Genomic DNA, 101,239 nt, shown 5'->3' on the forward strand with positions numbered 1-101,239 from the left:
GTTGGGGGGGTGCAGTGCGTCCTCTGCCTGCGCTCCGCTCGTGCAGGGCAAATGTGGGAGTGGAGCCTAAGGAAGAGGTGCGCGTAGTAAGCACTAGTTCTCCCGTGCTTACCCACAGCCCGGTTCAACCTGTGCCTGCACTCTGGAGGGTCCGGCATAGAGTAGTTGTCCAGCCTGGGGAAGTGGTGGCAAGGTTGCATACCAGAGCTCCAGTGCTCCCCCACAGCCCGGTCCTTCAGGTGCCTCCTCCTAACACCAAGCCTCCTGAAGGTCTCCCCAGCCTGGTGGTTCCTGTGGCAGCCCCACGCACCAGGCTGTCTCTCTGTCTCCTCCCTGCAGGTGGTCCTGCCTGTCCGGCGCTGCTGCCGGAGTCTCCCGCCTGTCCGGCGCTGCTGCCGGAGTCTCCCGCCTGTCCGGCGCTGCTGCCGGAGTCTCCCGCCTGTCCGGCGCCAGAGCCCCTCAAGAGCCCCTCAGCCCAGAGGCGCCAGAGCCCCTCAGCCCAGAGGCGCCAGAGCCCCTCAGCCCAGAGGCGCCAGAGCCCCTCAGCCCAGAGGCGCCAGAGCCCCTCAGCCCCTCTGTCCCGAGCTGCCGCCCCTCTGTCCCGAGCTGCCGCCCCTCTGTCCCGAGCTGCTGCCCCTCTGTCCCGAGCTGCCGCTCCTCTGTCCATTGAGAAGGGTTGCCATGGTTAGGAAGCCACGGAGGCGGACAATGAGGCGGACTAAGACAATGGTGAAGTGGGGTCCGCGTCCCGCGCCAGAGCCGCCACCGCGGACAGACGCCCACCCAGACCCTCCCCTATAGGTTAAGGTTTTGCGTCCGGAGTCCGTACCTTTGGGGGGTGGCGGGGGAGGGGAGGTACTGTCACATTCTGACCTTTATTTCCTTTGTTTTGTATTTATTTAGTATGGTCAGGGCGGGAGTTGGGTGGGCAGTCTGTTTGATTTTCTATGATTTGGGGATTTCTATGTTTTTCGGCCTAGTATGGTTCTCAATCAGAGGCAGGTGTCATTAGTTGTCTCTGATTGAGAATCATACTTAGGTAGCCTGGGTTTCACTGTTTGTTTGTGGGTGATTGTCTATGTTAGTGGCTTGTGTCAATACAGGTCTCATTTGTCGTCATTGGTTTATTGTTTTTGTATAGTGTTGCAGTGTTCAGTGTTTTCTTGATTAAAATTCACTATGAACACATACCACGCCACATTTTGGTCCTCCGATCCTTCTCGCCTCTCCTCTTCAGATGAAGAGGAGGAAGACCGTGACATTACCAGCTTCCTGATTGAATGTGATTGGATTGTTAAAACAATGTGAATTGCAGTTGGACACAGGCAGAAGATTACTGAGAGGATACATGCTGCACGCAGGCAAACACACACACAGACACACACAGACACACACAGACAAACACACACACAGACACACACAGACACACACAGACAAACACACACACAGACACACGTGTGAAGTTCCCCTTTTCTGATAAAGATGCAGACAGATGTCCCACACACGCCTCTGAATAACTCTTCACACTGATGTCACACACAGACAGCATTGATTAAATAAAAGGGCCCCTATCGATGGCATAGAGAGAGTCATAATGTGAACTCCATTTGAAGACTGGAGAAGCCACAAACAGAACAGTCAAAGTGATAGGATGAAAGACTGCGCTCCTCATTACTTGTTGTCATGCAGCTATCTTGTTATATCACTGTGTTTAGAATATCCTGTAATGTATAACTTCCTGATTGAAGGTGATTGGATACTTTAAAAACTGTAGTGGACAACAGACAGAGATCAGAGAGGTAACTGGTAGAGATGCACATCTGAGCAACTACTCAACTACTAGTCACTGAAGTTAGAATCATACAGTAGATATTACCATTAGGAGTCAGTTAGAAAGGTAATCATACAGTAGATATTACCATTAGGAGTCAGTTAGAAAGGTAATCATTAGTAAGATAATACTATAAGTAAAAGTTTAAATGATATATACTACAATAAAATAAATAAAATACAATAAAGAATTAATTAGTTGATTAATAAATTAATTAATAAATTGATTGGGGTCATCATTGATATTCGGTACGGTTAGTTAAGATGGCCGACTACATCAACAAACAGGTGATTGTATTAAACAAAGTTAATGAAGAAAACCAGAATAGAGCAACGAGGAGCGTGAAGACTGAGACCCATCTCTCAGGTACAAAGAATTATCTTTCTCTCTCTCACACACACAGATGCAGACAGGTATGAGCGCACAAACCGAGCGCACACACGTATTCTGGCACGTGGACACACACTAATAGCACATCATAGAAAAACACTTGTACATGTTTGATTGTTCTGTCTTCTCTGTTGTTCAGCTGGTACAGAGCCTGAGGTTTACAACCTGCTGGGGTCACATACACTAAAATGCATCAATTCAATATTATTTTTTACTTCAGTTGTTGGAACTATGTACAACTATTTAATAAGATCAATTGAAAATAATATTTTTAAACAACACAGTGGATACCCCACCACTGTTTTTGGTAAACAGCTGAGGGGATGGTAACCTGAAACCTGAAACAGGCTCTGTTTTTTGGGAAATAAACGATCCACATCTTTGTACTACCCTGCTCTTTGCGCCTGACTCCTCCACCCACTACTTCTAGAAGCCGTTACAGTCATGCTTTAGCTATATTGTGTAATTTTGGTAATTTCTTCATAAAGTAGCTTCCTGTTTATCAGAATTGAGATGACAGCACTCTTGAGCAAACGGTCGCTGCAAACCATAAATCGGGGCGGGGGGAAGGGATTGGTTCTCAGAGTTCTAATCGTAGTCAGTAGTGATGTCGGATTATGTTTATTCTGTTTGTAATCATAATGTAGGATTGTGTGTGTGTGTGTGTGTGTGTGTGTGTGTGTGTGTGTGTGTGTGTGTGTGTGTGTGTGTGTGTGTGTGTGTGTGTGTGTGTGTGTGTGTGTGTGTGTGTGTGTGTGTATGTGTGTGTCTGAGTTTCTGTGTCTATGTGTCTGTGTGTCTGAGTGTGTATGTATGTTTGTGTGTATGTATGTTTGTGTGTGTGTGTGTGTGTGTGTGTTCCTCTGCGGATGGAAGTACAAGACTCTACAGGCTGGCTGCTGTGTGTTTTGGAGTGCTGTGTGTTCTACAAGTCACTCTCAACATGTCCCTGAGACTGGATTTCTGTGAGTCAGGCTTTCCTCTTTTATAATGCACTACATTTGAACAGGGCCATTAGGACAGATATGAATGTCATTGTCACACCATAGTTCTGTTGTCACAAACCAAGGATCACAATTCAGACTTACAGACATTACAGACCAGCAGTCTGTCAACATAACTGACACACAAAATAAATGTCTGTGTCCCAAATAGCATTCTATCCTCTTTAAAGGGCACTACTTTTGACCAGGGCACATAGGGCTTTGGTCAAAAGCAGCTCACCATATAAGTAATAGTGTCATTTGGGACACATCCCAGGAACTTCTCTTTTCTTTCTTCCAGCCCGTTCCAACAAAGAGAGAAAACATTTATAGGGCTGTTGCAACACCACTGGTCTGGCGCAAGACCAGACAGATCCCAGTTGTATCATTGCAGACCAGTGCCTGACGAACACAAACTAGTTACAGGAGCGTTACAATGCCCTGACTAAAGACAGGGACATGTTGAGAGACAGGGTCAGTGTCCTGACCAATGAGAAGGTGGTGCTAGAGAAGAGGCTCTCTGAGTGTGATAAGTAGGTCAGTAGTCAAGTCAGTCACTAGGGCTGTGTCCCCATTCTCTATCCTTCATTCTCCAGAAGTGTGCACTTGTTCAGTAATGCATTTAAATGCATTGGATTGGTGCAATCATATTCCTCAAAATTGTCGAGGGAGAGTGTACGAGTGTATATTTCGGGGAGAAGGGTTTAGCTTCGGAATTTAACCTCATGAGTGCACCCTCATTATGGATTTGCCAACAGTTAATTTGCAAGTTCAAATCCCCAAGCTGACAAGGTACAAATCTGTCGTTCTGCCGCTGAACAGGCAGTTAACCCACTGTTCCTAGGCCGTCATTGAAAATAAGAATTCGTTCTTGAATGACTTGCCTAGTTAAATAAAGGTAAAATAAATCAAATTAAATTACAATGTTAGAATTTGTTGTTCAATACGTGTAACATAGTATATTTCTCTGACAGAGCTAAACAGTGGAAAACCTGTCCTGATGTAAACCTGTCGCAATACAGAGAGAGTGGGGAGAGGAGAAAGAGAGGGGAGATAGGGAAGAGTGGAGGAGTGAGGGGAGGATAGAGAGGGGAGAGGGGAAAGAGAGAGGGGAGAGGGAGGGAGGGAGGGAGGGAGGGAGGGAGGGAGGGAGGGAGGGAGGGAGGGAGGGAGGGGAGATAGGGAAGAGTGGAGGAGTGAGGGGAGGATAGAGAGGGGAGAGGGGAAAGAGAGAGGGGAGAGGGAGGGAGGGAGGGAGGGAGGGAGGGAGGGAGGGAGGGAGGGAGGGAGGGAGGGAGGGAGGGAGGGAGGGAGGGAGGGAGGGGAGGAGGGAGATGGAGAGAGGAGAGGAGAGAGGGGGAAGAGAAGAGAGAGGTGAAAGAGAGAGGGTAGAGAGAGAGGGGTAAGAGGGAGAGAAGGAGGAGATGAGAGGGGAAAGATAGAGGGGAGTTAAAGGAGAGAGTGAAGTTAAAGGGGAGAGTGAAGAGGGGAGAGAGAGAGGTAAGGGAAGGGAAGGGAAGGGAAGGGAGAGAGCGAGAGAGAGAGAGAGAGAGAGAGAGGGGAAAGAGAGAGGGGAAAGAGAGAGGGGGAGGAGAAAGAGAGAGGGGAGAGAAAGGGAGAGGGAGCGAGGGGAGAGAGATAGAGAGAGGGGGAGAGATAGTGAGACAGAGAGGGGAGAGCAGAGGAGAGAGATTAAATATGGAGGAGAGGGGAAAGAGAGAGGAGAGGGGAAAGAGAGAGGAGAGGGGAAAGGGAGATAGAGAGAGGGAGAAAGGGGGATAGGAGAGAGGGGAGAGGAGGAGAGGGGACGAGGAGGAGAGAGAGGGGAGATGGAGAGAGGAGAGGGAAGAGGAAAAGGAGAGAGAGGGAGGACAGGGAGATGGGAAGAGAGGGGAGGAGAGAGAGAAGAGAGAGAGAGAGGAGAAAGAGAGAGGGGAGAAAGGGAGGGGGAGAGAAATATGGGAGAGATAGCAAGGAGGAGGAGAGAGCAGAGGCTAGTGAGACAGACGGGAGAGAGTGAGGGGAAACAGAGAGAGAGAGGGGAATAGAGAGAGATAGGGAAAGAGAGAAAGAGAGAGGGGAGAGAGAGAACGAGTGTGAGAGGAGAAAGTGGGGAAGGAAAGAGAGGGGATAAAGAGAGAGGAGATATACAGTGCCTTGCGAAAGTATTCATCCCCTTGGCATTTTTACTATTTTGTTGCCGTACAAATTGGAATTAAAATATATTTTTTTGGGGGGGGTGTATCATTTGATTTACACAACATGCCTACCACTTTTAAGATGCAAAATATTGTTGCTTGTGAAACAAACATGAAATACAACTAAAAATGTGAAAATTGAGCATGCATACCTATTCATCCCCCCAAAGTCAAAACTTTGTAGAGCCACCTTTTGCAGCAAATACAGCAGTCTCTTGGGGTATGTCTCTATCAGGTTGGCACATCTAGCCACTGGGATTTTTTGCCCATTCTTCAAGTCAAAACTGCTCCAGCACCTTCAAGTTGGATGGGTTACACTGGTGTACAGCAATCTTTAAGTCATACCACAGATTCTCAGTTGGATTGAGGTCTTTAAATGCTTCCCCTTAAACCACTTCAGTGTTGTTTTAGGAGTATGCTTAGGGTCATTGTCTTGCTGGACGGTGAACCTCCGTCTCAGTCTCAAACCTCTGGAAAACTGAAACAGGCTTCCCTCAAGAATTTCCCTTTACTTAGCGCCATCCATCATTCCTTCAATTCTGACCAGTTTCCCAGTCCCTGGCATATGAAAAACATCACCACAGCATGATGCTGCCACCACCATGCTTCACAGTGGGGATTGTGTTCTCAGGGTCATGAGAGGTTTAAAGTGGTCCTATGGACAGATACTTCAATCTCAGCTCTGGAGCTTTGCAGCTCCTTCAGGGTTACCTTTGGTCTCTTTGTTGCCTCTCTGATTAATGCACTCCTTGCCTGGTCAATGAGTTTCGGTGGGCGGCCCTCTCGGCAGGTTTGTTGTGGTTCTTTCCATTTTTTTATAATGGATTTAATGGTGCTTCGTGGGATGTTCAAAGTTTCGGATATTTTTTTATAGCCCAACCCTGATCTGTACGTCTCCACAACTTTGTCCCTGACCTGTTTGGAGAGGACCTTGGTCTTCATGGTGCCTCTTGCTTGGTGGTGCTCTTTGCTTAGTGGTGTTGCAGACTCTGGGCCTTTCAGAACAGATGTATATATATATATACACTGAGATCATGTGACATATCATGTGACACTTAAATTGCACGCAGTTGTGCTTTATTTAACTAATTATGTAACTTCTGAAGGTAATTGGTTGCACCAGATGTTATTTAGGGGGCTTCATAACAAAGGGGGTGTATGTACGCACCACTTTTATTTTTTGTATTTTTGTTTTGAAAACAAGTCATTATTTAAATTTCACATCAGCAATTTGGACTATTTTGTGTATGTCTATTACATGAAATCCAACTAAAAAAATGAATTTAAAATACATAGACATTTAGCTAGCTTGCATTTGCTAGCTAATTTGTCCTGGAATATATTTGTTATATTACCTGAATTGGACAAGGTCCTTTTTTTTCTTGCACACTCCTTGCACACCTTGCACGCTCCTTGCACACCCCTTGCACACCACATTGCAAACATATCATACCCGCTAACCACTACAGACAGCCTACATTGTTGTCACCATTTTAGCTAATGTCATAGCTAGTCAACATAGCTACTAGAACTAATGCATTAGTAAACCCACTACAATCATGCAGTACAGTGTACAGTCAGCAAGCAGTTGAGCAGTTACACCCGCGGGCCCTGCTGGCAATACATTTATGTGTTCCAGTGTTGGAAAGCCATAGCCAGCTAGCTAACATATTATCCCTATCTATTTGAGTCGGGTGTTTGAGAAGGCTAAAGGCTAAACTTCTCCTTCATTTTTAAAGAATGTAATTTGTTCAAAACTGTTTAACTATTGTTTTCACTCTCTTTGAGTCACCTACTCAACACATATTATGCTCTGCAGCGCTAGCTAGCTTTAGATTATGCTGTAAGTACTAGATTTATTCTCTGATCCTTTGATTAGGTGGGCAAAATGTCAGTTCATGCTGCAAGAACTCTGATAGGTTGAGGACGTCCTAATAGGTTGAACTTGTCATAATTACTCTGTAAGTCTGTGGAAGGGGGTGAGAACCATGAGCCTCCCAAGTTTTGTATTGAAGTCAATGTACCCAGAGGAGGAGGTAAACTATCTGTCCTCCGGTTACACCATTGTGCTATCCTACAGAGTGCTGTGTAAGCTGCTGTAGACCTCTAATTGTATTAATATTTAGAATAGTTTTATCTAAAGAGGATAACTGTTTTAATGTTTCACTTTTTTAATGAAATTCCTTGGATGGTCCTCCTCTTCCTCCTCTGAGGAGCCTCCACTGCTGGGATCATTGGCCAGTCTGTCCACTGTAAGTTTAATATTTTTGCAATATGTTCATTGCTTATCCCTTAGTTGTAAGAGATGGTTACTACGTACATGATGTTTTAGCTAGTAACTATGTATTTATACTCTGAGGATAAAAGGAACAACTTGTGAAGGAGTTTTTACGTTTACAAGACTAACACAACTGCAGAGAGACCAGCTACCGACCAGCTACACCAACCTGACTAAAGAGAGAGACCAGTTACAGACCATTTACTTCGACCTGACAAAAGAGAGAGACTAGTTACTGACCATTTACAACGACCTGACAAAAGAGAGAGACCAGCTACAGACCAGCTACTACAACCTGACAAAAGAGAGAGTGACCAGCTACAGAACAGTTACAACACCCTGACTAAAGAGAGAGACCAGTTACAGACCAGCTACAGCAACCTGACTGAGGACAGAGACCAGCTACAAACCAGTTACAACAACCTGACTGAGGAGAGAGACCAGTTACAGACCAGATACAACAACCTGACAAAAGAGAGAGAGACCAGCTACAGAACAGTTACAACACCCTGACTAAAGAGAGAGACCAGTTACAGACCAGCTACAGCAACCTGATTGAGGACAGAGACCAGCTACAAACCAGTTACGACAACCTGACTAAAGAGAGAGACCAGTTACAGACCAGATACAACAACCTGACTAAAGAGAGAGATCAGCTGGAGAAGGAGGAGAGGAGATAAGAGGAGAGGAATCTAGGAAAGACTAATTAAGATAGAGCCTTAGTGTCAGAGAGAGACATAGAGGAAGAAGAAGAACATTAGGAGAATGAGGAAGAGTGAACAAATAATTGATCTGTTTAGATATAGAGGAGAGGATTAGGCATACTGTACTCTGTAAAAGCTTCTTCATTATTTGTATTAACAACATTGCCATAGGCTTATGCTTAACTGTAAGTGACAGTTTTAACTGTTTTAACTGATGAGAAACTGTCAAATCAACACGTCACTGGCCACCACATGACTTCCCACACTTTAGCTTCTAACAGAAAAGTTTTTGTTTCCGACCATGCTTATGTTTTAAACATATATTTTAGCAGATACAAAATGTGACCTGAGTTCACATATAGATCAAATAGTGTTACTGACACTTTGACACCCCAGACTTCAAACGAAGGTCACGTTACGTCTTGTATTCTGTGACCAGCCACCTATTTATTTCATCACATACATCACCAATGGTCTGATGCCATATAGGGAGGGGCCTTTTATCTATCTATGCTGTCTGTGTGTGACATCGGTGTGAAGAGTTAGACAGAAGTGTCGGTGGGAAATCAATGTCTGCATCTTTCTCAGAAGTTAAAAAGGGAGTTGTGTGTGTGTGTGTGTAATCTCAATCTTCAGTGTTGGTGTCCAACTGCAAGTCACACTGTTTTATGTATAAAAAAAATATATATATAATAATAATAAAAATAATTAAAACCTCTTATGGATAGGGGAGAGGTCTCAACTGGCTAATTGCTGGGGGAAATGCACAGCGCCAGATTCAAATAAAATGCTATAAAATTCAAACTTTCATTAAATCACACATGTAAGATACTCAATTAAAGCTACACTCGTTGTGAATCCAGCCAACATGTCAGATGTAAAAAATGCTTTTCGGGGAAAGCATAAGAAGCTATTATCTGATAGCCTGCACCATCTGCACCAGTAGTAAACAAAGGAGCAGGCGCTACACAAAACGCTGAAATAAAATATAAAACATGCAATACCTTTGACGAGCTTCTTTTGTTGGCACTCCAATATGTCCATAAACATCACAAATCGTCCTTTCGTTCGATTAATTCCGTCCATATATATCGAAAATGTCCATTTATAAAGCACGTTTGATCCAGAAAGAAACAGCTTACAAAAATCTATCTATCCAAATCTATGAATAATATGCATATCTTATATTCTTGGCATGAGTAGCAGGAAGTTGAAATTGGGCATGCTATTTATCCAAAAGTGAAAATTCTGCCCCCTAGCTTTAAGAGGTTAATTGAAGGACTAATGAATCACTACGGTATGGAATAACATCTAGTTGATAAAAGACTAATGAATCACTATGGTATGGACTAACATCTAGTTGTTAAAGGACTAATGAATCACTATGATATGGAGTAACATCTAGTTGAGAAAGGACTAATGAATCACTATGGTATGGACTAACATCTAATTGATAAAGGACTAATGAATCACTATGGTATGGAGTAACATCTAGTTGTTAAAGGACTAATGAATCACTATGGTATGGAGTAACATCTAGTTGTTAAAGGACTAATGAATCACTATGGTATGGAGTAACATCTAATTGATAAAGGACTAATGAATCACTATGGTATGGACTAACATCTAGTTGTTAAAGGACTAATGAATCACTATGGTATGGACTAACATCTAGTTGTTAAAGGACTAATGAATCACTATGGTATGGAGTAACATCTAGTTGTTAAAGGACTAATGAATCACTATGGTATGGACTAACATCTAATTGATAAAGGACTAATGAATCACTATGGTATGGAGTAACATCTAGTTGATAAAGGACTAATGAATCACTATGGTATGGACTAACATCTAATTGATAAAGGACTAATGAATCACTATGGTATGGACTAACATCTAGTTGATAAAGGACTAATGAATCACTATGGTATGGAGTAACATCTAGTTGATAAAGGACTAATGAATCACTATGGTATGGACTAACATCTAGTTGATAAAGGACTAATGAATCACTATGGTATGGACTAACATCTAGTTGTTAAAGGACTAATGAATCACTATGGTATGGACTAACATCTAGTTGATAAAGGACTAATGAATCACTATGGTATGGACTAACATCTAGTTGATAAAGGACTAATGAATCACTATGGTATGGAGTAACATCTAGTTGTTAAAGGACTAATGAATCACTATGGTATGGAGTAACATCTAGTTGATAAAGGACTAATGAATCACTATGGTATGGAGTAACATCTAGTTGATAAAGGACTAATGAATCACTATGGTATGGACTAACATCTAATTGATAAAGGACTAATGAATCACTATGGTATGGACTAACATCTAGTTGTTAAAGGACTAATGAATCACTATGGTATGGAGTAACATCTAGTTGTTAAAGGACTAATGAATCACTATGATATGGAGTAACATCTAGTTGATAAAGGACTAATGAATCACTATGGTATGGAGTAACATCTAGTTGATAAAGGACTAATGAATCACTATGGTATGGACTAACATCTAATTGATAAAGGACTAATGAATCACTATGGTATGGACTAACATCTAATTGATAAAGGACTAATGAATCACTATGGTATGGAGTAACATCTAGTTGATAAAGGACTAATGAATCACTATGGTATGTAGTAACATCTAGTTGTTAAAGGACTAATGAATCACTATGGTATGGACTAACATCTAATTGATAAAGGACTAATGAATCACTATGGTATGGACTAACATCTAATTGATAAAGGACTAATGAATCACTATGGTATGTAGTAACATCTAATTGATAAAGGACTAATGAATCACTATGGTATGTAGTAACATCTAATTGATAAAGGACTAATGAATCACTATGGTATGTAGTAACATCTAATTGATAAAGGACTAATGAATCACTATGGTATGTAGTAACATCTAATTGATAAAGGACTAATGAATCACTATGGTATGGAGTAACATCTAGTTGTTAAAGGACTAATGAATCACTATGGTATGGAGTAACATCTAGTTGTTAAAGGACTAATGAATCACTATGGTATGGACTAACATCTAATTGATAAAGGACTAATGAATCACTATGGTATGGACTAACATCTAATTGATAAAGGACTAATGAATCACTATGGTATGGAGTAACATCTAATTGATAAAGGACTAATGAATCACTATGGTATGGAGTAACATCTAATTGATAAAGGACTAATGAATCACTATGGTATGGACTAACATCTAATTGATAAAGGACTAATGAATCACTATGGTATGTAGTAACATCTAATTGATAAAGGACTAATGAATCACTATGGTATGTAGTAACATCTAATTGATAAAGGACTAATGAATCACTATGGTATGGACTAACATCTAATTGATAAAGGACTAATGAATCACTATGGTATGTAGTAACATCTAATTGATAAAGGACTAATGAATCACTATGGTATGGACTAACATCTAATTGATAAAGGACTAATGAATCACTATGGTATGGACTAACATCTAGTTGTTAAAGGACTAATGAATCACTATGGTATGTAGTAACATCTAATTGATAAAGGACTAATGAATCACTATGGTATGGACTAACATCTAATTGATAAAGGACTAATGAATCACTATGGTATGGACTAACATCTAATTGATAAAGGACTAATGAATCACTATGGTATGTAGTAACATCTAATTGATAAAGGACTAATGAATCACTATGGTATGGACTAACATCTAATTGATAAAGGACTAATGAATCACTATGGTATGTAGTAACATCTAATTGATAAAGGACTAATGAATCACTATGGTATGGACTAACATCTAATTGATAAAGGACTAATGAATCACTATGGTATGGAGTAACATCTAGTTGTTAAAGGACTAATGAATCACTATGATATGGACTAACATCTAGTTGATAAAGGACTAATGAATCACTATGGTATGGACTAACATCTAATTGATAAAGGACTAATGAATCACTATGGTATGGAGTAACATCTAGTTGATAAAGGACTAATGAATCACTATGGTATGGAGTAACATCTAGTTGTTAAAGGACTAATGAATCACTATGGTATGGAGTAACATCTAGTTGATAAAGGACTAATGAATCACTATGGTATGGACTAACATCTAGTTGATAAAGGACTAATGAATCACTATGGTATGGACTAACATCTAGTTGTTAAAGGACTAATGAATCACTATGGTATGGACTAACATCTAGTTGATAAAGGACTAATGAATCACTATGGTATGGACTAACATCTAGTTGATAAAGGACTAATGAATCACTATGGTATGGACTAACATCTAGTTGTTAAAGGACTAATGAATCACTATGGTATGGACTAACATCTAGTTGATAAAGGACTAATGAATCACTATGGTATGGACTAACATCTAGTTGATAAAGGACTAATGAATCACTATGGTATGGACTAACATCTAGTTGTTAAAGGACTAATGGATCACTATGGTATGGACTAACATCTAGTTGATAAAGGACTAATGAATCACTATGGTATGGACTAACATCTAGTTGATAAAGGACTAATGAATCACTATGGTATGGAGTAACATCTAGTTGATAAAGGACTAATGAATCACTATGGTATGGACTAACATCTAGTTGATAAAGGACTAATGAATCACTATGGTATGGACTAACATCTAGTTGATAAAGGACTAATGAATCACTATGGTATGGACTAACATCTAGTTGTTAAAGGACTAATGAATCACTATGGTATGGAGTAACATCTAGTTGATAAAGGACTAATGAATCACTATGGTATGGAGTAACATCTAATTGATAAAGGACTAATGAATCACTATGGTATGGACTAACATCTAGTTGTTAAAGGACTAATGAATCACTATGGTATGGACTAACATCTAGTTGTTAAAGGACTAATGAATCACTATGGTATGGAGTAACATCTAGTTGATAAAGGACTAATGAATCACTATGGTATGGACTAACATCTAGTTGTTAAAGGACTAATGAATCACTATGGTATGGAGTAAAATCTAATTGATAAAGGACTAATGAATCACTATGGTATGGAGTAACATCTAATTGATAAAGGACTAATGAATCACTATGGTATGGAGTAACATCTAGTTGTTAAAGGACTAATGAATCACTATGGTATGTAGTAACATCTAGTTGTTAAAGGACTAATGAATCACTATGGTATGGACTAACATCTAGTTGATAAAGGACTAATGAATCACTATGGTATGGAGTAACATCTAGTTGATAAAGGACTAATGAATCACTATGGTATGGACTAACATCTAGTTGTTAAAGGACTAATGAATCACTATGGTATGGACTAACATCTAGTTGATAAAGGACTAATGAATCACTATGGTATGGAGTAACATCTAGTTGTTAAAGGACTAATGAATCACTATGGTATGGAGTAACATCTAGTTGTTAAAGGACTAATGAATCACTATGATATGGAGTAACATCTAGTTGATAAAGGACTAATGAATCACTATGGTATGGAGTAACATCTAGTTGTTAAAGGACTAATGAATCACTATGATATGGACTAACATCTAGTTGTTAAAGGACTAATGAATCACTATGGTATGGAGTAACATCTAGTTGATAAAGGACTAATGAATCACTATGATATGGACTAACATCTAGTTGTTAAAGGACTAATGAATCACTATGGTATGGAGTAACATCTAGTTGATAAAGGACTAATGAATCACTATGGTATGGAGTAACATCTAGTTGTTAAAGGACTAATGAATCACTATGGTATGGACTAACATCTAGTTGTTAAAGGACTAATGAATCACTATGGTATGGACTAACATCTAGTTGATAAAGGACTAATGAATCACTATGGTATGGAGTAACATCTAGTTGATAAAGGACTAATGAATCACTATGGTATGGACTAACATCTAGTTGTTAAAGGACTAATGAATCACTATGGTATGGACTAACATCTAGTTGTTAAAGGACTAATGAATCACTATGGTATGGACTAACATCTAGTTGTTAAAGGACTAATGAATCACTATGGTATGGAGTAACATCTAGTTGTTAAAGGACTAATGAATCACTATGGTATGGAGTAACATCTAGTTGTTAAAGGACTAATGAATCACTATGGTATGGACTAACATCTAGTTGTTAAAGGACTAATGAATCACTATGGTATGGACTAACATCTAGTTGATAAAGGACTAATGAATCACTATGGTATGGAGTAACATCTAGTTGTTAAAGGACTAATGAATCACTATGGTATGGAGTAACATCTAGTTGTTAAAGGACTAATGAATCACTATGGTATGGAGTAACATCTAGTTGATAAAGGACTAATGAATCACTATGGTATGGAGTAACATCTAATTGATAAAGGACTAATGAATCACTATGGTATGGACTAACATCTAGTTGATAAAAGACTAATGAATCACTATGGTATGGACTAACATCTAGTTGTTAAAGGACTAATGAATCACTATGGTATGGAGTAACATCTAGTTGATAAAGGACTAATGAATCACTATGGTATGGACTAACATCTAGTTGATAAAGGACTAATGAATCACTATGGTATGGAGTAACATCTAGTTGATAAAGGACTAATGAATCACTATGGTATGTTGTACCATCTAGTTGATAAAGGACTAATGAATCACTATGGTATGTAGTAACATCTAGTTGATAAAGGACTAATGAATCACTATGGTATGGACTAACATCTAGTTGTTAAAGGACTAATGAATCACTATGGTATGGAGTAACATCTAGTTGATAAAGGACTAATTAATCACTATGGTATGGACTAACATCTAGTTGTTAAAGGACTAATGAATCACTATGGTATGGACTAACATCTAGTTGATGAAGGACTAATGAATCACTATGGTATGTAGTAACATCTAGTTGATAAAGGACTAATGAATCACTATGGTATGGACTAACATCTAGTTGATAAAGGACTAATGAATCACTATGGTATGTAGTAACATCTAGTTGATAAAGGACTAATGAATCACTATGGTATGGACTAACATCTAGTTGTTAAAGGACTAATGAATCACTATGGTATGGACTAACATCTAGTTGATAAAGGACTAATGAATCACTATGGTATGTAGTAACATCTAGTTGATAAAGGACTAATGAATCACTATGGTATGGACTAACATCTAGTTGATAAAGGACTAATGAATCACTATGGTATGGACTAACATCTAGTTGATAAAGGACTAATGAATCACTATGGTATGTAGTAACATCTAGTTGATAAAGGACTAATGAATCACTATGGTATGGAGTAACATCTAGTTGATAAAGGACTAATGAATCACTATGGTATGGACTAACATCTAGTTGATAAAGGACTAATGAATCACTATGGTATGTAGTAACATCTAGTTGATAAAGGACTAATGAATCACTATGGTATGGAGTAACATCTAGTTGATAAAGGACTAACGAATCACTATGGTATGGACTAACATCTAGTTGTTAAAGGACTAATAAATCACTATGGTATGGAGTAACATCTAGTTGATAAAGGACTAATGAATCACTATGGTATGGAGTAACATCTAGTTGATAAAGGACTAATGAATCACTATGATATGGAGTAACATCTAGTTGTTAAAGGACTAATGAATCACTATGGTATGGACTAACATCTAGTTGATAAAGGACTAATGAATCACTATGGTATGGACTAACATCTAGTTGTTAAAGGACTAATGAATCACTATGGTATGGACTAACATCTAGTTGATAAAGGACTAATGAATCACTATGGTATGGACTAACATCTAATTGATAAAGGACTAATGAATCACTATGATATGGAGTAACATCTAGTTGATAAAGGACTAATGAATCACTATGGTATGGACTAACATCTAGTTGATAAAGGACTAATGAATCACTATGGTATGTAGTAACATCTAGTTGATAAAGGACTAATGAATCACTATGGTATGGAGTAACATCTAGTTGATAAAGGACTAATGAATCACTATGGTATGGACTAACATCTAGTTGATAAAGGACTAATGAATCACTATGATATGGAGTAACATCTAGTTGATAAAGGACTAATGAATCACTATGGTATGGAGTAACATCTAGTTGTTAAAGGACTAATGAATCACTATGGTATGGAGTAACATCTAGTTGATAAAGGACTAATGAATCACTATGGTATGTAGTAACATCTAGTTGATAAAGGACTAATGAATCACTATGGTATGGACTAACATCTAGTTGTTAAAGGACTAATGAATCACTATGGTATGTAGTAACATCTAGTTGATAAAGGACTAATGAATCACTACGGTATGGAGTAACATCTAGTTGATAAAGGACTAATGAATCACTATGGTATGGAGTAACATCTAGTTGATAAAGGACTAATGAATCACTATGATATGGAGTAACATCTAGTTGATAAAGGACTAATAAATCACTATGGTATGGACTAACATCTAGTTGTTAAAGGACTAATGAATCACTATGGTATGGACTAACATCTAGTTGATAAAGGACTAATGAATCACTATGGTATGGACTAACATCTAGTTGATAAAGGACTAATGAATCACTATGGTATGGAGTAACATCTAGTTGATAAAGGACTAATGAATCACTATGGTATGGAGTAACATCTAGTTGATAAAGGACTAATGAATCACTATGGTATGGACTAACATCTAGTTGATAAAGGACTAATGAATCACTATGGTATGGACTAACATCTAGTTGATAAAGGACTAATGAATCACTATGGTATGGACTAACATCTAGTTGTTAAAGGACTAATGAATCACTATGGTATGGTGAAGCAGCGTGTAATAGATTGATAATTGACATGATGACAAATACGACATATTGTTGAGATTTTTTTATTGTAAAAAGTTTCCTTTGTTTAATTGTTCTATTGGAAAATGTATTTAGATGTCTTGTTTTCGATCCAAATCAATAAACATAGTAAACAGCATCATCTTAGTTAATTTATTGATTTACTAGACCTACTGTTGACCAATAATAACTTGTGTTTGGGTTGACAAATCACTTATAGTATTAGGCCAAAAAAACATGAACGAGAGCTAGAAATAAAGTACGGAACAGAATGAACAAGGAATGAGGAGGAAGTTACACACAACTGTCTGGTCCACAAGGCTGAATCTCAAATGACTTCCTATTCACCCATGTAGTGCACTGAATAGAGAATAGGGTGCCATTTGTCTCACATCCCAATAGTCTCCTTCTTATTGGTGGATAGAGCCTTGACACATTCTAACACCTACGGCCATCTTATTGGTGGATAGAGACTTGAAACATCCTGTCACCAGCAGTGTTCCACAGACAGAGAACAGAGAAGTTCAGGATTTAGACACATCAAACCAACTACTGCTCAGTCAGATAGAAAGGTAATCATACAGTAAGTCAATACTGTAAGTAAAAGTAAGTTTGAATCATAGATATTACAATAAGAGGTCAGAAAGACTGAATTAGTTCATTCATTGATTGATTGGCGTAATCATTGATATTCGGTACGGTTAGTTAAGATGGCCGAGTACGTCAACAAACAGGTGATTGAATTGAATGAAGTTAATGAAGAAAACCGGAACAGATTAACGAGGAGTGTGGAGACTGAGACCCATCTCTCAGGTAAGAATTAAGTATTCTAAGTATCTTAGTGTCTCACACAGTAGCTGAGGCACGCAGGCAGGTCTGCACGTACAAACTGAACGCATTCACACACTAATACCACAGACTAGAAAAACACTTGTACATATTTATTGTTCTGTCTTCTGGGTGGTTCAGTTAGAATGGAGCAGGGTGTTCAAAACCTGCTGGGGTCACGTACACTAAAATGTATCAATTCAATGTATTTTTTTACTTCAGTTTTTAGAACTATTTGGAACTATTTAAATAAGATTGATGATAACGTTTTTTTAGCAACAACACAGTGGACACCCCGCCAATGTTTTTGGTAAACAGCTGAGGGGCTGGAAAAAATGTAACCACTCTCAAATTCATAGAGAGAGCTACAGTATGTCTGCAAGGAGTGACCATCCATGATCAAAATGATAGTTTGAACCATTTGAGGCTGTGCAGTGTTTGTTTACATTTCCATAGTTTATAATTCCATGTTAAAACAGGTTTATATTTGGGTTCTGATGGGGCTAGACAATTAAACTAAGATCATGAGGTATTTCTAAGTTACATTTTTAAAGAATCAAATAGGTAAACATCATTCATTTAAATTGATGTTAAAAAAATTGATATAGCAATCGCAGATCTACTCTTTAAATCATGCTTCAGCTATATTGTGTAATTTCTACATACAGCAGCTTCCTGGTAATCAGATTTGAGATAAACCACACTCTTGAGCAAACGGTTGCTGCCAACCCTCCATTGGGGGAAAACCAATGACACATTCGAAATGTTTGGTTCTCAGAATTAGTTAGGGACGTGGGATGATGTGTGTTATGTTTTAATCTTAATCATTAATGATGATGATGGTGTGTGTGTGTGTGTGTGTGTGTGTGTGTGTGTGTGTGTGTGTGTGTGTGTGTGTGTGTGTGTGTGTGTGTGTGTGTGTGTGTGTGTGTGTGTGTGTGTGTGTGTGTGTGTGTGTGTGTGTGTGTGTGTGTGTGCGATTGTTCCTCTGCAGATGGAAGAACAAGACTCTACAGGCTGGCTTCTGTGTGTTTTGGAGTGCTGTGTGTTCTACAAGTCACTCTCAACATCTCCCTGAGACTGGCTTTCGGTGAGTGTATTGTTATCTAATCATTACACTATATCAGAGTCCCAAATGACACACTATTAGCGCTCTGGTCTAAAGTAATGCACTCTATAGGAAACAGAGCGCCATTTGGGAACCTGTTCCATGTGGGACACTATTTCATGTTTAATGCATTCATTTTGACCAGGGCCCAAAGGACAGATGTGTATTTTATTATCACACCATAGTTCTGTTCTCACAAAGCAAGGATCACAATTCAGACTTACAGACGTTACATAGCTTGTGGGACCAGTAGTTTGACAATATGTTTGAGAAACACACAAAGAATGACAACACCACAACCGTTATCTCCCAAATAGCACCCTATCCTCTTTAAAGGGCACTACTTTTGACCAGGGTACATAGGGCTTTGGTCCTCGCTATTGCACTACAGAAGGAATTGGGTGTCATTTGGGATGCATCACATGCAGGAACTTCTTTGTTTTTCAGCCGGCTCTAACGAAGATAGGAACCAGTTAGAGGCCTGTTACAACACCCTGGCTACAGAAAGGGACATGTTGAGTGGCATGGTCAGTGTTCTGACCAATGATAAGGTGATTCTGCAGAAGAGGCTCTCTGGGTGTGGTAAGTTGGAAACCTGTCCCAATAATCTCTCCTTTCTCCAGCAGTGTGCACTTGTTCACTTCCCTTCCTGGATTTAAAAAGAAATGACAGGTATATGGGAATTCCCTCTAGCGCCCATGCCTACACCAACCAAATGCTTTTAGATTTCAGGAGAAAGAAGAGTTTACTGGAACGCAACCCAGACCTGAATATTTAAAAAACAACGGACGCTGTGTGTGTGTGTGTATTGTCTGTAGGTACTGGAAGAAGGGTGGAAGGGACATACATGGCAGTTCCAACGAGGTGGCCTATGTTGAGGTGTCCTAAAGGATGGAGGATGTTGGGATCCAGCTGCTACTTCCTTTCTACTGAGATGAAAACCTGGCAGGAGAGCAGACTGGACTGTCTGAACAGAGGAGCAAACCTGGTGATCATAAACAGCAAGGAGGAACAGGTGAGGGAGTGAGTGAGTGAGTGAGAGAGGAGCAGACCTGGTGATCATAAACAGTGAAGAGGAAAAGGTGAGAGAGAGAGAGAGAGAGAGAGAGAGAGAGAGAGAGAGAGAGAGAGAGAGAGAGAGAGAGAGAGAGAGAGAGAGAGAGAGAGAGAGACAAGAGAGAGAGACAAGAGAGAGAGACAAGAGAGAGAGACAAGAGAGGAGAGCGAGGGAGAAAGCAAGTCATGATGTTGAGAATGTACTCCACTGATTCATGTCTACTTTACTTGACTTCATCAGGAAAGAGATTGATGGAGGAAATCTGTGTGGAATGGTACTGCTTGACCTACAGAAGGCCTTTGATACAGTTAACCACTGTCTCCTAATCTCCAAACTGGAGGCACTGGGGTTAAGCAGTATCCCTCTAGGCTGGGTAAAGTTCTATTTATCAGGAAGGGAGCAAGTAGTAGAGATTAATGGTCCACTGTCTCAGGCAAAACCAATGAGCCTCTGCTGTTTTTATTGTTTAATGATATGAAAGATGCTTGTTCTTGCGGCCTTTTTCTTTATGAGGATGACTCTACACTACTGTTGTCTCACAAAAGTAAAACTATGTTGGAGAGCATACTTCGCACTGACGTACTAACATTAGTAAATGACTTGGAGATAACAAGCTATCTCTGCAATTAGGGAAAACTGAAGGAATTATTTTTGGATCCAGGCGTAAATTGTGTAGGTTGTCTGAAATCAGAGTGGAGTTAGGGGGTGAGGTGCTGACTACTAAAACCTCTGTTAGCAACTTGGGATGTATCCTTGATGGAAGCTTGGGAGGTGTGAGCATGGCCAATAAGGTGCTATGGAAGGTTAATGCCAGGACTAAGTTTTTGGCTAGAATGTCCAAGCTGCTTGATAAGGACTCCATGAAAGTGCTAGCTGCTGCCCTCATTCAATGCCATTTTGACTATGCTTGTACTTCCTGGTTTGGGGGCTTATCTAAACTTATGTAGGGGAAGTTCAAGATAGCCCAGAATAAGTTGATCAGGGTAGTATTGAAGGTGAGTCCACGTACTCACATAGGCAGGAGCTGCTTTCAGGAACTAAACTAGCTGCCTGTTGAGGCTAGGGTGTCCCGGATTAGACTAGGTTTGGTTTACAGGAGTATTTATGGTTCTGCACCCAGATATTTAAGTGATTACTTTCCTCGTGTTAGGGATGCACACAATCACAGCACCAGATCAGGTATTAATGTGCATGTATGGCTTTTAAGTTTTATGTGTGCTTGTTTTTTAAAATGGTCGAATTAATAAACTAAACTAAACTAACCCTAACAGAAGTTGTTGTACCAGCTGGATGGTGATGCAGATCTCCTGGTCTGGATTGGTCTGACTGACTCCGTTAATGAGGGGACCTGGAAATGGGTGGACGGCACACCACTGACCACATCGTAAGAGAAATTACTACTTTTATAATACGGCTCTAACATCTGGATAGCATTTAGGATGATGTTTCTACCACAGTATCTGACAGTGTCTGACATTTTCACCTGTGTGTCTAGTGTGTGTCCTGTCCTCAGTGGAATGCATAAACAACATTTGGGGAGTTTGCCACACCAAGATTTAAATGCTAAAATTGTCACTGGACAGCATGGCCAATTTATTTACAATTTTCTGGCCCATGGTGTTGCGAGTGAATGTTTATCTTTTTAAGCTTGGAAAAGAAAACATTTCAGACAGATGTTTAAATCTTTAAACCACACACCCTCTCCACCGAATAGCAGGCAGGGGAAGCAAAATAGTGATTGCTTTGCAATGTTTGCAGTTAGCCAATGATTCCCTTCCAAACCACTCATTGTTCAATTTGCGATTTCCAACTTGTTGTGTAATGTTTATGTCCAATGGCCAATGAGCACTGATACATTTAATTTATAATTTCTGTTCATATGACAAGGATTTAAAAGGATTTGCCAGTAGATTGTGGACATGATTCATGAGGATGACTGCTTGTCTAGATTGCTAGCTAAGATTTTGAAAGTAACATGATCAGTCCAATCAAAGCTACAGTGTATTCGTAAAGTATTCAGACCACTTGACTTTTTCCACATTTTGTTACGTTGCAGCCTTATTCTAAAATGGATCAAATGAAATAAAATCTTCATCAATATGCACACAATACCCCATCATGACAAAGTGAAACAAATGTATTACAAATAAACAACTGAAATACCTTATTTACATAAGTATTCAGACCCTTTGCTATGAGACTCGAAATTGAGCTCAGGTGCATCCTGTTTCCATTGATCATCCTTGAGATCTTTCTACAACTTAATTGGAGACCACCTGTGGTAAATTCAAATTATTGGATTTGATTTGGAAAGGCACACATCTGTCTATATAAGGTCCTACAGTTGACAGTGCATGTCATAGCGAAAATCAAGCCGTGAGGTCGAAGGAATTGTCCATAGAGCTCTGAGACAGAATTCTGTCAAGGCACAGATCTGGGGAAGGGTGGAAAGCTATTTCTGCAGTATTGAAGGTCCCCAAGAACACTGCGACCTCCCTGATTCTTAAATGGAAGAAGTTTGGAAACACCAAGACACTTCCTAGAGCTGGCCGCCTGGCCAAACAGAGAAATAAGGGGAGAAGGGCCTTGGTCAGGAAAGTGAAGAAAGTGAAGAACCCGATGGTCACTCTCACAGAGATATGGAGTTCCTATGTGGAGATGGGAGAACCTTCCAGAAGGACAACTATCTCTGCAGCACTCCACCAATCAGGCCTTTATGGTAGAGTGGCCAGACGGAAGCCACTCCTCAGTAAAAGGAACATGACATCCCACTTGGAGTTTGCCAAAAGGCACCTAAAAAGGACTCTCGGACCACGAGAAACAAGATTCTCTGATGAAACCAAGATTGAATGCCAAGCGTCATGTCTGGAGGAAGCCTGGCACCATCCCTACGGTGAAGCATGGTGGTGGCAGCATCATGCCGTGGGGATGTTTTTCAGCGGCTCGGACTGAGAGACTAGTCAGGCTCGAGGTAAAAATGAACAGTGCAAAGTACAGATAGATCCTTGTTGAAAACCTGCTCCAGAGAGCTCAGGACTTCAGAATGGGGCTAAGGTTCAATAGATTAATGAGGGAAAAAACGATTTGATCAGTTTTAGAATAATGCTTTAACGTAACTAAATGTAGAAAAAGTCAAGAGGTCTGATTACTTTCAGAATGCAATGTGTAACGTGATTTTATGTCATTTCATCTGTGGCAAATGGCCTTGAGTCTTCTTGATGGGATCTTCTAATGTAAATCTATGGCATCACCCAAGGGGACTTGAACTGCCTAGCTCGCCCTGTAGATTCTGCTGTGACGTAGTGTCCCCATTAGTAACAGAACACTGAGCCAATCACAGCACAACTAAAGAACTCTACTAACCCCAACGCTCTGTATATTCCGCTGGCTGAAAACACCTCCACAGAAAGCACTGAGCAAGGCTGAAACACCTGCATTTTGGAGCTGTCTTACTCAAGAAAACAAAAAGGAAAAAACTTTGGAGGGAGGGACCTTGGATATTCTCTCCCAATGTGTTTTGAGAATGAGGTGAGGAGAGAGGACAGAAGGAATTGAGGGAAGGTGAATTCAGAAAGAACCAAGGGGTGCATTCAAATATTCTATATTTTCTCCAGAAGTGTGCACTTGTTCACTTCCATTTATGGATTCGAAAGGAAATCACCAGTATATGGTAATTCCCTCTAGCCCACGTGCCTACACCAACCCAATGCCTTTATATTTGTGGGAAGTAGTGGATGAACGCACCCTTCAGGAGAAAGGAGAGATCATTGGAACGCAACACAGATCTGAATATGAGAAAACTAATATGGTGGACTCTGTGTGTGTGTTATGTGTGTGTGTTATCTGTAGGTACTGGAAGAGTGGTAAGCCGTACTATGGTGGTACCAACAACAACGATTGTGTCGAGGTCTACCATCGGGACAACGTTTTGGCCAACTGGAACAATGCACCCTGCAACCACATGCTGCGCTGGATCTGTGAGAAATGACAGAAATAGCTACACTACCCTTCAAAAGATTAGGGTCACTTAGAAATGTCCTTGTTTTTTATAGAAAATAAAATGTTTTGTCTATTAAAATGAAATAAAATTGATCAGTAATACAGTGTAGGCATTGTTAATGTTGTAAATGACTACTGTAGCTGGAAACAGCAGATTTCTCATGGAATATCTACAGTCGTGGCCAAAAGTTTTGAGTATCACACAAATGTTAATTTTCATAAAGTTTGCTGCTTCAGTGTCTTTAGATATTTTTTGTCAGATGTTACTATGGAATACTGAAGTATAATCACAAGCATTTCATAAGTGTCAAAGGCTTTTATTGAAAATTACATGAAGTTGATGCAAAGACTCAATATTGGCAGTGTCGACCCTTCTTATTCAAGACCTCTGCAATCCGCCGTGGCATGCTGTCAATTCACTTCTGGGCCACATCCTGACTGATGGCAGCCCATTCTTGCATAATCAATGCTTGGAGTTTGTCAGAATTTGTGGGGTTTTGTTTCTCCACCCGCCTCTTGAGGATTGACCACAAGTTCTCGATGGGATTAAGGTCTGGGGAGTTTCCTGGCCATGGACCCAAAATATTGATGTTTTGTTCCTCGAGCCACTTTGTTATCACTTTTGCCTTATGGCAAGGTGCTCCATCATGCTGGAAAAGGCATTGTTCGTCACCAATCTGTTCCTGGATGGTTGGGAGAAGTTGCTCTCGGAGGATGTGTTGGTAACATTCTTTATTCATGGCTGGATTCTTATGCAAAATTGTGAGTGAACTCACTCCCTTGGCTGAGAAGCAACCCCACACATGAATGGTGTCAGGATGCTTTACTGTTGGCATGACACAGGACTGATGGTAGGGCTCACCTTGTCTTCTCCGGACAAGCTTTTTTCCAGATGACCCAAACTATCCAGCAAACCCGGAGTCGCCTCTTCACTGTTGACATTGAGACTGGTGTTTTGCGGGTACTATTTAATGAAGCTGCCAGTTGAGGACTTGTGTGGTGTCTGTTTCTCAAACTAGACACTCTAATGTACTTGTCCTCTTGCTCAGTTGTGCACCGGGGCCTCCCACTACTCATTCTATTCTAGTTAGAACCAGTTTGCACTGTTCTGTGCTTTTCTTTCAAAAACAATGACATTTCTAAATGACCCCAAACTTTTGAACGGTAGTGTACATATCGGTCAAATACTTGTTTAAATGTGTTTATTATTTCATTACCTACAAATGTTTGATGTACATTAACATTTTCCTTAATATTGTGAAATTAACTGTGAGCACATTTACATGGTACCTGACATTATCTTTCTTGCTTTCACCTGTAATTAATTTGTGGCAATAGATTATTGGCAGCCTTTAGAATCAGTCACAATACTGTATCAGTTTCAGCTTTGTCCTTTTCCCTCTAAACAGTTTATTAATTAAGTATTACTTCTATGAAGTTATGAAATGGAATGAAATGGCATTGCTTCTATGAAATAAAAAATATGAGGATACTGTGTTGTGTTCTGTGTATTGGCCATAGAGACTATAACACATTAACATTTAAACGTAGGTTAACAGAAAGAAGAAAACATTAAGGTAATATGTAAATGTTTTAGCTGTGCTTTCGGACTAATCTGAAAAAAACATGTGCAAACTCTACACTTGGTGCCAATGCTTAGCTAGTCTTACTAACAATATTTCTGGTCTGATATCAATCATCGTTTTCACACTGACCACATTAGTTAAGTACAGACCTCCTCCTGCCCTACATTTGACGACAGCCTTATGGGGCCTGGTCAAAATGTGTGCACTAAATAAGGAATATTCATTTGGCACTCATGGCATTCTCTCAACCTGCTTCACCTGGAATGTTTTTCCAACAGTCTTGAAGGAGTTCCCACATATGCTGAGCACTTGTTGGCCCTCAGGCCTTCAGAATCAACAGTGGGGGCGCTTGTAGCTTAAAGTGAATGGAAATTAAAATTTAGTGTCAACCAATCAGCTTTAGAGTTGGCTATTGTACGCCTGCTGGCTGGCTCCAGTGTTACACAGGAGCCAGCTAGCAGGCGTAGTGCGTACACGTCTTTTGATTGGATTACCAATATTGAGAGGCAGGTCCTATATGGGCAGGTCTATGCAGAATCTCAGAGCTAGGAAACTGAATTTGATAAACAAATTAATTTGCGTACTACTAAGCTGTTTTTTCAACCCACAATGGCGGAAGGAGAAGATATCGATTTTGTAGAGGATATAATTATAACGGCATTCTCAAGACAAACTTTTCAAGAAATGTTAGACATTGTCAGGAGAGGTCTACGCCGACGCTACAAAGCCTGTCACAGGCGGGAAAGGGGTTCGTTCGCCACTTTCAAAGTTCCAACTACGAGCGCTATCAATGGCTCACAGGCTCCGAGAAGCACTGCAAACTGTACTGCTGGGAATGCCTATTATTTGCAAGTGATCGATTTGGTGTTTGGGGCCACACTGGCTTTGCAAACTTGAGTTGTCTAACCAAGGCAGCAACGAGACACCAAAGTACGGCTGAGCACTTACAAGCAATGGTGCTTTTGAAAACTTTTGGGGACACCCGAGTGGATCTACAGCTCAACGAACAAGCGCGCAGGGCAACGAAGCTGCACAATGAAAAGGTATTGTACTCTTCCCCTGCAATTCTCTGAATAAAAATGTCAATTTCAAGGTGACGCAACGCCTGGTTATACTGCGTTTCTGTCTAAATGTATAGTGTCTAGAGCCATGATTACCATAATGATGGTAATAAGAGGTGGATTAATTCGGGTGGGACTGTGTAGGACTTCACTGAAGCCCCAGGCCCCAGGCCCCAGGCCCACGGCACGCTACTGCAGAAATCATCTGTGTCTCTGCGTCTCAAAGACACAGTGATTTAAACCAAAAATCTAACATTTGGACTCATCAGACCAAACGCTAGATTTCCACTGCTCGTGTTTCCTGGCCCAAGCAAGTCTCTTCTTACTATTGGTGTCCTTTAGTAGTGGTTTCTTTGCAGCAATTTGACCAAGAAGGCCTGATTCACACAGTCTCCTCTGAACAGTTGATGTTGAGATGTGTGTTACTTTAACTCTGTGAAGCATTTACTAGGGCTACTAATTCTGAGGCTGGTAACTAATACACTTATCCTCTGAAACAGAGGTCATTTTGGGTCTTTCTTTCCTGTGTCGGTCCTCATGAGAGCCAGTTTCATCATAGCGCTTGATGGTTTATGCAACTGCACTTTAAACCTCTTACAGCTCCCCCCCTACTTTGTGCAATTTCTGCCTGAAGACATACCCAAATCTAACAGCCTGTAGCTCAGGCACAGAACCAAGGATATGCATATTCCTGGTACCATTTGAAAGAAAACACTCTGAAGTTTGTGTAAATGTGAATTGAATGTAGGAGAATATAACACAATAGATCTGGTTTAGATAAAACAATGATAACTTCCAAAATGAGTGTGCTACATGACATTTATCATGAAGTCACCCAGGTGTCCAACACAAGTAGCCCAAATGTACCCAAGTGGCCAAATTGGTGAAGGTATACATTTTGAAACAAATAACTATATTCAAAATACCAAAATGGTATTCTAACACAGCCCCACAAAAATTGTGAAAAAATTTGGGAAAAAAAAAATTTGAAAAAAAAATGTTATGAAAAAATATATATATTTACAAAGTAACATGGGTAACTATTTACACACTTTCAATATTTGGAGGACCCTCAGTCCTCTATCAAATCTATTTATCTAGTGAGTGTGCGGGTAGAGTCTAGTGAGTGTGCGGGTAGAGTCTAGTGAGTGTGTGGGTAGAGTCTAGTGAGTGTGTGGGTAGAGTCTAGTGAGTGTGTGGGTAGAGTCTAGTGAGTGTGTGGGTAGAGTCTAGTGAGTGTGTGTGGGTAGAGTCTAGTGAGTGTGTGGGTAGAGTCTAGTGAGTGTGTGTGGGTAGAGTCTAGTGAGTGTGTGGGTAGAGTCTAGTGAGTGTGTGGGTAGAGTCTAGTGAGTGTGTGTGGGTAGATACTAGTGAGTGTGTGGGTAGAGTCTAGTGAGTGTGTGGGTAGAGTCTAGTGAGTGTGTGGGTAGAGTCTAGTGAGTGTGTGTGGGTAGAGACTAGTGAGTGTGTGTGGGTAGAGACTAGTGAGTGTGTGGGTAGAGTCTAGTGAGTGTGTGGGTAGAGACTAGTGAGTGTGTGGGTAGAGTCTAGTGAGTGTGTGGGTAGAGTCTAGTGAGTGTGTGGGTAGAGTCTAGTGAGTGTGTGGGTAGAGTCTAGTGAGTGTGTGGGTAGAGACTAGTGAGTGTGTGGGTAGAGTCTAGTGAGTGTGTGGTTAGAGTCTAGTGAGTGTGTGGGTAGAGTCTAGTGAGTGTGTGTGGGTAGAAACTAGTGAGTGTGTGTGGGTAGAGAGTAGTGAGTGTGTGGGTAGAGTCTAGTGAGTGGGTGGGTAGAGACTAGTGAGTGTGTGGGTAGAGTCTAGTGAGTGTGTGGGTAGAGTCTAGTGAGTGTGTGGGTAGAGTCTAGTGAGTGTGTGGGTAGAGTCTAGTGAGTGTGTGGGTAGAGTCTAGTGAGTGTGTGGGTAGAGTCTAGTGAGTGTGTGGTAGAGTCTAGTGAGTGTGTGGGTAGAGTCTAGTGAGTGTGTGGGTAGAGTCTAGTGAGTGTGTGGGTAGAGTCTAGTGAGTGTGTGGGTAGAGTCTAGTGAGTGTGTGGTAGAGTCTAGTGAGTGTGTGGGTAGAGTCTAGTGAGTGTGTGGGTAGAGTCTAGTGAGTGTGTGGGTAGAGTCTAGTGAGTGTGTGTGGGTAGAGTCTAGTGAGTGTGTGGGTAGAGTCTAGTGAGTGTGTGTGGGTAGAGTCTAGTGAGTGTGTGGGTAGAGTCTAGTGAGTGTGTGGGTAGAGTCTAGTGAGTGTGTGTGGGTAGATACTAGTGAGTGTGTGGGTAGAGTCTAGTGAGTGTGTGGGTAGAGTCTAGTGAGTGTGTGGGTAGAGTCTAGTGAGTGTGTGTGGGTAGAGACTAGTGAGTGTGTGTGGGTAGAGACTAGTGAGTGTGTGGGTAGAGTCTAGTGAGTGTGTGGGTAGAGACTAGTGAGTGTGTGGGTAGAGTCTAGTGAGTGTGTGGGTAGAGTCTAGTGAGTGTGTGGGTAGAGTCTAGTGAGTGTGTGGGTAGAGTCTAGTGAGTGTGTGGGTAGAGACTAGTGAGTGTGTGGGTAGAGTCTAGTGAGTGTGTGGTTAGAGTCTAGTGAGTGTGTGGGTAGAGTCTAGTGAGTGTGTGTGGGTAGAGACTAGTGAGTGTGTGTGGGTAGAGAGTAGTGAGTGTGTGGGTAGAGTCTAGTGAGTGTGTGGGTAGAGACTAGTGAGTGTGTGGGTAGAGTCTAGTTAGTGTGTGGGTAGAGTCTAGTGAGTGTGTGGTTAGAGTCTAGTGAGTGTGTGGGTAGAGTCTAGTGAGTGTGTGGGTAGAGTCTAGTGAGTGTGTGGGTAGAGTCTAGTGAGTGTGTGGGTAGAGTCTAGTGAGTGTGTGTGGGTAGAGTCTAGTGAGTGTGTGGGTAGAGTCTAGTGAGTGTGTGGGTAGAGTCTAGTGAGTGTGTGTGTGTAGAGACTAGTGAGTGTGTGGGTAGAGTCTAGTGAGTGTGTGGGTAGAGTCTAGTGAGTGTGTGGGTAGAGTCTAGTGAGTGTGTGGGTAGAGTCTAGTGAGTGTATGGGTAGAGTCTAGTGAGTGTGTGGGTAGAGTCTAGTGAGTGTGTGGGTACAGTCTAGTGAGTGTGTGGGTAGAGTCTAGTGAGTGTGTGGGTAGAGTCTAGTGAGTGTGTGGGTATAGTCTAGTGAGTGTGTGTGGGTAGAGTCTAGTGAGTGTGTGTGGGTAGAGTCTAGTGAGTGTGTGGGTAGAGTCTAGTGAGTGTGTGTGGGTAGAGTCTAGTGAGTGTGTGGGTAGAGTCTAGTGAGTGTGTGTGGGTAGAGTCTAGTGAGTGTGTGGGTAGAGTCTAGTGAGTGTGTGGGTAGAGTCTAGTGAGTGTGTGGGTAGAGTCTAGTGAGTGTGTGTGGGTATAGTCTAGTGAGTGTGTGGGTAGAGTCTAGTGAGTGTGTGTGGGTAGAGTCTAGTGAGTGTGTGGGTAGAGTCTAGTGAGTGTGTGGGTAGAGTCTAGTGAGTGTGTGGGTAGAGTCTAGTGAGTGTGTGGGTAGAGTCTAGTGAGTGTGTGGGTAGAGTCTAGTTAGTGTGTGGGTAGAGTCTAGTGAGTGTATGGGTAGAGTCTAGTGAGTGTGTGGGTAGAGTCTAGTGAGTGTGTGGGTAGAGTCTAGTGAGTGTGTGGGTAGAGTCTAGTTAGTGTGTGGGTAGAGTCTAGTGAGTGTATGGGTAGAGTCTAGTGAGTGTGTGGGTAGAGTCTAGTGAGTGTGTGGGTAGAGTCTAGTGAGTGTGTGGGTAGAGTCTAGTGAGTGTGTGTGGGTAGAGTGTAGTGAGTGTGTGTGGGTAGAGTCTAGTGAGTGTGTGGGTAGAGTCTAGTGAGTGTGTGGGTAGAGACTAGTGAGTGTGCGGGTAGAGTCTAGTGAGTGTGTGGGTAGAGACTAGTGAGTGTGCGGGTAGAGTCTAGTGAGTGTGTGGGTAGAGACTAGTGAGTGTGTGGGTAGAGACTAGTGAGTGTGTGGGTAGAGACTAGTGAGTGTGTGGGTAGAGACTAGTGAGTGTGTGGGTAGAGACTAGTGAGTGTGCATAGTCAGTGCAAAAAAACAACAAAAAGGGGTCAATGTGTATTTTTTTAATGACATTTTAAGATATATCTTTAGTTCATGTAGAATGACATTTCTGAGTGGAAACAATACTTTTTATGAACATGATTGGAAGCAATATATCATTGTTGTTTTTTATTTCCTTATCACAAGGTAAAATGGTCAAATCTCTCACCCTGTGGTCAGTGGGGTGCCGTCCACCCACTTCCAGGCCCCCTCAGTAACAGAGTCAGACCAATCCAGGCTCTCAGGTGGAGGTTGAAGAGAAACTCCTGTTGGTGAGAAAGATACTGATATTGTCAACTACTATAGACTACATGTGTTAAATACTGGAAGATACAATACTCACCAAGAGATGTTTGATTCTCTCACCTGTTCCTTATCACTGTTTTCGATCACCAGGTCTGCTCCTCTCATCAGACAGTACTGTCTGCTCTCCCCCAGGGTTTTTTCACAGTAGACAGGAAGTACCAACTGGATTCAAACTTCTGCCAGTCTTCAGGACAGGTTTGTTCTACAAGACAGAAATATTATTTTACATCTCATTATTCTGCATCTATTATTGAAGAATACAAACACAAGTTTACTGCATATTAGATATGTGATGTTATGATCATTTATCAGGTAAACTCATTCAGATTTGAGAACTTTGTCATAAGATCATCTCTCTCCTTCTGTTGCCGGTCTCTCTCTTTAGTCAGGGTGTTGTAACTGGTCTGTAGCTGCTCTCTCTCTTTAGTCAGGGTGTTGTAACTGGTCTGTAGCTGGTCTCTCTCTTCACTCAGGTTGTTGTAACTGGTCTGTAGTGAGTCTTTCTCTGCAGTCTCATTGCCTCTGTTATCTGGAAAGGATTGATACATATAGCTCCTGGTTAATTCCCTCACAAAACAGTAATTCAATAATATCTAATGCAGATTCTCATGATAATGACTGAGATGATTGACATGCAGTGTGGACATTTCACCAGTAAAACGTGATGAATTATCATTCAAGATTGACATTGATGTTTAAAGTCTATATTGAAATTTGCTGTTCCTGACTTGGTGAAGGAAGGTGTTAAGAATATAATATGTTCTTGAGACAATGTGGATATAGTCAGACGTTGTAATCTGAGGATGCATTTTATGTATATTCTATAAAGAGATTCATAAGATGCCATCTGTCGGTATATACTTTGATTGAGAAATAATGATGTCATAAACGATATTTTGTACTCCCTCACCTAAACAAATATCACTCCACCACTGTTTACAAAAGACATGATTGACATTGGTAAAAGTGGACAGAATATCAGCTGATTATTGATGATGATTGATGCAAATCTGCTAGTTAGCTAGGTCGACAATTATTTCACTGATTAGGATTTAATCTTCAATGCTCTCAAATATTAACTTCATAATGTAAACTGATCTTCATGGTCTGACCTTCAGCTTATAATGGCTTCATAAAGCCTTCATATCAAAGGCTTCATAAATCCTTCATAAATCCTTCATCCTTCATGTCTTCATAAGCACTACATAAATGTGTTATTAAGCATCTAAGTGTATGTCATGCTTTATAAAGGGTTCATAAACGTGGCATAACTGTGTGACAATATCTCCCATGTCAAATGTGACATGACCCACTATGTTGAATATGATATAAACATATAAAGGGTGACACGCTGTGCTGAAGGATGAAACTCTAAAGTTAAGTCACTTTAGTCACATTACACCTAATCTTGTTCCCAGACACTTCCGCCCAAATGCTCGGAAGGTCTGGTGGACCAACGCATAAAACTTGGCCTTCATTAGTTAGGTTAGATTTTAAAGCACATTTTAATTAAGAAGAGAAGTTACGGAAATGGGCAGGGCTTAGCCATAATTAGGACTTTGTAGCTGTGTTAACTATTGATGACCAGTGGGAATGTTTTTGCTGAAGGACAGAGGCTGATGGAAAATATTTTACTCATTATGGCCACTCAATTTTAGTGCTTGATATCCCAGGCTTATACAGCGCATTTGGAAAGTATTCAGACCCCTTGATTTTTTTCATATTTTGTTATGTTATTTTATTCTAAAATTGATTAAATTGTTTTCTCCCCTCTTCAATCTACACACAATAACCCATAATGAGGCAAAAACAGGTTTTTAGACATTTTTGCAACTTCATTAAATATTACAAAATGTAAATATTACATTTACATAAGTATTCAGACCCTTTACTCAGTACTTTGTTGAAGCACCTTTGGCAGCAATTACAGCCTTGAGATGCCTTAGGTATGACACCACATTCTTGGCACACCTGTATTTGGGGTGTTTCTCCCATTCTTCACTGCAGATCCTCTCAAGCTCTGTCAGATTGGATGTGGAGCATCGCTGCACAGCTATTTTCAGGTCTTTCCAGAGGTGTTCAATCGGGTTTAAGTCCGGGCTCTGGCTGGGCCAATCAAGGACATTCAGAAACTTGTTGTGAAGCCTCTCTCACGTTGTCTTGGCTTTGTGCTTAGGGTCATTGTCCTTTTGGAAGGTGAACCTTCACCCCAGTCTGAGGTCCTGAACGCTCTGGAGCAGGTTTTCATCAAGGATCTCTCTGTACTTTGCTCCGTTCATCTATACCTCGATCCTGACTGTCACGTTGTTATGTCCTGACCTTAGTGAGTGTGTGATGGTATAGATGGTATTGAGTACAGTATATTCATATGAGATGAGTTGTCACGTCCTGACCTTAGTTCCTTTTTTATGTCTCTATTTTAGTTTGGTCAGGGTGTGAGTATGGGTGGACATTCTAGATTTAGTATTCTAGGTTTTGTATTTTTGTGTTTGGCCTGGTATGGTTTCCAATCAGAGGCAGCTGAGAACCATACTTAGGCAGCCTGTTTTCCCACTATGGGTTGTGGGTAGTTATTTTCTGTTTAGTGTTTTTGTTGCACCTTGCAGAACTGTTCGTTTGTCGGTTTGTTGTTTTCTTCCAGTATTCATCTTTATTAAAAGTATTATGAATACGTCCCACTCTGGACTTTGGTCCTCTTCTCCTTCTCCCGACGACACTCGTTACACTGACTAGTCTCCCAGTCCCTGCTGCTGAAAACATCCCCACAGCATGATGCTGCCACCATCCTGCATCACTGTGGGGATGGTGCCAGGTTTCCTCCAGACATGGAGCTTGGCACTCAGGCCAAAGCATTCCATTTTGGTTTCATCAGACCAGCGAATCTTGTTACTCATGGTCTGAGAGTCTTTTGGTGTCTCCAAAATCTCTGCAGCATTCCAAGCGGACTGCCACGCGCCTTTTACTGAGCAGGGACTCCAATCAAGTTGTAGAATATCTCAAGGATTATTAATGGAAACGGGATGCATCTGAGCTCAATTTCAAGTCTCTTAGCAAAGAGTCTGAATATCTATATAAATAAGGTATTTCTGTTTATGATTTTTTTTTATACATTTGCTAAAAATTCTAAAAACTTTGTCATTATGTTGTATTGTGTGTGGATTGATGAGGGGAAAAATGATTCTATCAATTTTTGAATAAGTCTGTAACAAAATGTGATAAAATTGTCTGGCATCTGCATTGTCACGTTCTGACCTTTATTTCCTTTGTTTTGTCATTATTTAGTATGGTCAGGGCGTGAGTTGGGGTGGGCAGTCTATGTTTGTTTTTCTATGATTTGGGGATTTCTATGTTTCGGCCTAGTATGGTTCTCAATCAGAGGCATGTGTCATTAGTTGTCTCTGATTGAGAATCATACTTAGGTAGCCTGGGTTTCACTGTGTGTTTGTGGGTGATTGTTCCTGTCTCTGTGTTTGCACCAGATAGGGCTGTTTTAGGTTTTCACGGTTCTGTTAGTCTGTGCATGTGAAGTGCTTTATTAAAGAACCATGAATAGAAACCACGCTGCGTTTTGGTCCGCCTCTCCTTCACAGCAAGAAAACCGTTACAGAATCACCCACCACAACAGGACCAAGCAGCGTGGTAACGGGCAGCAGCAGGAGCAGCGCGACAAAGACTTCTGGACTTGGGAAGAAATCCTCGAAGGGAGAGGACCCTGGGCAAAGCCAGGGGAGTGAGAGGTGCAGCGAGAGAAGCGGCAGCAGGAGCAGCGCGAGGAGGTATGGACATGGGAGGACGAATTGGACGGAAAAAGACCCTGGGCACAGCCTGGAGAATATCGCCGCCCCAAAGAAGAGCTGGAGGCGGCGAAGGCAGAGAGGCGCTGGTATGAGGAGACAGCACGGCGGCGTGGATGGAAGCTCGAGAGTCAGCCCCAAAAATGTCTTGGGTGGGGGCACACAGGAAGTGTGGCGAAGCCAGGTAGGAGGCCTGCGCCAACTTCCTGTGCTTACCGGGGGGCGAGAGAGACCGGGCAGTGTACATTTTTCTGAGAGTGGTTACGCTTCTCTGAGCGGAAAAAAGCGGGCAGGTCACCAGGTGCACAGAGTATGTTTCAGGTTACTAGACCCTCAGCTGTTTACCAAAAACAGTGGTGGGGTATCCACTGTGTTGTTGTTATAAAGATTATTTTCAATTGATCTTATTAAATAGTTCTACATAGTTCCAATATTGAATTGATGCATTTTAGTGTACGTGACCCCAGCAGGTTATAAACCCCAGGCTCTGTACCAACTGAACCACACAGAAGACAGAACAATACAAACACGTATAAGTGTTTTTTATATGACGTGCTATTAATGTTTGTGCACATGCCAGCATACGTGTGTGTGTTTGGTTTGTGCGTTCATACCTGTCTGAATCTGTGTGTGTGAGAGAGAAAGATAATTCTTTGTACCTGAGAGATGGGTCTCAGTCTTCAGGCTCCTCGTTGCTCTGTTCCGTTTTTCTTCATTGACTTATTTTAATTCAATCACCTGTTTGTTGACGTAGTCGGCCATCTTAACTAACCGTACCGAATATCAATGATTTCCCCAATCAATATCTGACCTTTCTGTAATATCTGACCTTATTGTAATATATATGATTTTTACTTTTACTTATAGTATTAACTTACTTACTTACTTTCTAACTGACTCCTAACGGTAATATCTACTGTATGATTACTAGTAGTTGAGTAATTGCTTTGATATGCGTCTCCACTGGTACCTCTCTGATGTCTGTCTGTGGTACACTACAGTTGAAAGAATGTATTAAGAATCCTATCACCTTCAAGCAGGAAGTTGGTAGACCTAACAGGATATTCTAAACAGAGTGATATAACACGATAGCTGCATGACAACAAGTAATGAGGAGCACAGTCTTTCATCCTATCACTTTGACAGGCCTGTTTGTGGCTTCCCCAGCCTTCAAATGGAGTTCACATTATGACTCTCTCTCTCTATGCCTTCGATGGCCTTTTTAAATACTGTCTGTGTGTGACATTAGTGTTAGGAGTGTTAGGAGTTAGGAGTGTTAGGAGTTAGGAGTGTTAGGAGTGTTAGGAGTTAGGAGTGTTAGGAGTTAGGAGTGTTAGGAGTTAGGAGTGTTAGGAGTTAGGAGTGTTAGGAGTGTTAGGAGTGTTAGGAGTTAGGAGTGTTAGGAGTTAGGAGTGTTAGGAGTTAGGAGTTAGGAGTGTTAGGAGTTAGGAGTGTTAGGAGTGTTAGGAGTTAGGAGTGTTAGGAGTGTTAGGAGTTAGGAGTGTTAGGAGTTAGGAGTGTTAGGAGTTAGGAGTGTTAGGAGTGTTAGGAGTTAGGAGTGTTAGGAGTGTTAGGAGTGTTAGGAGTTAGGAGTTAGGAGTGTTAGGAGTGTTAGGAGTGTTAGGAGTTAGGAGTGTTAGGAGTGTTAGGAGTGTTAGGAGTTAGGAGTGTTAGGAGTTAGGAGTGTTAGGAGTGTTAGGAGTGTTAGGAGTGTTAGGTGTTAGGAGTGTTAGGAGTGTTAGGAGTGTTAGGAGTGTTAGGAGTGTTAGGTGTTAGGAGTGTTAGGTGTTAGGAGTGTTAGGTGTTAGGAGTGTTAGGAGTGTTAGGTGTTAGGAGTGTTAGGAGTTAGGAGTGTTAGGAGTTAGGAGTGTTAGGAGTGTTAGGTGTTAGGAGTGTTAGGTGTTAGGAGTGTTAGGTGTTAGGAGTGTTAGGAGTGTTAGGAGTGTTAGGTGTTAGGAGTGTTAGGTGTTAGGAGTGTTAGGTGTTAGGAGTGTTAGGTGTTAGGAGTGTTAGGAGTGTTAGGAGTGTTAGGAGTTAGGAGTGTTAGGAGTGTTAGGAGTGTTAGGAGTTAGGAGTGTTAGGAGTGTTAGGAGTGTTAGGAGTTAGGAGTGTTAGGAGTTAGGAGTGTTAGGAGTTAGGAGTGTTAGGAGTTAGGAGTGTTAGGAGTGTTAGGAGTTAGGAGTGTTAGGAGTTAGGAGTGTTAGGAGTGTTAGGAGTGTTAGGAGTGTTAGGAGTTAGGAGTGTTAGGAGTTAGGAGTGTTAGGAGTTAGGAGTGTTAGGAGTTAGGAGTGTTAGGAGTGTTAGGAGTTAGGAGTGTTAGGAGTTAGGAGTGTTAGGAGTTAGGAGTGTTAGGAGTTAGGAGTGTTGAGTGTTAGGAGTTAGGAGTGTTAGGAGTTAGGAGTGTTAGGAGTGTTAGGAGTTAGGAGTGTTAGGAGTTAGGAGTGTTAGGAGTTAGGAGTTAGGAGTGTTAGGAGTTAGGAGTTAGGAGTTAGGAGTGTTAGGAGTGTTAGGAGTTAGGAGTGTTAGGAGTTATTTCGAAGTGTATGAAGAAAATCTGTCTGCATCTTAATCAGAGGTTTAAAAGGTGAACTTCACAGAACACTGTGTGTGTGTGTGTGTGTGTGTGTGTGTGTGTGTGTGTGTGTGTGTGTGTGTGTGTGTGTGTGTGCCAATTCAGTACTGCGCTGCCCTCTGTGTGTGTCCAGGTCACACTGTTTTAACAATCCAATCACATTCAATCAGGAAGCTGGAAGACCTTGTAAAGGAAAATGTTCCTTTATTTTTTTCATCTGTGCCTTAGTTCTTCTTATTAAAGCAATTTATGTAATAATTGATAATGGAAAAATCACAAGCCTATGGCAAATCACATAACATGTTTATATTAAAAACATTGAATACAATTATTTTGCAGATTACAGTATGTCTACAGACTCTTAAACTAGAGAAAATTGACGCCACTCGAACTGGGCTTTCTTTGACAATGCAATCATGAATTCATTGAATTAATATTAAAAAGTGATTATTTGGTGTGAGGAGAGCACAGCGCACTGAAGAAAGCAGTAAGATGTGAGACACAGTGTTATGTTGCTGCCAAATTTTCACTGCTAGCGTGCGAGGCCAAGAGTGCAAGCCACTTCATTTAGGCCGCGCAGGTATCTGTATCTGTATCTGTGTTACAGTATGGTGTCATGTAGAAGAGGCTGGTGGGAGAAGCTGTAGGAGGACAGGCTCATTGTAATGGATGGAATGGAATTCAGGAAACGGAGCCAAACGTGTTTAAAATATGTTTGATGCGTTTGATACTGGTCCATGAATTGCATTTCAGCAATTAAAATAAACCCGCCTGCCCTCCCACCAGTCTCCTCTGTTGTCATGGTGATGTTAAACCCTTTTCTCACAGATCCAGTAACGATGGTCTAAACATGACTGGTCATTCCATGCCTTTGCAGGACGCCAGGTTTCTGTGTTCAGCTCAACACAGTCCTCCTCCCCATTTGCTGGGTTGTCACCACCATTATCAGGCTGCTGTGAGTACCAGTAACTACAGGGTAAACAAGACAGAGAAAATAAAATAAACATTTTGATTTGTCACATGCTCTGAATACAACAGGTGTAGACTTTAACGTAAAATGCTTACTTATGGGTCCTTTCCCAACAATGCAGAGTTAAAATGTGAGATAAAAAGCTAAATAGAAAAAGGAAATAGTAACACAATAAAATAACAACAACAAGGAATACCGAGTCTATGTGCAGGGGTACGAGGTAGTTGAGGTCATTACAGTTTTTCTCAGTCGCTTTGGTGCATTTCTTAGATCAAAAGTGCAATTCTTGATACTACTTGTACAAATTCCAAATCATCTAGTCACTTGTGCACATCATTAAAGCAATTTCTTATTCCTTTGAACAAATTGCAATTGATAATGTACAAGTGTCAGCTTTTTTCCACATTATCAATTGCTCATGTCATGTTGATCAAAATATAGTAGATGGTTCTCTGTTGAATAGTCTTACCCCTCAAAACATCTAGGCATTAGTTCCTTGCATAAGCCATTACATGCAAAATTGTTGAACTATTTGTCATAAACTGTCAAGCATAGTTTTACACATTTCTATTAGACCTTTTGTACAAAAACGTGAATTGATGAATCGTGCAGGTGAAATTGACCCTCACTCATGAAGGAATGTAAAGTGTTAGTTCAACCAACACTCAACCAGTTGTCTAAATTGCTCAAAGGTGCATCTCATGAAGAATCAATTGGCAAGCATATATAGACAGACCACAACACAGAGTTGCAATTTTTCAATAATGGATGGATCAGGAAACAAACAGGGTCAACAGCCAAGAGGAGGAAGAAGAGGAGCAAGGATGCGTGGTGGAAGGCAAAACAGAGGAAGAGGACATAGGCGCATATCTGATGACATAAGGGCCACTATTGTAGATCAGATCAAATCAAATCAAATTTTATTTGTCACATACACATGGTTAGCAGATGTTAATGCGAGTGTAGCGAAATGCTTGTGCTTCTAGTTCCGCAATGCAGTAATAACCAACAAGTAATCTAACTAACAATTCCAAAACTACTGTCTTATACACAGTGTAAGGGGATAAAGAATATGTACATAAGGATATATGAATGAGTGATGGTACAGAGCAGCATAGGCAAGATACAGTAGATGATATCGAGTACAGTATATACATATGAGATGAGTATGTAAACAAAGTGGCATAGTTAAAGTGGCTAGTGATACATGTATTACATAAGGATGCAGTCGATGATATAGAGTACAGTATATACGTATGAGATGAATAATGTAGGGTAAGTAACATTATATAAGGTAGCGTTGTTTAAAGTGGCTAGTGATATATTTACATCATTTCCTATCAATTCCCATTATTAAAGTGACTGGAGTGAGTCAGTGTCATTGTCAGTGTGTTGGCAGCAGCCACTCAATGTTAGTGGTGGCTGTTTAACAGTCTGATGGCCTTGAGATAGAAGCTGTTTTTCAGTCTCTCGGTCCCAGCTTTGATGCACCTGTACTGACCTCGCCTTCTGGATGATAGCAGGGTGAACAGGCAGTGGCTCGGGTGGTTGATGTCCTTGATGATCTTTATGGCCTTCCTGTAACATCGGGTGGTGTAGGTGTCCTGGAGGGCAGGTAGTTTGCCCCCGGTGATGCGTTGTGCAGACCTCACTACCCTCTGGAGAGCCTTACGGTTGAGGGCGGAGCAGTTGCCGTACCAGGCAGTGATACAGCCCGACAGGATGCTCTCGATTGTGCATCTGTAGAAGTTTGTGAGTGCTTTTGGTGACAAGCCAAATTTCTTCAGCCTCCTGAGGTTGAAGAGGCGCTGCTGCGCCTTCTTCACGATGCTGTCTGTGTGAGTGGACCAATTCAGTTTGTCTGTGACGTGTATGCCGAGGAACTTAACTTGCTACCCTCTCCACTACTGTTCCATCAATGTGGATCGGGGGGTGTTCCATGTTGTCAATCATGGCCTTACAATGGCTGAGGCGGGTCGAAGGGTGCAGCCGAATATTGGGAGATCCACAATGTCCTCAATAGTTCAAACGTTTCGAAGAGAGAACAGGTATGTCCACCAATGTACAGTGCACTGTTACTGTATATAAGCAGTATACTGTATACTTCCTACAATGCTTCATATTACAGTAGTCCACTTGTATTTCACAGCATACAGAGATATACTCTATACAGATACATACTGCACCTTACATGCACCCACCTGTATGTTTTACAGTAAAATGTGTGTTTGCATAGTTTTTGTCCATGTGAAAGTGTGCGATGCATCACCGCATTTTTCCCTACATAGGACTGCAAGATTACCTCAAACCGGTGGCAGAGGACGCCTTTTCACACCTCAACAGGAGGAGGCTATTTGCACCATGGTCCTAGCAAACAATGCCATGAGACTCAGGGAAATACAAAGGACCATTATAGAAGACAACGAAGTCTTTGAAAACATCCATATGGTTAGCATCTCAACCATTGACAGGGTGCTGCATGGAAACCAGATGAGTATGAAACAGCTGTACCGTGTACCATTCCAAAGGAATGAGGACAGAGTTAAGGAGCTACGGTACCAGTATCTACAGGTAAAACATATATCTATGTAACTACTTTACAGCAACATTTTATAGTGATACATAGTACAGTAAGCATAAACTGCACACATTTCCATTTCTGTGGAAGGAACATGCAATATATGTACATTTTATGTCACTCTTCCTTACCAAAACAAATTCAACTGTGTGTTCTGGGATATAGTGTATAATGGAGTTGGAATCAAGTGAACCCTCTCACAACTTTGTATACTTGGATGAGGCTGGCTTCAACCTGATCAAATGCAGAAGGCGGGGTCGGAATATCATCAGTCACAGAGCTACTGTGGATTTGCCAGGCCAACGGGGAGGAAATATCACCATGTGTGCTGCTATTTCGGAGCATGGTGTCCTAACCCATATCCCCTTTATAGGGCCATACAACACCCAGCATCTACTCAACTTTTTAGAGACTCTCTACAGGGCTCTCATCCCTGATGATGAGAGGGGTCTGTTTAGAGAGGATTTGCCAAAGTATGTGGTCATTTGTGATAATGTGAGTTTCCATCGATCAAACATCATAAGGCAATGGTTTGTGACCCACCCGAGGATGCTCATAGAATTCCTCCCACCTTATTCACCATTCCTTAACCCAATTGAGGAGTTATTTTCAGCATGGAGGTGGAAGGTGTACGATCGTCAGCCACACACACAGATGACCCTGCTGGCTGCAATGGATTCAGCATGTGAGGACATCACAGTAGACGCCTGCAAAGGATGGATAAGGCATTCCAAAAGTTTCTTTCCACGTTGCATTGGAAGGGAAAATATCCGGTGTGATGTGGATGAGAATATGTGGGTCGACAGACAGGAACGTCTGGATGTGTAGAGACAGCACAACAGTGCTGCGGGCAAAGTTGTGCCTTAGGGGTGGTTTCCTGTGTTTCTTTCTAATTTATTTCTAGTTTTTTTTCCTTTGTGCCCCTTGGGTTGTCCAGTCTCTTTCAATCAATAACCCACATACAGTAATATGTAAATAGTACTGTTGAAATTGATTTATGCTATAGAAGTGCAGCCTTGTGCATTTTCAGTACAGTAACTGTCATCCAAACTGTAGCCTAAGTTTACATCAGGTAATACTGTCAAAGTACACAGTTACAGTGACAACATGCCTAAACATTTTGACGACCTTGTTCGTGAACAATGACTCAATGACTTATTATTCAGATGGCACTGACATGATCATTGGCATGAATATTTACTTTTGAGAGAAGTACTAAGGATTTTTAGTGACTGACTAGCTTTAGAAATATATCTATTGTATATTGCAGTTTGTACAAATTGTTCTGAGAAATGCACGTATTATTTTGCACATGTTAGGGATGATGTGAAAAATGCACCAAAGCGACTGAGAAACTGTAAGGGGGACTAGGAAATCAGGATAGATAATAAACAGAGTAGCAGCACTGCATGTGAAAAGTGTGAAGCTGTGTATGTGTGAGTGTGTGGCATCAATATGTGTGTGTGTGTGTTTTGAGTGTGTGTGTGTGGGAGTATCAATGTAGTGTGTTTGAGTCTGTGGGTAGATTCTAGTGAGTGTGTGGGTAGATTCTAGTGAGTGTGTGGGTAGATTCTAGCGAGTGTGTGGGTAGATTCTGGCGAGTGTGTGGGTAGATTCTGGCGAGTGTGTGGGTAGATTCTGGCGAGTGTGTGGGTAGATTCTGGCGAGTGTGTGGGTAGATTCTGGCGAGTGTGTGGGTAGATTCTGGCGAGTGTGTGGGTAGATTCTGGCGAGTGTGTGGGTAGATTTTGGCGAGTGTGTGGGTAGATTCTGGCGAGTGTGTGGGTAGATTCTGGCGAGTGTGTGGGTAGATTTTGGCGAGTGTGTGGGTAGATTCTGGCGAGTGTGTGGGTAGATTCTGGCGAGTGTGTGGGTAGATTCTGGCGAGTGTGTGGGTAGATTCTGGCGAGTGTGTGGGTAGATTTTGGCGAGTGTGTGTGGGTAGATTCTGGCGAGTGTGTGGGTAGATTCTGGCGAGTGTGTGGGTAGATTTTGGCGAGTGTGTGGGTAGATTCTGGCGAGTGTGTGGGTAGATTCTGGCGAGTGTGTGGGTAGATTCTGGCGAGTGTGTGGGTAGATTCTGGCGAGTGTGTGGGTAGATTCTGGCGAGTGTGTGGGTAGATTCTGGCGAGTGTGTGGGTAGATTCTGGCGAGTGTGTGGGTAGATTCTGGCGAGTGTGTGGGTAGATTCTGGCGAGTGTGTGGGTAGATTCTAGCGAGTGTGTTGGTAGATTCTAGCGAGTGTGTTGGTAGATTCTAGCGAGTGTGTTGGTAGATTCTAGTGAGTGTGTGGGTAGATTCTAGTGACTGTGGGTAGATTCTAGCGAGTGTGTGGGTAGATTCTAGCGAGTGTGTGGGTAGATTCTAGCGAGTGTGTGGGTAGATTCTGGCGAGTGTGTGGGTAGATTCTGGCGAGTGTGTGGGTAGATTCTGGCGAGTGTGTGGGTAGATTCTGGCGAGTGTGTGGGTAGATTCTAGTGACTGTGGGTAGATTCTAGTGAGTGTGTGGGTAGCGTTTATTGAGTGTGTGGGTAGATTCTAGTGACTGTGGGTAGATTCTAGTGACTGTGGGTAGATTCTAGTGAGTGTGTGGGTAGATTCTGGCGAGTGTGTGGGTAGATTCTGGCGAGTGTGTGGGTAGATTCTGGCGAGTGTGTGGGTAGATTCTGGCGAGTGTGTGGGTAGATTCTGGCGAGTGTGTGGGTAGATTCTAGTGACTGTGGGTAGATTCTAGTGAGTGTGTGGGTAGCGTTTATTGAGTGTGTGGGTAGATTCTAGTGACTGTGGGTAGATTCTAGTGAGTGTGTGGGTAGATTCTAGTGAGTGTGTGGGTAGATTCTAGTGAGTGTGTGGGTAGATTCTAGTGAGTGTGTGGGTAGCGTTTATTGAGTGTGTGGGTAGCGTTTATTGAGTGTGTGGGTAGATTCTAGCGAGTGTGTGGGTAGATTCTAGCGAGTGTGTGGGTAGATTCTAGCGAGTGTGTGGGTAGATTCTAGCGAGTGTGTGGGTAGATTCTAGAGAGTGTGTTGGTAGATTCTAGCGAGTGTGTGGGTAGATTCTAGTGAGTGTGTGGGTAGCGTTTATTTAGTGTGTACATACAACCAGTGCAAGAGATCCATTGCTTACAGTCAGAGCTAAAATCAACAAAAAAAGAGGTCAAAGTAAACAGTCAAGCTTGGACCAACAAACACAACTTTATTTGTGTTATTTTTTATAAAATGTTCATTTGCAAATAGTACTTGGTTTCTATGATATATCTTCAGTGCTCGTGGAATGACATCTATGAGTGGAAATATGATTTGAAGCAATATGTCATTTGTTAAGTCTCCAAACATCTGGAGGATCAAATCTCACCTTGAACTCCTTACACTGTGGTCAGTGTAAGGAGTTAAGTCTCCAAACATCTGGAGGATCAAATCTCACCTTGAACTCCTTACACTGTGGTCAGCAGACTAGAGCAGTAGTCTCTTACCTTGGGGTGGTCAGTGTTATTAGAGTGGTAGTCTCTTACCTTGCGGTGATCAGTGTTATTAGAGCTGTAGTCTCTTACCTTGCGGTGGTCAGTGTTATTAGAGCAGTAGTCTCTTACCTTGGGGTGGTCAGTGTTATTAGACCTGTAGTCTCTTCCCTTGGGGTGGTCAGTGTTGTTATAGAACAGTAGTCTCTTACCTTGGGGTGGTCAGTGGTGTGCCGTCCACCCATTTCCAGGTCCCTTCAGTAACAGAGTCAGACAGCCCAATCCAGGCTCTCTTATTATTGAGGCCAAAGAGAAACTCCTGTTTGTGAGAAAGATACTGATATTGTCAACTACTATAGACTGCATGTGTTAAATACTGTAAGATACATTACTGACCAAGAGATGTTTGATTCACTCACTCACTCACTCACTCACCTGTTCCTCCTTGCTGTTTATGATCACCAGGTTTGCTCCTCTGTTCAGACAGTCCAGTCTGCTCTCCTCCCAGGTTTTCATCTCAGTAGACAGGAAGTAACAGCTGGATCCCCACAGCCTCCAACCGTCTGGACAAGTTTTTCTGATTTTCCGACAAATGTTTATCCCTGATGAAGAAATGTAAATAATATGTGAAATATATAACACTTGTTTATTGTATTGAATATGTTTTTTTTACATTGTCATTTAACTATTGGTGAATCCTGTGTGCACTGCAGGTTCCACCCTGGACGTAACATGGTAAACAGAAATCTGTCTCCTTCCATTTAGTATGATATGTTACATTTCACATGGTGTGTTTTATTTTGTTGATGTCAATCATCAGTTACTTATGAAATGTTTTCACTTTGTTGTAGCTAATGTTAGCTATGTGGCTAGGTTGCTAACCTAAACTAGGTAAGATATTAAGGTTAGGGTTCGGGGTTAGGGTTAGAGTTAAGGGACTGGTTAGCTGACATGCTAAGTATATTGTGGCAAAGTAGTTAAAAAGTGTCAAGTAGTTGCACAGTTGCTAATAAGTTACAGATACTGAAGTCGTCCATGATGTGATTCGAACACGCAACCTTTGGGTTGCTAGACGGTTGCATAATATAATATGGCCACCCATCCTTCCTCCTTTTATTTTTGCAAGTAAGCAAGTAACCTTCTATCTTATGTAACCATACCAAACGTAACATATCATACTATTCTGAGTGTCACAGATTTACATTTGCTATCTTTGAAGTCAGACTGGAGAATGAAAGGTAGAGAAGAGGGATACAGCCCTAGTGACTGACTTGACTACTTACCATGCTCAGAGAGCCTCTTCTCCAGCGCCACCTTCTCATTGGTCAGAACACTGAGCCTGTTTCTCAAAATGTCCCTGTCTCTAGTCAGGGCATTATAACGCTCCTGTAACTGGTTTTTGTTATCTGTATTCTCTGCCTGGTCTCTGTCCCTCAATAACTGGTTTCTCTCCATCTCTAGCTGGTTCATGCTATTTTTACACTGGTCTATCTCCTCCTGCAGCTGGTCTTTGTCTGTACACAGGTCAATGATACCACTACTGGTAACTGACTGGTCTCTGCCCCTCAGCAACTGGTTTCTTTCCCTCAGTAACTGGTCTCTCTCCCTCTCTAGCTGGTTCATGTTCGTCTGACACTGGTCTCTCTCCTTCTGCAGCTGGTCTCTGTCTGTACACAGGTCAATGATACCACTACTGGTATCTGGCTGGTTTCTGTCTTGCACCAGACCAGTGGTGTTGTAACAGTTCTCTAAATGGTTCTTCTTTTCGTTATAGCCAGCTGAAAAACAAAGAGGTTCCTGCATGTAATGCGTCCCAAATACCACACTATTCCTTTTCTAGTGCAGAACCGAGGACCAAAGCCATATGTACCCTAGCCAAAAGTAGTGCCCTTTAAAGAGGATAGGGTCCTATTTGGAACACAGTCCTGGTTGTGGTGTTTACATTGTTCACCATGTTCAGTGACTTATACAAGGCCAAGGGCACCAGTTACTGTAGTTACTCAATTCTCTGTGGACAATGTCAACATTATTATAATACGTTTTTTTTTTGGGGGGGGGGGGGGGGGGGGGGGGGGTCAGCTCTTATATTGAGGACAGATAATTGCTTCCATCAATGCAATTGTCTGCATCATTTCCAATCCCCCAGATATGTTTTTGGTAAATATACACCTATCTACATATATACATACACATACCCATATACACATATACACATATACGTAAACATTCATACATGTGTACATACATATACACATTGTAGAATACACCTTTATTATTCCCCACAGACCCTATCACCCCTCCCCCAATTGGAGTAAACTAATACACATTAACACTTAGGTTTCTACCTTAAGTTTATACATATTTTACAGACACAATCTATATGACAAAAGTTATTTAGTTTGTTTTCAGTCCTTCCTCTATGTGGGGCAAAAAAGTATTTAGTCAGCCACCAATTGTGCAAGTTCTCCCACGTTAAAAGATGAGAGAGCCCTGTAATTTTCATCATAGGTACACTTCAACTATGACAGACAAAATGAGAAAAAAAATCCAGAAAATCACATTGTAGGATTTTTAATGAATTTATTTGCAAATGATGGTGGAAAATAAGTATTTGGTCAATAACAAAAGTTTATCTCAATACTTTGTTATATACCCTTTGTTGGCAATGACAGAGGTCAAACGTTTTCTGTAAGTCTTCACAAGGTTTTCACACACTGTTGCTGGTATTTTGGCCCATTCCTCCATGCAGATCTCCTCTAGAGCAGTGATGTTTTGGGGCTGTTGCTGGGCAACAGACTTTCAACTCCCTCCAAAGATTTTCTATGGGGTTGAGATCTGGAGACTGGCTAGGCCACTCCAGGACCTTGAAATGCTTCTTACGAAGCCACTCCTTCGTTGCCCGGGCGGTGTGTTTGGGATCATTGTCATGCTGAAAGACCCAGCCACGTTTCGTCTTCAATGCCCTTGCTGATGGAAGGAGGTTTTCAATCAAAATCTCACGATACATGACCCCATTCATTCTTTCCTTTACACAGATCAGTCGTCCTGCTCCCTTTGCAGAAAAACAGCCCCAAAGCATGATGTTTCCACCCCCATGCTTCACAGTAGGTATGGTGTTCTTTGGATGCAACTCAGCAATCTTTGTCCTCCAAACACAACGAGTTGAGTTTTTACCAAAAAGTTATATTTTGGTTTCATCTGACCATATGACATTCTCCCAATCTTCTTCTGGATCATCCAAATACTCTCTAGCAAACTTCAGACGGGCCTGGACATGTACTGGCTTAAGCAGGGGGACACGTCTGGCACCGCAGGATTTGAGTCCCTGGCGGCGTAGTGTGTTACTGATGGTAGGCTTTGTTACTTTGGTCCCAGCTCTCTGCAGGTCATTCACTAGGTCCCCCCGTGTGGTTCTGGGATTTTTGCTCACTGTTCTTGTGATCATTTTGACCCCACAGGGTGAGATCTTGCGTGGAGCCCCAGATCGAGGGAGATTATCAGTGGTCTTGAATGTCTTCCATTTCCTAATAATTGCTCCCACAGTAGATTTCTTCAAACCAATCTGCTTACCTATTGCAGATTCAGTCTTCCCAGCCTGGTGCAGGTCTACAATTTGGTTTCTGGTGTCCTTTGACAGCTCTTTGGTCTTGGCCATAGTGGAGTTTGGAGTGTGACTGTTTGAGGTTGTGGACAGGTGTCTTTTATACTGATAACAAGTTCAAACAGGTGCCATTAAAACAGGTAACGAGAGGAGGACAGAGGAGCCTCTTAAAGAAGAAGTTACAGGTCTGTGAGTGCCAGAAATCTTAATTGTTTGTAGGTGACCAAATACTTATTTTCCACCATAATTTGCAAATAAATTCATTAAAAATCCTACAATGTGATTTTCTGTATTTTTTTTTCTTCTCATTTTGTCTGTCATAGTTGAAGTGTACCTATGATGAAAATTACAGGCCTCTCTCATCTTTTTAAGTGGGAGAACTTGCACAATTAGTGGCTGACTAAATACTTTTTTGCCCCACTGTATATTTGTACCTGCTCTATTTCACAACATTTCTGAACCTATTTACATTTTACAGACCATGTATGTTTTACGTTTGTTATCTTGTTGTTATTGGTCCCACCCTTCAGCTCCATTCAACTTCTCCCATCAATCTCTTAAAACCATCCATTAGGGATTTCTATTTGCAATATATTTTTCAACTGTGCTGTGATGCTTCACAAAAGTATGGAACCTTTCTATTCTCATAGTTTCTAGAGATTGTAAATTAAAGAACCATTTTTTCTAAAATTATAATTATAGTATTGATCGATTGACTCTGACTTTTCAAATTACCCAGTATTGCTATCTGCAGCGTTAGTTCTAGGTACATTTTGCAATTCTTCAGCCATTCCTGGACCTGTGACCAAAAAACGATCTACATATGGACAGTACCAAAATAAATGATCTAATGACTCTGCCTCCTTGCAGCAAAATCTGCAGCGCTGGGAAGATTGTATCCCCCATATAAATAACCTTCTATTGGTTGCAAAAATGTGGTATGATCATTTAAATTGAAAAAGTAGAGTTTTGAATCCGGCGTTGTTTTGTTTGTCAATTCATTAACCGTGTGCCATGGAATCGGTACATTGAAAGTCTCTTCCCCACTATTTTGTCATTTATATGCACAGCTGTCAATTTTTCGGTCCTTTTACTTTATTTATCACAAACTTCTTTAACCATTTTTGTTTTTTTAATGACAGACAAGTTCTGTACTTTTTCCCCCTTCAACTTACCTATTCCATTTTTGTGCAATCAGTTGGTATGTACATTTGGTTAGAACAGACCTTTCCATATGTCTGTGTTATCTGCATGTGTGACATAACTCCACCAGTCCTATTCATGATAGCATTTTCAAAGATTATACCTTTTTTGAAAATTTTATCGAAAAATATGTTTTTTTTAATTAGTTAGTATATTTGAATTTAACCTCAATATTGCTTGATTTATTTGTTCTTTCTTTTCAGATGGATTAAACTGAAATTGCAACCAACCTTCTAAGGCTTGATTAAAAAATAATGATATTTTGGAGATGGTTACACTTTAATACAACCGGAAGTGAGCAGCTGCAATCTGAATAAGGGGAAAAGGCCATTCTTGAACATGGGGTGAGACATTGTTACTACAGTAATTTGCTGGACAACCATTTCAGATTTAAGTATAACTTTTGTATTTAATCATTTCTGCCCTCCAAATTGATGTTCGTGATATAAATAGGCCCTTTTAATTTTGTCTGGCTTGCCATTCCAAATAAAATATCATAGTTAAACTGTGATATGACTAAAGAGTGTATCATTTCCATGATAACAAGATCTTATCTATTTTTGCTAACTTTCTATTAATTTCCTATTGATTGGAGTGAGATCATTTCTTTCTTTCGGGTTTTGTGTACCGAGTATGTCCACATCCCTGTCAGACCATTTTATTGGTAAACTACACGGTAATATAAAAGTTGCATTTTTTAGTGGTCCAATACATAATATAGTAGTACACTTATCAATATAGCACTTATCATCATTTGGTTTTAATACAGAAAGGACAGAAAAAGTGTCTAGATTGTTTATGAGGCTGTGGAAGGATTATATTTCTGGTTTTAAAATAAAGCATGAATCATCAGCATACAATGACACCTTTGTTTTTAAGCCATGAATTTCTAATCCCTGTTGTTGAATTTAATTTTAACAGCTAACATATGCATATCTGTCCTATGGGCTCTGGTCAAACGTAATGCATTACAGTGCATTCGGAAAGTATTCAGACCCCTTTTCCACATTTTGTTACGTTACAGCCTTATTCTATAATTGATTCAAATATTGTTTTTCCTCATCAATCTACACACAATTCTCATAATGACAAACAAAAACAGGTTTTGTACATTTTTGTAAATGTATAACATGTTATACATTTACATCAAATGTATAACATCTTGTGCTTCACGGAGTCGTGGCTGAATGAAGACAATATCAACATACAGCTGGCTGGCTATACAATGTACCAGTAGGATAGAACTGCGGAATCTGGTAAGGCAAGGGGCGGCGGTCTATGTATTTTGCTAAACAACAGCTGGTGCACTATATCTAAGGAAGTCTCGAGCTATTGCTGGCCTGAGGTAAAGGTTCTCATGATAAGCTACAGGCCACATGACCTACCGAGAGTTTTCATCTATATTCTTTGTAGCTGTTTACACACCACCACAGTCAGAGGCTGGCACTAAGACAGCATTGACTGAGCTGTATTCCGCCATAAGCAAACAAGAAAACACTCATCCAGAGAATGCGCTCCTAGTGGCCGGGGACTTTAATGCAGGGAAACTTAAATCAGTTTTACCAAATTTCTATCAGCATGTTAAATGTGTAACCAGAGGGAAAAGAACTCTGGACCACCTATACTCCACACACAGAGATGCATACAAAGCTCTCCCTCACCCTCCATTTGGCAAATCTGACCATAATTCCATCCTGCTGAAGCCATGAAGTGCTTTGAAAGGCTGGTCATGGCTCATATACACACCATCATTCCAGAAACCCTAGACCCACTCCAATTTGCATACCGCCCCAACAGATCCACAGATGATGCTGTCTATATTGCACTCCACACGGCCCTTTCCCACCTAGACAAAGGAACACCTATGTGAGAATGCTATTCATTGACCCCAGCTCAGCGTTCAACACCATTGTGCCCTCAAAGCTCATCAATAAGCGAAGGACCCTGGGACTAAACACCTCTCTCTGCAACTGGATCCTGGACTTCCTGACGGGCCGCCCCTAGGTGGTAAGGGTAGGCAACTACACATCTGCCACGCTGATCCTCAACACGGGGGCCAGTTGCACTATCGAGAGCTTCCTGACTGGTTGCATCACTGCCTGGTGTGACAACTGCTCTGCCTCCGACCGCAAGGCACTAAAGAGGGTAGTGCGACCAGACTAGTACATCACTGGGGCCAAGCTTCCTGCCATCCAGGACCTCTATGCCAGGCGGTGTCAGAGGAAGAACCTAAAAATTGTCAAAGACTCCAGCCACCCTAGTCATAGACTGTTCTCTCTGCTACCATACTGCAAGCGGTACCGGAGCACCAAGTCTAGGTCCAAGAGGCTTCTAAACAGCTTCTAGCCCCAAGCCATAAGACTCCTGAACATCAAGTAAAATGACCTCCCAGACTGTTTGCATTGCCCCCCTCCGCTCTCCACACCACTGCCACTCTCTGTTGTCATCTATGCATAGTCACTTTAATTAACTCTACCTACATGTAAATACTACCTCAACTAACCGGTGCCCCCGGTGCAGGTGTGTACCGGCACACACCTGCATATATTGTTATTTTTTACTGCTGCTCTTTAATTACTTATCTCTTATTCTTATCTGTATTTTTTTTAAACTGCCCTGTTGGTTGGGGGCTCGTAAGTAAGCATATATCACTGTAAGGTCTACACTTGTTGTATATTCAACGCATGTGACTAACACAATTTTGTTTAATTTAATTTAACTTAAAATAAAAACAGAAATACCTTATTTACATAAGTATTCAGACCCTTTGCTATAAGACTCGAAATTGAGCTCAGGTGCATGCTGTTTCCATTGTTCATCCTTGAGATGTTTCTACAACTGGAATGGACTCCACTTGTGGTAAAGTCAATTGATTGGACATGATTTGTAAAGGCACACACCTGTCTATATAAGGTCCCACAGTTGAGAGTGCATGTCAGAGCAAAAACCAAGCCATGAGGTCAAAGGAATTATTAGAACTCCCAGACAGCATTGTGTCGAGGAACAGATCTGGGGAAGGGTACCAAAACATTTCTGCGGCACTGAAGGTCCCCAAGAACACAGTGGCCTCCATCATTCTTAAATGGATTAAGTTTAGAACCACCAAGACTCTTCCTACAGCTGGCCGCCCGGCCAAACTGAGCAATCGGGGGAGAAGGGCCTTGGTCAGGGAGGTGACCAAGAACCCAATGGTCACTCTGACAGAGCTCCATAGTTCCTCTTTTGAAGCTTCCAGAAAGACAATCATCTCTGCAGCGCTCCACCAATCAGGCCTTTATGGTAGAGTGGCCAGACTGAAGCCACTCCTCAGTAAAACATACTTGACAGCCCGTTTGGAGCTTGCCATAAGACAACTGAAGGACTCTCAGACAATGAGAAACAAGATTCTCTGCTCTGATAAAACCAAGAATGAACTTTTTGGCCTGAATGCCATACCAAAGAAGACTTGATGATGTAATCGCTGCAAAAGGTGCTTCATTTTTTCATTGTTAATAAATTGTAAAACATTCTAATAACATGTTTTTTGGCTATTGTGTTGTTTTGTGGATTGATGAGGATAAAATACATCTTTAGAGAAAAGCTGTAACGTAACAAAATGTGGAAAAAGTCAAGGGGTCTGAATACTTTCCAAATGCATCCCAAATCCCTATTAAAAGCATTGCTATTGACCATTCCCCTAGTAGGGTGTCTTTTGAGATACAACCTCACTCACAGAAAGCCAGTCTCAGGGAGATGTTGAGAATGACTTGTAGAACACACAGCACTCCTAAACACACAGCAGCCAGCCTGTAGAGTCTTAGTCTTCCATCTGCAAAGGAACACGCACACCATTGTCCCACTTCACTAATGAATATGATTAAAACACAACACATCCTCCTTCATCACTAATGACTATGATTAAAACACAACACATCCTCCTTCATCACTAATGATTATGATTCGAACTTTGAGAAACAAACATTTCCATTGTGCCATTGGTTTTCCCCCGATTTAGGGTAGGCAGCAAGAGCTTCCTCAACAGTGCTGTCATCTCAATTCTGAAAACAGGAAGCTACTGTGTGAAGAAATGACATGCAGCTTTAGCATGATTTCAGTGGGCAATCTGCAATTGCTGTAGCATGATTTAACTGGGCAATCTGCGTAAATCACATTATTTTTTTTACATTTAAATGAATGATATTTCCCCATTGATTCTGAAGAATGTAACTTAAAACGTGAATGCCTCATGAGATTTAGTTTAACTTTCTAAACCCATCAGGACCCAAAATATACGTTTGTTCTACCATGGAATTGTAAATAAACACTGTGTAGCCTCAGATGTTTGAAACGATAATTTTAATCTCCAGGGCGATCAGTCCTTGAAAACGTACTGTAGCTCTGTCTATGAATTTGAGAGTGGTTACATTTTTACAACCCCGGCGGGGTGTCCACTGTGCTGTTGTTTAAAAATGGTTATTTTCAAATATTCGTATATAAATAGTTCCTTAATATTTAAAACTGAAGTGAAATAATACATTGAATTGATACATTTTGGTGAACTTGACCCCAGCAGGTTTTGAACACGAAGCTCCGTACCAACTGAACCACCCAGAAGAAAGAACAATAAAAATGTACAAGTGTTTTTCTATTATGTGGTATTAGTGTGTGTTTGCATTGTTAGGTGTGTGTTGTTAGGTGTGTGTTACAGTGTGTGTGAGAGAGAATAAGATACACATAATTATTTGTCCTTACCTGAGAGATGGGTCTCAGTCTTCACGCTCCTTGTTGCTCTGTTCCGGTTTTCTTCATTAACTTCATTTAATTCAATCACCTGTTTGTTGACGTAGTCGGCCATCTTAACTAACCGTACCGAATATCAATGATTACGCCAATCAATCAATGAATCAACTAATTCAGTCTGTCTGACCTCTTATTGTAATATAAATTATTGTAGCATTTACATATAGTATTAACTTACTTATGATTACCTTTCTAACTGACTCCTAATGGTAATATCTACTGTATGATTACTAGTAGTTGAGTAGTTGCTTTGATATGCGTCTCCACTGGTACCTCTCTGATGTCTGTCTGTGGTCCACTACAGTTGAGAGAATGTTTTAAGTACCCAATCACTTTCAAGCCGGACGTTGTATTTCGCAAGGCCTGTTTGTGGCATTGTTCATAAGGAACTGACATTATGGCTTGTACTCCATGACTGGCAATCGATGCCCATATAGGGGATTATTTTCCTCTCTATGTTGTCTGTGTGTGACATCAGTTTGAGGAAATATTCAGAAGTTTGTAAGAAATCTGTCTGCATCTTTATCAGAGGTTTAAAAGTGGAACTTTACAGACGTGCGTGCGTTTGTGTGTGCGTGCGGATCTGCCTGTGTGCAGCGTGCGGATCTGCCTGTGTGCAGCGTGCGGATCTGCCTGTGTGCAGCGTGCGGCTCTGCCTGTGTGCAGCGTGCGGATCTGCCTGTGTGCAGCGTGCAGATCTGCCTGTGTGCAGCGTGCGGATCTGCCTGTGTGCAGCGTGCGGCTCTGCCTGTGTGCAGCGTGCGGATCTGCCTATGTGCAGCGTGCGGATCTGCCTGTGTGCAGCGTGCGGATCTGCCTGTGTGCAGCTTGCGGATCTGCCTGTGTGCAGCGTGCGGATCTGCCTGTGTGCAGCGTGCGGCTCTGTCTGTGCAGCGTGCGGCTCTGCCTGTGTGCAGCGTGCAGCTCTGTCTGTGCAGCGTTCTGTTCTGCCCTCTGTCTTTGTCCAACTGCAGGTCACACTTTAAAGATCCAATCACATTTGATCAGGAATCTGGTAGACCATGTTAAAGGACAGTGTTCCTTTATTTATTAATCTGTGCTTTTGTTAAAATTCTCTCTCTGTCACCTGCCCGTGTTTATGGATTTAGGGTTGTACCTGGTAGGTTCCTTGATAATTTGTGTTTGACATTGAGGCCATCTAGCTTAGATTGAAGGATGGCCGGGGTGTTAAGAATGAGAAATGCCAGAATAATAGTAGGGAGAATGATTTATTTAATATTTTATTTATTTCATCACATTCCCAGTGGGTCAGACGTTTACATACACTCAATTAGTATTTGGTAGCATTGCCTTTAAATTGTTTAACTTGGGTCAAACATTTTGGGTAGCCTTCCACAAGCTTCCCACAATAAGTTGGGTGAATTTTGGCCTTTCCTCCTGACAGAGCTGGTGTAACTGAGTCAGGTTTGTAGGCCTCCTTGCTCACAAACGCTTTTTCAGTTCTGCCCACACATTTTCTATGGGATTGTGGCTTTATGATAGCCACTCCAATACCTTGACTTTGTTGTCCTTAAGCCAAACTGTAGTCTGGCTTTTTTGTTGGTGGTTTTGGAGCAGTGGCTTCCTCCTTGCTGAGCGGCCTTTCAGGTTATATCGATATAGGACTCGTTTTACTGTGGATATAGGTACTTTTGTACCTGTTTCCTCCAGCATCTTCAAAAGGTCCTTTGCTGCTGTTCTGGGATTGATTTTCACTTTTCGCACCAAAGTGCGTTCATCTCTAGGAGACAGAATGCATCTCCTTCCTGAGCGGTATGATGACTGCGTGGTCCCATGGTGTTTATACTTGCGTACTATTGTTTGTACAGATGAACGTGGTACCTTCAGGTGTTTGTAAATTGCTCCCAAGGATGAAACAGACTTGTGGAGGTTTACAATTTTCATTTTTTTTTTGCCATGATGTCACTCCAAGAGACACTGAGTTTAAAGGTAGACCTGGAAATATATCCACAGGTACACCTCCAATTGACTTAAATTATGTCAATTAGCCTAATAGAAGCGCCTAAAGCCATGACATCATTTTCTGGAGTTTTCCAAGCTGTTTAAAGGCACAGTCAACTTAGTGTATGTAAACTTCTGACCCACTGGAATTGTGATACAGTGAATTATAAGTGGAATTATCTGTCTGTAAACAAAAAAATATATTTGTACTTATTTTCCTCCATAATTTGCAAATAAATTCATAAAAAATCCTACAATGTGATTTTCTGGATTTTTTTCTTCTCATTTTGTCTGTCATAGTTGAAGTGTACCTATGATGAAAATTACAGGCCTCTCTCATCTTTTTAAGTGGGAGAACTTGCACAATTGGTGGCTGACTAAATACTTTTTTACCCCACTGTATATCTTCTCCCAGATGCACTTCTCTCACTTTTCCAGTATATACCCTTCCAATCCCAATAATAGAGAAAAAAAGGCCCTTCTTTCAATAGGACTCTACCCCTATCTCTCATTCAGCCTTCTATCAGAGGACTCACGCCCCTTTTTTAGAAAGGGGTAGAGTCCTCTTGAAAAAAGGGTCCTATCTCTCATTCACTGAGCTCACTATTTTCTTAATACTTAGCGCTCATTTTCTTAAAACTAAGCTTGTTAACCCATGATCAAAAAATCCAGGTCTTATCTAAATTTGTTTAGGATAGAGTAGACAGTCTCCCCTGCTCCAGTGATTTCAGGCGGGTTTCATCTGCTCCAACCTCTATGTGGAGTGAGAATTCCCTTGGTCACTGTTGACTATCGTGTATGGTTGACCTGTCTTCACTCTGGAATCAGTTGAAGCCCGCCATTATCTACCCCATCCTCGTCGCCAAGAATTGTAAAGGAAATTCTGCCCTATGTGCACACAAGTGACCACAGGAAACATCCTTGATCAGAGGTTAGTTTGTTTAATAAGGATTCCAAGCCAGATTGCAAGCCGGAGTATACACTTACAGTAATTTGCATGTAACACACTCATCACAAAAGATGGTGTTTTCCCTTTTTATCCCCTACTGAGGATCACCCCACCCGGGGTGATGTCCCTTAACTTTAATACCATATAAGCTCATAATTAATAGTTGGTAATACAAAGATGTCTCTGCTAGGCAGAGTTCAGCTTATTGTGTTATTGGCAGTTAGTTTCCCAATCACTCTTCCCATTTTTGCTGTCATGTGCAAGCAGAAGTAAGACTGGAACATAGCAACAACAGGAACACTTGGTTCCCTTTATCTATCTGTTACCCAAAGTATAGTTTCAACACACAAACATATGACTTTGTACAGGTGACCTTTTCATGCACTTGCAAGGTCTATCACTGATTCTTAATCTCAAGCTCAAGAAAAACATTAATCATTGTACTTTTGCAGTCACCGGTAGAATTGTAATGTACAGATATTATAAAATTCCTTTCAGTCCTCCCACCAGCCTCCTCTGTTGTCATGGTGTTGTTAAACCACTTTCTCACAAATCCAGTAATGATTGTCTGAACATGACAGGTCATTCCATGCCTTTCCAGGGCGCCATGTTTCTGTGTTCAGCTCAACACAGTCCTCCTTCCGATTTGCTGGGGTGTCACCATCATTCTCAAGCTGCAGTTTGTGCCAGTAACTACAGGGTAAACAAGACAGAGAAAATAATGAATAAACATTTTGATTTGTCACATGAGCGAAATAGAACAGGTGTAGACTTTACCATGACATGTTTGGTTATGGGTCCTTCCCCAACAATGCAGAGTTAAACAGTAAGAAATCAATCAGTAAAACATTTGCTAAAGAAAAAATAAAAATAGTAACAAAAAAAATTGACTAGGCAATTAGGACAGAAAATAAACAGTAGCACAGTGTAGCACAGTGAGTAGCACAGCGAGTAGCACACAGAGTAGCACAGCGAGTAGCACACAGAGTAGCACAGCGAGTAGCACAGCGAGTAGCACACAGAGTAGCACAGCGAGTAGCACAGCGAGTGTGAAGAATGTGGAAGTGTGTGTGGATGTGTTAAATACTATTTCTAGGGGGTTTAGGGTTAAGGTTAGAATTAGTATAGGGTTAGGGTTAGGAGCTAGGGTTAGTTTTAGGGTTATGTGTACATGTATGTGTGTATTTGAGTATCAGTGTAAGTACAGTGGGGCAAAAAAGTATTTAGTCAGCCACCAATTGTGTAAGTTCTCCCACTTAAAAAGATGAGAGAGGCCTGTAATTTTCATCATAGGTACACTTCAACTATGACAGACAAAATGAGAAAAAAAATCAATTTTTTAATGGATTTTTAATGAATTTATTTGCAAATTATGGTGGGAAATATGTATTTGGTCACCTACAAACAAGCAAGATTTCTGGCTCTCACAGACCTGTAACTTCTTCTTTAAGAGGCTCCTCTGTCCTCCATTTGTCTCTATCACACCTGGATGGTAAAATCTCGTAGTCATAGGATTATGAACAACCCAGAGAATCCGTCCTACTCCTTACACTGAGGTGAGTGTTATTAGAGCAGTAGTCTCTTACCTTGGGGTGGTCAGTGTTATTAGAGCAGTAGTATCTTACCTTGGGGTGGTCCGTGTTATTACAGAGCAGTAGTCTCTTATTGTTAACCTCTAGCACTTAGCCATCCCGGATCCGGGATCGTGAATACAGCCTCAAGCTCATTACCATAACGCAACGTTAACTATTCATGAAAATCGCAAATTAAATGAAAAAAATATGCTAGCTCTCAAGCTTAGCCTTTTGTTAACAACACTGTCATCTCAGATTTTCAAAATATGCTTCTCAACCATAGGAAAACAATCATTTGTGTAACAGTAGCTAGCTAGCGTAGCATTTAGCGTTAGCATTAGCGTTAGCATTCAGCAGGCAACATTTTCACAAAAACCAGAAAAGCATTCAAATAAAATCATTTACCTTTGAAGAACTTCAGATGTTTTCAATGAGGAGACTCTGTTAGATAGCAAATGTTCAGTTTTTCCTGAAAGATTATTTGTTTAGGAGAAATCGCTCCGTTTGGTGCGTCACGTTTGGCTACCAAAAAAAAACGAAAATCCAGTCATCAAAACGCCAAACTTTTTTCCAAATTAACTCCATAATATTGACTGAAACATGGCAAACGTTGTTTAGAACCAATCCTCAAGGTGTTTTTCACATATCTCTTCGATGATATATCGTTCTTGTAAGTGTGCTTTCTGTCCTGAATCCCTGGAGAAAATGCCCGCAACTGAAGATTACGCACCAATTTAGACAAAGGACACCGGGCGGACCCCTGGAAAATGTAGTCTCTTATGGCCAATCTTCCAATGATATGCCTACAAATACGTCACAATGCTGCAGACATCTTGAAGAAACGACAGAAAGCGCAGGCTCGTTCCTGGTGCATTCACAGCCATATAAGGAGACATTGGAAAACAGAGCTTCAGAAATTCTGCTAATTTCCTGTTTGAAGTTTCATCTTGGTTTCGCCTGTAGCATGAGTTCTGTGGCACTCACAGATAATATCTTTGCAGTTTTGGAAACGTTAGACTGTTTTCTTTCCAAAGCTGTCAATTATATGCATAGTCGAGCATCTTTTCGTGACAAAATATTGCGCTTAAAATGGGCACTTTTTTTTATCCAATAATGAAATAGCGCCCCCATAGACTCAACTGGTTTTTAAGGGATTTTTTATCAATAATGACTAATTATGTATACATTTCAATCAGGGCTGACTAATCAGAATACTATTATGTTACTGTATAGATGTATGAATTTTCTTTCAATCCTAGTACTGAATATAATATGTGTAAATAGAATCAAGAATTAGAACAATGACTGTCTTTTCCTTGGTAGAAATGAATGAACTTATCGTCAGACTGGATAGAATGCTTATCTACACAGGAAGCCCTTGGCTCGTCATAAATTATATTAAATTGGTAGGGAGACGATGTGGGAAGGCTTGAGATACTGCCTTTGTACCAAGGTGGGAGAAGAGACGGGACAGTTCGAAAACGAATGACGTCATTTTCAGTTTATTACCTGTGGTAAACTGTATCATGTTCAGTACTCTCGAATAAACGCTGCTGATTGATTTTGAGACTGGTCTCTGTCCATTTTATGCAAATAAGAGTCTTACAAATTCTTAGAAGTGGACTGAGTGTTTAATTGAATTGGGTATTAAAACATGTAGGAATTTAATTCCAGTAACACTTATCTTGGGGTGGTCAGTGGTATTATAGAGCAGTAGTCTCTTACCTTGGAGTGGTCAGTGGTATTATAGACGGATAAGCTCTCATTCTGAAAGTCAGTCAAGACTGTTGGGCTGACGGTTTCATTATTGCAATAATTAATCAATATTAAATAAAGATGATTGTTTGAATAAATTACCAAGTGTCTCTAAGTACTGAATTTCCATGACAAACTTCCACCAGTAGACCAGGAAGTTATTCAGGAATCATAAAAAGGTGAAAAGAAGTAGAAGAAGGTGACCAGCTACAGACCAATTACAACAATCTGACTAAGGAGAGAGACCAGCTACAGACCAATTACAACAACCTGACTAAGGAGAGAGACCAGCTACGTAACAATTACAACAACCTGACTAAAGAGAGAGATCAGCTGGAGAAGGAGTAGAAGAGATAGCAGAGGAGATAGGGGGAGAGGAGATAGTAGAGGAGATAAGAGGAGAGGAATCTAGGAAAGACTAATTGAGATAGAGCCTTAGTGTCAGAGAGAGACATAGAGGAGGAAGAAGAACATTAAGAGAATGAGGAAGGGAGGGAAAAAAGCCAAATAATTGTTCTGTTTAGATTTAGAGGAGAGTATGTAGACATACTGTACTCTGTAAAATGCTTCTTCATTATTTTTATCCGCAACATTGCCATCAGCTTATGCTTAGTTAAAAATAAATGTTTTCAAAAAACAGTGTGACCTGCAGTTGGACACACACAGATGGCAGAACAGTACTGAGAGCACACACACACACACACACACACACACACACACACACACATACACACTTCCCTTTGAAAATTCAGAGAAAGATGCCGACGTAGATTTCCCCCACACACTTCTGAATAACTCCTTACACTGATGTCACACACTTCTGAATAACTCTTCCCACTGACGTCACACACAGACAGTATAGAAAGACAAAAGGCCCCTATATGTCATCAGGCCATTGGTGATGTATGTGATGAAATAGGTGGATGGCCACAGAATACAAGCCATAACGTGACCTCAGTTTGAAGGTTGGGGTGTCAAAGTCTCAGTAATACTATATGATCTATATGTGACTTCAGAGGGTCACATTTTTTTATCCACTAAAACATATGATTACTTCAATTATTACCTGAATCATATGTTTAAATCATATGCACGGCGGGAAACAAAAATGTTTTCATTTGAAGCTAAAGTGTGGGAAGTCAGGTGGTGACTGAGGAGAGAGACCAGCTACAGACCAGTTACTGTAATAGAGTATGTTGTAATTTAACATTAAGGACATCTAGTTGTTAAAGGACTAATGAATCACTATGGTATGGAGTAACATCTAGTTGTTAAAGGACTAATGAATCACTATGGTATGGACTAACATCTAGTTGATAAAGGACTAATGAATCACTATGGTATGGAGTAACATCTAGTTGATAAAGGACTAATGAATCACTATGGTATGGAGTAACATCTAGTTGTTAAAGAACTAATGAATCACTATGGTATGGAGTAACATCTAGTTGATAAAGGACTAATGAATCACTATGGTATGGACTAACATCTAGTTGTTAAAGGACTAATGAATCACTATGGTATGGTGAAGCAGTGTGTAATAGATTGATAATTGACATGATGATAAATAGGAGAGAGGGAAGATTTGTTTATTGTAAAAAGTTTATTTTGTTGAATTATTCTATTGGAAAATGTATTTAGATGTCTTGTTTTCGACCCAAATCAATAAACATAGTAAACAGCATCATCTTAGTTAATTCATTCATTTACTAGACCTACTGTTGACCAATAATAACTTGTGTTTGGGATGACAAATCACTTATATTATTAGGCCAAAAAAACATGAATGAGAGTTAGAAATAAAGCACAGAACAGAATGAACAAGGAATGAAGAGGAAGTTACACACAACTGTCTGGTCCACAGGGCCGAATCCCAAATGGCATCCTACTCCCTATGTAGTGCAGATAAAGAGAATATGGTGCCATTTGTTTCACATCCCAATAGTCTCCTTCTTATTGGTGGATAGAGCCTTGAAACATCCTGTCATCAGCTGTGGGCCACAGACAGAGTGATTTCCCAGAAAACAGAAAAGTACAGGATTTAGACACATGAGACCAACTACTGCTCAGTCAGTTAGAAAGGTAATCATACAGTAGATATTACCATTAGGAGTCAGGTAGAAAGGTAATCATACAGTAAGTCAATACTGTAAGTAAAAGTAAGTTTGAATCATAGATATTACAATAAGAGGTCAGACAGACTGAATTAGTTCATTCATTGATTGATTGGTGTAATCATTGATATTCGGTACGGTTAGTTAAGATGGCCGAGTACGTCAACAAACAGGTGATTGAATTCAACAAAGTTACTGAAGAAAACCGGAACAGATTGACGAGGAGTGTGAAGACTGAGACCCATCTCTCAGGTAAGAACTAAGTATTCTAAGTATCTTAGTGTCTCACACAGTAGCTGAGGCACGCAGGCAGGTCTGCACGTACAAACTGAATGCGTTCACGCATGCACACAAACACACACTAATACCACAGACTAGAAAAACACATCTACATATTTATTGTTCTGTCTTCTGGGTGGTTCAGTTGGTACGGAGCAGGGTGTTCAAAACCTGCTGGGGTCACGTACACTAAAATGTATCAATTCAATGTATTTTTTTCTTCAGCTATTGAAAGTATTAGGAACTATTTAAATATGATTAATTGAAAATAACCTTTTTAAACAACAACACATTGGAAACCCAGAGCTGGAGAAATATAATCACTCTCAAAATCAAAGAGAGAGCTACAGTATTTCACCTTTATTTACCTAGGCAAGGCAAGGTTAGAACAAACTCTAATTTTCAATGATGGCTTAGGAACTGCCTGTTCAGGGACAGAACAACAGATTTGTACCTTGTCAGCTCAGGGATTTGAACTTGCAGCCTTTTAGTTATTGGTCCAATGCGTGTCTGCAAGGAGTGACCATCCATGATCAAAATGATAGTTTGAACCATTTGAGGCTGTGCAGTGTTTGTTTACATTTCCATAGTTTATAATTACATGTTAAAACAGGTTTATATTTGGGTTCTGATGGGGCTAGACAGTTAAACTAAGATCATGAGGTATTTCTAAGTTACATTTTTAAAGAATCAATTCAGTAAATATTATGAATTTAAATGTGTCAAAAATTGTAAATACAGAACTTGCAAATTGACCCTTTAAATCATGCTATGACTATATTGTATTACTTTGGTCATTTCTTCATACATTTGCTTCCTGTTTATCAGATTGGAGATGACCGCAAGGTTGAGTAAACTGTTGCTGCCAACCCTCAAATTGGGGGAAAACCAATGACACATTGGAAATGTTTGGTTAGGGATGTGTGTTCTCTTTTAATTTGAATCATTAGTGATGATGGTGTGTGTGTGTGTGTGTGTGTGTGTGTGTGTGTGTGTGTGTGTGTGTGTGTGTGTGTGTGTGTGTGTCGGCGTGTGTGTGTGTGTGTGTGTGTGTGTGTGTGTGTGTGTGTGTGTGTGTGTCTGTCGGCGTGTGTGTGTGTGTGTGTGTGTGTGTCTGTCGGCGTGTGTGTGTGTGTGTGTGTGTGTGTGTGTGTGTCTGTCGGCGTGTGTGTGTGTGTGTGTGTGTGTGTGTGTCTGTCGGCGTGTGTGTGTGTGTGTGTGTGTGTGTGTGTGTGTCTGTCGGCGTGTGTGTGTGTGTGTGTGTGTGTGTGTGTGTGTGTGTGTGTGTGTGTGTGTGTGTGCGTGTCTGCCTGTGTTTCTCTGCAGATGGAAGACTAAGACTCTACAGGCTGGCTGCTGGGTGTTTAGGAGTGCTGTGTGTTCTACAAGTCACTCTCAACATCTCCCTGAGGCTGGCTTTCTGTGAGTGAGGCTGTGTCCCAAATGACACCCTATTAGCGCTCTGGTCAAACGTAATGCACTATATAGGGTATAGGGTGCCATTTGGGACTCTATCTCATTTGGGACACTATTCCCATTTGGGACACTATTCCATGTGTAGTGCATTACTTTTGACCAGGGCCCATAGGACAGATATGTATTTTATTATCACACCATAGTTCTGTACTTACAGTGCAAGGATCATAATTCAGACTTGATGTTACATAATGTTGTTGTTGACATGGTCCATGAAAAAAGTAGTATGTACTGTAACTGGTACACTTGGCCTTGTGTACGTCACTGAAAATGGTGAACAATGTAAACACCACAACCAGGACTGTGTTCCAAATAGCACCCTATCCTCTTTAAAAGGCACTACTTTTGACCAGGGTACATAGGGCTTTGGTCCTCGGTATTGCACTACAGAAGGAATAGGGTGTCATTTGGGACGCATCACATGCAGGAACTTCTTTGTTTTTCAGCTGGCTCTAACGAAGAGAGAAACCAGTTAGAGACCTGTTACAACACCACCAGCCTGCCGCAAGACAGAGACCAGTCAGATACCAGTAGTCGTGTCATTGACCTGTGTACAGAAAGAGACCAGCTGCAGAAGGAGAGAGACCAGTGCCGGAAGAACATGAACCAGCTAAAGAGGATGAGAGGCCAGTTACAGAGTGAGAGAGACCAGTTACAGAGTGAGAGAGACCAGTTACAGAGTGAGAGAGACCAGTTACTAAAGGAGAGAGACCAGTTACAGAGTGAGAGAGACCAGTTACTAAAGGAGAGAGACCAGTTACAGAGTGAGAGAGACCAGTTACTAAAGGAGAGAGACCAGTTACTTAAGGAGAGAGACCAGTTACAGAGTGAGAGAGACCAGTTACTAAAGGAGAGAGACCAGTTACAGAGTGAGAGAGACCAGTTACAGAGTGAGAGAGACCAGTCAGAGAAAACAGATGACAAAATACAGTTACAGGAGCGTAATAATGCCCTGACTAAAGACAGGGACATGTTGAGAGACAGGGTCAGTGTTCTGACCAATGAGAAGGTGGCGCTGGAGAAGAGGCTCTCTGTGAGTGGTAAGTAGTCAAGTCAGACACTAGGGCTGCATCCCTCTTCTCTACCCTTCATTCTCCTGAAGGGTGAATTTACAGTCTGACCTCAAAGACTAGACGTAACATAGTAAAAGTAAATCTGTGGCACTCAAATTACTGTGATATGTTACGTTTGGTATAGTTACAAAAGAGAGAAGGTTACTTAAGGCAAAAAAAAGAAGGGATGTAAAGGTTTTCCTCCTCTTCCTCTGAAGAGGAGAGGCGAGAAGGATCGGAGGACCAATATGCGGCGTGGTAAGTGTCCATGGTTCTTTTAATAAGAAATACTCAACATGAACACAACTGATACAAAGAACAATAAACTTGAAACGAACGAAAACCAAAACAGTACCGTGTGGTGAAAAACACAGACATGGAAACAAACACCCACAAACAAACAGTGAAACCCAGGCTACCTAAGTATGATTCTCAATCAGAGACAACTAATGACACCTGCCTCTGATTGAGAACCATACTAGGCCGAAACATAGAAATCCCGAAATCATAGAAAAAACAAACATAGACTGCCCACCCCAACTCACGCCCTGACCATACTAAATAATGACTAAACAAAGGAAATAAAGGTCAGAACGTGACAAGGGAAGATGGGTGGCCATATGATGGAACTGTCTATCAACTCAAAGATTGTGTGTTCGAATCACATCATGGACGACATCAGTATTTTTAACTTATTAGCAACTTTGCAACTACTTACTACTTTTTATCTACTTTGTAACTATAAACTTAACATGTGAGCTAACCATTCCCATAACCTTAACGTAACCCCTAACCCTAAACTTAATCCCTAAAACCTAGCCTAGATAATGTTAGCAACCGACCCACATAGCTAACATTAGCCACAACAAAGTGAAATTCATAACATATCATACAAAATCGACAAATTAATACAGACTATGTGAGATTTTACATATCATACTAACGTTTACCATGTTACATTTGTTGCTGAGACCAGGGTGGAACAACACTGTGTGCTGTGCACACCAATCATGGATTCACCAATAGTTAAATGACAATGTGAATGAAAATATTCAGTACAATAAACACGTGTTAAATATTTCACATATTATGTCAATTTCTTCAACAGAGCAAAATATTTGTCCGAAAATCTGCAATTGTTGTCCGAAGGGTTGGAGGCTGTTGGGATCCAGCTGTTACTTCCTGTCGACTCAGAGGAAAACCTGGGAAGAGAGCAGACTGGATTGTAGGAACAGAGGAGCAGACCTGATGATCATAAACAGCGAGGAGGAACGAGTGAGTGAGTGAGTGAGTGAGTGAGTGAGTGAGTGAGTGAGTGAGCATCAAATGTAATTGGTCAGTAATGTATCTTCCAGTACTTAACACATGCAGTCTATAGTAGTTGACAATATCAGTATCTTTCTCAACAACAGAAGTTTCTCTGTGGCCTCAACAAGATTGTCTGGATTGGTCTGACTGACTCCGTTACTGGGAGGACATGGCAATGGATGCATGGCACACCACTGACCACGGCAAGGTAAGAGTCTAATGCTCTATAATAACACTGACCACCCCAAGGAAAGAGACTACTGCTCTATAATAACACTGACCACCCCAAGGTAAGAGACTACTGCTCTAATAACACTGACCACCCCAAGGTAAGAGACTACTGCTCTATAATAACACTGACCACCCCAAGGTAAGAGACTACTGCTCTATAATAACACTGACCACCCCAAGGTAAGAAACTACTGCTCTATAACAACACTGACCACCCCAAGGTAAGAAACTACTGCTCTATAATAACACTGACCACCCCAAGGTAAGAGACTACTGCTCTATAATAACACTGACCACTCCAAGGTAAGAGACTACTGCTCTATAATAACACTGACCACCCCAAGGAAAGAGACTACTGCTCTATAATAACACTGACCACCCCAAGGAAAGAGACTACTGCTCTATAATAACACTGACCACTCCAAGGAAAGAGACTACTGCTCTATAATAACACTTACCAGGCAAGTCAGTTAAGAACAAATTCTTATCTACAATGATGACCTACCCCGGCCAAACCAGGACGACGCTGGGCAAATTATGCGCCGCCCTATGGGACTCCCAATCTCGGCCGGATGTGATACAGACTACTGCTCTCTAATAACACTGACCACAGTTTAAGCAGTCTAACTCTGTGTTGTTCATACTCTTGGTTCTGAGAGAGTGATCAGTGTAACTCTGTTGTTTGTACTGCAGCTATTGGAGGAGTGGAGGCCCTTATGGTGGTGGAGTGGAGAACTGTGTGGTGGTACCTTACTGGTCATCAGGATACCAAGAAGGGTCGGACTATCAGTGTTTAAATCAACAGTTCTGGATGTGTGAAAAAGGCCTCTTGTAGGTTCTGCTGTTTAAGGAACTCTGAAGACGGATTCTATATTTTGTTAGAATGGCACTCTGAACTAGACGTTGGAAAGAAAGGCACACACACACACACACACACACACACACACATACAAGCATGAACACATACAAAACAAATGAGGTATATATCACCCAATAGCTGCTGTCAATGTTTAAATGTAGGGTTCATTATGTAGCATTGCATGTAGGCTGTACACAATTCTCTCTCTCTCCCTCTACCTTTCTCATGTTGATGGTTGTTTACACTGTTGAAAGGTTACGTGATGATTCCACCTAGTGGTTAACGTGAGAGATGGACTCACCATAGAGTTGAAAAAGTGGTATTACAGACTGGCCTACTGGCTTTTCCTCAATTCATCCTTCCTCGATTACTCCTCGCATCCTCTCTCCTCGCCTCCTTCTCAAAACACATTGGAGAATACAATCCTCGGGGAGGGACCTTCTCCTCTAATAGGGGTGAGGAGGAGAGGATTTTATGTTAAGATTTAGATGAGTGTGTAGACGCACTACACTCTAAAATGCTTGCATTCATTGTTTTTATTAGCAACATGTCATGTGATTTGCCATGCTTCCGCTAAGTTCATTAATAATTTTTCTCTATTTTTTTCATGATCGATTATTATCATCAATCCCTTTTATAATGAGAAGAACAAAGGCACAGATTAATAAATAAATGAACAATGTCCACTGACGTCTACCAGCTTCCTGATTGAATGTGATTGGATCGTTTAAGTGTGACCTGCAGTTGGACACAGACGACAGAACAGGACTTAGAGGACACACACTGTGTGCAGGCAGACACGCACACATGCACGAACGCACACTGTGAAGTTCCCCTTTTAAACCTCTGATAAAGATGCAGACAGATTTCTTACACACACTTCTGAATATTTTCTCACACTGATGTCACACATACACACAGCATTGATATGACAAAAGGCCCCTATATGGCCATCGATGGCCAGTCACGGAGTGCAAGCCATAACGTGTCTTCCTTATGAACAACAACACAAGCAGGACTCGCAAAATATGACATCCTGCTTGAAGGTGATTGGATACGTAAGACATTCTATCAACTGAAGTGCACTACAGACAGACAGACATCAGAGAGGTACCAGTGGAGACACACATCAGAGTAACTACCTAACTACTAGTAATCATACAGTAGATATTACCATTAGTAGATACTAGATATTATCATTAGGAGTCAGATAGAAAGGTAATCATACAGTAGATTTTACCATGAGGAGTCACTTCCCCAAGTAGACCAGGAAGTTTCTCAGGAATCAGATAAAAGGTGAAAAGAAGTAAAAGAAGGTGACCAGCTACAGACCAATTACAACAACCTGACTGAGGAGAGGCCAGCTGCTGACCAATTACAACAACCTGACTGAGGAGAGGCCAGCTGCTGACCAATTACAACAACCTGACTGAGGAGAGGCCAGCTGCTGACCAATTACAACAACCTGACTGAGGAGAGGCCAGCTGCTGACCAATTACAACAACCTGACTGAGGAGAGGCCAGCTGCTGACCAATTACAACAACCTGACTGAGGAGAGGCCAGCTGCTGACCAATTACAACAACCTGACTGAGGAGAGGCCAGCTGCTGACCAATTACAACAACATGACTGAGGAGAGAGAACAGCTACAGACCAATTACAACAACCTGACTGAGGAGAGGCCAGCTGCTGACCAATTACAACAACATGACTGAGGAGAGGCCAGCTGCTGACCAATTACAACAACATGACTGAGGAGAGAGAACAGCTACAGACCAATTACAACAACCTGACTGAGGAGAGGCCAGCTGCTGACCAATTACAACAATCTGACTGAGGAGAGGCCAGCTGCTGACCAATTACAACAACATGACTGAGGAGAGAGAACAGCTACAGACCAATTACAACAACCTGACTGAGGAGAGGCCAGCTGCTGACCAATTACAACAACATGACTGAGGAGAGAGAACAGCTACAGACCAATTACAACAACCTGACTGAGGAGAGGCCAGCTGCTGACCAATTACAACAACATGACTGAGGAGAGGCCAGCTGCTGACCAATTACAACAACATGACTGAGGAGAGAGAACAGCTACAGACCAATTACAACAACCTGACTAAAGAGAGAGATCAGTTACAGACTAGTAACAACAACCTGACTGAGGAGAATGACCCGCTACAGACCAGTTCCAGCAACCTGATTAAAGAGAGAGACCAGCTACAGACCAATTACAACACCCTGGGCATTACAGCCTCCTGAGGTTGAAGAGGTGCTGCTGCGCCTTCTTCACGACGCTGTCTGTGTGGGTGGACCAATTCAGTTTGTCCGTGATGTGTACGCAGAGGAACTTAAAACTTACTACCCTCTCCACTACTGTCCCATCGATGTGGATAGGGGGGTGCTCCCTCTGCTGTTTCCCGGGTGGCGCAGTGGTTAAGGGCGCTGTACTGCAGCACCAGCTGTGCCACCAGAGACTCTGGGTTTGCGCCCAGTCTCTGTCGTAACCGGCCGTCCGTGGGGCGACGCACAATTGGCCTAGCGTTGTCCGGGTTAGGGAGGGGTTGGCTGGTAGGGATTTCCTTGTCTCATCGCGCACCAGCGACTCCTGTGGTGGGCTGGGCGCAGTGCCCGCTAACCAAGGTTGCCAGGTGCACGGTGTTTCCTCCGACACATTGGTGCGGCTGGCTTCCAGGTTGGATGGCGGTGTGTTAAGAAGCAGTGTGGCTTGGTTGGGTTGTGTATCGGAGGACGCATGACTTTCAACCTTCGTCTCTCCCGAGCACGTACGGGAGTTGTAGCGTTGAGACAAGATAGTAGCTACTAAACAATTGGATACCACGAAATTGGGGAGAAAAACGGGGTAAAAATGTATTTAAAAAATCAATAATTACAACACCCTGACTAAAGGGAGAGACATGCTACAGACCTATTACAACAACCAAATTAAAGAGACAGATCAGCTGGAGAAGGAGTAGAAGATATAGCAGAGGAGATAGGAAGAGAGGAGATAGGAGGAGAGGAATCTAGGAAAGACTAATTGAGATAGAGCCTTAGTTTCAGAGAGAGACATCGAGAAAAAATAAGAATTTTAGGAGAATGAGGAAGGGAGGAAAAAAATACAAATAATTATTTTGTTTAGATTTAGAGTATGTAGATATGCTGTATTCTGTAAAATTATTCTTAATTATTTTTATTAGCAACATTGCCATAGGCTTATGCTTAGTTTTAAAAAATGTTTTCATAAAACAGTGTGACCTGCAGTTGGACACGCACACAGAAGGCGGAACAGTACTGAGAGCATACACACACACACACACACACACACTAAAATTCTGAGAAAGATGCTGACATAGATTTACCCCACACACTTCTGAATAACTCTTCACACTGACGTCACACACTTCTGAATAACTCCTTACACTGATGTCACACATTTCTGAATAACTGAATAACTCCTTACACTGATGTCACACACTTCTGAATAACTCCTTACACTGATGAATAACTCCTTACACTGATGAATAACTCCTTACACTGATGAATAACTCCTTACACTAATGAATAACTCCTTACACTCCTTACCCTCTGGAGAGCCTTGCGGTTATGGGCGGAGCAGTTGCCTACCAGGTGGTGATACAGCCCGACAGGATGCTCTCGATTGTGCATCTGTAGAAGTTTGTGAGTGCTTTTGGTGACAAGCCGAATTTCTTCAGCCTCCTGAGGTTGAAGAGGTGCTGCTGCGCCTTCTTCACGGCGCTGTCTGTGTCGGTGGACCAATTCAGTTTGTCCGTGATGTGTACGCAGAGGAACTTAAAACTTACTACCCTCTCCACTACTGTCCCATCGATGTGGATAGGGGGGTGCTCCCTCTGCTGTTTCCTGAAGTCCACAATCATCTCCTTTGTTTTGTTGACGTTGAGCGTGAGGTTATTTTCCTGACACCACACTCCGAGGGCCCTCACCTCCTCACTGTAGGACGTCTCGTCGTTGTTGGTAATCAAGCCTACCACTGTAGTGTCGTCCGCAAACTTGATGATAGAGTTGGAGGCGTGCATGGCCACACAGTCGTGGGTGAACAGGGAGTACAGGAGAGGGCTCAGAACGCACGTTATGTCAAATAGGAGAGATTTATGAACATGTTTTATTGTAAAAAGTTTCATTTGTTTAATTCTTCTATTTGAAAATGTATTTAGACGTCTTGTTTTTGACCCAGATCAATTAACATAGTAAACAGCATCATCTTAGTTAATTTATTAATTTACTAGACCTACTGTTGACCAATAATAACTTGTGTTTGGGTTGACAAATCACTTATATTATTAGGCCAAAAAAACATGAATGAGAGCTAGAAATAATGTACGGAACAGAATGAACAAGGAATGAAGAGGACGATGAACACAACTGTCTGGTCCACAAGGCTGAATCTCAAATGGCATCCTATTCCCTATGTAGTGCAGATAAAGAGAATATGGTGCCATTTGTTTCACATCGCAATAGTCTCCTTCTTATTGGTGGATAGAGACTTGACACATTATAACACCTAGAGCCTTCTTATTGGTGGATAGAGACTTGAAACATCCTGTCACCAGCTGTGGGCCACAGACAGAGAACAGAGAAGTACAGGATTTAGACACATTAGACCAACTACTGAGTCAGTTAGAAAGTTAATCATACAGTAGATGTTACCATTAGGAGTTAGTTAGAAAGGTAATCATACAGTAGATATTACCATTAGGAGTCAGTTAGAAAGGTAATCATACAGTAAGTTAATACAGTAAGTAAAAGTAACTTAGAATCATAGATATTACAATAATATGTCAGACAGACTTAATTAGTTGATTTATTGATTGATTGGTGTAATCATTGATATCCGGTACGGTTAGTTAAGATGGCCGAGTACGTCAACAAACAGGTGATTGAATTCAACAAAGTTTCTGAAGAAAACCGGAACAGATTAACGAGGAGCGTGAAGACTGAGACCCATCTCTCAGGTAAGAACTAAGTATTCTAAGTATCTTAGTGTCTCACACAGTAGCTGAGGCACGCAGGCAGGTCTGCACGTACAAACCAAACGCATTTATACACTAATACCACAGACTAGAAAAACACTTGTAAATTTGTATTGTTCTGTCTTCTGGGTGGTTCAGTTAGAATGGAGCAGGGTGTTCAAAACCTGCTGAGGTCACGTACACCAAAATATATAAATTCAATGTATTTTTTTACTTCAGTTTTTAGAACTATTTAAATAAGATTAATTGAAAATATTAAAAAATTAGCCACAACACATTGGACACCCTGCCTGAAAAGCTGGAGAAATGTAATCACTCTCAAATTCATAGAGAGAGCTACAGTATTTCTGCAAGGAGTGACCATCCATGATCAAAATGATAGTTTTAACCATGAGGCTACATACACAGTGTTAGTTTACATTTCCATAGTTTATAATTCCATGGTAAAACAGGTTTATATTTGGGTTCTGATGGGGCTAGACAATTAAACTAAGATCATGAGGTATTTCTATGTTACATTTTTAAAGAATCAATTTGGTAAATATCATTCATTTAAATTAATGTTTAAAAAATTGCTATAAAAATCACAGATTGACCCTTTAAATCATGCTACGTCTATATTGTGTAACTTTAGTCATTTCTTCATACAGTAGCTTCCTGTTTGTCTGATGTGAGATGACCACACTCTTGAGCAAACTGCTGCTGAAAAAACAATGACACGTTGGAAATGTTTGGTTCTCAGAATTAGTAAGGGATCTGTGGGATGATGTGTGTTCTGTTTAAATCTGAATCATTAATGATGATGGTGTTTGTGTGTGTGTGCGTGTGCGTGTGTGTCTGTTGCCGTGTGTGTGTGTTCCTCTGCAGATGGAAGACTAAGACTCTACAGGCTGGCTGCTGTGTGTTTTGGAGTGCTGTGTGTTCTACAAGTCACTCTCAACATCTACCTGAGACTGGATTTCTGTGAGTGAGGCTTTCCTCTTTTATAATGCACTACATTTGAACAGAGCCGATAGGACAGATATGAATGTCATTGTCACACCATAGTTCTGTTGTCACAAACCAAGGATCACAATTCAGACGTACAGACATTACATAGCTTATGGGACCCGTAGTTTGACAGTATTGTTGAAACACAAACTAAAAGAATGACAACACCACAACCATTATGTCCCAAATAGCGTCCTATGCTCTTTGACCAGGGCACATAGGGCACTAAGGAAGGAATAGGGTGTCATTTGGGAACCAATTCCCTGTCTTTCAGTCCACTCCAACAGAGAGAGAGAGCAGTTAAACGGCTGTTACAACACCACTATCATGGATCTGTGTACAGAGAGAGACCAGTGCCGGATGAACAGAAACCAGCTGGAGAGGGAGAGAGACAAAGTGAAAATGGACAACAAACAGTTACTGGAGCGTTACACTGCCCTGGCTACAGAACGGGACAGGTTGAGAAACAGGGTCAGTCTTCTGACCAATGAGAAGCTGGTGCTCTCTAGCTGTGGTAAGTTGTCAAGTCAGTCACTAGGGCTGCGTCCCATTCTCTACCCTTCCTTCTCCTGAAGTGTATACTTGTTCAGTCATGAATTTAAATGCATTTGACTGGTGCAAGCATATTCATTTAAATCGATGTGGAAGTGTACACTTCGGGAGAAGGGTTTAGCATTGGAATTTAACCCCTGTGTGCACCCTCGTTATGGATTTACACATAGTTAATGACAATGTTAGAATTTGTTTTTTAATACTTGTTACAGACAGTATACTGTACAGTATTTCTCTGACAGAGCTAAACATTTGTCAGAAAATCTGGAAAACCTGACTTGAAGGAAATCTGTCCCAATAATCTCTCTTTTCTCCAGATGTGTGCACTTGTTCACTTCCCTTCATGGATTTAAAATAAATGACTGGTGTAAGGTTCTTATTTTTCAGACTAAACAACCCACGGACACTAGAGAAGCTTCAACCAAGTTGAATTCTTCCCAAAGGTTCTGTACAGCTGTAATCAGACAACCCAACATTTGTTCCATCCAGATATTTATATCCCAGTTAAGACACTCCCTCTTTCCAATCCTTACATTTTATGGTCCAACAGGAAGAGAGTAAAGAGGGTAACAGGATACCAAACCTTTATTACTCCCTTATGAGAATCTGTCCTCACCTCCTGACCTCAACCCCTCCTTCATCTAATCCACAGATGTCCATCTGTCTCCCCCGTATCAACATGTTGCTCTCCTCTTCTCCATCCAACACATTCCACAGCTATCTGTCTTTCTACAGAGACCCAGTCTCTTTTATTATACTATGTGTCTGATCTATCATGTCTTTAATATCTCGATGTTCAAAATGTTGAATCCAACACTGGTATATGGGAATTGTCTCTAGCACCCATGTCTACAACACTGCTTTTAGATTTGTGTGATGTAGTGAACGAGCGCACACTTCAAGAGAAAGAAGAGATTTTTGGAACGCAACCCAGATCTGAATATTTGAAAAACAATATTGCGGACACTGTCTGTGTTGTCTCTAGGTACTGGAAGAGTGGTGGAAGGGAGTGGCATGGCAGTCCAAACGATGAGGACTGTGTTAAAGTGTCCTAAAGGATGGAGGATGTTGGGATCCAGCTGTTACTTCTTGTCTACTGAGAGGAAAACCTGGGAGGAGAGCAAAATGGATTGTTTGGCGAGAGGAGCAGACCTGGTGATCATAAACAGCAGACAGGAACAGGTGAGAGAGGGGAGGGGGAGAGAGATTTGATGTGGATCTCTTTTAGTCTTCATTTGGACTAATCTTCCAAGAGTCCTTCAACATGAAATTACCATTTATATTACGATCATATTTTCACATATAACACGTTGTTACTAACAGACATAATACACTGACATATTGACCAGATAAATACTGTAACAGTCTAAAAAGACAGATTGATTCCTCATCTACCATAGTCCAGCACAACTTCCCTATGTGTTATATTTAAATGGTTTAAAGTATTGTTTAAATGTATATATTGTAAGGTTTCTGGTCTGCTCAGTTAGAGACGGAAGAGAAGAGAGAGAGAGAGAGAGAGAGAGAGAGAGAGAGAGAGAGAGAGGAATTGTGTGAGAGAGATAGAGAGAGAGAGAGAGAGAGGGATTGTGAGAGAGAGTGATTGAGAGAGAGAGAGTGATTGAGAGAGAGAGAGATTGTGAGAGAGAGTGTGTGTGTGTCATGATGTTTAGAATAACTTTATTCAACCCTAACAGAAGTTGTTGTACCAGCTGGATGGTGATGCAGATCTCCTGGTCTGGATTGGTCTGACTGACTCCGTTAATGAGGGGTCCTGGAAATGGGTGGACGGCACACCACTGACCACATCGTAAGAGAAATTACTAATTTTATAATACGGCTCTAACATCTGGATAGCATTTAGGATGATGTTTCTACCACAGTATCTGACAGTGTCTGACAATTTCACTTATGTGTCCTGTTCTCAGTGGTGATTTTAGCATGTAAATCTTGGTGGGGAAAACTCAACAATTATTTTGGGATGAATGCCAGCAAAGCTGGCATGGGACATTATTACAGTATTCTCCCTGTACACCAAGTCAGAACCGGGGGCATATAATCAAATAAGCATTTAAGCAGACAATGAAAGCTCTTACAATATTCAATGATTACATTTCTCTAAAACAAGCTATAGGCTACATGTGCATCACCAAGTCAGAACAGTAGGCTAAATTATGAGGGGGAAAGGGACCAAAGTATTAGGATGAGACACATGGACTACTAACAGCTTACTACACAACACCCACGTAGTATTACTTTCTTAGCTTCAGTCTACATATCTCCTTGACATATTACATCATTTATGCAGCACCATATAAGACCTTTTTCACACCCTCTCCACCGAATAGCAGGCAGCGGACGCAAAATAGGGATTGCTTTGCAACGCTTGCAGTTAGCCATTGTTTCCTTACAAACCACTCCTTGTTGAATTTGCGATTTCTGAATTGCTGTGTAATGTTTATGTCCAATGGCCGATGATCACCGATACGTTTTATCTATAATTTCTCTTCATATGACAAGGATTTAAAAGGAATAGATAGATTGTCGACGTGATTCATGATGATGACTGATCGTCTAGCTTGCTAGATAAGATTTTTAAAGTATGATGTCCAATCAAAGCTACGGTAGATATAACGTGATTTGTCATTTATCTGTGGCCAATGACCTTGAGCTTTCTTGGATGGGCACTTTAATGTAAATCTACGGCAGCACCCAAGGGGGCTTGAACTGCCTAGCTTTCTCTGTAGATTCTGCTGTGACGTAGTGTCCCCATGAGTGACAGAACACTGAGCCAATCACGGCACAATTAAAGAACTCTACCAACCCCTACGCCCGGTATATTCCGCTGGCTGCCCCTCCACCACAGAAAGCCCTGAGCTATGCTGAAACACCTGTATACCTGGAACATGGAAATTCCCTCTAGTGCGCATCCCTACACCAACCCAATTCTTTTAGATTTGTGGGAAGTTGTGGAAGAGCTCACACTTCAGGAGAAAGGAGAGATTATTGTAACGCAACCCAGATCTGAATATTTGAAAAAACAATATAGCGGACACTGTAACTGTGTGTACTACATGCTTAATGAGTATATACTATATACTAGTAGTTAATTTTAGTGTACTGGAAACGAACAGTATCGTTTCAGTTGAGCGTACTAGACAGAGCGTCGTCTGTCTATCGGAAGTTGAGGCTGTTGCTATGCAACCTCTTGCTACTTATTAGCATAACTAATGACTAGCTAAACTTTTTACGATTCTTGGTGTGTTCGTAAATTACATTTGGATGGCAGCGTGTGCTCTGGGCATTCGTAAATCCAGAGCTTTTCGCTCTCGGAGAGTTCAAAGCGCACGCTGGACGCTCTGGCCAAGGACTAGGGTTGATCCGAGCATTCAACGGCAGTCAAGTACCCAAGCTAACTGGCTAACATTGACTAGCTATGAGAAACACCTCAATTTGACCGTTTTACTCGCCCTAGCAGAACTGGTTAGGCTGTTTTCATGTTATCCAGAGTGTTGGTGACTAACTGTGCTGATCGCAACAATTGAATTACGCTTTTTGCAAACGTTTACTGACAACCGGCCATATTCAAAAGGTGTTGAGCGTTTTTTACGTAAATTCATCAGTTATTCTGCCGAGAGTGCTCTAAAATCAGAGTAGATAGTTAGATTTAACAATGTCCATTGAAACGCACAACGATTATACCACTTAGTTAAGAATGATGTGAATAATCAAGTCAATAAACGTTGGGTAGTCAGATAGTGAATATACTGACTGGTACGTTCGATGTACTAGTAGCAAACTAACGTTATGTAGATAGCTAACATACCGGTACATACTGCTGTATTGCTATGCGATATGTAAGGATAGCGTAGCAAATAAATTGTCAGCCAACATAACGTGTAACGTAACTTATTTGAAAAGTCATTACTTTATTACATTGCTCAACATTTTCTTAACATTTTTCAGAATTAGTTAAATTAATGAATTAGTATCTGCTCTCTTCGGACTTTGGCTAAATATTTTTTGCCATTTTTTTCTTATCTGAAAACGTTGTGAAGCCACGACCATTTTCTAAAGAATTGCATTATGGGCCCTAAAAGGAGAGAAACAGATTGTATACTACGTATATTGGGCGAATTTAGTACGACTTCCGGGAACTTTTGGCATACTAACTCTATCCATACTATGACCAATAATGGTGCTGTTAGTATGAGTAGTCGAACACAGCTTGTGTGTGTTGTTTCTAGGTACTGGAAGAGTGGTAAGCCGGACCATGGTGGTACCAACAACAAGGATTGTGTCGAGATCAACTATCGGGACAACGTTTTGGCCAACTGGAACGATGCACCATGCAACCACACGCTGCATTGGATCTGTGAGAAATTACAGAAATAGCTACATATAGGTCAAATCCACATCTTGTTTAGATGTGTTTATTTTATTTTCCCTAAGATTGTGTAATTAACTGAGCACATGCATTTGCATGGTATTATCTTTCTGTCTTTCAGCTGTAATTAATTTTTGGCAATATATTATTGGCAGCCTTTTGGATCAGTCACAATACTGTATTGTTTTCAGCTTTGTCCTTTTCCCTCTAAACAGTTTATCCAAATTACTTCTATGAAATGGTATTGTACCATCTAATCCGCTGTGAGATATACTTTCATCTGTTTCAATCTGGTGTCCAAAAAATGAAAGTAAAAGACCATAAGACAGATCTACCGCTTCCTAGACCGCTTATGTTGCTTATGCCTGGAATCGGCCCGACACACAAAAACACATGTACGCACGCATTTAAACCTCAGTATAGCAGCATCTATGCCAGGGTTGCCCAATCATTTTTCTGAAGAGCCTTCAAACTCAACTCTGGATGTCGAAGCCAGTTCCACTGCAATTTTTTATTGTTCCCTTATAATTAGGGACTGATTTAGACCTGGCACACCAGGTGGGTGCAATTAATTATCAGGTAGAAAAGAAAACCAGCAGACTCTGGATCTCGTAAGGGTAAGAATTGAATACCCCTGCTGTAGAACAGAGCTCTCCAACCCTAATCCTGTAGAAGTACCGTCCTGTAGGTTCACACTCCAACCCTGTTCCCGGAGAGCTACTGTCCTGTAGGTTCTCACTCCAACCCTGTTCCCGGAGAGCTACTGTCCTGTAGGTTCTCACTCCAACCCTGTTCCTGGAGAGCTACTGTCCTGTAGGTTCTCACTCCAACCCTGTTCTTGGAGAGCTACCGTCCTGTAGGTTCTCACTCCAACCCTGTTCCTGAAGAGCTACTGTCCTGTAGGTTCTCACTCCAACCCTGTTCCTGGAGAGCTACGGTCCTGTAGGTTTTAGCTCCAATCCTAATAATGTAGAGCACCTGACTACAATAATTAGCTGTTGAAAAAATGAATCAGGTCAATTAAAACTGAGGTTGGAGCGGAGACCTGGTTGCTCTCCAGGAACAGGGTTGGAGTTAACCTACTGGAGGGTAGGTCTCCAAGAACATGGTTGGAGTTAACCTACTGGAGGGTAGGTCTCCAAGAACATGGTTGGAGTTAACCTACTGGAGGGTAGGTCTCCAAGAACATGGTTGGAGTTAAAACCTACTGGAGGGTAGGTCTCCAGGAACAGGGTTGGAGTTAACCTACTGGAGGGTAGGTCTCCAAGAACATGGTTGGAGTTAACCTACTGGAGGGTAGGTCTCCAAGAACATGGTTGGAGTTAACCTACTGGAGGGTAGGTCTCCAAGAACATGGTTGGCGTTAAAACTTACTGGAGGGTAGGTCTCCAAGAACATGGTTGGAGTTAACCTACTGGAGGGTAGGTCTCCAAGAACATGGTTGGAGTTAACCTACTGGAGGGTAGGTCTCCAAGAACATGGTTGGCGTTAAAACTTACTGGAGGGTCTCTCTCCAGGAACAGGGTTGGAGTTAAAACCTACTGGAGGGTAGGTCTCCAGGAACAGGGTTGGAGTTAACCTACTGGAGGGTAGGTCTCCAGGAACAGGGTTGGAGTTAACCTACTGGAGGGTATCTCTCCAGGAAGTATTTGTAAAATTATCGACAAAATGTTGTTGTATGTTTTTTAACATAGAAAAAATTACTTAAAGAAATATACTTTGATTAAAAATATGTATTTTTTAACATGTGAACTCAGTGAATTACCATTTAGGCTTTCAAACTTGTTGATCTGGTACTAAGCATACAGAAGGTAGGTCTAGTCACAGACACAATTACTGTACTTCACCCCCACATGGTCTGAGCCATATCATCACTCTTAGCCTACCTTTACCAAGAGGTATATACAGTCACGTCCAAATTTTGCTATATACTTTGAAAAAAATAAAACTTCTAAATAAATAAAACTTCTAAATAAATAAAAATTGCAAGAAGATAAAAGGGTCAACATTATTGTCACCTCTGTTTTAAAATACTCCAGCACCCTCCCTCTGCGAGGATAACAACACTGAGACTAGTCTGTTTAAAAATACTCCAGCACCCTCCCTCTGTGAGGATAACAACACTGAGACTAGTCTGTTTAAAATACTCCAGCACCCTCCCTCTGTGAGGATAACAACACTGAGACTGGTCTGTTTAAAATACTCCAGCACCCTCCCTCTGCGAGGATAACAACACTGAGACTAGTTTGTTTAAAAATACTCCAGCACCCTCCCTCTGTGAGGATAGCAACACTGAGAGTAGTCTATTTGCAATGTATAAGTACCCATTAGGTACAAGTAAGTTCCCCTCAAGATACAGTTAATTTTAACTATCTAAATCCTGTGTTACACCTAGTAATTACATTGTACTTATGCAGATACTACATGTACTCTGTGGTGTACTAGTGGGTTTATCCCCCCCACTTGGTTGTCACAATGGGTAACATACACATTAGTTATAAACTACATGTTTTATTTTAATCAGGGATGACACCCATATGCCAGACCCCAGTCAGTGAGGTTGACCTTAATCTGATCTGTCTCTGTCAACTCAACCAAGTTAACCCCGGCAAGTGTTAGCAACAACATCGAGTGGAGATTTTGAAGAGTGCATTCAAGGGTAGGTAATTAGAGCCTCCAACCTTCGTAACTCGGACACCCAGGACATCGGTCTACGAGAGATGACAGCCTTGTGACAGTTGTTACTGAATCGGATGCAGTGGAGAAGAAACAGACTTTTACATATGTAACAGGTATGCTAACAAACATGCCTCGTTACACCTCTGTAATTACAGACAGTAATTACAATCAGTTACATGTTATTATTACAGTGTAACTTTCAGTTATTAAAATGAACTAAAATGCTTGTTACAGTGTAATTATACATGTCATTACACTGTAATAAGGACCCGTTCAAGTGAAGATCACCGATTTGTCAACCAATTAATGTCGGCAAAATGATTAGGTAACATTTCATTAAATAACTTAATAAGTTTTTAATGTTAGAGAGAATCATTTTAAACGCATGATGCTGGATAAATCACCAATAATCATTTTCAGATCATTTTTGTTGACCTAAATCTCTGCGTTAACTTCCTGGGACAACTCAACAAATGACAGAGCACACCTTTAATCTTAGCATGTTGAGTATCACAACACAGACTATTACAGCAACGCTATACAGACTATTACAGTATCGCTATACAGACTATTACAGCAACGCTATACAGACTATTACAGCAACGCTATACAGACTATTACAGCAACGCTATACAGACTATTACAGTATCACTACACAGACTATTACAGTATCGCAATACAGACTATTACAGTATCACAACACAGACTATTAGAGTATCGCAATACTATTACAGTATCACTACACAGACTATTACAACATCTCTATACAGACTATTACAGTATCACTACACAGACTGTTACAGTAGCGCTATACAGACTATTACAGTATCACTACACAGACTATTGCAGCATCGCTATACAGACTATTACAGTATCACTACACAGACTATTACAGCATCGCTATACAGACTATTACAGTATCGCAATACAGACTATTACAGTATCACTACACAGACTATTACAGCATCGCTATACAGACTATTGCAGCATCACTATACAGACTATTACAGTATCACTACACAGACTATTGCAGCATCGCTATACAGACTATTACAGTATCACTACACAGACTATTACAGCATCACTATACAGACTATTACAGTATCACTACACAGACTATTACAGCATCGCTATACAGACTATTATAGCATCACCACACAGACTATTACAGGTGGCAGCTATAAAACCAATGCGCTACTATATTTGGATCTTTTGGACCAACTTTCCTAAAACAATATGTAGTTCTGCTATTTGTAATGTTGTTGTTTCAGTGAGGAGTCAGTCTAAGTAAAACATGTTTTTTCACCTTTATTTAACCGTGTAGGCCAGTTGAGAAAAAGTTCTCATCTACAACTACAACCTAACCAAGATAAAGCAAAGCAGTGCGACACAAACAACAACAGAGTTACACATGGGATAAACAAACGTACAGTCAATAAAACAATAGAAAAAGCTATGTACAGTGTGTGCAAATGTAGTAGGATTAGGGAGGTAAGGCAATAAATAGGCCATAGTGGTGAAATAATTACAATTTAGCATTAATACTGGAGTGATAGATGTGCAGATGATGATGTGCAAGTGGAGATACTGGGGTGCAAAAGAGCAAGAAAAATAAATAACAATATGGGGATGAGGGAATTGGGTGGGCTATTATAGATGGGCTATGTACAGGTACAGTGATCGGTGAGCTGCTCTGACAGCTGATGCTTAAAGTTAGTGAGGGAGATATAAGTCTCCAGCTTCAGTGATTTTTGCAATTCGTTCCAGTCATTGGCAGCAGAGAACTGGATGGAAAGGCGGCCAAAGGAGGTGTTGGCTTTGGGGATGACCAGTGAAATATACCTGCTGGAGCGTGTGATACGGGTGGGTGTTGCTTTGGTGACAAAGTGAGCTGAGAAAAGGTGGGGCTTTACCTAGCAGAGACTTATAGATGACCTGGAGCAGGTGGGTTTGGTCGACGAATATGTAGTGAGGGCCAGCCAATGAGAGCATACATGTCGCAGTGGTGGGAATGTATATGGGGCTTTGGTGACAAAACAGATGGTACTGAGATAGACTACATCCAATTTGCTGAGTAGATTGTTGGAGGATATTTTGTAAATGACATCACCGAAGTCAAGGATCAGAAGGACCTTGACCAGACACCTAGGTATTTGTAGTTGTCCACATATTCTAAGTCAGAACCATCCAGAGTATTGATGCTAGTCGGGCGGGTGGGTAGCAATCGGTTGAAGAGCATGTATTTAGTTTTACTAGCATTTAAGAGCAGTTGGAGGCCAAGGAAGGAGTGTTGTATGGCATTGAACCATGTTTGGAGGTTTGTTAATGCAGTGTCTAAAGAAGGGACAGATGTATACAGAATGGTGTCGTCTGCGTAGAGGTGGATCAGAGAATCACCAGCAGCAAGAGCGACATCATTGATATAGACAGAGAAAAGAGTCAGCCTGAGAATTGAACCCTGTGGCACCCCATAGAGACTGCCAGAGGTCCGGACAACAGGCCCTCCGATTTGACACACTGAACTCTATCAGAGAAGTACTTGAACCAGGCGAGACAGTCATTTGAGAAACAAAGGCTGTTGAGTCTGCCGATAAGAATGTGATTGACAGAGTCGAAAGCCTTGGGCAGGTCGATGAATACAGCTGCACAGTATTGTCTCTTATGATGGCAGTTATGATATTGTTTAGGACCTTGAGCATGGCTGAGGTGCACCCATGACCAGCTCGGAAACCAGATTGCATAGCAGAGAAGGTATGGTGGGATTCGAAATGGTGGGTGATCTGTTTGTTAACTTGGCTTTCGAAGACCTTAGAAAGGCAGGGTAGGATATATGTAGATCTGTAGCAGTTTGGGTCTAGAGTGTCTCCCCCTTTGAAGAGGGGGATGACAGCGCAGCTTTCCAATCTTTGGGGATCTCAGACAATATGAAAGAGAGGTTGAACAGGCTAGTAATCAGGGTTGCAACAATTTCGGTGGAACATTTTAGAAAGAGAGGGTCCAGATTGTCTAGTCCGGCTGATTTATAGGGGTCCAGATTTTGCAGCTCTTTCAGAACATCGGAACACCTATCTGGATTTGGGTGAAGGAGAAATGGGGAGGCTTGAGCAAGTTGCTGTGGGTGGTGCAGGGCTGTTGACCGGGGTATGTGTGGCCAGGTGGAAAGCATGGCCAGCAGTAGAAAAATGGTTATTGTAATTCTCGATTATCGTAGATTTATCGATGGTGACAGTGTTTCCTAGCCTCAGTGCAGTGGGCAGCTGGGAGGAGGTGCTCTTATTCTCCATGGATTTTATAGTGTCCCAAAACATTTTGGAATTGGTGCTACGGTATGCAAATTTCTGTTTGAAAAAGCTAGCCTTTGCTTTCCTAACTGACTGTGTATATTGGTTCCTGACTTTGTAGGGGGTGGGTCCCAAAGACCCTACCCATTATTGATTAAGGGGACCTTAAGGGGACCTCATTTGGCTGCCTTTCCTTCCAGTTCTCTGCTGCCTGTGACTGGAACGAATTACAAAAATCGCTGAAGTTGGAGACTTTTATTTCCCTCACCAACTTTAAACATCTGCTATCTGAGCAGCTAACCAATCGCTGCAGCTGTACATAGTCCCTCTGTAAATAGCCCACCCAATTTACCTACCTCAGCCCCATACTGTTTTTATTTATTTACTTTTCTGCTCTTTTGCACACCAGTATCTCTACTTGCACATGACCATCTGATCATTTATCACTCCAGTGGCCTATTTTATGCCTACCTCCTCATGCCTTTTGCACACAATGTATATAGACTCTTTTTTTTCTACTGGGTTATTGACTTTATTGTTTACTCCATGTGTAACTCTGTGTTGTTGTCTGTTCACACTGCTCTGCTTTACCTTGGCCAGGGCGCAGTTGTAAATGAGAACTTGTTCTCAACTAGCCTACCTTTTTAAATAAAGGTTAAATATATATATATTTTTAAAGATTCATATGTTTTGCTGCAGGCCTTATAATAAGATACTGTTGCTATGTGTCTAAAAACTCTGCCACTATACGTTGCACAAGCTATCTATATTAGTCTTTGTGGTTAAGCCCTGGCTGTTGTGAGAGTGTGCTTGCAGGCTAGGTCTGAGTCAGACTGAAACTAGATAAAGAGAAGTAACCACTGTCTGGTTTTGACATGTTGATATTGTGTGACAGCGGACAATGCTAATGAATTCAGAGAAGCTACTGTACCAGGTTACTTTATAAAGTAACCTGAGCTTATTGATACACACACACATTGACGCAGGTGATCATACCACTAGGGAGTGATCACGTATAAAATCAGCTGTGCCCTTAGGTGGGGTGCAGAACTCAGGAGAGACATCAGCTGTGCCCTTAGGTGGGGTGCAGAACTCAGGAGAGACATCAGCTGTGCCCTTAGGTGGGGTGCAGAACTCAGGAGAGACATCAGCTGTGCCCTTAGGTGGGGTGCAGAACTCAGGAGAGACATCAGCTGTGCCCTTAGGTGGGGTGCAGAACTCAGGAGAGACATCAGCTGTGCCCTTAGGTGGGGTGCAGAACTCAGGAGAGACATCAGCTGTATGTTTGATGTTTGATTATTATGTATTATATTCAAATTGTTGTGATTTATAAGTGCACATTGAGTATTCCTTATTTGTTAAGTAAATAACAGAGCCAAGATAAGTGGAACCAACAACTTCGCTGAAAGTTGCATGTCACGGGGGCTATTCGAAGCTCATGCAGTACGCCACAGGATGTTTTTGTACTGATCAAGGGGAGTCAAGTCTGGAGTGAACCAAGGGATCTGTTCTTAGTTCTACATTTTTTGAATGAGGCGTGCTTATTTAACATGGTGAGGAAAGCACTTTTAAAGAACAACCAGGAGTCCTATACTGATGGGATGAAGTCAATATCCTTCCAGGATACCCGAGCCAGGTCGATTAGAAAGGCCTGCTCGCTGAAGTGTTTTAGAGAGCGTTTGACAGTGATGAGGGGTGGTCGTTTGACCGCGGACCCATTATGGATGCAGGCAATGAGAGAGTGATCGCTGAGATCCTGGTTGAAGACAGCAGAGGTGTATTTAGAGGGCAGGTTGGTCAGGATGATATCTATGAGGGTGCCCATGTTTACGGATTTGGGGTTGTACCTGCTAGGTTTCCTATTGAACATACTTCTTTCCGAAATACATATTATAGTTTGATTACATTTGAGGGTGTCTGAGGAGTAAATACAAATGTATTTTGACTTGTTGAAACAAAATGTAAGCTTTCAGTTAATATAAGACACAATAGAAATATGTACCTAAATGTTTAAAATCTTTAAAAACTATTAGAATTTGTTTGAATTACGCGCCCTCCAGTTTAATCGGGCGGCAATCAATTTACATATGGTGTCCAGGGCACAGCTGGGGGCTGAGGGGGGTCTGTAACAAGCAGCAACAGTGAGAGACTTATTTCTGGAAAGGTGGATTTTTAAAAGTAGAAGCTCAAACTTTTTGGGCACAGACCTGGATAGTAGGACAGAACTCCACAGGCTATCTCTACTGTAGATTGCAACTCTGCCACCTTTGGCAGTTCTATCTTGATGGAAAATTTGTGAAATTGGAGATTGAAATTTCAGAATGTTTGGTGGCCTTCCTTATCTGTAATAGCTACTGTAAATTGGACACTGCTGTTAGATTAACAAGAAATTAAGCTTTCTGCCCATATAACATGTCTATGTCCCGGAAAGTTGGCTGTTGTTAACAACACCATTCTAGTCACATATCGCATGTTGAGCAGCAACCGTCCCGTATAAGGGACACCAATCCCGAGAGCAGGGCTGCCCAACCATCTTCCTGGAGATCTACTGTCCTGAAGGTTTTCAGTCCAACCCTAATTTAGCATTTCTGATTCAGCTAGTTAAGGTCTTGTTGAGCAGCTAATTAGTAGAATCAGGTGTGTTAAATTAGGATTGGACTGAAAACCCACAGGAAGGTAGATCTCCAGGAAGAGGGTTGGGCAGGCCTGACCTAGAGGTTAAGATAGCCAGGTGAGACAGCCACATATCCGTCTATTATACAGGACAGAAATATTGCATTCCAGCTAAACAATGGATATACACTGAGGGTACAAAACATCAAGAACATCTTCCTAGTATTGAGTTGCGCAACCACAACTCTTTTTATTTTGCAGTTATCTTGGCAGCAATAAGTGAAAAGAGCAAATGGGAATCAAGCATTTCAAATACAGGTACAGTCTGTTCCTTTTGGGTCAAACTGAATGACGTAGAATGTATTTGTTTGTTTGCCAACAAGGTCTTTGAAACGCAGGGAGTAATTGCCTCCAAGTAGAGTACAGGTCATGTTTTCTCTAAATAAGGAACAGGTCTATCCTTTACACACACAGTGACACACACACACACACACACACACACACACACACACACACACACACACACACACAGTGACACACACGCACACACATACACACACACACACACACAAACAGTGACACACACACACACACACACACACACAGTGACACAGTGACACACACACACACACACACACACACACACACACACACACACACACACACACACACACAAACACAAACAGTGATACACACACACACACAGTGACACACACACACAGTGACACACACACGCACACAAACACAGTGACACACACTTCCTCATTCTACCTCCATAATTTAATTCTCTCTAATACACTTCCTCTCTCACTCTTACCTTTCTATCTATTATGCCATTCTCTAACCCTTACCCTTCTATCAGTCCATCTATTCTGTCATTCTCTAACCCTTACCCTTCTATCAGTCCATCTATTCTGTCATTCTCCAACCCTCCATGTTTTCCTTTTGAGGGACAGCTTGTGGGTACATGTTTTATAAACGTATAATTTTAAATGAATAATGTACCCCCCCCCCCCCCCCCCCATCTAAAAATAACAAAACAAATAAAAATGTGTGGGGGGGGGGGGACAAAGAATTTGAAGATTTTTGTTGAATGACTAAATGTATGACCATAAGCACATGGTTTGGAGGGCTCTGTGATATCGGTCTTAATATAGTAAAGTAGTATATTTAAATACGAGGGACATGGAATCACCTCGACAGAAGAGAAGACCACTTTTGCAGCTTCAACATTACTAAAGTATATTTCCCTAATGAGTTAGACAAAAGTTAAATACAGTAACACAGTATAAAGGTATTATATGTGTGCAGTAATTGAGTATTACAATATTAACGTTGTTGTTACGTAGGACTTGCATTGAGTTATTACATTAGTGGAATAAGGAACAGTCACTAGTCCTTGTGTACAGTACTTACAAAAAACTCAGCTCATGCATGCGCCCTCAGAGCATGCGCAGATCAGCTGGCCGGTGTGTTTACGGACATATTCAATCAATCCCTATACCAGTCTGCTGTTCCCACATGCTTCAAGAGGGCCACCATTGTTCCTGTTCCCAAGAAAGCTAAGGTAACTGAGCTAAACGACTACCGCCCCGTAGCACTCACATCCGTCATCACGAAGTGCTTTGAGAGACTAGTCAAGGACCATATCACCTCCACCCTACCTGACACCCTAGACCCACTCCAATTTGCTTACCGCCCAAATAGGTCCACAGACGATGCAATCTCAACCACACTGCACACTGCCCTAACCCATCTGGACAAGAGGAATACCTATGTGAGAATGCTGTTCATCGACTACAGCTCGGCATTCAACACCATAGTACCCTCCAAGCTCGTCATCAAGCTCGAGACCCTGGGTCTCGACCCCGCCCTGTGCAACTGGGTACTGGACTTCCTGACGGGACGCCCCCAGGTGGTGAGGGTAGGCAACAACATCTCCTCCCCGCTGATCCTCAACACTGGGGCCCCACAAGGGTGCGTTCTGAGCCCTCTCCTGTACTCCCTGTTCACCCACGACTGCGTGGCCACGCACGCCTTCAACTCAATCATCAAGTTTGCGGACGACACAACAGTGGTAGGCTTGATTACCAACAACGACGAGACGGCCTACAGGGAGGAGGTGAGGGCCCTCGGAGTGTGGTGTCAGGAAAATAACCTCACACTCAACGTCAACAAAACTAAGGAGATGATTGTGGACTTCAGGAAACAGCAGAGGGAACACCCCCCTATCCACATCGATGGAACAGTAGTGGAGAGGGTAGCAAGTTTTAAGTTCCTCGGCATACACATCACAGACAAACTGAATTGGTCCACTCACACAGACAGCATCGTGAAGAAGGCGCAGCAGCGCCTCTTCAACCTCAGGAGGCTGAAGAAATTTGGCTTGTCACCAAAAGCACTCACAAACTTCTACAGATGCACAATCGAGAGCATCCTGGCGGGCTGTATCACCGCCTGGTAGGCAACTGCACCGCCCTCAACCGTAAGGCTCTCCAGAGGGTAGTGAGGTCTGCACAACGCATCACCGGGGGCAAACTACCTGCCCTCCAGGACACCTACACCACCCGATGTCACAGGAAGGCCATAAAGATCATCAAGGACATCAACCACCCGAGCCACTGCCTGTTCACCCCGCTATCATCCAGAAGGCGAGGTCAGTACAGGTGCATCAAAGCTGGGACCGAGAGACTGAAAAACAGCTTCTATCTCAAGGCCATCAGACTGTTAAACAGCCACCACTAACACTGAGTGGCTGCTGCCAACACACTGACACTGACTCAACTCCAGCCACTTTAATAATGGGAATTGATGGGAAATGATGTAAATATATCACTAGCCACTTTAAACAATGCTACCTTATATAATGTTACTTACCCTACATTATTCATCTCATATGCATACGTATATACTGTACTCTATATCATCGACTGTATCCTTATGTAATACATGTATCACTAGCCACTTTAAACTATGCCACTTTGTTTACATACTCATCTCATTTGTACATACTGTACTCGATACCATCTACTGCATCTTGCCTATGCTGCTCTGTACCATCACTCATTCATATATCCTTATGTACATATTCTTTATCCCCTTACACTGTGTACAAGACAGTAGTTTTGGAATTGTTAGTTAGATTACTTGTTATTACTGCATTGTCGGAACTAGAAGCACAAGCATTTCGCTACACTCGCATTAACATCTGCTAACCTGTATGTGACAAATAAAATTTGATTTGATTTGATTTGATTCATTGCTATGCATTTAAAATGCAAGTATCAAAGTATTACGTAACAGGCTGATAAAATTTTGCTCCAAAAGTAATTATGATTTCATTACACAGGCATGAGAACAGCTTAATGTTAAGAGTTACTGAGAATGCTAACAGTAACTAAATATCACAAAACTGCTTTCTTGAATCAACTACAGCCAAGGTATGTGGAAAATCATGTTGTTTTTTTTCTGAGTAAACTATCCCTTTAAAGAGGGTATAGTGTTTGAAACAAGAAGATTTACCCTCAGATGGAAGGCAGTTCAAAGTTATTTTTGCCAAGCATCCAACTTGCAGTTTTCAAATGGCTTTGAATTACTCTGCAGTATTTCCAGGCATCATAGAATGAATTGCAGCTTTCAACTTTTTCAGTGGCCTGTTGACAAAGTCATACAGTAGTTAAACATTTAACTTATTAATACTTATCTGTACAAAATATCATTGGTAGATTTTTTTTTACTTCATTATGTACACCTTGGGCAATGGACATTCAGGGGAGTGGACATACACAGAATGTTCACGTAGAAATGTATCGTGTAGCTCCAAAATGACTGTCAGATAGATTGGAATAGTATAGGAGATTGTGCGTGCTCTATTCATTCTATTTCTATATTCAACCTGTAGATACGGTCCTGCCATTAGTGGAAGGCAGCCAATAGTTTCAGAAAGGTAGTCACGTCCTGAGATCTGTGTGTAGCATGAGGGACTTACACATAAACATACGTATGATTCCTGTAGCCAAACTACTACTACTACTTAGTACGTGAGGTGAGGTCCTCCGGGCGATTCTAAACATGTCAGGTTCTTTACATCAAGGACTGGAGCGTGGGAATCAGACAACAGTATCAGGATGCAACAGCAATTGTAATTTTCAGTGTCACAAGGCAGACACACATTCTCCATAGGCCTTCATCATTCCTGTGCATCAGCTCTGTAAGCTCTGTACATCTGTCCTAAAAGACAGACTTCAACATCGGAACTAAAAGAAATTTCACAAGGTTTATCCTCCTGAGACTCAGCAATGCATCAATACATGTGTGTCCTCTCTAGAGGATATCAGTTCTTGGTCTGTATCTCTGAGGCCGTACAAGCCTCTGTATTAACTGGAGTTGATGTCCGCACCCCCGCTGAAATCAAATTATCATAATCCTCAAAACATTTGTCAGTTTAAGCTCGAGTGAACAGATTTTTTCGCATTGGATGCGTCTCAATCCAACGCGTCGGCCGATGTTGCACTTCCGCATCTGGGGTGAAAGGTGAAAGAAAATAGTTTGTGTTTTTTTTATACCCCTCTGTGGAAAGGTGAGACTCTGACGAACATGTTGGTTGTTTTGCTCTTGGACGCACACAGGTCTCACAAGACTCTTCTGAAGGTCCCCTGGTACCAGTTGAAAAAATGTATGTAAGTATATCTGGAGACCTTAGTTCCCCCCCCCCAAAAAAAAATGTTATACATAAAATATATATACAGTGCCTTGCGAAAGTATTCGGCCCCCTTGAACTTTGCGACCTTTTGCCACATTTCAGGCTTCAAACATAAAGATATAAAACTGTATTTTTTGTGAAGAATCAACAACAAGTGGGACACAATCATGAAGTGGAACGACATTTATTGGATATTTCTAACTTTTTTAACAAATCAAAAACTGAAAAATTGAGCGTGCAAAATTATTCAGCCCCCTTAAGTTAATACTTTGTAGCGCCACCTTTTGCTGCGATTACAGCTGTAAGTCGCTTGGGGTATGTCTCTATTAGTTTTGCACATCGAGAGACTGAATTTTTTTCCCATTCCTCCTTGCAAAACAGCTCGAGCTCAGTGAGGTTGGATGGAGAGCATTTGTGAACAGCAGTTTTCAGTTCTTTCCACAGATTCTCGATTGGATTCAGGTCTGGACTTTGACTTGGCCATTCTAACACCTGGATATGTTTATTTTTGAACCATTCCATTGTAGATTTTGCTTTATGTTTTGGATCATTGTCTTGTTGGAAGACAAATCTCCGTCCCAGTCTCAGGTCTTTTGCAGACTCCATCAGGTTTTCTTCCAGAATGGTCCTGTATTTGGCTCCATCCATCTTCCCATCAATTTTAACCATCTTCCCTGTCCCTGCTTAAGAAAAGCAGGCCCAAACCATGATGCTGCCACCACCATGTTTGACAGTGGGGATGGTGTGTTCAGGGTGATGAGCTGTGTTGCTTTTACGCCAAACATAACGTTTTGCATTGTTGCCAAAAAGTTCAATTTTGGTTTCATCTGACCAGAGCACCTTCTTCCACATGTTTGGTGTGTCTCCCAGGTGGCTTGTGGCAAACTTTTTATGGATATCTTTAAGAAATGGCTTTCTTCTTGCCACTCTTCCATAAAGGCCAGATTTGTGCAATATACGACTGATTGTTGTCCTATGGACAGAATCTCCCACCTCAGCTGTAGATCTCTGCAGTTCATCCAGAGTGATCATGGGCCTCTTGGCTGCATCTCTGATCAGTCTTCTCCTTGTATGAGCTGAAAGTTTAGAGGGACGGCCAGGTCTTGGTAGATTTGCAGTGGTCTGATACTCCTTCTATTTCAATATTATCGCTTGCACAGTGCTCCTTGGGATGTTTAAAGCTTGGGAAATCTTTTTGGACCTCTGAGACTATCACAGTGCAGGTGCATTTATACGGAGACATGATTACACACAGGTGGATTGTATTTATCATCATTAGTCATTTAGGTCAACATTGGATCATTCAGAGATCCTCACTGAACTTCTGGAGAGACTTTGCTGCACTGAAAGTAAAGGGGCTGAATAATTTTGCACGCCCAATTTTTCAGTTTTTGATTTGTTATAAAAGTTAGAAATATCCAATAAATGTCGTTCCACTTCATGATTGTGTCCCACTTGTTGTTGATTCTTCACAAAAAAAATACAGTTTTATATCTTTATGTTTGAAGCCTGAAATGTGGCAAAAGGTCGCAAAGTTCAAGGGGGCCGAATACTTTCGCAAGGCACTGTATATATATATGTTGTTTTTTTTAACCTTCTGAAATCTCGCAGATATAGGACAGACGCTTCAGAACAAACCTCCTGTACATTTGTTGGGGGGGGGGACTGTTGAAACCTGTTAAAAGGTTTCTACCATTAGGCTGATAAATAGCCACTAATCAGCTACCTGCATCCCCTCTCCCATGGACAGACCCCATCCCGCGCTACCCTCCCATGGCCCCACCCCTCCCTGTGCTATTCTCCCATGGACACACCCCCTCCCTGTGCTATTCTCCCATGGTCACACCCCCTCCCCGTGCTATTCTCCCATGGACACACCCCCTCCCTGTGCTATTCTCCCATGGACACACCCCCTCCCTGTGCTATTCTCCCATGGACACACCCCTCCCACGCTACTCCCCCATGGACAAACCCCCTCCTGCTCTACTCCCCCATGGACATCCCCCTCCTGCTCTACTCCCCCATGGACACCCCCCCTCCCGTGCTACTCCCCCATGGACACCCCCCCTCCCGCACTACTCTCCCCATGAACACACCCTCTCCCGCGCTATTCTCCACATGGACATACCCCCTCCCACGCTACTTCCCCCATTTTTGTGAGCATGATATTCAAAATTGTTTCTAGTAAGTGAATATCAGGAATAGTTAGATAAGTTGTCAGGATTTTTTCACCACCTGTTCAGTAAAAAAAATCATATTTCTGTTCCTAATAACCACTACAGAGGACAATTACGCACTTACAATATAAGATGGACATTAAAAAATATATATTGGCAAAATGTAGAAGAGGTCTTAGGAAGTTATGTTTCATTCACATACTCAAAAGACAAAGTGTCTTCAAAAATGTTTTTATTGTATACATGAGATTGCTAACAAGTTCAAAGTCCTTCCAGTTCTCTGCTGCCAATGACTGGAACGAACTGCAATAATCTCTGAAGTTGGAGACTCATATCTCCCTCACTAGCTTTAAGCACCAGCTGTCAGAGCAGCTCACAGATCACTGCACCTGTACATAGCCCATCTATAAACAGCCCATCTATCTATCTACCTCATCCCCATACTGTATTTATTTATCTTGCTCCTTTGCACTCCAGTATCTCTACTTGCACATTCATCTTCTGCACATTCTACCATTCCAGTGTCTAATTGCTATATTGTAATTACTTCGCCACCATGGTCTATTTATTGCCTTTAACTCCCTCATCTCACCTCATTTGCACTCACTGTATATAGACTTTTTGTTTTATTTTGCTCTACTGTATGTTTTGTTTATTCCATGTGTAACTCTGTGTTGTTGTATGTGTCGAATTGCTATGCTTTATCTTGGCCAGGTCGCAGTTGCAAATGAGAACTTGCTCTCAACTAGCCTACCTGGTTAAATAATGGTGAAATAAAAAATAAAATAAACAAAAATAAAGTTGGCTGGATGTCCTTTGGGGGGTGGACCATTCTTGATACACACAGGAAACTGTTGAACATGAAAAACCCAGCAGCATTGCAGTTCTTGACACACTCAAACCAGTGCGCCTGGCACCTACTACCATACCCCGTTCAAAGGCACTTCAATATTTTGAAGTGCCTTTGAACGGGGTATGGTAGTATTTTGAAACACAATCCATTTCTCAGTCGTTTCAAGGCTTAAAAATCCTTCTTTAACCCGTCTCCTCCCATTTATCTACACTGATCAATACAGGATCATACCTTTCACCTGGATACACCTGGTCAGTCTGTTATGGAAAGAGCAGGTTTTTCGTAGTGTTTTGTACAATCAGTGTATAATTCCTATAGCCATACAACTTTTTAATACATGAGGTGAGGTCCCCAGGACTGTTAATACATGAGGTGAGGTCCTCAGGACTATTAATACATGAGGTGAGGTCCCCAGGACTGTTAATACATGAGGTGAGGTCCTCAGGACTATTAATACATGAGGTGAGGTCCCCAGGACTGTTAATACATGAGGTGAGGTCCTCAGGACTGTTAATACGTGAGGTGAGGTCCCCAGGACTGTTAATACGTGAGGTGAGGTCCTCAGGACTAATCTAAACATAACAGGTTCTTTACATCAAGGACTGGAGCATGGGAATCAGCCAATATCAGGATGCAACAATACTTTATTTAAATGTTCAGTATTGCAAGACAGACATCTCCATAGGCCTACATGGAACTCCGTACAACTGTCCTACAAGACAGCCTTCAACAGATGGCAATATCAGATTTCTCACAGACAAATATCACTAGGTGTCATTCACACACTCAGACAATGATGATCTGCTGTAACACACAGAGAGCGTGCCCAGGGAGGAGAGCTAGGTGGAATATGGATGCCAACGGCTAAAAACACTACATTCACAATCATTCCTATTTCTCATACTTACTTCACTAAAACCACCACCACCAACCACCAAACCACCATACATATTTTTGTTATGTGTCGGACCCCAGTAAGACTCGCTGTGCCATTGGCGTTGGCTACAGTGGCGATTTTAACATGTAAATCTGAGTGGGGCAAACCTTTTTTGATGCATGCCATCAAAGCCACTACACAACACAAAAAAATACATTAATTGCACAATAACATTGGCAAATGGTGCCCACAAACTGTTAGGGCCTACATAAAGCTGTCCCAACAGCAACACCTTACCACCGCTGCACCTGGCTATCAGCAGAGCCTTGTTTGGCAGCGAAAGAGTTAATTCAGCCTCATTTACTGCCTTTTTAATAAAAGCCTGCTGATATGGCAGACTTGTTCAAACAAATGTGGCTTTCACTGACAATTGAGATGTTTTTTAGAAAACCCTTTACTCAGTACTTTGTTGAAGCACCTTTGACAGCGATTACAGCCTCAAGTCTTCTTGCTTATGACACTACAAGCTTGGCACACCTGTATTTGGGGAGTTTCTCCTATTCTTCTCTGTAGAGCCACTCAAGCTCTGTCAGGTTGGATGGGGAGCGTCGCTGCACAGCTATTTTCAGGTCTCTCCAGAGATGTTCGATCGGGTTCAAGTCCGGGCTCTGGCTGGGCCACTCAAGGACATTCAGAGACATGTCCCAAAGCCACTCCTGCGTTGTCGTGGCTGTGTGCTTAGGGTCGTTGTCCTGTTGAAAGGTGGACCTTCGCCCCAGTCGGAGATCCGGAGAAGTTTTTCATCAAGGATCTCCCTGTACTTTGCTCTGTTCATCTTTCCCCTCGATCCTGACTATTCTCCCAGTCTGCCGCTGACAAACATCCGCACAACATGATGCTGCCACCACCATGCTTCACCTTGGGGATGGTGCCAGTTTTGCTCCAGACATGAAGCTTGTCATCAGGCCAAAGAGTTCAATCTTGGTTTAATCAGATCAGGCAATCTTGTTTCTCATGGTCTGAGAGTCTTTCGGTGCCTTTTGGCAAACTCCAAGCGGACTGTCAAGTGCCTTTTACTGAGGAGTGGCGTCCGTCTGGCCACTCCACCATAGAGGCCTGATTGTGGGATTGCTTCTAACTGTTTCATTATGGAGTATTGTGTGTAGATACTTTTTTTAAAACGTTTTAGAATAAAGTTGTAAGGTAACAAACTGTGGAAAAAGGTCAAGGGGTCTGAATACTTTCCAAATACAATGTAAATACGTGAAGGACATGGAATCACCTCAACGTAAGATTAGACCACTTCTGCAGCTTCAAGTTGACTGAGACAATTAACAGTAACACGGCATAAAGTTATTATACATGTGTAGTAACTGAGTATTACAATAGGAAAATTGTTATAGGACTTTGGAAATTACTTTAGAATTGCATAAGTGGAATAAGGAACGGTCACTAGTCCTTGTGTACAGTACTTACAAAAAACTCAGTTCATTGCTATGCATTTCAAATGCAAGTATCAAAGTATTACGTAACAGGCTGATAAAATGTTGCTCCAAAACAATGTTTATTACACAGGCACAATAACCATGTAATGTTAAGTGTAACTGAGAATGCTAACAGTAACTAAATATCCCAAAACTGCTTTCTGGAATCAACTACATCCATGGTAGATGGAAAATCATGTGAGTTTGTATTCTGAGTAAGCTGGATGGTATAGTGCATGTTTGAACCACTTACCTTCAGACGGACAGAGGTTCAAAGTCGTTTTTGCTAAGCATCCAACTTGCTGTTTGCAAATGGCTTTGAATTACACTGTCTTTCCAGGTATCATGAAATTAATTGCAGCTTTCAACTTTTTCAGGGTCATACAGTAGTTGAGCATTCAACTTATTAATGCTTATCTGTACAAAATATCATTGGTTAAATATCATTTGATTTAATTATGTACACCTGAGGCAGTGGACATTCAGGAGAATGGAAATATACCGAATGTTCACGTAGAAATGTATTGTGTAGCTCCAATGTGACTGTCAGATTGGAATAGCATAGGAGGTTGTGTGTTCTCTATTCATTCTATTTCTATCTTCAACATGCAGTTCCAGATACAGCCCTGCCGCTAGTTGAAACCAGCCAATCCAATAGTTTCAGAAAAGTAGTCACTTCCTGAGAGCTGTGTGTAACGTGAAGGATTTACTCACATATCCTCTCAGTAGCAGTACTTCACCAACTTTACAATACGCGAGGTGACATCCTCAGGACTAATCTAAACATAAGATTATTTACACCAAGGACTGGAAGATTGGAATCAGACAACAGTATTAGGATGCAACAATTTATTTTCATTTTCAGCATCGCAAGACAGACATCTCCATAGGACGACATCATTCCTATACATCCGTTCCAGAAGCTCCGTACAACTGTCCTACAAGACAGACATCTCCATAGGACGACATCATTCCTATACATCCGTTCCAGAAGCTCCGTACAACTGTCCTACAAGACAGACATCTCCATAGGACGACATCATTCCTATACATCCGTTCCAGAAGTCTGTCCACAAGACAGACTTCAACAGATGGCAATATCAGATTTCGCACAAACAAATATCACAAGGTTTATTCACGTTTCTTTCACATACTCAGACAATAACAATGTGTTGTAACACATATAGAGCATGCCCAGGGAGAAGGAGAGCAGGTCAAGATGGAATATGGGCGCCAACGCCTAAAAAACACTACATTCATAATCTTTCCTATTTCTCATACTAACTTCAGTAAACCCAACATCACCGCTCCCAAGGCACGCTGACCAGCACATCGTAAGGCGATCCCCTGAATGACACAAACAGGAAGGCTTTTATACACAAGGCCACGCCCTTAATGAGCAATCACATACACCTGGCACAGGCAGACCGACACCGATATGTTCAAAATAGGTTGATGGTTCTCCCCCGTTACACGTATTCAAATAGTTTTGATAAGTAGTACTTTTACGGATCTGTATTCAAACAGTTATAGTTACCCCCAAAAGGAACTATTTATTACAACAGAAATAGTTACTTTCCAAAAAGCATAGTTCGAACTATCGTTATCCCAGGGCAGGTTAACTGTAACTATCGTTATCCCAGGGCAGGTTAACTGTAACTATCGTTATCCCAGGGCAGGTTAACTGTAACTATCGTTATCCCAGGGCAGGTTAACTGTAACTATCGTTATCCCAGGGCAGGTTAACTGTAACTATCGTTATCCCAGGGCAGGTTAACTGTAACTATCGTTATCCCAGGGCAGGTTAACTGTAACTATCGTTATCTCAGGGCAGGCAGGTTAACTGTAACTATCGTTATCCCAGGGCAGGCAGGTTAACTGTAACTATCGTTATCCCAGGGCAGGTTAACTGTAATGTACGTTTTGTTATGCATCGAGCCCCAGTAAGACAAGGTGTGGCCTTTGGCGTCGGCTAATGGGGATCCTGATTAAATAAAAATCAATATGACCTTTTGTCTATATTCCCGGTTCTATGAAAAGGACAAAAACAATGTGTTCCAATAAACATGGATCTGATCTGTTATTGGTCCTTATTTATTCATTCATGCAACAGTGGATCCCCTCACTAAGGGAACATAGACATGATCCCACAACCACAAACAGACGAGAGGTTTACTAAACAGCCACCCACGGCCTTCCACTCTGTCTACCAAAACACAACCTCTCTTCTTGCGTGTTTCAAGGGTACGCACTTCAAGAATCAATAGGTACATATGCAAATGGCAGTAGAAACTGCAGATTTCCCCTTTGTCAGCTTTTCATGACATCACTCTGTATTCAGCTTCAAAGGAGCAGGTTTTGGTTCTATTCAACCAGTGAGTGACAAATACTGCAGAGAGAAAACCATGTTCTCCGTTCATTCATTGTCCTCATCCTTTACTGGTTGGGTTATTGTTAACATCTTTGTTTTCAGTGGGAGTTCTGTAAACTCACGAATACCTTTAGTTCTGTATTTTATCATGGAGTCAAACTGAGACCAAGGTTTATTTTACAGATGAGTCCTAAATGACAGAAATCAACATTTAAATACAAAATGCAAGCAGAAAGACAAACACGGTCATTCAAAACATCACATTCATCAGTAATAAGGTCCTCAATCAGCTTTCTGAATTGCCCTAGAGGCAACAAAACATCACATTCATCAGTAATAAGGTCCTCAATCAGCTTTCTGAATTGACCTAGAGGCACCAAAACATCACATTCATCAGTAATAAGGTCCTCAATCAGCTTTCTGAATTGACCTAGAGGCACCAAAACATCACATTCATCAGTAATAAGGTCCTCAATCAGCTTTCTGAATTGCCCTAGAGGCAACAAAACATCACATTCATCAGTAATAAGGTCCTCAATCAGCTTTCTGAATGGCCCCAGAGGCAACAAAACATCACATTCATCAGTAATAAGGTCCTCAATCAGCTTTCTGAATGGCCCTAGAGGCACCAAAACATCACATTCATCAGTAATAAGGTCCTCAATCAGCTTTCTGAATTGCCCTAGAGGCAACAAAACATCACATTCATCAGTAATAAGGTCCTCAATCAGCTTTCTGAATTGCCCTAGAGGCAACAAAACATCACATTCATCAGTAATAAGGTCCTCAATCAGCTTTCTGAATTGCCCTAGAGGCAACAAAACATCACATTCATCAGTAATAAGGTCCTCAATCAGCTTTCTGAATTGACCTAGAGGCAACAAAACATCACATTCATCAGTAATAAGGTCCTCAATCAGCTTTCTGAATTGACCTAGAGGCACCAAAACATCACATTCATCAGTAATAAGGTCCTCAATCAGCTTTCTGAATGGCCCTAGAGGCACCAAAACATCACATTCATCAGTAATAAGGTCCTCAATCAGCTTTCTGAATTGACCTAGAGGCACCAAAACATCACATTCATCAGTAATAAGGTCCTCAATCAGCTTTCTGAATGGCCCCAGAGGCACCAAAACATCACATTCATCAGTAATAAGGTCCTCAATCAGCTTTCTGAATTGACCTAGAGGCACCAAAACATCACATTCATCAGTAATAAGGTCCTCAATCAGCTTTCTGAATGGCCCTAGAGGCACCAAAACATCACATTCATCAGTAATAAGGTCCTCAATCAGCTTTCTGAATGGCCCCAGAGGCAACAAAACATCACATTCATCAGTAATAAGGTCCTCAATCAGCTTTCTGAATTGCCCCAGAGGCAACAAAACATCACATTCATCAGTAATAAGGTCCTCAATCAGCTTTCTGAATTGACCTAGAGGCAACAAAACATCACATTCATCAGTAATAA

At 41.4% G+C, this 101,239-nt stretch overlaps 3 protein-coding genes, 1 long non-coding RNA gene, 1 other non-coding gene and 1 pseudogene across 17 annotated transcripts; 4 read left to right on the plus strand and 2 right to left on the minus strand.

The window, feature by feature from the left end:
- The first annotated feature begins 1,833 nt into the window (after positions 1–1,833).
- On the plus strand, positions 1,834–25,752 carry LOC110534501 (asialoglycoprotein receptor 2). 9 transcript variants are annotated; one of them, XM_090187965.1, is made up of 6 exons: positions 1,834–2,197; positions 19,091–19,186; positions 19,652–19,786; positions 20,023–20,219; positions 21,533–21,645; positions 24,111–25,752. In XM_090187965.1, the coding sequence occupies exons 1-6, from the start codon at positions 2,095–2,097 to the stop codon at positions 24,247–24,249; spliced, it is 783 nt and encodes a 260-aa protein (XP_090044091.1). In that variant the 5' UTR covers positions 1,834–2,094; the 3' UTR covers positions 24,250–25,752. The 9 variants fall into 9 exon arrangements, with proteins under 9 accessions (XP_090044091.1, XP_090044093.1, XP_090044094.1 ...); XM_090187967.1 differs by having other exon boundaries at positions 1,926–2,197; positions 21,536–21,645; XM_090187968.1 differs by having other exon boundaries at positions 1,926–2,197; positions 21,548–21,645.
- LOC149980312 (uncharacterized) lies at positions 7,748–8,453 on the plus strand (annotated as a pseudogene).
- On the minus strand, positions 19,354–20,169 carry LOC149980313 (uncharacterized). Its single transcript, XR_016483948.1, has 2 exons — positions 20,052–20,169; positions 19,354–19,853 (listed from the first exon to the last, which is right to left on the minus strand). It is a non-coding gene; the product is annotated as an uncharacterized LOC149980313 (long non-coding RNA).
- Positions 25,753–31,676: 5,924 nt separating the features above from the next.
- LOC149980314 (CD209 antigen-like protein A) lies at positions 31,677–54,553 on the minus strand. 4 transcript variants are annotated; one of them, XM_090187958.1, is made up of 6 exons: positions 54,181–54,530; positions 53,162–53,257; positions 45,929–46,423; positions 45,081–45,247; positions 44,858–44,964; positions 31,677–31,803 (listed from the first exon to the last, which is right to left on the minus strand). In XM_090187958.1, exons 1-6 carry the CDS (start codon positions 54,281–54,283, stop codon positions 31,800–31,802), a joined length of 972 nt encoding a protein of 323 aa, XP_090044084.1. In that variant the 5' UTR covers positions 54,284–54,530; the 3' UTR covers positions 31,677–31,799. The 4 variants fall into 4 exon arrangements, with proteins under 4 accessions (XP_090044084.1, XP_090044083.1, XP_090044085.1 ...); XM_090187957.1 differs by lacking the exon at positions 31,677–31,803 and adding an exon at positions 37,828–38,609 and having other exon boundaries at positions 54,181–54,553; XM_090187959.1 differs by lacking the exons at positions 31,677–31,803; positions 45,929–46,423 and adding an exon at positions 37,828–38,609.
- An 11,346-nt stretch (positions 54,554–65,899) lies between these two features.
- On the plus strand, positions 65,900–68,473 carry LOC118936446 (uncharacterized). The gene is made up of 3 exons (XR_016483949.1): positions 65,900–66,664; positions 66,802–66,905; positions 67,622–68,473. It is a non-coding gene; the product is annotated as an uncharacterized LOC118936446 (transcript).
- Positions 68,474–72,344: 3,871 nt separating this feature from the next.
- LOC110497254 (C-type lectin domain family 4 member E) lies at positions 72,345–79,058 on the plus strand. Of its 2 annotated transcripts, XM_036934078.2 has the most exons (6): positions 72,345–72,781; positions 73,667–73,762; positions 74,064–74,303; positions 75,327–75,523; positions 76,039–76,151; positions 78,589–79,058. In XM_036934078.2, exons 1-6 carry the CDS (start codon positions 72,679–72,681, stop codon positions 78,734–78,736), a joined length of 897 nt encoding a protein of 298 aa, XP_036789973.2. In that variant the 5' UTR covers positions 72,345–72,678; the 3' UTR covers positions 78,737–79,058. The 2 variants fall into 2 exon arrangements, with proteins under 2 accessions (XP_036789973.2, XP_090044106.1); XM_090187980.1 differs by lacking the exon at positions 74,064–74,303.
- The last annotated feature ends 22,181 nt before the right edge of the window (positions 79,059–101,239 follow it).

Source organism: Oncorhynchus mykiss, chromosome 10 (assembly GCF_057628025.1).
Source record: "Oncorhynchus mykiss isolate SJ-2025 chromosome 10, ASM5762802v1, whole genome shotgun sequence".
Classification (NCBI taxonomy): domain Eukaryota; kingdom Metazoa; phylum Chordata; class Actinopteri; order Salmoniformes; family Salmonidae; genus Oncorhynchus; species Oncorhynchus mykiss.

What these genes read in the sequence shown, in the direction of transcription:
- LOC110497254 (XM_036934078.2), top strand. Translation starts at nt 72,679, where the DNA reads ATGGCCGAGTACGTCAACAAACAGGTGATTGAATTCAACAAAGTTTCT. An exon ending in GACTGAGACCCATCTCTCAG is followed by an intron (nt 72,782 to 73,666) that starts GTAAGAACTAAG and finishes GTTCCTCTGCAG; the next exon opens with ATGGAAGACTAAGACTCTAC. An exon ending in GGCACACCACTGACCACATC is followed by an intron (nt 76,152 to 78,588) that starts GTAAGAGAAATT and finishes TGTTGTTTCTAG; the next exon opens with GTACTGGAAGAGTGGTAAGC.
- LOC110534501 (XM_090187961.1), top strand. Translation starts at nt 2,829, where the DNA reads ATGTCGGATTATGTTTATTCTGTTTGTAATCATAATGTAGGATTGTGT. An exon ending in CTCCCTGAGACTGGCTTTCG is followed by an intron (nt 19,187 to 19,651) that starts GTGAGTGTATTG and finishes TTTGTTTTTCAG; the next exon opens with CCGGCTCTAACGAAGATAGG. An exon ending in TAAACAGCAAGGAGGAACAG is followed by an intron (nt 20,220 to 21,532) that starts GTGAGGGAGTGA and finishes TAACCCTAACAG; the next exon opens with AAGTTGTTGTACCAGCTGGA.
- LOC149980314 (XM_090187957.1), bottom strand. Translation starts at nt 54,283, where the DNA reads ATGGCCGACTACGTCAACAAACAGGTGATTGAATTAAATGAAGTTAAT. An exon ending in GACTGAGACCCATCTCTCAG is followed by an intron (nt 53,258 to 54,180) that starts GTAAGGACAAAT and finishes GTTCCTTTGCAG; the next exon opens with ATGGAAGACTAAGACTCTAC. An exon ending in ACACCACTGACCACCCCAAG is followed by an intron (nt 38,610 to 44,857) that starts GTAAGAGACTAC and finishes TTTACCCTGTAG; the next exon opens with TTACTGGTACTCACAGCAGC.